The sequence below is a fragment of the Gorilla gorilla genome, chromosome 3 (assembly GCF_029281585.2).
Source record: "Gorilla gorilla gorilla isolate KB3781 chromosome 3, NHGRI_mGorGor1-v2.1_pri, whole genome shotgun sequence".
Lineage (NCBI taxonomy): Eukaryota > Metazoa > Chordata > Mammalia > Primates > Hominidae > Gorilla > Gorilla gorilla.
This window is the reverse complement of record NC_073227.2, coordinates 137,710,077-137,845,994: the sequence shown is the minus strand read 5'-3', so window position 1 is coordinate 137,845,994 and position 135,918 is coordinate 137,710,077. Positions and strand designations below refer to the sequence as shown.

General features: G+C 33.4%; 2 long non-coding RNA genes across 2 annotated transcripts; one reads left to right on the top strand and one right to left on the bottom strand.

Moving 5' to 3' along the window:
* Positions 1–37,902: 37,902 nt before the first annotated feature.
* On the bottom strand, positions 37,903–66,728 carry LOC129532959 (uncharacterized). Its single transcript, XR_008678938.2, has 4 exons — positions 66,524–66,728; positions 56,288–56,358; positions 55,412–55,587; positions 37,903–41,181 (listed from the first exon to the last, which is right to left on the bottom strand). It is a non-coding gene; the product is annotated as an uncharacterized lncRNA (long non-coding RNA).
* A 678-nt stretch (positions 66,729–67,406) lies between these two features.
* Positions 67,407–113,838, top strand: LOC129532964 (uncharacterized). Its single transcript, XR_008678947.1, has 4 exons — positions 67,407–67,466; positions 68,217–68,326; positions 108,429–108,480; positions 113,642–113,838. It is a non-coding gene; the product is annotated as an uncharacterized lncRNA (long non-coding RNA).
* The last annotated feature ends 22,080 nt before the right edge of the window (positions 113,839–135,918 follow it).

Below are 135,918 nucleotides of genomic sequence, written 5' to 3'. Positions count from 1 at the left end.
ACATACTATGTAATCGATCACATAATCACAAGTAAAGCACTCCTCAGCAAATGCAAAAGAACTTAAATCATAGCAAGCTCTATCTCAGACCACAGCACAGGAAAGTTAAAAACCAAGACTACATATTTCACTCAAAAGCATTCAATTACATGGAAATTGAATAACCTGCTCCTGAATGACTTATGGGTAAATCATGAAATTAAGCGAGAAATCAAGAAGCTCTTTGAAAGTAATGAGAACAAGGGTGCAACATGCTAGAATCTCTGGGACACAGCTAACACAGGGTTAAGTGGGAATTTTATAGCACTAAATGCTCACATCAAAAAGTTAGAAAGATCTCAACTTGACAACCTAATGTCACATCTAAAAGAACTAGAGAAAGTAGAATAAATCAACCCCAAGCTAGCAGAAGACAAGAAATAAGCAAAATCACAGCTGAACTGAAGGATATTGAGATACAAAAAAACCCAAACCACTCTAAAGATCAACAAATTAAACAGCCTGTTTTCTGAAAATATTAATACAATAAATAGACCATTAAATAGACTAATAAAAAATAAGGGAACAGATTCAAATAAACAAATTCAGAAACAACAAGGGGCATATCACCACTGACCCTGCAGAAATACAAATAACCATCACATAATATTATGAACCCCTTTATGCACATCAAGTAGAAAATCTGGAAGAAATGGATAAATTCCTGGATATGGACATCCTCCCAAGACTGAACCATGAAAAATTGAGTGCCTAAATAGAACAATAATCAGCTCTGAAATTGAATCAGTAGTAAATAGCCTACCAACCAAAAAAAATCCCAGGACAAAATAGATTTACAGCTGAATTGTACCAGATGTACAAAGTAGAGCTGGTATCATTTCTCCTGAAACTACACCAAAAAATTCTGGAAGACAGGCTCCTCCCTAACTCATTCTATCATGATACCAAAACGTGACAGAAACACAACAAAAAAGGAAAATTTCAGGCCAATATCCTTCATGAACATTTATGCAAACATCCTCAAAATACTGGCAAGCCAAATCCAACAACACTTCAAGTATCTTTTCTACCATGATCAAGTAGGCTTTATCCCTAGGATGTACGGTTGGTTCAACATACACAAATCAGTAAACGTGATTCATCATTTAAACAAAACTAAAGACAAATCCACATGAGTATCTCAATAGAAGCAAAAAACCTTTTCAATAAAATTCAACACCCCTTCATGTTGAGACTTCAACACAGTAATAGGGCTAGACTTCAACACACCACTAGCAGTATTAGATAGATCACCAAGGCAGAAACATTAGCAAAGATATTCAGAACCTGAACTCAACATTGGACCAAAAGGATCTGATAGACCTCTATATAACTCTCCACTACAAAAAAACAGAATATGCATTCTTCTCATTGCCACATGGCACATAATCTAAAACTGACCATATAACTGAACATAAAACAATCATCAGCAAATGCAAAAGAATTGATATAATAACAAACACACTGCCGGACCACAGTGAAATAAAAATAGAAGCCAAGACTAAGAAAATTGTTCAAAACCATGACATTACATGGAAATTAAACAACATGCGCCTGAATGACTTATGAGAACAGAGATACAACATACCAGAATTTCTGGCACATATAAAAAAACCCTTCAAAAGATCAATGAATTCAGGAGTTCATTTTTTTGAGAAAAGTGATAAAATAGGCTGCTATCTAGAATATATAAAGTAGAAAAGATAGAAGATTCAAATAAACACAGAAGTGATGAAAGGAAGGTTACCACTGACCCCACAGAAATAAAAATAACCATCAGAAACTACTATGAACAATTCTATGCACATACACTAGACAACCTAAAAGAAATGGATAAATTCTTGAACACATACAACCTCCCAAGACTGAACCAGGAATAAAGTAATGTCCTGAACAGACAAATAACAAGCTCTAAAATTGAATGAGTAATAAATAGCCTACCAACTAAACAAAGCACAGGATCTGACAGAGTCACAGCTGAATTGCACCAGATGTACAAAATATAGCTGGTACCATTCCCAGTGAAACTATTCCAAAAAATTGAGGAGAATAAACTTCTTCCAAACTCATTGTATGAGGCCAGCATCATCCTGATCAAAACCTGGCAGAGTCCCAACAAGAAAATAAAACTTCAGGCCAGTATTTTTTATGAACATCAATGCAAAAATCCTCAAAACAAAATCTTGCAAACTGAATTCAGCAGCACATCCAAAAGTTAATTCACCATTATCAAGCAGGCTTCATCCCCAGGATGCAAGGTTGGTTGAACATACGCAAATCAATTAATGTGATTTATCATATAAAAAAAGCTAAAGACAAAATCCACATAATTATCTCAACAGATGCCTAAGAGGCTTTTGATAAAATTCAGCACCTCTTCACATTAAAAACGCTCAATAAACTGGGTATTGATGAAACTTTTGAACAACCAAGAAGGAAACAACAGACACTGGAGTCTCCTTAAGGGCAGAGAGTGAGAGGAGGCAGAGGAACAGAAAAGATAACTATTGGGTACTACTGGGCTTAATTCCTGAGTGATTAAATAATCTATACAACAAATCCCTATGACATGAGTTTACCTATATAACAAGCCTTCATATGTAACCCCAAACTTAAAATAAAAGCTACAAATAATTGAAAAAGGAAGCAACAAATGCACAGTCAACATTGTGCTGAATGGCCAAAAGCTGGAAGCATTACCCTTGAAAACCAGCACAAGACAAAAATGCCCTGTCCACCATGCCTATCCCAAATAGTATTGAAAGTCCTGGCCAGGGCAGTCTGGCAAGAGAAAGAAATAAAGGGCTTCCAAATAGAAGGAGAGGAAGTCAAAATATACATGTTTGCAGATGACATGATTCTATATCTAGAACACCACATAGAATCAGCCCAAAAGCTCCTTAAGCTAATTAACAACTTCAGCAAAATCTCAAGATACAAAAATCAATGTGCAAAAGTCACTAACATTTCTATACATTAACAACAGTCAAGCTGAGAATCAAATCAGAAATGTAATCTCATTCACAATTGCCACAAGAAGAATAAAATACATAACTGGGGAGGTGAAAGATCTCTACAAGGAGAACTACAAAACACTGCTGAAAGAAATCAGAGATGGGACAAACAAGTGGAAAAACCTTCCATGGTCACGGATAGAAAGAATCAATATCATTAAAATGATCCTACTGCTGAAAGGAATTTACAAATTCAACACTATTCCTACTAAATTACCATTAATATTCTTCACAGAACTAGGAAAAAAAAACTATTTTAAAACTCATATGGAGCCAAAAAGAGCCCAAATAGCCAAGACAATCTTGGCAAAAAGAATAAAGCTGGAGGCATCATGCTACCTGACTTCAAACCATATTACAAGGCTACAGTAATCAAGGCAGCATGGCACTGGTACGAAAAACAGACACATAGGTCAATGGAAAAGAATACAGAACCCAGAAATAAGGCCACATGCCTACAACTATCTGCTCTTTAGCAAAGTTGGCAAAAACAAGAAATGGGGAAAGGACTCACTATTTAATAATTGGTGCTGGGAGAATTGGCTAAACATATACAGAAGATCGAAACTAGACTCCTTCCTGACACTATAAATAAAAATTAACTCATTATAGATTAAAAACCTAAATGTTAAATTCAAAATAATATAAACTCTGAAACACAACCTAGCCCGTCGCATTCTGGATATAGGATCAGGGGAAAAGATTTTATGACAAAGGTACCAAAAGCAATTGCAACAAAAGCAAAAATTGACAAATGGGAGATAAATAAAGAGCTTTTGCACAGAAAAAGAAACTATCATTAAAGGAACAGACAACCTACAGAATGGGAGAATTATTTTGCAAACTGTGCATCTGACAACCATCTATAAGAAACTTAGACCAATTTACAAGAAAACAACAAACAACCTCATTAAAAAGTGGGGAAAGAATATGAACAGATGCTTTTCGAGAGAAGATGTACATGCAGCCAACAAGCACATGAAAAAAGCTGATTATTAGAGAAATAAAATCAAAACCACAATTAGATACCATCTCACAACAGTCAGAATGGCTATTATTAAAAAGTCAAAAAATAACAGATGCTGGTGAGGCTGAAGAGAAAAAGAAATGCTTATACACTGCTGGTGGGACTGTAAATTAGTTCAATCATTGTGGAAGACAGTGTGGTGATTCCTCAAAGCCCTAAGAACAGAAATACCATTACTAAGTATATACCCAAAGGAATATAAATCATTCTTTCATAAAGACATATTCACATATATGTTCATTGCAACACTATTTACAATAGCAAAGACATGGAATCAACCTACATGCCCATCAGTGATAGACAGGTTAAAGAAAATGTACATATACACAATGGAATACTATGCAGCCATAAAAATGAAATAATGTCCTTTGCAGGAAAATGGTTAGAGCTTGAGGCCATTATATTTAGGAAACTAACATGGGAACAGAAAACCAAAACCAAATGTTCTCACTTATAAGTAGGAGCTAAAAGATAAGAATACATGGACGTATAAAGGGGAACAATAGACATTTAGGCCTACTGGAGGTTGGAGTGTGGGAGGAGGAAAAGGAGCAGAAAAAATAACTAATGGGTACTAGGCTTAATACCTGGGTGATGAAATAATCTCTACAGCAAAGCCCCACAACAGAAGTTTATCTTTATAACAAATCTGCACATATAACCCTGAACTTAAAATAAAAGTTCAAAGAAAAAATTCAAGTCATATCTCTACACCCCTTTCTACTATTTTGAAATGGGCTACTAGATTTGTCACTTAGATGATTAGATAAATGAGAGCTGTTGCGTTTATTGTTTTTGAGAGTCAGTTTTTGCACTACCTTAGCAAGCAGCATCTATTAAAAGACTGGTCAATGTCTGTTGAATAGAAAACATAAATTTTTTGTGGGGAAATAACTGAACCTGAGAAGAAGGAACACACATATAAAATACATTGCCTTTAATTCCTTTCCCCATTTTCAAAGTTCATAATCTGCTGGGAGATATTTGTTAAAATGATAAATGTGTTTAATTTCATTCAGATAAGCAATACAAGAACCTTGAAATCTTAAGCATACTTTGTACATTACAACCTCACAAATTAGTTGTGATCTACAGTTTCACTGTAAGTTTCTTTCTTAGAGAAACAGAAGTTTGTCTTTTTTATTATTTGGTTTACATTATTGATCTGGGACCATCTTAATTTTCATGTAACTGCATATATCTTCATTATGCCATAGGAAGTACTGAGTGCCTTACTTCTCTGAGGCTTTCACAGTTTCATCAGCCTTTTGTAATATGTACTTCCAGTCAGGCAGCTACTGGAGATCAATGCGGAGAATAACAAGGACATCGCAGGACTGTAAAACCTCTTCTCTTGAGTACCACTCCTGCATTTGTTCCATGACAAGGAATTTATGAATACCCCTGTTGGACTTTTATGACTACATAAGCTAGCCTAACCCTGTGCTATCAGGCTTGGACACAATAATTTATACTGCTTCCATTTTGCTAAATTCCTGGCCCTGCCACATTTTTTTTTCTCTTTGTTTATGACTTATAGCTAACTAAACAAGCACACATCAGTTATAAACATCTTTAAAACACTTTATTTGATAAATTGCTCATTGGCTTAAGAATTGTCAAAGTTTTCATAAGAAGTTTTCCAAAATACTAGAATTCTATCTGCAGCAGGGACAGCTATCTGTGCAATAAAAAAATCATGGTCCTTTTCCATGGCATAGAATTGTTGCCCCAAACTGGCAGCCAAACCATGATCAACATTTTCTAGGAATAAAAGGAGAACATAAAAAACTGCCTATGTTCCCTGCCAAAGTGATTAATATGTGAATACAATTTCTCCACCTTCTGTCTTCTTGATCCTGCAGCCTGAAGGGCAATGGACAACCTTAAAAGTCACATGTTACTGATGCCGGAAACTGTCAGCTTTGGTTCCTGAATGCTTGTCTTCAACTGAGGCCGCTGCCCTTCCTCTTTCCTGCCACAGATCAAGAACATCTACTTTTTAATTTATGTGATTGAGAAGCAAACCTCTATTGTGGTAAGCCACAGATGTCTCTAATGTTTACTTATCTATACACTACTGAATATATTATTCTAGTCAGTATTTCTTTTACATAGTTAATTTAGGTTAATTAGGCACAAATATCCAACATATGCTAAGAAATCCTTATTATTTTGGAGGTCCAATAATTCCAAATTATGGTAGTATACTATTACCACAGTGGAATTTACATTTACAACTTCAATGAATAGATGAATTAATACATAAAGAAACTTTAAAAACCAATTAACTAGGTAAATACTATTTTAAGAAGCCACGTGTATATATTTATTAGAGCCAAAAAAGAACACTTGGAGAAATTTAGCGGTATGTGATACAGATTAATAAACTCAGTGTCAAAGACAAAGAGGCCTGGCTTTGGACTCAAGGTCTGCTATTGTAGCTGAATGATTTTGTACAGGTCACTTAATTTCTCTACTTTCTTATTTGGAAAATGAATATATTAATTGTTTCTACCTTAAAATGTGACTCAGCTTTGACACAGATTACTACTAACACTGATGGGCCTCAGATGAACCCAGCTATGCTGAACAAACTTTGGGTGATATCAGAAAGACATTCAATAGATAAGGGTGGCATACAATACCTCATTCATAAAGTGACAGTGGAGTAATCAACAGCATGGAATGGAGAAGGGTAGAGGGAGGGAGTTCAGGGAAAAGTCCACCACATACTTAAGCAGTTTGCTTCACTCCCCATGGAATCCATGATAAAGCTCTCTGACTAACTCTCCACTCCCATTGCTGCGTTGTCCAAGCCCAAAACTCTGCTATTAGAGAAAATGCAGCCTCTTTGGTTTACTAATAGTTTGTGGATAGAAAGCCATTACTATTTTTTTAATAAAGTTTTAGGGTACATGTGCACATTACTATTAATAGAAAAATTGGTATCAATGTCCTCTGCAGATGACAAAATCTTTATGGAAGAAAACTAGGAAAAGCCTGAACAGTGAGTAAAGTTAAACCTTTCATCAGTGGAAGAATATTTACATTTCCCCTATCAGTGAAGTGAACAGATAATCAAATACTTGGGCTTTAGTCAATGGCTTTGCTGTATGGTTAGGCAAATGAACCCTAGATAATTGCACAATAAAAACTCTCCTGTATGGAACAATCAGTTATGAATTTCTGTGGGAATTTTGAGGGAGAATTAGAATGGGTTATGTGAAACATGCACACACACACACCCACACCCACACACACACACACACACAACAACAACAACTCATATGTTAGCTCACTGGAATTTTAAGGCAAAGTCCTTAGAATTGTAGTGCTGACTACCTGGTTTCATGAAAAGAGGGGGCATGTTGGTGCTGCTGCCAAGCACTGTCAGGCTAGAAGACAAAACATTTTAATTGTACACAATGAAATAGCTAATATAATTTTTAAAAGAAAAAGAATATAAATCACCCAAATATTAACCAGAATGAAATTCATTGAAAATCCCCTTGAGTTGAATTCACCAAGGGCAAGGACCTACGGAATAGGTGAGTGAATTACTTTAGATTTTTATCAGCAGCCTCCAGGTCTACAACTGGATGCTAACAGATGTTATTCTGTTTTATTTTAGGCATTGCTTATTAGTTAAAATATAAAATTCAGAGGACACAATTAAAGGTATGAAACAGAAAAATCAATTTTGCTATCCAGGTTGCCTGAATATATTTCTTCTGATTATGGTACACAGTTTGCTGTACAGAAATGGTCAAGAAAAGTAATATTACATGGATATAATAAATTTATCATCATCTTTGAAATTTTGGTCTTTTTGATAATTAAAGGTTGGCTTAGTCAATTAAATAAATTAGCACAAAAATTAAATATGAGAGTAAATATGCTCAGGTTCTATTGGAAAAGTTTCTGGGATCAGGATGTGGTATGAAGGAATAGGAGAGGATTATCATTACACAATTGTACATTTCCAACTTCACACAATTTTTCTTGTATTTGGCCCTAGGCCCATTTTTAAGTTTATATGTACCTAAAAATGAACATATCTGTAGCCAAAACTTTTTACACAGCAAATCTCTAAGGAAGCGTTGGGATGGGTGATGACATGGCCCATGTAGCAACATTGGGATCAGCTATGAACACTCTAATACAAAGCAGGAGAGCAAGAGTACTCTAATTCTTAACCTGTCAAATACAATGGCATCTGCCTGTATGGGTACAAGGGTTAGCATAGGTGCTGCTGTTGTTTTTTGCAGCTCTGTGGATACATCATCTTCCCACTGAATTAGATATCCCAGCTATAAAGGGGAAAGGTATGAGGAGATGGTCAGAGTGGTGCAGTACTGAAATCAGCAAATTCCCGTCCTCTTTGTTCACTTAGATCACAGAACACTGAGAGATTTTCTCTCTGAAGAAACGAAATAGCCCAAGAGTAAAATATATATGGCCTTTAGACCATTGGTTATATTCCAGTGCAATAGCAATATCACTGACAAATCACCACAGATTGAGGCCTATCGGTAAATGTGTCCAAACTGTAAGTACAGTTTTCCATCCACTGTAAATGCTTCACTGTTAAATTAGAGTGGGTATCTAAGAATCATTAAATAAATAGCAACAAAAAATAAAGTAGTGAAAATAAAGAGGGAAAACAAAAAATCAAGTAGTGAAAAAAATCAAGTAGAGAAAATCAAGATAAATAGTAACGAAAAATCAAGTAGTGAGAATAAAGAGAAAATAAAAATAATAAAGAGACAAGGGAGTGGTAATTGTCCATATGATTTTTAGTAACATTTGATTTAAAGACTACTTATATACAATTACTTAATTTAAACGTTAAATGAGAATAATCCATCATGAACAAGTAGGGACAGGGAGAAAATACTCTGTGATATGATGACTTAATTTTTTGCGATGTTTCTTTAGAAGACAAGTTCAATGGACATCTACACATCCAGGTCAATTCATGATTGATATGGCTTTTCACATTTTAGATAGTATTGTTATATGTGTAAATTTGTATATGGATGACAATTTTTGAAAATACAATCTCAATCCATTTATAATTTAGTGTTTTTTAATTGTTCACTAAAATGCACAGATTGTTATTCATTAAAACATGCTTTTGCTCTAATAGTGGTTGAATTTATATCATGTTAAATGGCATTACTTTTAGGTAACCATTTGATTTGTATTCACAACCTATAAAATTTAATGAGAATCCAAAATATGGAATATTTGGTAGGGACTCTTGGTTTAAATCTCATAATTGGTTTTAGAAGATTATATTTTGGTATTTTATATTCACTTTTTTTTTTTTTTTGAGACGGAGTCTCACTCTGTCACCCAGGCTGGAGTGCACAGGAGTGATCTCAGCTGACTGCCACCTCCGCCTCCCAGGTTCAAGCAATTCTCCTGCCTCAGCCTCCCGAGAAGCTGGGACTAAGGCATGAGCCACCACACCCGGCTAATTTTTGGTATTTCTAGTAGAGACGGGGTTTCACTATGTTGGCCAGACTGGTCTGGAACTCCTTACCTTAGGTGATCCACCTGCCTCGTCCTCCCAAAACTTTGGGATTATAGGTGTAAGCCACCACACCCAGCCTATGTTCACTTTTTAATAAGAGGAAATAACAGAGGAAGAAAAACTAATGTAGATAGGTGTTAGAGGTCCCAGATCTTCTTTTCCTGTCTTTTCTATAGAGACAAAAACCAAAAACCAAACCGAACCAAAATATCCTTCATTTACTCTATGTGTCAACAATCCTCAACTTTTAATGATTCACTAGAATGACTCAGAGAACTCAGAAATGCTGTTTGAGGCACTCTGAAAAAAGTTTTCACAATTTTCCTCACATATCATTTTCCTTCTGCCTGAAAGCAATTTCCCCCTATTCTACAGTTTCACAGTGGCTAAGTGCATGCAGAGCTAAGCTGAAGCATCAATCATAATTTAAAACATTTCTAACACCTTCATACTTGTTTAGGTGCCTTTTTACCTTTTCTCTATCTTTCAATACTGTTGTTTATGTCTATTATAGCACTTCAATGAAATTTTGTATTAAGAAAAACAAAACCTCTCTATAGACTTTGAGCTCTTTAAGTAAAATGGTAATGGTATAAAATTTCTGTATTTACTGTTCCAGTAAACTACCTTGAATTTAGTACATTCTTGATAACACACAATGAAATGAATTATTCCATTATGTTATGTCACATCAAGAATTGCACCTGTTCATTATGTGAAGCATCACAGTATTTGTATAATTATATCTCTAAAACTAAGTAAGAGTATAGATGGATGGTGTTCGACTAAAGTTAGATATGTACTAAAAGAACTCATATATATAAATTTAAACAAGTTTATTTTTGTGTTGGTGTTATAATATATCAACCTGGCTAGACTAGCACATTCGTCACAATTATTTTTCTAACGTGTTTTCAGATAGGGTAGGCTAACAAGAGCTATTCTCTTCTGTAAGTTAGATCTGGAAAGGAGACAGCAGCTGTTTGGTAGCATACACCCACTTTGTTCCAGTTATTCAATCACACATTAGTGTACTTGCTGCTGTGGAGGGATTCTGCAGATGTAATTAGAGTTCCAAAGAAGTTAATTCTGGGTTAATTAAAATAGAGGTTATCTCAAGTGGGCCTGACCTAATCCCACTGGCGTCCCTTAAAGAGAGACTGGACAAGACATCAGACATCAGAGATTTTTAGCAACACCTGGGGCTGTAATCACCCTTCCTTCCACGTGGATCCTCCCTTTCTGACTGCTCTGTGAACTTTGGGATAGTTGAGTCAGCCCTCATGATTGTGTAAGCAGATTACTTGTAGTAAGCCATATGTGTGCCTATGTTTGTGCGTGTCTGTGTGTCTGTGTATATTTACATGATCTATCATTTCTGCTCTTTAGTTAAACCCTGACACAATTTTAACTGACTTTTTATAATAATATTCAACACACCTGATACTTTATCTACTTGCTATTTGGATAGATGTATTAAAGTACATATTGCATAGAAAAACAAATTCTTACTGCTGTGATCCCAATCTCAAATGCCCTCAGAGGTCAGACACAACGGAGGTGGTGTGGCCTGTGGCCAACTGGGAAGAGCATTTTTATTCAAACAACATTTCATAGAGAAATCATGAACATTCAAAGACAGTTAAATAATGTGTTCATCAAAGGTCATCTGCCCAGCATTCTACACAAAGGCCATGTACCTCTAACTGCAGAAGTCAGACCTTTGTTCTTTAGAACAGCTTTATACGCTGCTATGTTCACTATCGTCCAAAGCTGTCTGAACCAGTGTTCTGTCCATTAGTTAAAATCACCAAACAACCCTTCATATGTTGGAAGAGCAAACAGAAGAGGACAGAAAGAGAACTCTGTAAAGACAGAACTCTGTACAGTTTCCAGCTGAGGTGTGTGTGTGTGTGTGTGTGTGTGTGTGTGTGTGTATGAGAGAGAGAGAGAGAAATGGATCCATTAAGACCCTGTGTCCAATATTTGGTTGGGTGCATAGCAGAGGCTTTCTGATTCATGACACACATCCACCTGTCCCTGAGATACATCCAAGATTTCAGATATAAGCTAGGCTTTTTAAAAATAAAGTGTGGAATCACACAAGAGAATACATTAGATACCACTGAAACATGTTTCTTTGTTGTATTTATATTTTGTCATTTCACACACTTCTTTTCATAAAATATACTTTTTAAAGCTAAATATCTATGAAATTATCATACAAGGGGGTAATCCTAATAATTACTTTTCTTCTGTCTGTATAGTTCATCTTTCTGAGATTTATTTTGATTTATCACATTGTCAGTTACCCCTTAGCTGTCGTATGTTTACCTTCAAATCCTCATCAGACTTTAACTGAGCATGAGTGCTTTATATAATTGCCTGTTTATGTGGAAAATATTTAGGATTTGATATAGATATAAATTAATCCTTTATTAGCAACTCTGAAATTCAATTTTTACTTCCCACAGGGAGCACGTTCAATCTCTATTGAATGAAAATGAATGAATGAATGAATGAGTGATTAAGATAAAGTTCTTGAGTGCCTTTCACTATATCATTAATAACTTCAATGTGTCTGTGTGTGACCTCAGTTTATCAGAGAATATAGATAAGACAAGTAATAAAAATTTTTCATTGATTGTTGAACCAAACCCTGTTTGATTGTATCCAGAAACAAAAAAAAATATGGTCTAGATGATCTAGAATATTGTTCTCTTCTATTCTTGTGCCAGTGTTTAACCACTTTTTCGTCTCTTGCACATAGAAGAAATATATAAAATATTAAGGGAAGTTAACATTTAATTTTCACAGTTGATTAGGACAAAGTGATTCAATACATCAGTTCTTGAGTCAATAATATTTTTAGGAGTGTTAAGCATTCTGAAGAATTGTGCACTAAAGTTTGCCTTAGAGTCACTGGTTACTTTAATCCTGACTTTCAAACACTCAAGTCAAATACAACAAATTCACCTGAAAAATGTTCATGGTTATTTGTTCCTTAAAATATGCCAAAGTAACAGTATCACCTCTTTCGGAAAATGCACTCCATTTTAAAACCCAAACATTTCTGATATCAATGATACATATTAGATGATTCTAGAATAACTTTTGAAAATAAATTTAAATTTTATAAACAAATGAATCATCAGAGAAAATTTTATGGTAACTATTTTGTATCATATTTTAAACTAATGTGCATATTCAAATATATACAAATTAGACCCTCACAGTCTACCATAAGCAGGTTTGTGAACACAACCAATTGTTATTTACATTAGCAAGTACCAAGGTGGCTGTGTAATTACATAGCAAGTATTTTTAGGTTAATCAAATAAGCCTGATAATTGTTTCAATTTAGAAAACATGACCTCAGAGGTACAGAGTAACTTGTTCATTCTTTTAAATTCATAAACTTCTGCCATTGTTTTGCCCATTTTTGCTTCTATATTTTGTTATTGCTTTTACCCTTAACCTCCCATTACCTTCCTATCAATAGCACACATGCTTGTGTTAATGTATATCTTTCCAATGAACTTTTCTGTACATGTATTTAAATATTCAAACCAGTGTAAAAATCAGTTATTTAGTTCTAAATTTACCCCAATAATCAGCACAATAAATCTCACATTTTTATCTTTCTATTTTTATTTAACATTCTGTTTCAGATCTAGTTTTATCAGATTTAGTTCCTTACCTGACCACCTGGCCACTATGTAGCAGAGTTTATCTCCAGCTGTTTCTTCATACATATAATGTTAAAATAAATCACCTTGTAAAGGTCTTCTTACCCATGTATGAGAGCTAGAGCTACGAGAATGATTAATAGGCCTAGTGTATAAGCTAATTATCTCTTGTTAGTGCCTTTTTCCATTCCTTAATTGTTGATAACCTCTGTATGAATATTCCTGTTTCTTGCTTTCTTGTTAGCATTCAAAGTACCACAATTTTAAAAACTGAAATTAATGCTTGTTTCCTCTCAGATATTTCTCCATATGCTGTTTAAGAACATGTGGGAGAAGAGGAAGAATATTCAATAGCCTGAGCAGACGTTGTCGCTGACCTGTCTTCAGTCATGGGCTGAACACCCTAGTCTCCAATAGGTAAGAATGAATAGTCTAAGAGGGAAACTTGCAAGACTTCAGGCCAGTCTGTAATATCAAATGGAGTAGCAGTAAATTCAGGAGTTGGGAAAGTCCATTCACACTGACATGTCTCCTTGGTCATACTCTTTTCAATAACAACTTGCTTTAAAAAGAATCTCTTTAGTACATGTAGAGAAATAGAGGACAGGCACGACTTCCATGGGTGCTCAAGAGGAATGCTGCCACACGTGCACAAGACTTCCTGGGCCAGCATCTATCACATCAGACCCAATGAGCATACCTCCTTATTGCTGGATGGATGGCAGTGTCCACATAACACAGAGGAGGATCTCTGTTACCCAGGGCCATGGTGATCAGGAACATCACATGCCTTCATGGGAGGTCAATGCTGTAATCAGTACCCAGCAAAACGTGGGGCTCCAAGAAAGCTGCCTAGATCTGCTTAATAAAGTCTGAGAATGAAGTATATGCAGCAATAGGTGTGGATGGTAAATGCAATCCATTTCAGTAACACAGACTAGCTGGTGTTGCTAGAAGATATGAGTCACATCAGCTGGATTTTCAATGGCAACAATGACATGAGCTGCCAGCAGAAGCATATCTGGTTCACTTCATATTTATGATGCAGATGCCTTTTTTTCCCTAAAGATACATTTCTTTCTAAAATTCAGTTATGATGACATCTATGCATGATCCTGAAGTAAGGATCCTCTCCTGCAGGAAATCAAGGGCTCTAGACATTTTGATAATTTTCCTTAAAGTCATGATACACCCCAGTAACAATAGTATATGGACCATTTTTTAAGACTAATAGGTAGAAAGTAGAATCTTATTATTGTTTTAATTTATGTAATTAAGATAAATTTTTATCTGAGCATCTATTCATTTTCCTACTCGACATTCTGTCTTCTTATTTTGAGAACTGCTTATTGATATAATTGCCCATTTTATAATTGGATTTCCAGTTTTGTATGCCTTGCAAGATTTCTTTTTCACATTCAAGATACTGAAATGTGCTAGTTATATATCCTGCAAATATGTCCTTCTACTGTGGCAACTCTCCTTTCATTATGTATTTTGAGTAATTCACTGAATAGAATTTTTATTTTGAAAATTTATAAAATAAATTTTATTTTGTTTTTAATGACATAACATATTAATACATATTTATGTAGTACAGTTTGATGTTTCAATATACATATATGTTGTGGAATGATCAAATCAGTGTAATTAGCATATCTATTACCTCAAACAATTGTCATTTCTTTGTGATGAGAACATTCAAAATTTTCTCTTCTTATTATTTTGAAGTATACAATACATTATTGTTGACTATTGTTACCCTATTGTGCAATAGTATATCAGAACTTATTACTCCTGGAATAGAAATTCTTAATTTTGATGTAGTCAAATACTATCATTTGGTTCTCCATAGCCCCCACCTTTTTTTGTGAGTTTTGTATATTAATTATCCCTGTATTGATCGTGGTCCACCTATCAGGAATACAGAAATAATGAAAGCTATAATGAGGTGCCCTAGAGATGGCAACACTAGAAGGTGTTGCCACCACTAGACTAATGGGGTAAAGAGAGGAGGTATTGCTACCTGAAGATACAGAGAAGACAGACAGAGAAGCGAGCTAGTCTGCAGGTGAGATCCTGGGCTAAATTACAAGCAGGACTCCTAGTTAAATTTGGATTTCAGGTAATAACTATTGCCACTAAGAGATCATGAGTGTCAAAAATACACTGGCTTCCCCTTTTCTCCTGCCAGTGACTTTCATTGGCTGAACTCAACCAGAAGACTAATGACAAAGAATCCTGAAAAATACAGCTGACAGAGTAAAGCAAATGGGCTATAGAACTAATAAAGGATCATAGACTCATTTTTACTCAAAATTTTAACCAGAGCAATCATCTGTGGCTATTCTACAAAATGATCCAGTCAATGGGGATACTTTCGGCCAATTATATTGGTCACTATGGAAGAAGGATGTCTTAGTCCATTCTTGCTGCTATAACAAATTACCTTACACAGGACATTTTATAAACACTGGGCATTTATTTCTCACAGTTCTAGAGGTTGGCAAGTCCAAAATAAAGCCACTGGCAGATTTGGTATTTGGTGAGGGATCACTCCTCATAGACAGTGCTTTCCCACAATGACCTCACAGGGCTGAAGGGGCAGGGCAGAAAGGATAATCAGACTTTTTCAAGTGATTTTAAAAGGGCATTTATCCCATTCATGAGAATCACTTTGATGAGTGGTTTTGATGAATGAGAATTATCATGACCTAGTCACTTTTCAAAGGTTCCACTTCTTAATACCATCATTTTAGAGGCTAAATTCCAATATGTGAACTTTTGGTGGGACACCAACATTCAGACTAAAGCAAGAGCCAAAACAAAAGTAAAAGACTGAAGTTTGGAGCCTATGGTAGGCTGCATAAGAGCCATAAAGACCTGTGAATTTGCCTCAAAATTACCTACATGTAGCATTGGAATCACTTTGTGCTTCTCATTGTGTATTCTGAAGATGCTGTTAATTGCAATTAACCACAAATTTTCACAATCAAGAAAATATGCAATTTTAATTAAAGATAAAATCATATGAGCTACTGTCCACTTAAATGCTTTTCAGGTAATTTATCACCCATGAAATTAGTCCTACTCAGGATTAAATCCTACTGCGTGATACTAAGCCCAGTTTACATCAGAACAAATTGAAAGTAAACATCAAACTATCTTTCAAATACATTTTAAAAGCTTTAGTCTTTAATTTTTAATATTTAGTTATTTGATCAACAAATTAAGGTTTCCACTTTATACCAGGGAATTCTTTCAAGGGTTGGAAATAAATAAAAAATCTATAATCCTTGATTTCCAGATGTCTGTGTGTGTATGTGTTATGTAAGCAAGTATCTTACAATCACAAGTTGTTAATTAGATATTTAAAATATTTACATCAAATACTTTCTATACTCTATACTGTCTCTAAGGCATAATAGAAATGAATGACGTATTTGACTATAAGACTAGACATATACTTTTAATTGATAAACCAAGGTAAATCATTATGTCTTCTAAATTGCATGAGTCCATTATGAAGCTGTCTTAGTCTGTTTTATTTTTATAACAGAATACCTGAAACTGAATATCTATAAATAAAAAAATATTTATTACAGTTGTGGAAGCTGATAAGTCTAAGGTCTAGGGGCTGCATCTGGTGAGAGACTTATTGCTGGTGGGTATTCTTGAAGAGTCCTGAGGTGGCACAGGGCATCACGTGGTGGAAAGTGCTGAGCATGCTAACATGCCAGCTTATGTCTGTTTTCCTCTTCTTATAAAACCACTAGTTTCAAGCCCATCTATATTTAAGCATGAATTCATTAATTCAAGAATGGATTAATCGATTTCAATGACTTCTTAAGGCCCAATGTCTGAATATTTTCACAATGGGGATTAAGTTTCAACAGGAGTTTTGAAGGCGACGTTCAAACCATAGCAGCATGCAGTCATTGTTTCCTTAGGCAAAGTCTTTCTCAGGTCCAGTCACTTTCATCACTGATGTTTGGGTATGGAGCTTGTGGCATCATCGTTGTGTGAATCAAGTATATTTGAATTAAAATACACACACACACACACACACACACACACACACACACACACACACACTTTCATACAGCCAAAACAACCTGCAAAGAAAAATGCATTATTTAATTCTTTTTAGAGGTCATGAGTACAGAGGTTAGCATTATTAAGGTTCATTTAGTAGACCTTTTTATTTCAAATTATTTTGAAAAATGAGTGGGTAGATTGTAGAATAAATTTTCACTATAAAATGTAATTTAAAAGTACTAAACATTAGAAGAAAAAGTCACAGTGGTAAATGTATGAAGTAATCTTGAACATTTCACTTACTGTGGAAAAAATAACTAAAATAAAGGAATTTAACTTGCAAAATCACTGTTATCATTTGGCACAATCACTGTGCCTAAAGCAGCTTCATATACTGGTGATAAGATATACCTTGAAATTTTTCACATACTTTACAGAAAAACATAAATTTTCTTTGATATTTATTTTAAACTATGCCCAATAGTTACGAGTCTTAAAAATAATACTTATGCTTTATTCATATATGTATAAAAGGTACCCAAGTGTAAATATTGTACCTCTTTTTATTTTTATTGTCATTTTAATTAACTTATCATCATTTAAGGCACATTCTTCCCAGATCAGGGCATTTTTAATACTTATATTGTTTTGATTAAAGCTTAGTGACTTCCAGCATCTATCTCATCCCAGACATTTAAACTTGAGGTACTAAAGCTGAAAACTGGCTCTCTTAAGAGAACTAATACATTTTCTACTCCTTTCCATGTTATGTAATAATGAGCACATAGACACCAAAAAATAAATATTAAATGAGCTATTCAGGATTAAATAGTAAATATCAATGGCATTTCAGTTAATTAAACAAATTTTGCTGTCTAGTAACAAAAACATGCAATTTTACACTTTTTTGTTTTTCTAGTAGCAGATATTGCCTATTTTGAAAATCTAGGGTATAAAGAAAATTTTATGATCACTTTACTCCTTGAAAGGAAATATGTTTTCTCTAAAAAGTCATGAAATAAACATATGATGCAGTTGTTTTGTTTTTCTACTTGAGACTCTATTTCTTCTTGTTTTTTTTTCCCCAAAGAATAAGGAGAAAGAGCTTCTTTGCTTCTTTCAGTTCCCTATAGTTTTACACCTCTAGCAGAGTTAATATACTCCAGTTTGTGTCCTCAAACTCTCAAAAACTATTATAGATTGGAAAAACATTTTTCTCCCTGAGCAGCACTTCATGTCATGTATTACTGTCTCATAGACCATTCCTGTGATTAATTTCTAATAACAGAATTGATGGTGTGGCTATCTCTTAGAGATTGAAGTGGTACTAAACTAAAAAGGAGAGCCAATTTTGTGACAATGAGTCTATTGCATTACTCCAAAGAGTATGGTTGAAGAAAAGAATCCAAGGATTTCTCTAACCTAATTGATATTAAATAACAAAATTGGTTGAAAAAATTAGTATAACACAAAAGTTGAGATAAAATGGCAAATTGATATTCAATAACTTTGAACTTAAGATTCAAAATACTTAAAGGTATTATAAAAAAGGAAACTGGGAAAGTACAAACCCATGAAGAAATAAAACAGGTTTAAAATATGATGAAAATGATGCTAAATACCTCCTACTCTATTAACAAATCCATAAGATATGTTAAATTCATTTGTGTTTAGGCTTTAAACTACAACACAGGAATAAAAATAACATTTTTAAATAAATACAAGTGCACAGTATATAAGCATTTAGGTAGATAGTGGTTTTGATAGGATATGATAAGATAGGTAAGAAACAAAGACCATGAATATAAAAACAATAAAAATAAAATAAAAGGAATTAGAATGGCCATATATTAAATAGATTTTATATTAATATTCAAATGATGTTAAATGTTTCATTAATAAAGGAACAAAGCAAATCTAGTTTAAAGTAGAAAATAAGAAGGCAAAGCCCAATTGTTTATCTTTAAGGCATTAAAGATAACACTATTATATGCACAAAATAGTTTTTTTTAATGCATTTGCAAAGAGATATCATTTTTTCCCCTGGCATCTATCAAAAGACACAAAGCAAAGACAAAGGAACTTTTTCTAAGGTTTTAAAAAATACTGAAGACTGAACAATTATGTTACTTCTACCTAGGAATGTAGACATTTTAACATTTTCTGTTAAAAAGAATCATCTCTTGGTTTTATCAGTGATTTCTGCCACCTAAACTTTTCAAGACAGATATTAGACTTAAATTTTTTACAAGATTTGGAAGTAAGTTTATGTGTAAAAACATACGTGGCACATTGTGTTAATTGCTTTCATGTATTTTCATTCCTTTTCTTTCATTGGTCCTTTATGTGGGAGGATTACACATCTTTGCTCTGTTGAATTCAGGCATGACTACATGTCCCGTTTTGGGTAGTGCAATGCCAGATGAAACGTCATTTCTTTATATATATATAACCTAAAATATCCTGCCATGACTACTGCTGATGTTTCAGATAGAGGCTGCTTCATCAGTCAACGCAAATTTTCTTTATATACTAGGAGAAATGAAAAGAAATACAAACAGTGTCATAAATTCATACTGTTAAAGTAAATTAAAATGGTGACCAGTGCCTGAAGAATCCCAGAGCAGACAATGCCAGTTAGGCTTCAGAAGTGACCTTAACCTTGCTTGATTTGCAAACATAAGAGAAACTTAACTTCAACTATTTCTTGTAAATGCTTGCATTAAAGAAAAATAAAAACCAACCAAAAACCACCAACTTACTTGTAATTATATAACTAAGGACTTTCCAGCAAAATGGACCAATAAGGCATGTGCAACTGTAACCAGTAAAACAGTTTATTTGCTCTACTTCAGTATTCACTCCATAAATGTCGGTCTCTTGTGTTTCTTCAATGGAGACTGAAACCACCTATGGTTTGTTATAACACTTTCTAATTCATAAATCACTGTTTTCTTAAGTAAATACCTTAAGATTTTATTGTACCTCAACTTATCTTTCTATAGTACACTGTTTTCAATATTTAAATGATTAGGTTATCAGAAACAAATCTAATGATATAAAATTGAAAAGTAAAATTAGAAAGAATACACAGAAGTTTCATACCACACTGACCTAAATAGGCACTAAATCTTGAAAAAATTGTAAAATATTTAGTTATTTATAAAATTGCTAAATAGAAAATAGCATTTAGAACAAGAAAGAAGTTAAGTGGCAATTATTGACTATTTTTAAAATAGTTTTTCATTGGGAATAGTATTTCAAAATACATGGATGTGGCCTAATCATCACACTCATGGAAAATCTCCCAGCTTTTTAACAAATTCAAATAATACATGTGAAAGAATAAAAGTATAGATAAGTAAGTGGCAGATAAAGAAGACAAAAATAAGAAAATAAAATTGTTGTGAAGAGCTGAGAAAGTTATATTTAAGCCTATTTTAACCGAAGAAAATAATCAAGAGCCATGGAAGAAAGTAAAAACTTTTAAAAAGTGTAACATGTCTAGAAGACATATTATTTTTTAAAACCTTTAATTGTCATATCATATTTTATACTTCTTATCTTAAATTTAGGTTTATGCAAAAATAACATTGTTCAAAATTAATAATGTTTGTAATTAAAAGCAAACATAATTGTAAAGCCTTTCTAAATCTAATAGCTGACATCATTTTAATCAGTAAAAATGAGAAACTTCCCCATTAAATCTAAAAGATAATTTAACATACAAAAAATGTAAAGCCAAAATAATGACCATAAAATTGGTAAATATTGAAAAATCCAGTTAATCTATGCAGTATTGAGGAGAGTGATGGGAAACAGTTGTTTTGCTTTTCCTGTCATATATAAATTGTTACAAGTTTTGTAAACATTAATTTGATAATGCATAATAAAAGACTGGAAAATGGGGCAACTTTTAGACTCTGAAATTCTGAGAATTGCTCAAAAATATTTGCGCATATTTATACATAGATATTTATGGTTTTTTGATTGGGTGGGAGATTGATAATGTTTCAGAAGACTTGTACCTTATTTTTGTGATTATAGTTTCTACTTTTCTTTAGGGCACATATATTCATATTATTATCTGAAAAACCAATAAAGCTGATTGGAAGATAATGTTTATACAGCAATAATGCAAATACTGAAACAAGTGTTATTCAACAAGGGAAAGATACAGAAAGGAAAAAGAAAGGAGTAAAATTCCATGAAAAATCTATACTTACGGTCTGTCTTGAATTTCTCCTCTCTCATTATTGCTTGAAAATATCCTTTCATTTAATTGCCCTTATTAAGGTTTATCTCATTTATCTCACCTATCTGCTGCCTTGATCCAGGTGATCAAGCTTTTGTTCTTAACATGTTGCTTAGCTTCTCAGCACCACGTTGACACTGATTTTCTCCTCTGTCAGGCTCTCCTCTGTCCATCTTGATTTTTCTTCTCCACAGTATCTCATCACTGGCATATCCCAGGGATCTGTCCTTAGGTTTCTCTTTGCAATTGTGTTTTTAGTGACATAAATACCAGAATATCCCTCCATTTATTTAGATTATTTTAACTTTTCTCAATAATTTAAATTTTCTATGTAGAGATCTTGCTAACCATTTTTTTTAATTTGTTGCCATTTTAACATCTTGAAGCTATAGTAGATGTTATTTCTTTTTATTTTTAATTTATGTTCTAAGTGTTTATTTCTGGCATATATAATTTTGAATGTCATTTTTTTATCTAGGAACTTGACTAAATGTGCTTGTTCATTATGTTCGTTCATTGTAGTTTCTTTTTAATTTTCTTTTTTTTTTCATTTGATGTTTTTTAATGTTTTTTTTAATTGTGGGTGCATGTAGGTGCATATTTTTACGGGGTAGATGAGATGTTTTAATATAGAAATGCAATGGGAATAAGCACTTCATGGAGAATGGGGTATCCATCCATTCAAGCATTTATCCTTTGAGTTGCAAACAATCCAATTACACTTTTTAAATTATTTTAAAATGTACAATTGTTATTATTGCTTATAGTCACCCTGTTGTGCTACCAATAGTGGGTCTTACTCATTCTTTCTAACTATATTTTTGTACCCATTAACCATTTCCACCTCTCCCCAAACCCCCAACTACTCTTTCCAGTCTCTGGTAACCATCCTTCTACTCTGTGTGTCCACGAGTTCAATCATTTTGATTTTTAGTTCCCACAAACAAGTGAGAATATGCAATGTTTGTCTTTCCGTGCCTGGCTTATTTCACTTAAAAGTATGATCTTCAGTTCCATCTATGTTGCTGCGAATGACTAGATCTCATTCTTTTTATGGCAGAATAGTACTCCATTGTGTATAATTACCACATTTCCTTGATCCATTTATCTACTGATGGACACTTAGGTTGCTTCCAAATCTTATCTATTGTAAACAGTGCTGCAAATAACATAGGAGTACAGATATCTCTTCAATATACTGATGCCCTTTCTTTGGATATATCCAGCAGTGGGATTGCTGGTGCATGTGATAGCTCAGTTTTTAGTTTTTTGAGGAACTTCAAAATTGTTCTCTATAGTGGTTGTACTAACTCACATTCCAACCAATGGTGTAGAAGGGTTTCCTTTTCTCCACATCCTTGCTAGCATTTGTTATTGCCTATCTTTTATACAAGACATTTGGATAAAAGCAATTTTAACTGGGATGAGATGATATCTCAGAGTAGTTTTGATTTGCATTTCCCCATGGCACATGTACAACTATGTAACAAACCTGTACGTTCTGCACATGTGTCCCATTTTTTTTTAGAAGAAATAAAAAAAATAATGAAGAGACATACAAATGGCAAGCAGGCATATGAAAAGGTGCCCAACATCATTGATGATCTTTTTAATTTTCTATGTATGTGATCTTTCATCTAAATTTTAAAACTCTTTTTTTGCATTGTTGCACTTGCTCGGGCTTCTACTACAATGGTAAATAGAAATGGCGACAACATTGTGAAAATACTGGTTTCTATGCTGACCTCATGATATACTTCAAAATTATAGTGCAATATTTTTGTTTGTCTTTCTCTACCCATGATTACATTCAAAAGATCCATTGCATTCTCAGTTTGATACGACTTTAAAATTTGTTAATGGGTGTTAAATCTTAACAAACTATTTTTCTGTATCTACTGAGATTACCTTGATTGATTTTAAAATTTTGAACCAAACTTGTATTAACTGAGAAAATACAGATTGGTCTTGATGTATTATTTTATTATATTCAGGGTGTTTATTATTTTGTTTAGGATTTCTGCATCTGTGCTCATAACTGAACTTCAATTTTTGGTAATCTTCACATCATGGTTAATATTTGCTATCAGGTTTGTACTCACCACATATAGTAAGTGGCTAATATTTCATCTTTTTATCATCTTAAGAATTCATTTAAGATTCTTATTTCTTCTTCATTTAATGCATAATAGAATTCATGTGTGAAGCTACTTGGTCTTGGAAATCTCTTTAGCTGGAAGTTTAAAATTTTTATTGAGAGGTAAATTCCTTGAGAGATAGAGAAAGGAAAAAAGAAAGAAAAGAGTAAAATTCTCCTTTACTATCCGTACTATCCAAGTGTTAACAAAAGTGACAAATTACTGCTTCTCTTCTTTTACACTCACCCTTTCATGTCTTATATTATCAATTGTGGTACCACCATTTTTATTTCCAGTATTAATTATATGGACTCTCAGTTCTCCTAGATTGGCTGTTAACAAATTTATTAGCCTTTCCTGAGAATTAACTTTTTAAATTCTTAATTTTTTCTATTGCTTTATTTTATCCAATATCACTAATTGTTTTTCACTTACCTTGTTATAGTTTCTTCTAGTCTCTAAATTTAATTTCTTCTTATGTATCTGTATTCTTAAGATAAATGTTCACTTACTGTTTTTCAGCATTTCTTCATTACCTATTTGCATAAATCTTTTTAAATCAGCTATATCTTCATCTAATAAGTTTTAAGGTTACATATTTACCACCATAAAATTTTAAAATATTTTATAATTTCTAATTTCATTTTTTGATTGAAGGTAAATAAAAATATGCAGCTTAATTTCTAAACAATTAGAGATGTTCTAAGTAGATCAATGATTTCTAATGTTATTTTCCTATGGTTTGAGAACATATTCTATATAATTTTTAATCTTTGAAATTTGTTAAGAGCACTTTATGATCCAGCATTTCATCAATTTGGAAAATATTTTATTTGTACTTATAAATAATATTTTTGACACATTATCCTGTAGATGTTGAGACAAATTTTTAATTGCTTAATTTAAATATTTCATGTACTTATTAATTTTTATCCTGTTTCTTCATTTATTGAGAAAGATGTGTTAATTTTTTTATTCCTATTTTTGGCTTGTCAATATAATTTTTTAATTCTTTCCATTTTTGGTTGCATATTTTGAGTCTATGTTATCAAATGTATGGTAAGAATACAAATTTAGAATACTATGTCTTTCAGATGAATGCAAGCTTTACTCTTAGAAATACAGCTCTTTACTTCTAGTAATTATTATTTTCCTTAAAATCTATTTTGTCTACCTTTACTGAAATTACATCAACTTAAATCAGGTTAAGATTTGTACAAAATATATTTTTATATCATTCTAGTTTGGTATTTTGGGACTCTATATTTTAGAAGAACCGGATTATATTATTTTTTTCTTTTTGAAATATATATTTTAATCCAATTGGAAAAAATATTTGTTATTATTTACAGTATTTAGTTCATTTCAACATAACAGTTTACTTTAAATTTATCAACTATTTTGTTTTTTTTTGTCTTGATTGTTCTAGGTTGTTTTTTCACCATTTTATTACTTTATTATATTTTATTTCTTTATCTTTATTGGCTTGTTGATTGCATAATTTTCACTCTTCCACATTTTGTTTTGTGTTTCACTACAGGTTGCAACATTCATTACTCAAGGACAACATAATCAATTTCCAAATACTTTAGCTCCACTTACCCTGGCAAGGCTTATATGTGATTGTTGTTTTATATTTTATATATGACATATGTTTGTCATATATAAAACCAATATGTATTAATATTTCATATATTACATTAATATATTGAAATATATGTAATATATAAAAATATATATTCTACAAGACTCAATACTCTTACATAGTTAATGTTTACTTAGATTACACATATATTTAGCCTTTCTATTGCTGTTTATTTCTTCATTGTGTTGAGTTTCTTCTCATGAACAACACTGTGGTGCAGTTTGCAGTACATTGTGTTTTTTTTGGTAAGATAATATCACAGAATATAAAATTTTAGACAAGGGACTATCGTACTTCAGCACTGTGAAGATACCATTTCAGCGTTTTCTGACTTCCAGTATTTTTTTTTCTGTTGAGAAATCAGCTGTTTATCTGTTTTTTCCCTTTGAAAGTAAATCTATTATTATGCCTTGATACCTCAACAACGTTTATGTTTTCCCTGTCTTTTGGAATTTTCATGTGCTGTATTTCAAAATGATTTTATTTGTATTTACTTCCTGGCATTTCATAGAGTTTCTGTTATTGTGACTTGATAACCTTTATTAGTTTCAGAAAATTCTTAGCTCCAAAAATATTGCTGTGCTTTATTTTCTTTTCTATTCTTCTAAAATTTCAATAAAATATGTTCAGCTTTATCACTTTATTTTTTATATCTCATCTACATTTTCAATCATTTTGTCAACACATGGTTAATTTTGCATATAGTCTTTTGACCTACATTACTATTTTAAAATTAATATTCTACTCTTAATTTCTGTATTGACTTTATAATATTTGTTTTTATATTTCTAGTTATGGAATTTTCTTTGGATTGTTTACCATAATTCCTGTTAGATTGTATCTTACTTCATTACACATATGAAGTAGAGTCATTTTAATGTATATGTCTAATATTTCAATTACCTAATTTCCTGTGGGTTATATTTTCAATCAATTGCAGCACCCGAGGCTACATTTCAAGCAGGCACAGCCAAACTAGGGCCCCAGGAGAAGCCAGTGGACCAAAGAGTGCTCAGGTAAGACCAGCCTTGTCTGATGGACAACACCGCACTGCAGAGTTCAGGTCCAACAGTTCCCCTAGGGCTCCTATGGGAGCAGGTCGAGCCTAGGGAGATGAACATCCCTGGATATGCTCCACTATACAGGCTCCCAAACCAAACCGTCTGGGCTTCACACTTACTGAAGTGCTGCCCCTGCCACTTCTCTAAGCAACTTTCTCTGCCAAATCAAGTGTCCATTGTCGTCAAGCGGTCTCCTCCTGGTAGAATTCCAGAGACCTGTGGCAAGAGCGACTTGCTTCTTGCCAGTTCAATTCACCCATTCCCCTGGAGTCACTGGGGGCCAGGAACAAGTCCTGGTGCATGATAGCCCTGTGTAGGGTTCCCAGCTTCCTCCCCGTTCAGCCCACATTCTGTGTCTTCCCTCTGTCCACTTGCAATGCTTTCCCTCTGAAAGACGTCTTAGGAATGTGCCAGTCATTTTGATGCCTCGGTGTCAGCTGTTCCAAGATGATCTAGTTGGTCATTTTGCCCTGAAATCGGGACCATTTATTTTAATTATCGTTAACATTATTTGAGATAATTATATTAGCTTCATTTTATTGATGAGAAAACTGAGGCTTATAGATGTTAACATGTTGGAGGTGACGTGACTAAAAAATTTATTTCAAATAATTTGTCTCTGGATAAATGAGATGTATCTGTCTCATGGGAAAGATAATCAATTCTATCGCATGCATTTAGATTAATTTTTCGAATCATTACAATACTAAACTCAACTTTAGATTAATTGATTAATAAATTAAAAATATAACATGATGAATGTATGAATTACTGGGCTTTATGTTTGACTTCTGAAAGGGACTGTTTAATCTCTGTACAGAGTAAGCCCCAGGGACTTTTCTGGTTGCAAAAGTAATCCTGGTACTTTCTGGATTTTTACTAGATTAAAGTAAACAAGAACAATATAACAGGCAAACTCCTTAAGTCGGACATCACTTACACATGTCATAAGAGGAAAATAATTTATAAATGTTCCCAAATTTTCCTCCATAATACAGAGAATAATATAAACAGGTATTTTACCTTCAGAATTCAAACACATACAGTTCACCCATTATTCACATATTATTGGTTGAAAGTCTTTTAAGTGCAATTTTACTGAAATAATGGGACAACTGCATGACTCTACAGTAAAGAATGTGAAGTACATTCCAAAGTATATCACAAAATACAGTTAAGCAAACATGAGTGTTTCAAATACACACTTTTTTAAAATCAGATCTGGGTAAACCTTCCATTTTTGCTGCTGTCAATCTTTTGATAAGAAAGGCTTGTCATTTTTGTTTAAGAAAGTGAAAGTGCTTACAAATGAGTGCTCTTGTGACAAAGTAGACTGTTAAATTGTCTTCTGACTCTTGCTGCTGCTGTTTGACCATTAATCACATAAATAGGGAACAATAGCATTGGAGATTCATGTTTCTAGCTGTCACAAACACTGGCTTGTCACAAATGTCAGTTATATATTCAGCAAGAAATATGAAAGTGACATAGAATTATTTTGGCTCTAGGAAAGGGATTGCTCATGCTGCTCACTAGAAAATCCACTTTTAGATTTTTTTATCTGCTGACAAATCTGGCAGTTTATCTTTTATTTGCAGTGTCCATATTCTTCATCATCAACCCTACATTTTTGAACCATGTGTCTATGGAAGAAACTGTAGACAATCACCAAAGATATCTTAGAAAGCTATACCTCACTCATCTGTCATTCTTTCTAATATTCACTTTTAGTACCCATACAATGCAAAAATATTTTTAATTAAGACAAAATAAATGAGAAATCTTCAGATGGAATCATAAACCTAGGCATATATTTTTAAAGGCTTCAAAGTACTGTACCTGAAAAAAAAGACAGAAGACCACAAAGTAACTCAGATTCTTTTGAAGTTCCAGATTAAGTAATCTTAATATAAAATCTCAAATTTATTAAAGATAGAGCTGCAGAAGAATTTGGACCTTCTTGTCCTTTTTTTAAATTGCTGTAACATCTTATTAGTCAAGCAATGTAATTATTTTACTTGCTCAAGGGAACTGGTCCATTTACATTTATATTAAAAAAAACTCAAAAGTTTTCTACAAAGTTTATTAACCTATCCAGTTCCATTATATTTTCTTTATTCTACTAGATTCTGTCTTATACATTCATTGTCTTGTAGAGCGTCTGGGCACATATTCAGGCTCTTCATTTTCTCTTTGCTATTCTGGTTTCCATTTCTTTATTTGGGCATTTATAATGTAAAAACAAATGTATAGGGATTATCTTAATTATTCAACCATGTGCTCTGTTCATATGGTATCTGTAAACAATATCTAAAGTCATCCTCACCTAGGCATCTCTTCCATAGAACTTAAAATTATTGTTTACATAAATGAAGTAAAATAAATGTTATTTTACTGTAGCTTTATTTGCTACTTCGACACATGTGCTCACTTAGAGGATTCACTAAAGCTTTAACATTGTGAATAGTAAACAACTATAACTTTTTCTTACTTTGTTGTAGGCAGTAAGTATAATAAAGCCATATATGAGGAATAGATTCTAACTTTTGAACTGCTTTTCCTTTATTTTTTATATTCTTCTCCATGCTTCCTTCAAAAAAAATGACTAAATCACAATTCCTTCCCAACTCTTTCTTCCTTGAGTTTTATTTATTGTTTCAAAAATATATATCAAATCCCAATGCATATTTTACTTCAATATAAGATAATCTGTTATAAGAACAACATGTGGAAAAGCTTAAAGTGCATGCTCTGAAGTAATAATGGATTACATATAGTCATATGTATTAATAAATCTCTTATAGTGTTGATAAATCTTAGTGTACCTACGAAAACACAGTTCATTTAGACTTTGCCTCTTTGCACTGCATTTGCCTACATCTTTTTATGAGAAAATTGCTCTACTGCCAAAGTAGTGAATGTAATGATTTTAAAAAAATCTTTCAATTAAATCTTTAATGTCATCTTGAGTTGATTTTTGTATATGGTGAAAGATAGGGGTTCAGTTTCATTCTTCTGTATAAGTTTAGACAGTTTTCCTAGCACCATTTGTTGAATAAGGTGTGCATTCCTTGTTGTTTAGTTTTGATGACTTTCTTGAAGATCAGTTGGTTATAGTTATGTGGCTTAATTCTGGTTTCTCTATTCTGTTGCATAGATCTATGTGTCTATTTCCTTACCAGTACCATGATGTTTTGGTTACTATAGGCTTGTGGTATAGTTTGAAGTCAAGTAATGTGAAGCTTCTGGCTTTGTTTTTTGTTCTTTTTGCTTAGGCTTGCTTTGGCTATTCAGCCTCTTTTTTCATTCCATATGCATCTTAGAATTGGTAATTTTTTTCTAATTCTGTGAAAAATGATGGTAATTTGATAAGAATTGTGTTTAATCTGTAAATTGCTTTGGGTAGTGTGGTCATTTTAATAATGATTCTTTTAATCCATGAGCATAGGATGTTTTTCCATTTGTTTGGGTGATTTATTATTTCTTTCATAGGTCTTTTATAATTCTCCTACTAGAGATCTTTCACCTCCTTGGTTAAGCCATAAATATCCTAGAAGAAAACATAAGAATGAGTCTTCTGGACATTGGCCTAGAAAATAATTTATGTCCCAAGACCTCAAAAGCAATTGCAACAAAAACAATAATTGATAAATGGAACTTAATGAAACGAAAGAGTTGCACAGCAAAAGAAACAAACAACAGAGTAAACACACAACCTACAGAATTGGAGAAAATATCCGCAAACTATGCATCCAACAAAGGACTACTATCCAGAATCTATAAGGAATTTAAACAAAAGAACAAGAAAATAAAAAGAAATAACTGCATAAATAGTGGGCAAAGGACATCAACAGACATTTCTCAAAAGAATACGTAGACGTGACCAACAAACATGAAAAATATTGCTAAACATCACTAATTATCAGAGAAATACAAACTAAGACCACAACGATACATTGGAAGTATATACAAGAAGAAAAAAACAAAATGACAATGATATATTTTCTCACACTAGTCAGATGGCTATTATTAATAAGTCAAAAAACAACATATGTTGGCAAGGAAATGGAGAAAAGGGAATGCTTATACACTGTTGGGAATATAAATTATTACAGCCTCCATTAAATACAGTATGGGTATTTATCAAAGACACCTGCACTCATATGTTTATTGCAGTACTATTCACAATAGCAAAGACATGAAATAAAACTGTGTCCATCAATGGTGGATTGGATAAAAATGATACATATAGACCATGTAACACTATGCAGTCATAAAAAAAGCATGAAAATATGTCCTTTGCAGCAACATGGATGCCATTGGAGACCATTATCCTAAGTGACTGAAAGCAGAAATAGAAAATCGAATCCCACATGTTCTCACTTATAAGTGGGAAGTAAAGACTGGATACACATAAAAGTAAAATTGGAAACAATAGACACTGGAGACTCCACAAAGTAGGTGGGAATGAGCAGGGCAAGCGTTGAAAACTGCCTGTTGAGTACTATGTTCACTATTTGAGTGATAGGTTCACCGAAGTCCCACACACAGCATCACGCAATACACCCATTTCACAAAACTGCACTTGTGAATCCTTAATCTAAAACTAAAAAAAAGAATTCACCACTACAATTACTCTCCTAAAACTTAATAAACTTCCTGACCTCATTCTGAAAAAAAGTTTAAAAATCTTTGAAAATTCTAAAACAATTATATCTTTATTCAAGTTAATTAGATCCCAAAGCTTCATATTCAGACCATTATTATTTTCTAGAGCAATTAAAAATATTACATCACTTTTACTCAAGGAATTTGGTAATTAAATTATATAACTTGAATTTTACTTCCTCTCAATTATTTTTAAAACCAACATGAGTTAAATAAACATGATAATACAATTAACCTAAATTTAATTATAATTGTATTTTAATGTGACTTTCTAATATTATCAAGAGAATATTATTCTGGTCTTACTTTAACTGTCAGAATCATAAGTATTCTAATTTTTGAGAAAAAGAAGAAAAATCTTATTTTTTAATATTTGGAAACTTATAATTTGTTGCTTACAACAGAAAAATAATAAATTAAGGATAAATTTATTTTAATGAAAAATGACTTCTCTTGATTGTTTCTCCACTGACCTGGAATGAAATGAAACAGTTAAATAAATAATACGTGTTGTTTTCTAAAACAAAGCCTTTAAAAATCCAGGTGTTCACTGTTGGCTGTTTATTCATTGCATACATTCTAAATATTTAATGGTAGTGTAGGATGGGCTAGTACTAATGGACCCAACCATATTGGGTGTTCTTTTTGATTATTTATCTTTACTCGAGTAAAAAGCAAAATAATCTGTATATAAAAATAAATTTATGTATTTTATTTTGCCATTTTCTAGTTTATGAACTCCTTCCAGTGCATGTGTACCAGAACATAGGAGTATTAGTGTCCTTAGAATTCTACCTGCTATACTATTGGTAGTCAACTTCTTAATTTATTTTTGCTATTCTCTTTAGGATTTCCTTCTATTTGCTTTGTTTTGAAATTTTTCTTCATTTACTAGTTTATTAAGTTGGAATCTTTGATAGCTGATTTTGAATCTTTTTACTTTTCTGATATAATCATTTATAGCATTGCTATATCCGTATCCCACAAATATTGCTTTGTTAATTTCTTATCATTTCACTAAAAAATGTTTCATTATCATTTTTTCTTGTAACCATCAATCTTTATAGTGTTTTTTTAAATGGTATTTGAGATTTTTAAAATTATTAATTTCCAACGTAATTCTAAACTTGTCCAAGAATATATGTGTATGCTTTAATTCCTTTATATTGATTCAGGCTTATTTTATCACCAGTAATGTAATGTGCACTTGAAATCAATGTGCATTCTGCAGTCATTAGTTATAGTGTCCTATAAAAGTAATTCAGGTCAAGTTGATTGATAGCATAGTTCATGTCTTGTATATCATCTATTGAGTCAGCAGTATTGACATCACTAAAAGTAATTATTATTTTCCTGTGTTTTTCTTTTATTTTTGTGAGTTTTGCTTTTATGGAATTTAAGCTCTTTTATAAGGAGCAAAAACAGGATTATTATAACTTCTTGTTATATCTGTGAAATATCCATCTTCTTTCATCACATGAAATGTCTATCTTATCTCTGGGAATGCTTCTTTTCCTGAAGTCCATGATTTTGTATTACTATGGCCACTCCAGATTGCTTGTGATTAGTATTTACATATTATATCTTTTTCCATAATTTTATTTTTATTTCTTTATACTTATATTTAAAGTATACATATTTATTGTTGACAGTTACTGTCATTTTATTTACTGATCATCTCTGTATTGTAAACAGTTTTATTATTCCATTTACATTTAATGTAATTATAGATATGATTGGGTATAAGTCTAATAACTTCCTCTTTTTCTTATTAATAGCATCTGGTTTATTAAATATACTATCTGTATCTTATTTTGTATTAGATGCTCTATGATTTATAATATTCAACTTTAACTTACCCAATTTGCCTTCAAATGATAATACTCTACAATATAAGAATTATAGAAATGTATATTCACATTTTTCCTTCTCTCATTCTTTGCACTGCTATTGGCATAAAATTTACATCAAAATACATAATAACTAATTTCTTTGTAGTACAATTTTTACTTTTAACAGTCAGTAGACTTTTTAGGATTTCATAAAAATAGGAAGTAAAATATGTAGTATTAATCCACAGTTATAATTTCCATAATATCCATTCTTTGAGTAAATTTATTTGCATTTCTACCTAATAACATTTTCTTTTTCTCCTGAAAGTGAAAATTTAATATTTAAATTTCTTGAAATGCAGATCTGCAGTGGAAAAGTTCTCATAGCTTTTGTTTATCTAGAAACATTTATTTTACCTTATTTTTGGAAGAGATTAACTGGATTTAAATATATATGTTGATATTTTTCCAGCACTTTAATGATGCTGTTCCATTGTCTTCTGGCTAGAATTTTTTTTTTTTCTGATGACAAGTCAGTGGTCATTCTTACGTTATTATTTTGCATAAGTAAAACGTGATTATTTTGACAAAGAAATTAAAGCCGAAGTGACATTATGCCAGTTTCACTGTAGGAGTTATTTCTGCCTGAAATAATCTTTCCCCAATACCTGTATCTTTCTTGTGTCTTTGATTTAGAATGCTACCCTTATACTCAGAAGCATTCCTACTAATATTTTCCAATAGAATTTGACTAAGGTGGCCAAATGGGGTGGCTCATGCCTGTAATCCCAGCACTTTGGAAGGCCAAGGCGGTCAGATCTCCTGAGGTCAGGAGTTCAAAACCAGCCTGGCCAACATGGTGAAACCCTGTCCCTACTAAAAATACAAAATTTAGCCAGGTGTTGTGGCACACGCCTGTAATCCCAGCTACTCAAGAGGCTGAGGCAGGACAATCACTTGAACCCAGGAGGAGGAGGTTGCAGTGAGCCAAGACCCGAGATCATGCCACTGCACTCCAGCCTGGGTGACAGAGCAAGAATAGGTCTCAAAAAAAAAATTGCCTAAGGAGTTTATTATTTGTTTCAAATAATTCATCAATGAAACAAACTGGGTTAGACTTCTCTTCATTGGAAAGCTTGTGAATTTCATTGATTTCACAGTTGTTAAGGTATTCAGATTATCCGTTTCATATTGTGTCAGTTTGGGCAAGTTGTTTTTTCAAAAACCTTATTTCATGTAAGTTATTAAGGTTTTTTATTATTCTCTTAATGTCTTTTTAAAATCTATAAGATCTCTGGTGATAACATCTTTCACTATCCAATCCTGATTTTGTTGATTTGTATTCTCTTCTCTCTTTTTGTTTTGAGCAGGCTAGTTAAGGGTTGATTAATTAAATCTATCTATTCAAACAACTAAACTTTAGCTTTCCCAATACTTTAATTTGAATAATATTTAATCAAATAATATTTAATTTAATTTTATGTTATAATTATATCAGAGAACAAACCATATTAGATGTGGGCATATTCAATTGAAGAATTGAATAATCTATACCCATCCTTCTTTGGAAGGCTTTCCAGGTATTCAAAGGTAATTGGGGCTGGGTGCAGTGGCTCATGCCTGTAATCCTAGCACTTTGGGAGGCCGAGGCAGGCAGATCATTTGAGGTCAGGAGTTTGAGACCAGCCTAGCCAACATGGCAAAACCCCATCTCTACTGAAAATACAAAAATTAGCCAGGTGTTGTGGTGTATGCCTGTAGTCCAAGCTACCCAGGAGGCTGAGGAAGGAGAATCGCTTCAACCTGGGAGGCAGAGATTACAATGAGCAGAGATTGCGCCATTGCACTATAGTCTGGGTGACAGAGTAAGACTTTATCTCAAAAAAAATAGTGGGGTGGAGGGAGAGGACTTGAGTGTTGTTATATTAGTTTTTGATCACTGCAGCCATATCAGAATTAGGGGCACCCCCAACCCAGTAATGATGTGTCTCTTGCAGACTTGTAGAGGTACTGCCTTAGCTCTTATGATTGCAAGGCAGAGACTCTGATTCCCTTCCCTTCCCTTCTCCCATACAAATGAGGAGTCTCTCTTTGTGCTAAACTGCCTGGATCTGGAAGAGGGGTGACACAATATTCCTGTGGCCACCACTATTGGAACAGTTCTGGATCAGAGCTTAAGGCACCATGGTACTGGGTCTCACCCAAGGTCCTTGGAAACCACTGCCTGGCTACTGTCTATGTTTGTTCAAGGCCTACCTCTCTACAGTCAGCAGGTGGCAAAGTCAGCGAGGCTTGTCCACTTCCCTTTAGGGCAGTGAGCTCCCCCTGGCTCTGTGTGGGTCTAGAGACGCCACTGGGGAGCCAGGGCCTAGCCTCCAAAACCTTATGGATCTACCTTTTGCTCCATTTTACTACAGCTGAGCTAGCATCCAACACACAGGAGAAAGTCTTTCTCACTAATTCCTCCCTTTCCACAAGTAGCAAAGTCCCTCCCATGGCCACCACTTCCCCAAGCTCACTGCAAGTACTGCCAGGCTACCACTGATGTTCACTCAAGGCCCAGGGGATCTTTATTCAGCTTGTGGTGAATGCTCCCAGGTCTGCGACTCTCCCTTCAGGGTAGTGAACTCACCTTTGGTTCACAGCATGTCCAGAAATGCCATCCAAGTATCAAGGTCTGGAATTGGGGACTCCAAGTGCCCACTTGGTGCTCTACCCCATTGTGGCGAATCTGGTAGCTAAGCTATAAGACAGAGTCCCTTTTATTCTTCCCTCTTCTTTTCTCAATCAGGAGTCCCTTCCAGTAGTCACCACAGCTGGGAATGTGCTGGGTCACACTCAAAGTCAGCACATGTTTAAGTCCTACCAAAGGCCCGTGATTAGTACTGCCTGACTACCAATGCTGGCTATTCAGGGCCCAAGAGCTCTTTACTTAGCAGGTGATGAATCCTGCCTGGATTTCCGACCCAGGGTGTGGTTAGAAATGTCATCCTGAAGCTAGAACCTGCAACAGGGGTCTCAGGACTCTTCCTGTTGCCCTATCCTACTTTGGCTGACCTGGTATCTAAATTTCAAGACAAAGTCCTCTTTACTCTTTCCTCTCCTCTCTTCAAGCAGAAGGAAGGGGTCTCTCCCAAAGCTTTGAGCTGCACTGCCTGGCTTTAGGGGAGTGGTGACGCAAGGACTCCCTTGGCCACCGTGGCTGATGTCTCTAGGTCACGTACCCCCTCAAGTACATTGGATTTGAGATCAGCATGGCACCAGAACTTGACCAGGAATTGCAGCCCTTGTTCCCTAGATTGCCTTTCAAGTTTATTTAGAACCCTATAACACTTTGGCTCATGGTGGTGGGGCTTGACGGCCCTCAGGTTCCGAGTGCTAGGATGGGTGATTCTCCTCCGGCTAGAGCTGGTCTAAAAATGCTTCCTCTGTAGGTGTTGAGTAAGTTCTGCTCAGTGTAGCTTTCTGCTGTGATAGGGAGCACTGATTTCCAATGAAAAGTTCCGCATTCACTGTGCTGTCTGTCTCTGTAAGTGCATAGGTATCTCTCAGCACCAAGTGGCTACTGCTGTGGAATAGGGAATGGGTGGAGTTGGCAATTCAAGACTGTCTTTTCTATTCTTGTCACTGCCTCTTTCAGTGATTTGAAGTTAGAACTAGATGTTGTGTTCAGTCACTTAATTTTTGATTCTTATGAAGGTCCTTTTTTTGTGTATGGATAGTTGTTCCATTTGATGTTCTTGTGGGGATAAACTCCTATTCAGCCATTTTTTCTGCCTCCCTCTTGAGCTGTTATTCTTTTCTCAAATATTTAAAATTGAAAATATAAATAGGTATGGATGAATCAAGCTTTTTCAGGGATACTTGACTGTGAACTTCAAGTATTCTGCTTATTGTCAGTTAAGCTTCTATTTTGTTAATATTTTGATATAAGCATTAAAAAGATAATGCTTCTAAAGTGCTAAAAAACTGTTTGACACAGAAAAGTTGGTAATAATTTCCACTTTTATCTTACCTTTCTCCTCAATTTTTTTCCTCTTTGATTCTTCAATTAGTGTTCACAGAGATGTAAACTTACTTTTCAGTAAACATCTGTTTATTGATTAATAGTGGTAGTTTTCAATCTATTATTTCAACAGCTCTATTGTTATTGTTGAAATATAATAAATCTGTACATATTTTGAGTGTAGAATTTGATACATTTTGGCTTGTGGATATACTCATGATTCCATCAGCACAATTAAAATAGTGAACATGCCTAGTTCTTCAACAAGACCTTTTTAAATGCCTCTCTCCCTCCCAAAGCTCTCCTTCTCATGTAACCACTGATATGTTTTCTTTCATTATATAGAGTAGTTTGCATTTTCTATAGTTTTATATAAATGATTTCATGCAGTATGTACTCTTGGTTGCCTGGTTTCTTTCATCTAGTATAATTATTTTGAGATTTATCACAATTGTAGTATGAAACAACAGTTTATTCCTTTTCTTAATGCTGAGTAGTATTTTTAATATTTTTTATTGAAGAAATAGCCTTTCTCTCAGACCATATCTACAACACTTATAATAATGTTCTAAAAATCATGTTTTCCCCAATGCGATATATTTTGTTAAAAAGAGACATTTCTATGATTTAGCCAAATTAATGCACTCTTTGAAGTAAGCTAATTTTAGAATTGCATTCGATAGCAACTTAGAACATTTGATTTTTTTGTTCATGTGTAGCAACTATGGTATATTTAAGCAAATGCACAGTTAAAAATGAAGATTACAAATGTGGTCCTGCTGAGGAGGCTGAGGCAGGAGAATGGCGTGAACCCAGGAGGTGGAGCTTGTAGTGAGCCGAGATCACGCCGCTGCACTCCAGCCTGGGCAACAGAGCAAGATTCCGTCTCAAAAAAAAAAAAAAAAAAAAGTGTATTGTAATGAAGTAAAGTAATAAATGGCCAAAGTAAAATAAGAGATAATTTTATTTATTGAGAAATATAACTTGGCATTGCTGGTTTTCAAGCAGTAAAATTGAGATATGTTTCAATTTCCCATTAAGATATTGAAGGTATGTTTAATTAGTAAAGTCTATTTGCCAGAAAGATCAATGTTTTCCCAAATTTTTCAAATGCAGTTTCAGATATCAATATACTTGCCCCATGTAAAGTAAGTAAAGAAAAGTAAGTGAGATTACTTGAATTGATAATCCGTACAGGGGAACCAAAACCATTTTTAAAATGTTTCCATTAGGAAATGGTTTTGTGCCTGTTAAGCATGCAAAATGTGCCAACATCTGGCTTTTAATAATATTATGCCTCTCCAATGACTCCATGAACAAATCACACTTCAAACAGTTCAAATTAATTATAAAATACAAACAGTCACAGATAACACTTCTGCTTTTCCATATGATAGGCACAAACTAGAATGATGCAAAATATGGCTTTGCCAATTTAAAATAGCAAAATTAATGGTTAAGGTAGAAGATGTAAAAAGGAAATGAAGGTAAGATTATTAGATAAGAGCAGCTTGCAAATGGAGTATTCAGATTTTGATAGTTTTGTATATTTATCAAAAATAAAACTGAGCTATAAAATAAGAATTAAAATATACTAACAAATTTGTGAATATTTACCACAAATGCTTCATATTCTTTGAAATAAGATGCTCCAGTATTAGAATTGGTATGTGATCAATAAATCACTTGCCAGCGTGTGAAATGTGTATTTTACTGGTTTGCTAACCTATATTCATTTATCAATGCAAAAAATGTTAAATTCTCATTATGAATAAGTACCAAATTAGGTGTTGATTTTACATTTCTAACTTCATAGAGTTTACAGTGTACTGGTGATTTAGGAAATACACATTTATACATATAACAAGACATATAATATATAAAAAGTTAATACTGAGGAAGCAGGAAATAACAGATGATTCTACACTGAGCTTTGAAAGCCTGTTTGAGGAGTTTAATTTTAGCTAAGCATTGAAAGACAAGAGTGAAGGGTGAAAAGAAGGTGGAGAGTAGGAGGATGATATTTCCAGGATAGAAAACAGCTTACATGAATAAAATATAAATACAAGAAAAGCATAGCAAGAATTGTTCTTTTTGAGACAATATTTTCAGTCTATTTTCTTGTTTAGTTTATACAATCTTATTTCAATAATATGTTACATCTGTATAAATTTACCAAATATTAAATACGTAGTTATAAGTCCTTCATTAGAATTCAAGATAACAGAATATTTAAGCATGCAGGAAAATTGACTTATTTTAAAGTTAAAAATATCAAACACCACTTTTTGTCCTGAATCAAATTAATTGGCGAAAAGGAGGCTTGAGAACAGAAAGATTCAATTCTTTAAATAAGGGTGAGTAAATCAAATTATTGAAAGAAGATGCTGTAGTGTTCAATCTTATGCATCTTAATATCACTTGACATTTTCAGTAAAGGTCCATTTGAAATCCAGGATCAGATTCATGCCTAAATATTTCAAACCAGAATTAAATCCAACAGCTACCATCAACGTATATTTTCTTTTTTCTCCTAGCTAGTTCTTTTGATAACAACACCTCTCATACAGTTTCAAAGCATCAAGATCTTCAATAGCTTCTCCTTCTCTGCCAATTATAAATTTAAAAGTTGGAGAGATTTACATTTTATGTTACTGCAATTTTTTCCATTAGTTTGAATTAACGAGATCTCTAATGTTGTTAAAATCCTGTTTCTTGCCTCATTACTTCTAGCAGCAGCTTGCTCAACTAGTATCCCCCTTCTGACCTGAGCCTCTTCTAATAAGCCACTCACATTAGGGCAAAGTAAGGTTGCTAAATCATAGTCACTATCATTAGAACGCCAGGTTGATTAGATAATACTCCCTGAAAACACCCCATACTGTTCTGTTGTCTTGTCTGACGTTACTTTCTGTTATCATCACTCATCTATTAGGGCCCAATATTATGTACGTTTAATTCTTCCTCATCTTGACAACTTTATTATTTTTCTTAAAGGAATACATCTTTTCACTTTCAAATACCAAAAGTTTGGTATATTAATTACCAAAGGTTTTTAATTCTTACGGAATTTAAGGCTTTTCACTTGAATTATACTTATTAGCTTTCATACTATTTTCAATTAAGTTGCAATTTGTTCCAGAGAATGAACCAGAATATTACCTTGTATAGTGTATAAATCAATGATTTTTTGCAGTTAAATTTTAGGAATTAAGTAATAGCCCATGGTTTCATGAATATAAACCATTTAATATTAGCTTGAAGTAGTATGTTTTGATGAATAAAAAATTGCTTAAATGACATATAGCAGGAATGGACTTGCTAATTAATTCTTCCTTAATTTATTCAAACTTTATGTAAAGATCTCCCATTATGTGCAAGGTATTATTTTAAAAACAGATGGCCCCAGATCCTGTAATGAGTAGGAAAACAAAACTACTATACTGAAGAAATTTATAAAATTGCAGTGAAATATCTTACAAAGTTAGTTTTTTAATGTTTCTGCCAGTGTCCTTTGATCAACTCAGATTGTGCATACGTCAAGGACTGTGTTTATTCATAATTCTCTAATATATATGTTTCTACAATGTTAACTGGAAGTTTTAGTACTAATAGAATTTAAGAACATGGGTCTCTCATGCTCTTTGTTTTACATTCAGCCTTTTCATGACTTTCTGATTCTATGAATGTGTGCGCATATGTATTGTGTGTTTATTCAGTAAGGTCAGAATATTCTGCAACAACCCATTAATAGTTTGTATTCATTTCCACTCTCCTAACTACCACATGCACGTATTCATATATGTTCTCTAATGACCAACATCTTAGAATATTTGCAAATTACAAATAAGTATCAGATCTCTAAAACTGTCCCAATAAAATCATTAATTTTATAATTCATATTAAGATTCTGGTAAAACTTGATTTTTAAGAAGACAAATCTTAGATGATATTCTGATGTTAATTATCTTAGTTAAACATGAGGTATTAAAGTCAATAATTTAATAATCTAAGATTAAATTATTCATGTGCACATGACAAGTTTTCCAAAACACAACAGTGGAGTCACTACAGAGCTCAGAACTGAGCAGACATACCAGGTGTCACACACTCCTGAAGATGTTGAAGTTTCAGCTTAGATAGGAAGAATGGAGGGACCTCACTGAGGACCTCAGGCATTAGGCTGAAGCTCCAGGGAAGGTACACTTTCAGAGGAAGAAATACACCCTGTAAAAAGGCCAACACCCGTATTAAGCACAAAACAGAAACATCCAGTCCCATGTCATTAAATGCCATCTCTATTCTGAGGATTTCCAAAATCATAATTACACCTCAGATCTCTCCATCAAATTTCTACTCATGTACTTAACTTTCTTTTTGACTGTATTTAAATAATTAATAGCCATCTAATACTGAACTCTGCTCCTGCAATACTCCCCCTTAAAAAATAAAACTAAAACCAAAAAGCATCCTCTTTCTATGTTGCTTTAATTGCTGGAACTTATATGTGCTCAGGTTCAGAATCTTCATGTCATCTTTACTCCGTCATTTCTTACATCTCCCACATTAGCAAATGCAACCATCAACAAACACAATCATATTTCACTCACTTCACTGCTTGTGCGCATCCATGACACCACTGTTTTCACCAGTTTTTTTTTTCCATCAGTATCATCCTAATATGCTCCCTACTTTCATCTTTGTCCCCATACCAACCCACAGTCTCTTTCTAAATTCAGTGGGCTATACTTCTTTATTAAACAAAACATGTTTCTGTCTCAGAATCTTTGTTCTGCTTTGTTTTCAGCCTAGAATGCTCAGCCTCAGAGCCTACATGAATTTCCTTTGACAACCTGTGAACAATGTATCTCTTACCCTCTTTATTCTCATCCTTAGCACTTATCATCTGACAAATCATCTTTATATTAGATTATTTTTGTCTTTCTCCATATGAATATACGCATCATTAAAAGTAGAGCCGTTTTTGTGTGTATGTTCTTCGGTGACCCAAGCATCTAAAACAGAACACGACATACTAGTAGGGGCTTAATATATAACAACTAAGTATAAATATAGTCTTTGTGGCTGCAGGTTGGAGAGAGAGGGCAAAAATAATAGGTGATGAGATGGAAGTTGTAAGCAGAAAAAATGAGAAACCATGCTATGACTTGAAGCATAGAAGTGACATGATTGTTTTAGAATTCTAAATGACTGACTAGGAATGAGGATTTTCTTAGGAGCAAAGATGGAGAAACAATAAGAGCCTATTTGAATAGCTTAGTGAAGAGATGATTTTGACTCAGATGAATACATCATCTGTAGTTTCTGGCTTTTGCAACTAGCTTTTGCATGAACTGAAAACGAAGCTCTTGGGCATCATATATCATACATACAGCTCCTATGGATCTGTATAAATAAGCAATAGTGATGATGGATGTATTTATGTATTCATTCCAATTGATTTATAAGATAAATGCCAATTTATAAAAATGAAAAATATTCCCAATATTGAACTATATTATACCATTTGTGTAATAAAAAGAAGGAAAAGAAAGAAATGCACTCACTTGGATATGTATATCTCTAGAATTCTATTTCTTTTAAAAAACTTAATAAATTTGTTTGCCTTTAGGTACAATAAGATACCTGTGTGAAGGAACTGAGAAGAGGGTTTTCCACAATATACCATGGTGTAACTTTTGAATTTTGAACCCCGAAAAGCATTAGCTACATAAAAAATAGGTATCTAACATTTAAATATAAAAATTATAAACCTCAGAAAAATATTCAGCATTTTGGCACTTATTTGCTGTTTATTTGCAGTTTATTTTAGAGAAGTAATTTTAGCTGTTGGAAACAATATATGGAAATACATCCTAGTTTGGAGTGGAGGGGCAAACTACCCTTCTCTCTGCTCCTTGTACATTTTTGAAAGTATACCTACTTCCACTGCCTTACCCTTACAGCATTTTCTACTGTACCTCTTGTCACAGTTATTGATGTCAAATTGTTATGCTCTTAGGTTAAGAACAATCATAGTAAACAATCTTATAACTATGTATAGAGAAATATAAATAAGTTTCTAACAGAAAGTCAGGGCCGGGTGTGGTGGCTCACACTTGTAATCTCAGAAATTTGGGAGGCCGAGACGGGTGGATCACCTGAGGTCAGGAGTTCGAGATCAGCCTGGCCAATATGGTGAAACCCCGTCTCTATTAAAAATACAAAAAATTAGCCGGGTGTGATGGCACACGCATGGAGTACCAGCTACTCACTACACGGGAGGCTGAGGCAGGAGAATGGCGTGAACCCGGGAGGTGGAGCTCGCAGTGAGCCAAGACCACGCCACTAAACTCCAGCCTGGGCAACAGAGCAAGTCTCTGTCTCATAAAAAAAGAAAGTCGGCATCAATGGGATTTTATAAATTATATAATTTTGTGATTATTATTATGGTTTGCTACTGAACTGTGTTCATGGCCACGTAAGCACTAGAATCTGATTACCCTATGAATAATTTATTACTTATTTTGGTAGACTGTAATCAGTTTGTTGTTATTAAGTGCATAAGCAAATTTGCAAACACTGAATATAGAAAAAATGTATGTAGAGGCTTCATACAGCATAGTTTACCCTTGCTTCTGAATTCAGAAAACTTTGCTTTGAGTTTAGACCATATTATTTACTGAATGAGTGTTTCTTTTTTGCCACATGATTAAAAAAAATTAAAAACTTAATTTTTTTCTTCCTACTGTGGTTGTGATAACATGTAAAATAAATTTTAAAACAACGAAGCCCTATTTATATTTATGCCTTAACATTGCTTATAACATTGTTTATAAAAATTAAAATAAAACGTGGTACATTTATAACCAAGATTTTCTTTTGTACAAAAAAGATAAATTTATACTATAAAATATTTAAATATAAGAAAAAGCTCATATTTTATTACTGGATTTAATTTACAATTTTGGGAGTTAAATATGGAAAGGTTTTAATATAGTAAGATATTGAATATGTTAAAACATTTTCAAAAAACAAAATTCTACTGATAGGCTTTTTGGGGAAAGGTTTTTTTGGAGACAATTGGCTATTGAAAGGTCAAATATAAGTTGGCATTCATGCGTGCTGGGTAATTAAAACAACTTCATAAGCAGGTTGTACATAATTATATTGCATGAATATTTTAAGTTTTTAAATATATATTTCTAGTAGAATGTGGTTTTGATTGATTTAATTCTCACAGTATTGTGGGTGTATGAGTCTAGTTGGAAATATTCTTTGGCCTGCTCATATAGCAGCAGATGCACTATTTGCATAAGTAGGATGTTATATGTGGGCTTGTATTTTTGGCTGCCTCTAGATTTATGACACCAATTCATTTTTTTTTTTTTTTGCACAGATGGAAGAAAGACTGGCAATATGAAAAGAGGAGTTAATCGATTTCATTTTTAAAAATTGTTACAATTACTCTGATTTAAATCTGCATATATGTGAATCTGATTACTTCATTCATAAACATGTATGAAGCAGTAAATTTTCAGTCACATTATGATTGTGCATTATAAAGTTAGCAATTAAACTAGAGGCTGATGCAGGCACATTAATTGTGTTAAAAAATACATTCATTTAATTATGGAGAAAAAAGTCATTTATAACACTAAACTGAAAAAATAAATGGCTTATTTTTTTCAGAAAAAAATATACTATTTTCTTACACAGAATAGTAAATTGCTAAATACATGGCCATTTTTATGCAAAAATATATAAATTATACTATAGTATAAAATATTGCTATTATATTCTTTAGAAATCTCATGTTATTTTAAAATTTTCTTTGCTTAGCATAATATGTTTAGAATCCTTAGTAATAGCACACCGGCTTTCCTGTGTTTTTTCTCTGGTTTTCATACTGTATTTTTCTACTTGACATGAAACAGATACTAATTTAAATAATTTAATTTGAAGTCAGCATAATGTAAAGCATCACACTTTATAATTTTAATATTTTTTTCTAAATGGTACTTTTTTGTTATAAAGATAAACGGGATATTTGTTTGAAAAAAATTATAGTTTTAAATAAAGTATGCAAATTCTTCTTATTAATATTTATCTGAAAATGAAATGGTGTTCACCACTGTGGGGAAGGCTAAGAGTGAGAAAAATGGGAGTACCTGGCCAAAGGATACAAAATAGCAGATATGTAGAAAGAACAAGGGTAGATAACTAATATATAAGATGAGCACTAATGTTAATAAAATTATATGGTACTTTTTTTTTTGGATAAGTAGATTTAAGACACTCTGGTCACCAAAAAAGAAACTATGAGATGATAGATGTTAATCTGCTTCAGTATAGTAACCATTTTACAATCAATATGTATCCCATAACATCATGTTGAAAAACTCAAATTTACACAATAAAATTTATTTTAATAATTGAAAATTAAAAAATTGAAAAACGGAGACAATTCTGATAGCTAAATGAGTAATGAATTTAATGAATTAAGACTGGAAGCAGGGATACCAGATAGAAACTGTTGCCATGCATTAGGAGAAATGTTACAAAGTTTTGAATAAGTCAAGTAGTAATAGAGGGAGGAAAAAAATTGATAATGTGAGAAATAGTTATAAGTTTATATTAAAATTATTTTGTAATTAATTTTTTCAAAAATTAAAGTATCACTTTCTAATTTTACTTGACATTTCAAAATAAATTATCAACAAATAAAAGTAATGATAATTTTGAAAAAGAAATAGTTAAACTTCTATTACAAACAGATATGTAGGTATAGATATATTAGATTGATAGATGTCTAGCTAGATATTGATACACTCACAGAGCACTGAAAAATAAAAATAAAAATGGTAGAATAGCGTTATAAAATTGGCCACGTTCGGGGTTGAGGAGAAGAATATTTAATTCATATTTGTTTATTACTGAAGTCAAAATACAATTTCTTTTTTCGTTTTAGAATATAAAATGTCTAAAGCACGTCTAAATTAATTCTAAAATGTAAGTATCTGCTTAAGGAGAGGATGACTGAACTGCTGTATCCCAAATTAGAAATCTCACTGAGCGCTTTACCTTTGTATAAGAAACAAAAGTTTATTTGTAATAAAAATTTGGGGAGTTCATGGTCTTGGAATAACATCTGAAGTGTAAAAATGTATAAAATATTTTTACATAACAATTCTCCAGAATAATTTTCTGAAGAAGGTCCTTAACTATTTTAATTGCATGATAGGAAAACACAATAGAGATAATATCAAGGACTAATTATAAAAATTTAAATGTTAAATTCTAAACCATTAAGGATTTGAGATATTAGCTCACAACTTACGTTGTTTCTTCACTCCCCAGTTGCTAGAATTATTACCCCAGAAAGTAAGCAAGTGTTTCCAGGAAAAGAAGAAAGCTTTCCATTTCCAAATTATTCTTGGGGCCTCTATCTAAAAGGAGAGACTCTTTAGTTTCCAAGGTGTCTGTAATACAAATATTCTTGCAATTCCTTTTGCTCGGAAGGCCCAGACCATGCAGGAACATAAGAAATCCAGGAAGAATTTCAGCCTAACACTAAACTGAGTCCAATGTTTAATTTACCTAATAATTATTACAACATTACAAATATTTGAAAAAATATTATAATGAAGACATACATTAATTTCTTTGCTTCATTTAATTTCAATAGTTTGCTTATTTGATTTATATATTTTATTCACTGTGGTAAGCCGAATAATGGTTGCCCAAAGATGTCCACATCCTAATCCAGGAGACCTGTGAATATGATACCTTACAAGGCAGACAAAAAGGATCCCAAAATATAATTAAGTTAAATATCTTGAAATGAGATTACCCTGGATAATCTGAGTGGGCTCAATGCAATCACAAGAATCCTCATAAGAGAAGGGTCAGAGTTGGAGAGAGATGAGAAGATGATAAACTTCTGGCTTTAAAGATGAAGGAAGATGCCCTGTGTCAAGAAGTAGTGGCTTCCAGAAGCTGAAGACTGGAGAATTGATTCTCCCTAGAGCATCCATTCTCCCTAGAGCATCCAGAAGGAATACGTCTGGACATGTTGAAGCCTAGCAAAACCCATTTAAAATGCCTGACTTCCGGAAATTTAAAATAATAAATTTGTGTTATATTAAGTAACTAACTTGGTGGAAATTTGTTACAGCAGATAGGAAACTAATATAAAATAAACTAATATATTCATTGAGGAAAAAAATCAGAGTTGAAGAACTGTATGTGTCCTTATTGAAAATGTTTTCCTTATATTTTATTTAGCTATTATGTTAACATTTTCTCATATTGTTTGAAAATAACTCATATATATTTGATCTTTATTTTCTTTTAAAAGCTTGTGCTCAAAACTCTTAAGTTTTTACAAAGTACTGTATAGGATTTTTAATATTATTCTGTTCTAAATACCATATAATCAATATTTAATGTCTTTGTAGACTATAAATTGTGTGAAGGTATATCTTAATGAATTTCACATATGAATAAAACCCATAACCAGCACTTAGAAAGAGAACAATGTATAAATGGCACAATAAGTACCCTTCTTTACCCCCTGTGATAATTTTTTCCTCTATTAGATTCATAAAAAACTTACACTTGTATGTCTGGCTTCTTTCTTTTAACATTTTTTTTGTGTGAGTTTGACCTATGTTGCTGCATACAGCAATAATTTGCTCATTTTTATTGCTGTATAATATTGAATTATATGCATATACCAGAGTGCATTTATCCATTTTAGATCATTAGATACTTAATTTTTTGTGCATTGGAATGCTTTTGCTATGAATACCTTGTTATGACTTTTTATGCTAATAGCTGTACATTTCTATTACATATAAAATGAAAATAATTTTGTATCATATAGTGTGGACATTTTCATCTTTGATTGTTACTGACAAATAGTTTTCTAAAGTGTTTGTGTCATTTATTTTCCCAACCATTATGTATGAGAATTCCAAATGCCCCATATTCTCTCCAATACTAGGTATTATTCATCTTTTTTCACTTTGACCATTCTAGTTGGTTATAACAGTATTTTATTTTTGTCCTAATTTGCATTCCACAATAAGGAATACATTTTCACATGCTTATTTGCCATTTGAGTACACTCATGTGGGATGTACCTATCAGCTTCTCCTCATTTTTCTATTGAGTCATATATCTTTTACTTATTAATTTTTGAAAGGTATTTATGTAGCCTGTTTACATTTCCTTCTCACACTCGGTGGCTTGCCTGTTTATTCTCTTTATCTTTTCTTTTGATTAACAGAATTGTAATGTACTATAATTTATCAATGTTTTTCATTTATTGTTAGTGCTTCCTGTTGTACCATTTACTAAGTCTTTGCGTACTGAAAGGTTGTGAAAATATTTTCTTATGTTTACTTCTAAATGCACACTTCTAAATACAATAGTGTTTTAACTTTCCCATTTATGTCTACAAAACATCAAAAATTAATTTTGTGTATGTTGTATAGAAGGATAACTAATTTAATTTGTTTAAATTTAAAACAAGTTTAGATTTATAGAATTATGGTGAAGTGACTACAGAGAGCTCTGGTATACTTTACTCCAGTGTTATTAACATCTACTAACACATCCCTATTATTAACATCTTAAAATAGATACATCCATTTGTCACAATTTACAAACCACTATTGATACATTATTATTAACAAAAAGCCTATATATTTTGTTTGTTTGTTTGTGGTGGAGTCTCGCACTATCACTGGAGCTGGAGTGCAATGGCATGATCTCGGCTCACTGCAACCTCTGTGAACCTTGGGTTCACGTGATTCTCTTGCCTCAGCCTCCTGAGTAGCTGAGGTTACAGGTGCACATGATCACACCCGGCTAATTTTCTGTATTTTTAGTAGAGACGAGGTTTCACTATGTTGGCCAGACTGATCTCGAACTTCTGACCTCATGATCCACCCACCTAGGCCTCCCAAAGTGCTGGTGTGAGCCACCACTCCGGCCCCAAAAGTCTATATTTTATTCAAATTTTCCACTTTTATTTAATGCACTTTTTATGTGAGATCTCACCAGGATATCACCTTACATTTAGTAGTCATGCCTCCTTAGGCTTTTTGTGGTTGTCATAACCTCTTAGACTTTTCTTATTTTTGATTACCCTGACAGTTTTGAGAACTACTGATCAGATATTTTCTAATACATACCTCAAGTGACATTTGTCTGATATTTTTCTGATGATTAGACTGGAGAAATATGTTTTGAGGAGGAGGACAAACGAAGTAAAGTGCCATTCTCATTACATCATATCAGGGTTACACACTATCAATATGACTAATAATTATTCATGTTAATGTTGATTATCTGAGTTAAAGTAGTGTTTGTAAATTTCTCTGCTATAATTCTACTCTTTCTTTCTCTTTCTGTAGTGTATCCTTTAGAAAGAAGCCTTTATGTGCAGCCCACACTTAAAAAGTAGAAAGTTATGCTTTATCTACTAATGGCAGATTGATTATTGGAATTCTTCTGCATAATAGTCTGTGCTCCCCCATTTATTTATGTATTCATTCATTTATTTATATCATGATACACTCAAATATATTTATTTTATTTTATGGCTATAATTGAATGTATAATTATCTTGCTGTTTAAATTGTTCCAACTTTGCTCATTTGGAATGCATTTGTTAGGTCCCTGTATTCTTTTGACATACTGAGATCCTCATGTGTGTGTGTGTGTATGATGTTTCTTTCTTTTTTTTTTTTTCCTTTCCTGAGCCTAATTTCGGGCATACAAGATGCTCCAATCTCATCTTGCCTATTTCCAATCCAGTGCTAGATTCAGCTTTTCTCCAAGGTGTACAGATTCCTTTAATTGAATAATGTTATTAGAAACCAAGAACTGGTAACTAAGTGTGTTTGTTGCTATTTGGGTAATGTTCCTTCTAGACCTCAGCTACCAGAGCAAAAGCATACACACACACACACACACACACACACACATATGTATGTATGTGCAAACCTGTGTATATACAAACATCTATAAATATTTCTATATGTAACTATGTGTATATTAAATTAAACATGAATTTATAATGATGTATCTAATCTATTACCACATAGATTATCATTCCAGTCACTGCCCATTGATTATTTGTAACTTCCCATTCTAAATGTAAAAACATGGCTTCCAACATCTGCCATCCATTTGCTAAACTGACCAATGCCTGTATATATGTATAATGTTTGTAAAATTGTTGACCTGTACCCTTATAGGGAATAATTTTATCAACTAGCATACAGTGCTTATCTAAAGCTCCCATTGCCTTTAGTCTTATACATTCTATTCACTTTCAAAGCTACTAACATCAACACCTTATCCCTCATTCTATTAATTTCATACAGTTATATTACATTTAGTTTCTCTGGACAAATTTTGAATTCCATTTCGGTTCCACCGACTACTTAAATTTTTTTTAATTGCATATATTAAAGTGTACTCATTGTGCTGTAAAATTTTATGTGTTTTGAAAAATACTTAATGCTTTTAATTTACCATTATGTATCAAACACAATAATTACATTATCCTAAAGATTCCCTGTGTTTCAGTTATTTAACTGCCTCCCGCTCCAACCCTTAAACACTGGCAACTCTCAATCTGTTTACCATCTCTATAATTTTGTTTTTTCATGAAAGTCATATTAGTATCATATAGCATGTAGTTTTTCTTTAGACTGGCTTCTTTCATGTAGTAATATAAAGAATAATAAAATAATGTTTGCAAGCAATTGTCGATGTTCATAGGATTAGCATTAGTAGTTATAAATTTCTGTAGGCAGAAGTGTGTCATACTTAAATATTTAGTTTTTCTAAACAGTTTTTGTGGAAGATAAATAGAAGTAAAACTTGAACCATATCATGTCTGAACATTGTTCTTGATAAAAGGTTACTAATGGCTGAAAATACCTAAATGAGAACTTTAAAATGTGATGCAATTTTTATCAGCACACGTTTAATTTTAAGATCTATTTGGAACCCTACCCAAACTATCTGGGGAGAAATTCCTTCAGGGAAAATAAAAAAACACTGCATCATGATTCTATTTGCTACCATTAGCAGACATTGCAGACTTGTTAATAGCATCTGTCTTCAACATTTTCTGGCCATATGTTCATGCAGATGAAACATTAACTAACACTCATTGATTGTACAATTCCATTAATCCCTATCATTCTTCTCACAAATAAAATAATCTCCAATTAGGTATCCTTTCAAGTACTATGATTCCTCTATTGATTAAATTTTTATCTCACTGACTTTTCAATCCTGAATTTGCTATCTGCATCTGAATATCTATTGTTCTCTGAAGCCCCATTCTATGGTGAACACAGAAAAAAAAATTATTCTGTATCCTCATGCTCTTTCCAGAATCTATGCAAAATCTCCTTGCCTTAGCAGACATTTTCCTCCTTCTCAAAAACATCCATCTGTGGTAATGTTATTTTTCTCCGAACTCCCCTTGGCCTTTGTTTAAATTCCCATATCATCTGTATACAGCGTTACAACCTTCACCCTCGCTTTTCCTCTTAGTCACTCTGTATTTTATTGAGTTTTAAAATTCTGGTCTCAATGTCTTTCTATCTATTTCAATAATCTCTTTATCTGTTTTTCTGTCTCTCTCTCCCAACACATGCACATACACACATACACAGAAAATAAAAAGCCATAATTTTTATATGGGTAAATAACACTTTTAAAACTCAACATTATTTTCTCAAAAAAAGACTTTTTTTCATAGTAAATGTCTTTGCTATAGTCTTATAATGTTCTTTAAAGTGACCTTTTGGAACTACATTTTCTTTAGCATGTAAGTTTAGTGACTCAAAATGGAAATCTTGAGAGGTAATTCAAGAATATTCATTCATTTACTTATTCATGAGTTCATTCATTTAAAAATCATTTTATAAGTGATTACATTATTCCAGGTAGTTTCTGAGAATTAAAGAAAAAAAAAGACACTGACTTTATTTGAATAAATTTAATCCAGTAGAGAAATAGACATGCAAATGAAGAATTAAAATGTAATGTGCTTTTTGATGTACTGAATATATGAATGTAGTGTAATTAGTGCTCAGGGATGGATTTTCCAATTCACTCTACAACTTTGAAACACAGAGAATAACTTGTAAAAAAAAACACTATGATATAACTGTATTTTCACCCACAAAGACCATATACCTGTGGAAATATACCCATGGAAATGACAAGGATGATGATGATAATCATAGATTATCATTGTACTAAACATGATGGGAATATATAGAGAAGTCTAGACAATAACTAATTTAATTTTTATTTAGTGTATCTATTAAATTCACTTCTTTTGTATGAAGAGCTGCTGTTTAAAATAAAATACAGTATTAAAGTCATTTTCTAACAATTAACATTCACTGATTCCGCATCTTATATATAAATCTGAGGATGAATAAAATGTTTTTTTACCTTTAAGGTCTCAGAGAATACTTGTTAAATCATACACAGAAACAAAATAAATCAATGTGTTAAAGATTACAACTTGAGTTCATTAAACAATGTGTTTAATACACCGTGTTTTAACAATTTGTTAAGGGTTAAAAATGAGGTAAATTAAAGCATGGTTGTGGAAGCTGATTATGAGAAAGGAATGACAAATGATCTTGGCCTGGAGAGGTGAGTAGGAGTTTGCAAGAAAAATGAGGGATTGGAGGTTATTGTAAAAGTTAAAAGAATATTTTCTAAGCTATGTAATTATAGAAGGGTATTGCAATTTTGGGTAATGGTGAGAAATTCTCTGTAGAATTATGTGTGAGGAGTAAAAAAAAAACTGAGGTTGAGGTATAAGTTAGAGTCAAATTTTCAATGGGTATAATATATCCAATTTTCAGGAAGATCACTGTTTCTGTCCCTAAAAAGAAATGCAGTGGAATCTATTAGATATTTATATTATGTGACCGGGTATACTTTTAAACATATATGTACAAACATATATTTATATATATATATATACACACACATATATGTATATATAAAAATTGTTTATAAGTTTAATTTTTTATCTTTATTTCCTAGAAACTGGTCAAATATACTGGGTTCTAGATACATTTACCATTTCTCAACCTTTCTAACTATTTCTGTGAGTGTGAGTGCATGTGTGTGTGTGTACGTGCCTATGTGTCTTCATTTCTCTCTCTTTCTCACTTTCTCTCTTACTGACAGAAGTGATGAATTGATATAGAGCACCATAAATATTTTAGATTTTCCCTGTGAATAAGGAAGACTGTATAAAGTAAATACATGCGATATTTACACAGACAGTAGGTCGTACTTGTTAAATAATTTCACAAAGAGTTATCCTCTGAAAACATACATATGGCTTTCAGTTTTCAGTCCAGCATGTAAGAAGCATGGAAGTCATCATTCTGTCCAAAAAGTGAAAAACTGAAGACATTGATAAATTAATGAGTTTTCTTAGACCATAAGAGCAGTGAGGTGACAGGTCAAACAGCTGTCCTCTAAATTGGAGACAGCAAGAGGTGAATACAGATAATCACAACATACCAGAGCAGCAATGTCCAAAGAACCCCGTGCCTATGTGGAAAAACATGAACTATGATTTATGAATTGTTGTAGGTTCAGTGTGGACAACTCTGAGACTTAAAAACTCCAGGGAGACAGTCATAGGTGGTTCCTCACACTCTTGGGATTTTTGCCTCTCAATCTCTACCAGGTTTTTACAGTGAATATCACACACACACACACACAAAACCTGGACAGAACATATATTACTTATGTGTTTATATATTTGGATACAAAAGAATGATCAATATAAATAATTTACATAAAGTTATTGATATGGTTTGGCCGTGTCCCCAACCAAATCTCAACTTGAATTGTATCTCCCAATTCAATCTTTTCAAAAGTTTAGAAACAAAATGTTTCATGTAAAGTGGCAAAGTTCCTCTGTTATGCCTTTCACTGTTTAATATATGGAAATGCATATGCTCTTTACATGAATTTTTTTAGCTACAAGTGTCTGTCTTACTCATCAAATGATAGCTCATATTTGTATAAGTAATACATTTTTGAAACATATTTTGATAATTAAAGAATATTATAAACCTTGTCTAGGTAGGTAAAAGTTCATGAATTGTAGTTTGTGTTAAGCACTCCAAATAACTAAATTTTAAATGAATGTATTTCTTAATTTCTTATTTGTTATTGTTAGTTGTTAATAATTTTTTCTCATCTTTTTTCTTCTTAAATTGTTTTTGCTGTTATTGTTTCAGAAACATTATAAAAAATTACAGCATGGTTTTTTCATTATTTAAACCCTCTGCGTGTGATTGAAAACAAAAATCTTTCTGACAGTTTCAAACTCTAGAAGAATTTTTTGTGTTATTTCTTGTATAGAGTAGACCTAAGGTGGTGTGTATGCAGTAGATTTTTAACTGAAATTGTTTTATACTGATATAAATTTTGAAGATGTTATACAAAATATATCACAATTTGAATTTAACTAGATTTAAATGCCTAACTTTAAGAGATTAAAAAATCTTAAGTGCTTCTTTTTCAAAGGACACCATATGCAAATAAAATTTTGTATGTGGAAAACACTTTTAACAAGTAACACTATAACCTATATTTACCAGTTTTTTTTTTCATTTGCATTATGGAAATTATGTTGAGTGAGTAAGAAACTGTTACTATGCTCCAAGGAAATGTCTCAGCAACCAATTTAAAATGAGAATTATTTGAAAAGAGAATAGAACAACTTTGTAATGCATATCTTACTTTCATTGTGGCAGAAATTATCGAGCTATTGAGTGAATACCTCTCTCTTTTCTGAAGGGAACTAGCTCTATCTTTCTTGCTGTTAAGTGTACACATATGAGTGAATTCCACATCCAGACAATGGAATGTAGGTAGAAGTAATATGCTACACTTGAAGTCATTGCCTATAAAAACCCCTTTTGCAATTTTGTACTCTATCTTTCTCTTCTTTTCCAGGTAGAAATAGATATGAAATCCACAAAGTGAAGATGGTAAAGCTTCCATAGTACTGTTTTCCTGAATAACTACCTGAAGCAGAAATTGTCTAGCATGCTGATTGGTCTTTATGTAAATCAGAAATGAACTTTAATTATAGTAAGTATTCAAGAAAGTAGAGTTGTACAGTGAATGTTTCAGGGAATTCTCTCCAAATTGTCTGGAAAAAAAATACACATGCATAAAAAGTAAGAGTTTTATTCCTGGTAGCTTTCCTGAACTCAATTTCCTAGAGAACCAAAGGGAGGGGATATAAAATGGAGGGGCCACAGAACGTCCCAGCTTCTTTCCAGCAATTAGTCACCAGCAACTTTGTAAATAGCTAGAACCAAGTAAATAATTTATTCTTTACTAGCAAGGCCACTCCCAAACTTACCATATATATATATGGAACAGCCAAGGATGGGATGCTTTACCAAAGACAAAGTTTCATAGGAAATTCACCGGAGTCATGACCCAAGCATATCTTTCTGCAGAATCCATATAGAAGGGTGCATATATTCGCACTTTGACTCTTCTATCCATGAGTATCAGCCTTAAATAAATGATGTTCTGGGGTTTAAACAAAATAATTTATTAACATTATGTGCTACTGATTTCAGCTTTTATAATTCTAATAGCATTATCTTTAGCAAAACATTATAATTAGAGAATTATAATTAGAAGAAATTTTTCTATCTCGTAGTCATTACAGTTTACTTAATTTATTGCTTATACTTATTCTTTTCTTTTTGTTACCCATTTCTTATTATATTTATAAATAATTTGCATACTAGTATTGTATTTCTATGCCTTGATTTTACATGTGATTTTAGGGAAAAAAATTTACTTGAAAATGTCAAACATCCTAAGAATAAAAAAATAAAAAGCAGATGCATATAATAATATATTTTATTTGCATACAACATTCATTAGCTCTAACGCATTAATAGGCTTTAAGTAGATCATTTACATATGAAAACAAGAAATAAAAAATATAAAGGACAAAAAGAAGTTTTAAACTAAATAAGAAGAGAAGCATAGTAAATAAAATATGTTGATTAAGATTATTTTGTGAAGAACATAAGAAAGACAGCACAATAAGAAGTCTCAGGCTTTACCCTTCACAGAAAAACTGATTTAAAAATAATATACAAACCAAAATACCCTTTTAAGAAGTCCAGAATTTTGTTAAGAAGTTGCAGTAGCCTGGACAACCACAAAATTAATAACAGCTACATTGAAATTGGTAAGAAGAGAAATTTCGCTTTACCTGCATCAGTATTTCCCCAAATCTGGCAAAACTCAGCTCCCAGTGAAATCATCTTGTCTTGTAACATCTCCCTGAAGGAAAAAGAGAGAGGGAAGTATGCATCTAATGTCTCCAGGCTTTTCGTAGTCTACCCGAGGGAGGCACTGGCTTCTGTCTTGCCTCATCTGGAGTGCTGATGGAATTGGCATAATTTGGATGTCCAATAACAGCTAAGGAGAGAGGAAAGGAGTGGGTGGCTTACTGCATCCAACATGGCTGTGCAAGAAAGCGGAGAAGGTGCAGAACCTCAGGCTTCTCGACAAGGAAGAAAGAAGAGGAATGAAATATGCCTTCAACATTCTGGCCATTTGGTGTGTTATCCAAGGAACTAGTTTCTCTCTCACCTCACCCTTAGTACTGATGGAACAGGCATAGTTTGGATGCCTGGAGACAGCTAGGAACAAAGAAAACAGGCAGGCATCTTGCTGCATTAGACACAGCTCTGCAAGACTGGATGAAGGCATATAACTTGAGGCTTCTCCACAGGGAGGGAAGAAGAGGAGTACAGTATGCCTCCAATGTCTCAGACAGCAGTACTTTGGTCAGACATTAGAGGGAATAAGAGATTAGAGGTTTTAGAAGAAAAGGAGGAAGAGAAGGAGGAAAAGAAGGAGGAGGAAGAGGAGAACCAAAAACAACTAGAAAATCTCTCACTATAAATCCACGTGCACAAATCCAGACAAGACCTATCTATAAAAAGGGTTCTAGAGATTCCCAGAATCCCTAGCAAAGCTGAATGGTAAACATCTTTCCCTGTCAGTAAAGACTGTGAGAAGTGGCTTTCTATTTCAAATGCACAGAAATTGACACAAAGATACAAGGAACATGAAAAATAAGAAAATATAATACAATCAAAGGAACAAAATATATCTCCAATAACCAATCTAAAGAAATGGATACTCATGAATTAATTGACAAAGAATTCAAAACAATCATCTTAGTGAATCTCAGTGAGTAACAAGATAACACAGATAAGCAACTAAATGAAATAAGAAAACACATGAACAAAATGAAAATATTGATAAGGAGACAAAAAAACTATAAAACAGGAACAAACCAATTTGGGAGCTAAAAATACAACAAACAAACTAAAATATTAACCAGAGTGGTTCAACAACAGACTTAATCAAAGAGAAGAAAGAATTAGTGAAGTCTAAGAAAGGTCATTTGAAATTATCCATCAGAGGAATAAAAGTAAAATAAAATAAAGTAACAAAGAGTAACAAAAGCTTAAAAGATTTATGGGAAACCACAAAGAAGCCAATTCATGCATTATGGAAGTATCAGGAAAAGAAGATAAATTGGTTTTGGCAATGATTTTTTTTTCTATTTTGACACCAAAGCACAAGCAACAAAAGCAAAAACAAACAAGTGGGAGTTTTTTGAACCAAAAAGCTTCTGCATAGTCAAGAAAATAATAAACATAGTGAAGAGGCAACCTACAGAATGGGAGAAAATATAATAGTTCCAAACCATATATCTGATAAGGTGTAAATATCTAAAATATATTGGGAATTTATACAACTCAATAGCAAAAACAAAAAAAACTTTTTAAAAAATGGATAAATGATGTGAATAGGCATTTTTCAAATGAAGATATACAAATAGCCAATAGGTATATAAAAATATGCTCAACATCAGTAATGATCAGAGAAATGCAAATAAAACCCACAATGAGATATTATCTTACACTTTTTAGGATGGCTATTATCAAAAAGAAAAAAAAGGAAAGTATTGGCAAAGATGTAAGAATTTGGAACTCTTGTATAGTGTAGGTGGGAATGTAAAATGGTGTAGCCACTGTGAAAAACAATATGGAGAGTCCTCAAAAAATTGAAAATAGAACTATCATATGATCCAGCAATCTCACATGTGAGTATATACTCAGTATGTATAAAAGAATTAAAATGAGGATCTTGAAAAGATATATACACTCCCATGTTCATTTCAGCATTATGCACAATAGCCAAAATGTGGAAAAACCTAAATGTCAATTGATGGATTACTGAGTATATAAAATGTGGTATATACAGACAAGGGAATATTATTTATCCTTTAGAAAGAAGGAAATCCTGTCATACATGAGAAAATGGGTGAACCTGCAGGACATCACGCTAAGTGAAATAAGCTAGTTAGAGAAAGATAAACACCACATGATCTCAGTTATATGAGATATATAAAATAGTCTAATTCACAGAAATAGAGAGTAGGATAGTAGTTAACAGGGGCAGGTGGGGCAGGAGGGGAAATGGAGAGTGGTTCAATGGGTATACTTTCAGTTATGCCTAGGGTTAACAATACTGTATTGTGTACTTAAAAATTATAGAGGGTAGCTCTCATGTTAAGTATTCCTACTACAGTAAAAAGAAATTACACAGATATTATTTGCATATTGAATATGTAGAACTATTGTTTCTTTCAACAACAAAAAATTACCTCTCCCAATTCTACTGAAATGTCAAATCTTTACAGTCTGTTAGTCTCAAGTTTCTATTTTGGAAAGAACACTATGTTAAAAATATGTCTCTAAAAATGTTATTCTACTCTAAGAAAATAAGGCATGATGTGAAATAAAAACTGGTTCTTGCCATTATTATCAAGAGACAATAAAGAGTGATAATAACTAGGCAATCAGAAGGATGCATGCCCCACCTGGAACCTTTTGTATTTAGGTGGGCTTGCTATTTTAACACTTGTTTTTAACAGCAGTGATCTGAATTTTTTCATGACATTTGACTTTTAAATATTGGCTTAAAAAATCAGACCAATTATAATATTAAAAATATTTTTCCATAATTTCCATGATTAAGGTTCAAAGAAATTCAGTGGAGAGATGTCTTTTCAACAGATGACGCTCAACCAATTTGATATCTATGTTCAAAAGAACGAGATCATATCCTTTGCAGGAACATGGGTGGAACTGGACGCCATTATTCTTAGCAAACTAATTCAGGAACAGAAAAGCAAATACTGAATGTTCTCACTTATAAGTGGGAGCTAAATAATGAGAACACATGGACAGAAAGTGGAGAGCAACAGACACTGGGGCCTACTTGAGGGTGGAGAGTGGGAGGAGGGAGAGCTTCAGGAAAAAAAAAAACAAAACTATTGGGTACTATGCTTAGTACCTGGGGGATTAAGCAAACTGTACACCAAACACCCAAGTCATGAGTTTATCTATAAAACAAACCTGCATGTATACCCCTGAACCTAAAATAAAAGTTAAAATATTAAATAATAATACCCATATTCATTAGCATATCAGAGACTAACATCTTTTGCACATTTAAAGGTTAAAGACCGATGCTTTCAACCTCACACTAGGAAAAGGCAAAGTTTTTTTTTCTTACTATTTCTATTCAACATTGCACTTGAGGTTTTATTCAGTAGAATAAGACAAGAAAAAAAACAAAATAATTTAGTTTAAACAAGGAGAAATAAAAGCATCTTTAGTCATGCAAGTCATCTACATAACATTTTTTTGGAATCTACAAAAAGATACTAGAAATAATAAGAAGGCTTTTTAAGGTAGTAGGATACAAGATCAATATACACAGTAAATTTTATTTTATGTCAATGTACAATTGAAATTTTTTAAAAGGTACCATTTTAAAGCATTATAATACACAAAAATTTTGGTATAAATATGACAAAAGATGTACAAGACCCATACTTTGAAAATTATGATACACTGTTTTAAAAAATTAATGAAGGCTTAAATAAGTGGAACAATATCACCACAAGTTGATCTATCAATGCAATACCTACCAATCAAAGTCCCAGCATGCATTTTTATAGAAATTCACAAGTTTGTTCTAAAATTTATATGGAAAAGGAAGTCACCTAGAATATTTTTTTTGCCAAATATTTGTTTCAAAGAACAATTTTGAAAACAAAAAAACGGAGTGAAATGAGTCTCGTTACCTGACCTCAAGAATTATAATAAAATTTCAGTAAACAAGACAGTTTGGTATTGGCAACAATAAAGTAAAAAATCAATCAGTCAGTGGAACAGCCTTGATAGTTCGGAAGTAGACCCATACATATAAGGTTAATTGATTGTTGGCAAAGATTCAAAAATAATTCACTGGACAAAATAAATCTTTTTAACAAATGATGCTGGACCAATTTAATGCTCATATTAAAAATAGTGAACTTTGACCAATAACACATAATATTAAAAATTAACCCAAAATGAATTATAGAACTAAATTTAAAAATCAAAATAATTAAGCATCTAGAAAAAAAGAATAAAATTATTGTGAAAGTGTGTTAGACAAAATTTTCTTAGATATAATACTACATAAATAATTCATACAGTGTATGTTAACAAATTTCACTTTGTCAAAATTAAGAACTCCTGTTTTTCAGAAATCACTTGTAAGAGAATGAACAGAGAAACAATACACTTGGAGAAAATAATTGCAAATTACAAAACCTTTAAAAAGGCTTTATTATCTACAAACAACTTTCAGAACTCTGTTTAAAAAAAAAAAATCAAGTTAGACCACCCCATCAATGAAGTATAGTTGGCATACAGGCCCTTGAAAGCATACTTGAAATCATTTGTCTTCAGAGAAATGACAATAAACCTTTCAATACATAATGTTACACATCCATAAGAATGTCTAAAAGTCAAAAGAAAGAACATAGTTTTGGTGAAGATATGAAATAACTGAAACTGTCATACAGTGATGGTGAAATTGTAAACTAATACAACTATTTTAGGAAATGGCAATTTCTTTAAAAGTTAAACATACACCAACCATACAACCCAGACATTCTACTCTTAGCTATTTACCTAAAAGAAAGGAAAGCATTATTTAGTAGAAAGACTTTTACATGAATATTCATATAGCAGTTTCATTTGTAATGGCCAAATCCTGTATACCATGCAAATGTCCATCAAGAGGTTAGTGAATGAATACATTGTGTTATACCCACACAATGGAATACTCTTCAGCCATAAAAAGTATGAATTAAAGGTACAAAATAAAATATGCAATATTATGTATTGCACATTCTTAAGTATTGTGTTTTTTAACTTATGCAAACCAATCAAAACAGATTTTTTATTTTGTAAGATAGCTTAATGAATTTTTAATATTCTGCAGAAATAGGAAAATATTTCACACTCTTAATAAGAAGCAAAATTTTCTCAACTACAGACACATGAAACACACAGAGAACTTGCAACTTCAGTTCTATAGCTTCAGCTTCATGTCAAAAGAAAATTCTCATCATTAGGCAATATATGACTGTATATATATATATATATATATATATATACACACACACACACACACACACACACACACACACACACATATATATGATTAAAACGAATACAAAACAAAATGGTTATTCATAAATTGAACTTTGTCTTAAATTTTAAAATCAAATTTTTACATTTATAATTAATTATTTTTCTCCTTTTTCAGTAATTAACAAGGCAGAAAAAAAACAAGGTTATGTGATGACATCTATGTATGCTTTTAAAGTATATTAAATTCTATTTAAATATGTTTCTAAAAACATGTTTTAATGTCATCTATTTTAGAATGATATAGCTCTAATACTGAAATAATTTCTATGAATGTGTCTTTAATGTTTAAGAAAAAAGATAAAATTACTTTTGTATGGACCAAAGAAAAATTTTCCCTTCTTACCTTCAAGGTTCACTAAAAATCACTGACAGGAGGAAATTAATAGGAAAAAAGACATAAAAATGTATTTGATCATAGTTTTATATAACACAGGAGGCTTCAGAATATAGACTCAAAGGTACAGGGAATATTGCCCATTTTTATGCTTAGGTATGCACAGCCATGTAGAAAAACTATTGGGCAAAAAACATGATCTAATGCTAATAGACTGAGTGGGGAAACCCAGCACAACCTGTGTGTCTGGAGTCTTTTGGCCTCTCTTGAGCATGAATTCCTTCCTTCTGGGTATGGACAGTGCCCTCTCTGGAATGGGAGTCTTATGACAAACAGTCAAACAAGATAGGCCAGATAATTTCTTTAAAGCCAGTTTTTACACAAACAAGGTAGAGGAAAAGTTATCATATTATTTGGGGGTTTCATGGTTGGCTCTGGGGAAAAGGGGTTCTGAATACAGAGTTAAGGGGTACCAGAAAAATGACAAGTAAATACAATCTTAAAGTAGACGGAAATATATCTCACCTCCGCTCTTTGATTCAGAAACTTCCCTCTCTCTCTCTAATCTCTCATCCCTCCCACTCTTTCTCCCTTTCTCTGTTTTTCTGGATGTATCGAGCTATTGAAACTCCTGGGAGACTCCTGGCTGCCAGTAGCAAAGTTGACTGCCTCACGAGGCTGAGGAGAAGAGAACTAGAATCAACTCACATTAGAGAGCTGGATATTCAATGTGTTTTTATTATTTCTATGAAAACATGTTCAACTATTTTGAAAACTACTTTTTTTGGTTTTCCTCCTTTCTCATTTTTTTTCTTTTTATCTGCATTGGAAGTAGTCACTAAGTTTATGCCACAGATTGGAAGGGATGGGTAAATTTACTTAGTAAGCAAAGCAAACATTTGCCTCTTCTCAAATAGTGAATAAGATACCTGAAATTAAAGGATCATCTTCTGGCCTTTTAAAGAAGGAGGTGCCATTTTTTCAACTACTAACATTTTCAAGTCATTTTTAATTGATGATCAAGGCTCTTCCTAACTCTTCGTCAGTAACAGACATAATAAGGGTTAGAGAAGTGAAGGATTTTTATGTGTGTGTGAAGGTGAGACATGATAGATTACAAGAAGTATAAAAATGACATTAAAACGTTACAGTAAGCTAATTAATTGTTGAAGAAAGAAAAAGTATTTTAAATACATGTAGTGGAGCCTAAGTATACAGTGTTTATAAAGTCTACAGCTATATACAATAATGTTCTAGGCCTTCACATTCACTCACCACTCACTCATTGACTCAACCAGTGTAACTTCCCGTCCTGCAAGCTCCATTTGTGGTTAAGTGTCCTATACAAATGTACCATTTTTTAACCATTTTAAAAATATGTTGATATGTTAACAGAAAATAATAAGATGGCCCAACTTCAGAAATTTATGTAACCTTTAAAGTTACTCTTTAGAGATTCTCTTTGTCATGGATTTGAGCCTGTCCCAGTATAACACAAAATATGGAACTGACTAAACATCCACTACTTTTTTTTAATTAATTTTTTTTTTTTTTAGTGTCAAGGGTACATGTACAGATTGGTTCTACAGTTAAATAGCATGATGTGGGGAGTTGGCGTCCATACTATTTCATCACCCAGATAATAAGCATAGTGTCTGATAGGTATATATATATACCTATATATATATATATATATATATATATATAGGTATATATATATATATAGGTATATATATATATATATAGGTATATATATATATATATAGGTATATATATATATATATAGGTATATATATATATATATATAGGTATATATATATATATTTTTTTTTTTTTTTGAGACTGAGTCTCGCTCTTGTTGCCCAGGCTGGAGTGCAATGGTGCCATCTCGGCTCACCGCAACTTCTGCCTCCCAGATTCAAGCAATTCTTCTGCCTCAGCCTCCAGAGTAGCAGGGATCATAGGCATGCGCCACCACACCTGGGTAATTTTGTATTTTTAGTAGAGATGGGGTTTCTCCGTGTTGGTCAGGCTAGTCTCGAGATAGGTAGATTTTTTATCCTCACCCTCCTACCCATCCTCCATCCTAAAGTAGGCCCTGGTGTCTATTGTTCCTTTCTTTGTGTCTATATGTACTCTGTGTTTAATTTATTCTTATAAGTGAGAACAGATGGTGTTGGGTTTTCTGTTCCTGAATTAGTTCACTGAGGATAATGGTCTTCAGCTTCATCTATGTTGTTGCAAAAGACATTATCTTATTCTTTATTTTGGCTTCATAGTATTCCATGGTGTATATGTACCACATTTTCTCTATCCAGTCTACCACTGATGGGAATTTAGGTTGATTGCATGTCTCTGCTATTGCGAATAGTGCTGTGATTAACTTATGAATCCATGTGTCCTTAAGGTTGAACAATCTATATTCCTTTGGATTGCTAATGGGATTGCTGGGTCAAATGTGTGTAGGTTTGGGGTTCTCCTTTGAATCAGTTATTGCACTTCACAGTTTCCTCAGAATTATGTATCAGGAACACTGGCAAGAATTTGTAAACAGATCCAAAACTCATCCTTGAGTATTAAGAGTGAGAGGATTATCTCTCCATGGAACAATTCAGTTTCATGTCTATAGACAAGAATTATTTTGCATTTCTATTAATTATCTACCACTTAACAGAGTTGCAAAGAAGCTTATAGAATCAAAATAATGTAATGTGAAATGTGCCATAAATAATGCATAGTTTTCATTGAAGCACAGATCTTTTCCCACATGTCGTGTATCTATTAGTTCACCAGACCTAATTTGTAATATTTATGGAAAATATAGTCAGAGTAATAGTAGGACCAATAGTAGTTATATCAGTAAAGAACTTACCATCAGATAATAACTTTTTTAAAGGTTAAAAATATGTCTTTCACACAAATATAAAGTAAGCATATGTCAATGATGTTTAATTTCTTTATGATATTAAATATATATTATTTCTTCAAGTATTATATCATTTATAACTTATATTAGTTTTTTGACTCTCTTCTGTGTTGCATTGATCAATTTGTCAGTGTATCATAATATAAATTTTTATTACTATAAAAATAATATTTTGGCATATAGTAAAAAATAACCACATTAATAATGTTTACTTATTCCTTTCAATTCTTGTATGATATGGTAACAGAATAAGTTACATAGTTTTAATTTGCTTATAGAATTTAAAGGATTTTTTTTTCCGATTCATGGGGTTACTTTCAGTAGCTTAGTATGGGTAGAGAAGTCTAACATTTTTTTATTTACCCTAATTGGTTTGACCTATTTTTCAAATTGGAATTTCTATTTCTTGTTAAAAATAGAAATAGAAAAATGCTGCAGATATTTCAATAGTGTTTCAAAGCCTGGGAGACAGAGCTAGAGGATTTATCAAGCTCAGCTCACCTAATACACACACCCAGCTTCCTACCATCACTTCCACCCTGAGCCTAAGGGTCTGTCCATCTGTTTCTTTCATGAAATCCAGGGGAAATTGTTATTTTCTCAAGAGCTTAGAGATTTAGTGTGTGCGGGTGTGTGTGTGTGTGTGGTTCCCTTTTCTATATGGACAAAGTTTATTATTATTTTTTACATTTCTCTCAGCTCATGCCCACAAAGAAAGTTTAAATACTAAAGATGAAGGATCACAGCAAGTCCTGAAGGTTTAAGAATCCAAAGTAAAGATTGACGGTTATATCTGTAGTTTGTGTTCAATGAGAAAATAAGTAAAAATTAAAATAAGTCCTTCATGCTATTTAGAGTTTTCTAGTAAGAAATACACACTAACTTACTGAATATTTTATTTAAATTTTTATTCTCTAATTTCATTCACTTTAAAAAGGTAAAAGACAGTACTTATTGATGAGAAGAAAATAAGGAATTTAGTTAAGCCAGAACATAAGATATATATTTACACATTTCTTATTATTCGAGAGAGCATGGAGTTAAAAATTTTAAGATCAAAGTTAGTGTTTAACAAAGGTCATTGCAATTTTTTTCTGATCTTCTTATGTTATACAAAGTCAAAATTAATGACTCATAATAAACAAACTATTTTGTGTACTTATTCTTCATCATAATGGTTTTTACTTCTATGCTTGCCTAGTATTGGAAAATATCTGCATAATCCATTTGAGAGGAAATAAAATATTTCTAGATTACCCATTTTTTAAAGTGAAAAATTTTGCAAAGTTATCAAATGGAGAAATCACTAAAGAGTAAATATTTAACAAACATCACATTAAGAATTTTAAGCACAAGATATTAGTCTTAGCGTTTTCATATCATCCTATCGATTCCTCAATGCAAAGCCGAACTCACTTTAGGGGTATCCTAAATAAAAAAATATATTATGAATCAATATTTATTTTTATGGAATAATTGTCACTATGTAGCTGAACATTCAATCTAAGATATAAAGAATAAATATTTAAGTTCGTATATTTATTAGTTTTCTATTGCTGCAGTAACAAAGTACCACAAAACTAGCATAGTAGAACAAATATATTGACTTACAGTTTTGTAAGTAAGAATTCTAGAAGGGTGCAGCTGGTTTTTCAACTCCAGGTCTGACAAGGTCAAAATCAAGGTGCCCTTTGGCCTGGGCTCTTATCTGGAGTCCCTGAGGGAAGATTTGATGTTTAATTCTTTTCCCTTACCAGACTGAATGTTCCAAGGAGGTCATGTCAACAGTTAAAGTCCGCCATTTTGCCTCTTAGTGCGCATGTGTGAGCCCTCTCATCCAGCTCCTGAGATCTTATCAGGAAGCTGCTGATCACCAGCTTCAGGTGTTTCTATTTATTGGGAGACAGTCTTTCCCTGGCACCAGTTGCAACCAATTATTACTTTAGAGAGACAGTTTAACAACTGCCTGACCATCACCTGATGGTCAGGTGATGGTCAGGGAGAAGTATTGTTGGCAGAATTCAATTCCCTGTAGTTGTAATGCTGAGGTTCCCCATTTCCTTGCTGCCTGCCTTTCTGGGACTTCTCTTAGCTCTTTAAGGCCACCTGCTTTCCTCATCATATTGCCTCCTGCCTTGTTGAGCCAGCAAAGGGACAAGTGCATTTTATACTTCTAAACTCTCACTCCTCCTATTGCATCTCTTCTGGCTCCAGCTGAAGAGAGTTCTCTTTTTTTAAGGATTCCTGTAACAATGTTACAGTAGGTAGCTAGTCAGACATAAGCAGAGTGGAGAGGGACCCCACTCACTGGGAATGTCAGATGACCATCAGGTGATGGTCAGGCAGTTGTTAAACTGTCTCTCTAAAGTAATAATTGGTTGCAACTGGTGCCAGGGAAAGACAGTCTCCCAATAAGTAGAAACACCTGAAGCTGGTGATCAGCAGCTTCCTGATAAGATCTCAGGAGTTGGATGAGAGGGCTTACACATGCGCACTAAGAGGCAAAATGGCAGACTTTAACTGTTGACATGACCTCCTTGGAACATTCAGACTGGTAAGGGAAAAGCACCTCAAGTGAGCATGTGTGCAATTCCAGTAAAATTGGAAACAATTGGACTCAGTGAATAACCTTTAGTGGAGATATTTTCTCATAATTTATTAATAAAAAACTTTATATAGAATGTTTCAAATTTTCCGATGAAGGTTTAAAATTAACACATGTATCATGTAATTGTATGTACATGAGTTTTCTGTTTGCTAAGAATTTCTATTTATTTTCTAACTCTCTTTCATAGATAATATTTTTTGGCTGCTTGGAGTACATGATCTCTCTCGAAGAGCAAATTCTATGTCAGAGGTTTATGGGTTGCCTTCCCTTGAATAATGTTGCCTTAGGTTGAATTTTTCCTGTTCTAGGGCAACATAATATGAGATAGTCCAGCTTCTTATCTGTGTGATATCTCTGGATAAAGAAAAATATAGTAAAATAATTGAATAAGAAATAAACAATGCTCTTAGATGTTTTGACAGCAATGTTAAAAGTCTCATGACTCATCTTACCTCTATTCCTTTCTGCTTTGTTAAGCTAGTAATGTTTAAATTTTTGACCAATTCCACCATTAGAAACACATTTTTCATCATGACCCAATACAGACAAACACAAAATACTTCTGCAAGTCTCTACATTATATACATAATACATTTCCTACTTTTACTATTCATATTTTTACTGCTGTTTTATTTTACTATTTCACTAAAAATTCTTATTGGAACTAACCAAACTGAATTTATAACCTATTTATAGAGAACTACCTGTAATTGGAGCGAAAAAAATCTTCTTTTGGAAACTCCTTAAGATAAAGTCTGCCTTACTGCACCCTATTGAGGTGAGGATTTCTTCAGAAGATCCCACAGGTATGGAGTGTGGAAATAGACTTTACTTCTCAAAATTGGTGACCTCTACTCCTCTCCTGTTTCAAGCTACTTTTCCATTGAATATTTATTTTTCCTAGTGTAGCAGTATAAGCAGAGTCCTTCACTGTCTTTTTGCAAATTCGACAAGTATTAAAGGTTTTCAATTTCCTAAAGACCTTTCTTTCGAAGAGGTTTTCCTTCCAGAGATTAATGGATAATAATGTAATAAGCTGTATCACCAATGTGTAAAGTAGAAATGAGGTAATCCCTTTTATCCCCACCATAAAGTGTTATGGCCAACATCCATGTAACAAAAGACAGGTTAATAAGAGAAAAGTATAACAAATTTATTACATACACAGGTGTGCATGGGAGTCATACAAATTATAAAAACTGAAGAGAAGAACCAGATGGTTGGTGCAAAATACCCTCTTTACTGGGGAGAGGAAAGTGGGGTGCATAGGAATAGAAAACTTTCAGGGGAAATGAATGGTTGCAGTAGACATAAACATTAACTTGTAAATGATTCTCTTTAAAATTGGAATGAAACTGAGAGGCAGATACTATCTTGTGAAATAGTGCATCCAGATGTGGTTGCATTCCTCAGTCTTCTATGATAGATAATAAGACTTTAGGCAGGGGATGGAAAGCAATTTTGTTCCTCTTTGGAAGTCAAGGATCTCGATAGATAAAATAACTTCAGAGAACGGCGTTATCCTGTGCCTTGGGAGGACCAGAAGATTGAATGACAGGAAGGTGGGGGAAGATCAGAGAGATCTTGAGGCTGCTTCTTTAGTTCAATATGTAAAAACGCTGTATTTTGGGATATTGTTTCTGGACCCCAACAATTGCATACCATAATTTACCATATTTCTTACTCTTTATACCTCTGAATTTTCACTTCCATCAACTTCAAATGTTCTGTAGCTCATTTCAAATTAACAGTGTCCCTCAGAATCTCTTGTCTGAAATGCACTATAAGGCCTCAATTTTTACATCAGCAAGAAAGTTATTCTATTTAACATAATTAGAAAATGAATTTACCGGGAAACAAAGAACATGATTCAGAATCAAGAGGAAAATTGAACAACTTAGTTTTGAAAATGAGAAAGAACCAAGGGAAACTAATTTACCTCTACACAATTCAACACCATGCTAAACAAGATCTAGGCAAAGACGTTGCTGCCCTCAGTAGTGGTGCCACACGTTTAGGATGAGGCCACAACTGCTTATATTCAAGGAATCTTTCACTGACATGCCTTTTTGAATCCTTCTGGAGTCAAGATCACGGGAACAACTAAGTTCAGATCCTACGCAGTAAAGCACCATGTGATATTTATTTTCTTTTAAATTATATCTATGGATACTTCTGCTTTTTTACATAATTATTTTGAAGTATAATCTGGCATTTAAAAATTGTTATTTTTATCCCTCTCCCTTTCTTTCTGTCTCTTTTTCTTTCTCTCCCTTCACTCGTTCCTTCCTTTTTTTAAAATCCATGTTGTTTTAATGCTAGTCACAACTTATCTTCAAGAAGAAAATAATGCTAAATAAACTGATACGTGTAGACATGCAGCAGGGGAATGATCTAGGGAGCAGGAGGCTTTGCTGCAGGCCAGCTGTCTCACAGCACATTTTCAATCACGCCGTTGTAGGTTCAACCTAGGGAAAGACGCTTCAGTTCACTGTGCATAGATTCCATGTTTTCAGCAACCCCTCAGATCATATGTTTGTGCAATTTCATAACTTAGCATTTAAATATTTCCCTTCTTCCCTAAATGTGATCATTAGGGATAAAAGCCAAACGCCTCTTTCTGTCTTTTCTTCCATCCTGTCACCAGCGGTATGCAGATTCTTTCTTGTCATTTCAGCAGCATTCCTGCCCTTTCTGCATTTTCCCTTACTTACCCTGGAAAAATGTGCAAATAATATTTGCCAGAATACGCTGCCAGCTGTTTCCAGTTGAGATGCTGTCAAGGATAGATACTCGTACAAGCTGTGGAAGGCAGGAAGGGAAAAGCCATTCTTTTCTCCTATGACAGTGGCAGACAGATGTGTGAGCTGACAGCAGAAAACAGACATGAGGTTCCCAGTAGCCTACAGGCATTTGCTGGTGAATCACCCGCTGGGGTGCTGCAGGGTGCAGAGATCATTAGCAGTATTTTTCTATGATTGATGCACACAAGACAATGATCATTAACAATGTCATCCTCAAATATGATCAATAATGTGAACAATAAAACTTAAACACTCATTATTCAAATTGACAATAGACTAGCCAGTTTTCTTCTCACAGGTTTGACAGTTCACTGAGATTTTGACAAATTATTAAATAAAATGATTTAACTCTTTCTATGTATATATATCCTTAATGTAAACATTAAATACTACTACTCCATGTGTAATACAAAATAATTCTTTAGAATATATAGAGTTCTGAAATATTATTATAAATGTAAAATTTTCAATTTGAACAATCTTTAAATGGGTAAAATACAGACAGATTTTCAGTGTTAGTTGAAGCATAAATATTGTTAACGTAAACTAAGATTGTCAGACATTTAAAATTAATGCAGACCAATAACCTCCCCAAATCCATTATGTCTGGAAAATATATGTTTCAGTTAACACTTGTAAAAATGTATTTGTGACCGTCAACTTACAAATACTAAGAAGATATAGAGATAATTTATAATTTACCTCAAGTTTTTGAATATTTAGTTAAAACTTACTGTTTTTTTTAATTTAATTTTTTATTTATTTGAGACAGAGTCTCACTCTGTCGCCCAGGCTGGAGTGCAGTGGCACGATATTGGCTCACTGCAACCTCTGCCTCCCAGGTTCCAGTGATTCTCCTGCCTCAGCCTCCGGAGTAGCTGGGAATACAGGTGCATGCCACCATGCCCAGCTAATTTTTGTATTTTTAGTAGAGACGGGGTTTCACCATGTTGGTCAGGTTGGTCTCGAACTCCTGACCTCCTGTGATCCACCCACCTTGGCCTTACAAAGTACTGGGATTACAGGCGTGAACCACTGCATCCAGCCTAAAATTTTAAACATTTAAGTAAACTGCAACAGGAATTGATGTTAAATTTAATAAGACAATCTCTTTTTAAGCAAAATTTATAGCAGTCACATCACTCAGTGGGATAGGTTTTAATTCAAAATTTAATAATAGGTAATTTCTTTTCTAAAAAGCCTCAAAATTTGCTGCTATTTTATGTTGCTGTAATATTACAAAAAAAGAAAAGAGACTTGTAGCAACGTTTTCTTTTCTTTTTCTATATGATCTTACATAAGAAAGACATTATAATGTAATCACAAAAGCTTTTAATCATGGAAATCACCAGTATGTAATGCTTTTTTATTCAATAAACTCAACTTTTCAAGGATGTGCCAAAAGAATGTAAAACTAATTATTGAATTATAAATTAAAATTTTCCATCTTATGTAAAGAGAGAAATAGAAAGGGCAGCTAATTACTGCTGTCCTGTATTGTTATGCATTTGCTAATAGAATTCCATTCTCCTGGAGAGGTCTAAAGATATCAAGGCAGTGCTTGGGTTATGAAAGTGAATTGAAATCCAATATCACTCCATGAGTTACATTTGCAAACTTAGAAAATATAATTTAGAAACATTTTGAAACTTTTAAGAAGGTCTAAGGCAAGTTCAGAGGTATATATTTTCAGGCTTTGATGAACACAATGCATAGTAGAGAACATTTTTAAAGCATCATTTGCAAATAGTAATAATTTTTAATTTTCATGTGTATGTATTAAAATCAGACAGAGTTCATGTGGAAATGCAGTATGCGAGTAATGCCTTTTATACTTATAATCCCTTCCAAATGTCATCATGGGCTCTTATTTTTATATCCTTGACATGTGGTAGTTCCTCAAAAAAAGGAAGAAGTGAAAAAATAATCCCTCAGTTATGGAAACCATTCCAATAGTTTTGTGTTTATATGATGGACTGATAGTCTGTTACAACCCTGTGGGTTCTTCTTGCCTGCCCCACAGAAAAAGTCAGTACACTGACAAAACAGGTGTTACAGCAGAGAAAAAGTTGAATAATCCCAAGGCCATCTAGCAAGCAGGAAGGGAGATGTCTCTAAAACCTGCCTCCCCAGGAATTTGGAGACTAGGATTTTTAAGGATTGTTTGGCAGGCAGGGGGCTTAGAAATGGGTTCTACTTATTGGTTGGGTTGGAGATGAAAGCACAGAAATGCCAAAACTGTCTTTATGCATGAAGTCCGTTTCTGGGTGGGGGTCACCTGTCTGGGTGGTGTCAGTTGGTCCTCTGGAATGCAAAGTCTGAAAAGTATCTCAAACATCAGGCTTAGATTGTTGTGATCAATAGGAGCAATTGGGAAAGTTACAAATCTTATGACTACTGGCTACTGACTCCTGAATAGTAAGCAATTACAAAAATGCAAGTTAGAAAACAATGACTACTTATCATTTAACTATGCCTAAGTCTTAGCAGAATTCAGGCCCCTATCATCATTCTCACCTTGTGGCCTTTCATTAGTTTTGCAAAGATGGCTTCAGTCTGTGAACAAGGACTGGGGTGGATGGGGCTAGTTTTGGGAAGTAACTATTATCATCCTTGGTTTAAAGTTAAACTATAAACTAAATTTCTCCCATAGTTAGACTGTGCAAGGATGAGCAAGACAATTAGCTTGTGAGATTAGAAACAAGATAAAGTTGGTTATATTCAATTTTACTCACTTATAATTTTGCACTGGCAGTTTCAAATTCATGATGATGGTTTTCAAATTTATCTTTTAGATTATATCTTATATATGAATGTGTTTATTCCATTATACTTAATCGTCATGTTATTACCTATAGAGTTTATCTTATTTCTTCAGGCATCTTCTACCACCAGTAGTCCATATCACACAACAATGCAGATGCTTTTTTTTTCTCTCTCTCTTTTCTTTTTTTTTTTTTTTGAGATGGCAGAGTCTTGCTCTGTCGCCCAGGATGGAGTGCAGTAGCTCGATCCCTGCTCACTGCAACCTCTGCCTCCCAGGCTCAAGTGGTTCTCCTGCCTCAGCCTCCTAAATAGCTAGGACTACAGGCGAGCACCACTATGCCTGGCTACTTTTTTTTTCTTTTGTATTTTTAGTAGAGACAGGGTTTCACCATGTTGGCCAGGCTAGTCTCAAACTCCTGACCTCAGGTGATCCACCTGCCTCGGCCTCCCAAAATGCTGAGCTTACAGGCGTAAGCCACGGCGCCTGTCCTGCAGATGTGTTTTTGATCAGACTTTCAAAGACCTCACATCACTAATTTAATGGTGTGTTCATTTTTGTTTCTTTGATCCTTTAAATCAGTGAGGTAGTGTCTTTTCAGCCTTTTTCACATTTCTTCTCCTATGCCTTATTGTTCAAATAAGACTAGTAAATCTCCTCCAAACCATATATTCAGCATTTTTTTGCTTTCATTTAACTTATGTCCCTCTTTTGCTAGGATTGACAATCCACTCATCTGAAACCAATAAAAATCCTTCTGATGACCTTTCTGTGCTTACATGGGAGATTACTGCCTTATTGAAGATTCTTCTCAATTATTCACTTTCTCCTTTGAAATCTGTAAGACATACATATCAATCTTTCTTGTGGCATTTAATTTTCTTTAACTTTTTAATGGTGCTTTCATTTTATTTTGAATTATAGGTGTTTATTAATATTGTATTGACATATATTATAGCCTATTAAAGATAGCAGACTATCGTATTTAAATTAGCATTTATAAAATTTAATGTACTAAGATAATTACCTTTTATTTGTGAATCATGGCAATTACTCTTTTTTACAACTATTATGAAAAAAAATCAATATATCTTTAAGTACATGCACGTGAAGGAAAAAACAATTGGTTTTTATAGTAGAGACACCGTTGTCTCATAATGATTGTAATTTCAGGTTTCACACTCAGAGAATACCTGTAGAACAAAACAGATAGATATAAAACTAAAATTATAAACTTTTTCACTTCTAGCTTTCTCCTATATTTATTCATTTTTGATTTAAATGAATATACTCAAGATCTTTCAAATCATTTAAATGTAGAAACTATAATATCTGTTGTGTTTTTATCACCCTGCTCCTTGTATACAATCAGCTATCACCCTTCCTTTATCACAGTTCTGGAATGAATTGTGGGAACTTCATTTCGGGGTTTCTACTGAAATATACACTATGCATTTGAGCAAATACAAAAAGAGAACACCTGCATGGAAGGCTTAGAAAAGATTGTGGTTCAAGATAGAAAAATTGGAAGTGGTATCCCTTTTTTCTCACAGATGCAGAATGACACCAGGCCTTATTGTTTGGTAAACGAAGGATCACCTGAAATTAACCCCTTATTTGCCCTCATCAAGGTATCTTTTTGTGCAGGCCACAACATGAACAACTATACATGGAAGTTTCGTTTAACATGGCCCCTCCCTAATATTATTCCTATCCCTAATATTATTCCTATCTCTAATATTATTCTTTATGCTGTTTTACAGTATTTGTCATTAGCATTGAAATGATTTTCTCTTTGACCCTCTATTAGAGTTATCACTGTAATGCACAGGTTGTTTTCCTTCTTTCATTGTAAGACCTTTGGGTGATGGTCCTCAAGTATCCTTGACAGGCTTAAATAGTTCTGCTTCATCATTCCTTTTGTTTTATTCTCTGTCTGCTTCCCTTTTTCCTGTATTGCAGTTTATTCTCTTTCATTATTCCATCCTTTATATATTTTAGTACACCCTTTATTGTCAATTTTTTTTAGTTTCCAGATATATAGATTTTTAATTAGATATATAATCCCAATTATATGTTAATTGAAATTATATATAAATTTATATAAATACTTATAAATATATAATATTTAATTAAACATATTGAGAGAGAGAGAGAAAAAAAAGGTCTTGCTCTGTCACCCAGGCTTGAGTTCACTGGTGCAATTATAGCTCTGCAGCTTCGAACTCCTGGGCCTAAGCGACTTTTCTGTGATGACAGACATGAACCACCTTGCCTGGCTCTCTACTTGTTATTAGCAGCTCTGAGACTGTCTAGGGGCCTGTGGCCTGCCTATGTGACTTTCAAGTTCTCTCCATTGAGGGCTTAGTGGGGCATGCATAATGGGTGCCTCATGACTCTCAGGCTGAGAGACTTGTTTTTCTTTCCCAAATTAAGAAGATCTCTGCTTGTCCAATACAGTAACTTCTGGCAGTATGTGACATTTAAATTAATTTAAATACATTAAATTAATTAAAGTGTCATTCTTCAGTCACACTGACCTTATTTCAAGTGCTGAAGATATCACAGATATAGAGTATCTCCAGAATTGCAATGTCTATTGGACATTACTGCTGTAGTGCGTAACATACAAAGCCCTCACATGTTTTCACCTACATTTGTTAAAACTCTTGTCATGCAATGTTTTTAAGGCATCCTTTTTAGTGGTGTATTACATATTATTCATGAACTGATGATCCAGCCTTTAAACAATGTTTTTTTGTTTGTTATCCATAGAAGTGAGTTAACTACTTTTTACACTATTTCCCAGTAGAATACATACACAAATTCTTATGATATAATATCAATATAATTTCAGATAAGAGCAAATAACCTCTTTATAATTTGGAAATAATAAAACCTATGAGTTTACTTGTATATAGAGAGAAGGTAGTGAAGACAGCAATATGGGTGCAGATGCCTTTAAAAGCTTTGTTTACCTCTAGCCAATAAAACTTGTGATTCTCTTACTTCTTTGTAAATGTGCTAGATTAGCACAAATTGATATGCCATATATGCCATAGTAAACCCTGCCTCTGACAAATATTTTTGATCATATATGAAGCAGGATTTGGCAAATTTAGAACTATCCTTTGTATACCTACTAATCATTCACAGAAGAGTTTAATATAAATTATTTTATTCTCATAATGTTGTACATAACTGTAATGTTATTCCTGTATGCATATAGAAACTGAGGTTCAAATTGGTTAAGTAATAACATGAAGATCATATATGCAATTAGAATACATCAAACATAGGACTTCTTTGCAAGTCTAAATTGCTTTTTTTGTATTTTAAAAATATCAATTTTTCAATACCTTTTATCACTTTATTGACTTGTTATTCTTCAATGCAAGAAAATTACACATTTTGAAACATGCTTTCTGAATACCACAGTAATATTTGCAAAATGAGAAAAAAAATCTACTTGATACTTCATTAGCAATAAAGTTACAAGATTCAAATAATCTTTCACCATAAAGTTTAAGTTGATGCGTAAATCATTTATTCATTACTTTGACAATCAGCTAGACAATAGCTGTTTTCCATGTACTAAGCTAAGGTTTGAACATAAGAAAATAAATGATTTGCTACCACTGACCATGTAACAGCAGAAATGGGGTGACTGCTTTCAAACTTAAATAAATTCTTTCTCAATAGAGAAAGGACATTTAAATTCTTTCTCAATAGAGAAAGGGCGTTTACCTAGAGAGATATAATCAATGGGGTGTTGCAATCAATACTATGACATGAACAGAAGAAGTTTATGCTGAGTGGAAAGTGGCATGCTAAACATGTAGAAAGATTTGCTTTAAGTATCAACAAAGGTACTAGACTTGAACACCAAATTTTAGATAGATAATAAAGCATATACTGAAGAAAAAAATGCTTGGAATGTTCATAACAGCAAATTATTTTTTTGTAAAAAAGTAAAGATACTAATTAAATTACCTAACAGTGGCTTAAAATAAAGCATTTTGATAGAAAGTGATGGGAAATAACATTAGAGAGATATGTCAGATAATGAAATTTCCTACATAGGAAGCAAAGGACAACTTCGTTAGCACAGAATCACTGGACATTTTTACATAGGAGAGTGATTTGATAAAATTAATGTTTTACATACATGATTCTAGACCCGAATTTAGCAAGTTTTTGGAAAAGGATACCAGACTAACACCATGAGGATTATGCCTAAGAACTTTGGAAGCTACTTCTTTTATCTAAGAAGTAGCGCAGATGCTAGCAAAGAGAAAAATTCTAGTTGAAAGACATTTAGAGGTATCTTTGGAAGTTTTTAGAGATTGGTTTGATTCAGTTGGGCATTAGTTTCCAGTTTATAAACTTGGAAAATTATTTTAAGATATTTTCAGCCACACATAACAGAGGACTCTACTCAAAGTGGCATATAATAAGGCAAAGGGTCATCATACAGAATAATAAGTTCCAAAGTTGTGGTAACAGTGGATTAATTCAGTGACTTAATAGAGTCAAGTGCTCTGGTTCTTTCCAGTTTGTTTTCTCTGCCATTCTCTGTTGCCAGCTTTATTTCTCATTCTAGGTGCCTTCATGGTTATAGCATCTTACATTTCCTGACACAACATTCATAAAAGTAAAGCAGAAGACAGTTTGTCATGTCTTCTTCAGGTCCAAGGGAACTCTTCCCGTACCGCATCCAACAGATTTTTCCATAAGGACATAAGTCCTATTAACAAGAACTGCTTTATTTGCCCAGAGAGGTGAATGGCATCATTGTGACTGGTAGGTTAGTTAAGACCTATCCCCTGCAGGGACTTATGTGAAAGGAAACAATCTTTTTGTCATTTACAGATATAGTATCTGGAAATGTTGAACAGATCACTGATGCTCTTTTCATATATGTATAGATACACTTATTTATTTATAAATATATATACATTATATTTATATAATATACACATTATATATTTATAAATATAATTATAAGTATAATCTTATATTTATATAATATATCATATATTTATATTTAATTTATATTATTAATATATCATATATTTATATTTAATTTATATTATAAATATATATTTATTTTATACATATAAATACATAATAAATATATATTTTAAAATATATATTTTTTTGAGACAATGCCTTTCTGTGTTACTCAGGTTGGAATTCAGTAGCATGATCACAACTCAGTGCAACCTGGATTTCCCTGGCTCAGGCTATCCTCCCACCTCAGCCTCCTGAATAGTTGGGACTACAGGCATAGTTGTAGAGATGAGGTCTCACTATGTTGCCCAGGCTGGTCTCCAATTCCTGAGCTCAAGTGATCCTTCTGCCTTGGCCTCCCAAAGTGCTGGGATTACAGGCATGAGCCATAGTGTCCAGATTATTTCCATTTGTAAAATATATTTTCTTTTTGCTTGTTGTTTCTGACAGTGGGGAAGGTAGGTAAATTTGTTTCTTGTTACCCTTTACCTCCACACTCTATATGTTCTTATTTTATATTTCCTATAGCTTTGTCAGATAGTTTTTTTGACCTGAACTTCCACCTCTTTAATTTTAGTTTTACATTAATTTATAAACTCATATTCATGTATTTTTATGCTTTCTGATTTTCTGGGAAAGTGTATAATTCTTCATTTACTTACTCAAACATTTTGCACATATATTTTAAAAGCCTGTGTCTGATAACTGCAGTTTGTAAAGTTCTGGCTTTATACTCTCTTGACTTCTGATCACGGTAACTACCCTCGTTGAGTACTTGTTTAGTTAGATTAAGCGATACATAATTAATATAAAAATTTGTCAACATAGTTGGCCTAAAATGTTGTCACATTAGGTTTGCTTCTGTGGACCTTTGACATACAAAAAAACTCACATCATTTAATAGTATTTCAATGATCCAAATATTTTAAAGTTGGGGTTTAGACCCTTTCAGGATCAGTTGCTTTCAGGTTTATGCTTACACTTAGTTGTATAAAAATACCTTTTGAGGTATCAATTAAAGCCTGGGATATTTAGTGGGAAACTCGTTTTTGAAAATCCTAGAATAATGTTTCAGATTGCTTAGGCTGTAGTTCTCTATCAGGTACTATTTTTTTTTCAGAGACTATTTGGCATTGTATGGAGACAATTTGGTTGTCACAGTTTGGTAGAGAATGGGTATGGCTATTAGTATCTAATATCTAGAGACCTGGGATGCTGTTAAACATTCTACAACGCACAGGACAGCACTCACAACAAAGAATCATCAAGTGCAAAATTCTAATATTGCCAAGGTTGAAAACCCCTGTCTTAGACCTAGGAGACTGAAAAGTTATTTTCAGCTTTCCAGCTTCTCAGTGGCTTCTTTTTGAATCTGCAGAACCCAGCAGAAAATATCTCCAAATGCCATGCTCACACCTCTAGCTTTCTTTATTTTTTTAGTTCCTGTCCATAAGTCTTTATTGTCTTGCTAAGTATCCCAGCTTTTAGCCTGATCATCTATTTTTCTTTTAGATCTCCTGATTGACAAGTTCTTCTCAGTAGGAGAACAGCTACTAGACAGAGGCTTGAAGTTCTGCAGGCCCTTGGCATTTAAATATTCCCCTACACATTAAAATGCACCCATTTCCTATATCAAAATAAACTGTTTGCTGTAAAATTTTGAAATCATGTTTAAAATTTTCCTTTTGGAATAATTTGACTCTAGTCATCAAAACTGTATAAAGTAACAAATTATATAAATGTCAAATGTCATACTTTGTAGACATGTTAAAATTAACAAATTTTGGATCTTTCGTTTTTACTTTGATATTTAGAGAAAAATTTTTCTTCTTTCAAACTTCGAACATTTTTCTCCTATGTTTAGAAAATGATATAAAAACTTTATAATTTCACGGAGTTCTATTATTTTTATGTCCCTATACTAACTGCTATATTTTAAATTTGTCACATAGTAGTACTCTAAAGGAAAATAATATGTCAGTGGCATATGCCAATCACTCAGATATGAAGTAATTTCGGTGCTGTGATTTTAAGACTTGTAACTAAATTTCATTTAACGATCTCACAGCAGCATATATCATTGCCAACATATATTTGACAGAAGTAATTCTCTTATCTTTAAAACACTAATTGTAACAAGCATGTTTCAATAAGCTCATGATTCAAAATATCTCAGGTTAGTCTGTGAATTGACTACCCAATGCATTGTATATTTCAAAGCCTCACCAGGCCCATTCGAAGAAATGGGAATTAAAAAGCTAATGTTAGGGCAAAGAATCCTTAAGTGTTATGTTATCTAAATTAGATATATGTAATTTAGAGGCACCTCGTATTTGCTTACTTTTAAACTTAAAAAATTTTTTCTCAATTGTTATCATCGGTTTTTATGGTTAGAAATTCCAAAATACTATAGTTCCATTAATTTGCTCTATTTTTTTTCCAAGATGCTAGGTGCAATTATGTTGCAGACACAATTATTTAAGTGTCAATGCTTGAAACTTCTCCTTCTTGTTCTTATTTTCTTATATTTTTGATCATATTTATATACTGTTCAACATTGCTGAGCCTACACTACATTTTGCCAATAATCTGATTAAACTCTAGAAACTCACATAAGGCTAGCAGTCAATAAAATCAGCAGAAACCTGAAAGGCTAACCTTTCATATAAGTATAGCATGTGGATGTCAGTGTGTTCATAGATACCGAGTTGAAGAGTGACCTCTGAAAATTCATGTAATGTTCACTCAGAAACTTATAAGAAGAAGGAAATTTGGACATTGATGTCCAGACACACAGAGATAGCACAAGGTAATGGTGGAGGCAGAGACTGATGTGATGTTTGTCAAGCCAAGGAATGCCAAGTACTGTTAACAAGCATCAGAAGTTAGAAGAGTCAATGCAGGCTCCTCTAGAGCCTTCAGAGAGAGTTTGACCCTGTTAACGTCTTGATTTAGAGACTCCAGCCTCCGCAATTTTGAGGGAAAACATTTCTGTTATTTTCAGCCATCCAGTTTATGTAATGTATTAGGCCATCCCTAAGAAACTAGCACAGTACTCATCTAGTATTATAAACTGAATATTATGTTATGTTACTGTTTTATATTTCAATTTTATACATAAAATATTATGGCCAATAGAAATTTTGAGAAGTTTCTCACTCAGAGTATAAGCATGTTTATACAAATGCACATCTACACATTTGTACTGATATTTTCTGGTTCTGAAACTCAATACATTTCATAAGAACTGATTTGATTTGATTTTACCACAGATGGGCATTTTTAATTAATGACAGAATACAGTTTTTTGTTGTGGTTGAAGCAATTCATTTACTTTTACATTCAACTTCAGAATAATATACCACATATTCAAAAAATGTGTATTTATGGAGCCTTGAAAATGGAATAACAAGAAGTAATAATTCCTTATTTTATTTTATCAGAGGCTACATTTAAGCCTCACTGCAAAATAATTTACCCCAGTCTATGCTAAACCAGTTATAATCTTACAGTGAAGCCACTAAATGCAAATCAAACTTCCTGTAGGATTTCTACATCTCTTTGTTGGCAAATTGAATTTGTAATTAAATCTGTTAGTTATTTATTTCAGAGTGACTTATCCATATATTTTTCTAATTAAATATTTATATACTTAAAATTACATATTTGATCACAGTGAAATGATTTGAGACCTTACTGAAATACACATACCAACAAAACTTAAAATTTTGAGCTAATTATTAAAGCCTGGGGCAAATGACATTTGATTTCAAAATGTGGATAGTTATAATCTTTATAGTATAAATTATCTTTCTGCTTGGCCAAATATAATCATATTATATGAATATACATCATCATAAAATCAAACTATAAGCAACAATTTAATGAAATTGTTAAGTCTTTTTATTTCAGGAGAACAATTTTTTTAGTCAGCAGCTCCTTTAGATAAGTATTGTGAGGAACAAAATTCAATCTCCATAGTCTATCTTCTTAATTAAGCACACTGTAGCTACCAAAAGTTTTATATTACTAGGGCACCAATGTGGGCAAGAAATTGCATAAATTTCAGGGTACCTAACAGACAGGCTAAAATAATCAATCAGTCACACAACCTGATCAACATTAGATAATTACCCAGAATGACTATGAAGATAGCTAAAGACAAGAAGGATTCACGTAGTCGTTTATAAATTGGCAAACACTTACAGGGTTTAAGGAATTAACATTTCCAAGCAAAATAATCAAATCTGTTTCCTAGGTCATATTAGCGAGATCTATGCACTGATCCTGATAATATTTTAGAAACTGTCAGCATGACTGAAAGCTCAATGTCAATGAAATATTTTGTTTACTGTTTCACCTCTATTTCTCCTAGAATTTCCTAGTTTTAATGCCCATACTGTTACTTCTAACCCTATAGATCTAAGTGGCACACTAAAGGGGAAATAAAAGCAATTGTGTGTTGGTGTTAAGCATTCTCAGCAGGGAGCTGCTTAGTTATTGGGTCATAAAGTTTTACAAAAAAAAAACAAAAAAACCCAAAATTTAATTTATTTACTTTTAGTGAAATTAAACTTATTGAAAAATAGTAGGCTAGGTGTGATGGCTCATGCCTGTAATTCCAGCACTTTGGGAAGCTAAAATGGGAGAATCACTTGAGCCCAAGTGTTTGAGATCAGCCTGAGCAACATAGAGAGACTGTCTCTACAGATAATTAAACAAACAAACAAGCAAAAAGCCAAGGGGGTCGGCATGTACCTGTGATCTCAGCTACTTGGGAGGCTGAGGCAGGAGGATCATTTGAGCCCAGGAGATCAAGGCTGCTGTGAGCTGTGATCACAAAAAAAAGAAAAATATTAATAAATGGTGTCAATAACTATGTATATATTTATACAATGGTTTACAGATTATACAGAGTGCTTTAATTCATGTATCGTTGAATTTTCTAAAAATAAACCAAATAGCAAAATTTGAAAAACATTTAAAATTACTGTACCCCTTCCAAACACAAGGCTCAAGTACTAAAGTTTACTTGGTAGGACCTTCATTCTAATAGTCTGCATATTAAAACTGGATCTCCTGAATGTATAGTATAGTATATTACAAATAATTACAAATACACACACACACACACACACACACACAAGCCAATTCAAGTCAGAAAACATACTTTTCTGTAAAAACATGGTCTTATTAAAATTTTCAAGTTTCATTTCTTCAAACATTCAAGTTCAGTTCTGTTCTTCATCATCAGCATCTTCCCTAAAAATGGGCATTTAAGGAGCACCTAGTATTTGCTAGGCATTTTTATAGTATTTTTTTCGCTTTAGTAGTTGTAGTTTCCACTTTATATTTGAGGTGTCTCAGTGAGATTGTATTATTTCTCCCAAGTCAAATGAAGGGAAGAGCTATCCCAAATCAATTCAGACATCTAAAACTAAGACCATGCTTAGTACTATAACTGACACCCCTCTTAATTACAGCCCTTTTTTCTCTAGTAGGCTGGCCTGCAATCTCTGCTGACCTTGGATTCCTAGGACTCCTAGCTTTATCTTCTTAAGTTTAAAGACCACTGAGCTCTGTCTGGATTTCCCCTCCATGTTCCATGACCTGGAGAGTGGGTCATCTCCTTGTTTCTCATTCTTTGTCTGTCATTGCTTAACACTCAATGCTTTGAGTGCTGTTGTTCCAAATATTTTGTCTGTCTTTGTTTTTGTTTTTAGGCAGCGGTGTATGTGCAGTGCCTATTACTCCATCTTGACAAGAAATGGAAGAACTCACCATTGTCTTTTAATATTTTAAACTGCATTACTTTTATATATTATCTCACTTATTTTTATATTTTAATGGAAACATCTACTCAGCATGATAAAACAGTTTTGTTTTTCTCATATTGCCAGAAGAAATACACAGTTTCTTTAATATGAAAGGCAATTTTATACATCCGCACAAAGAGTAAAACTTCATTCATAGTATGCTACTCGTATAGGAAGGTTGGTGAATATCTGCAGTTTGTACTTTCGAGTTGATTTTTTTTTTTTAGTTTTTAATTTTTGGTTATTTTCTCTTTAATTTAACTTCCATATTTTTGTAAACTAAGTGATAATTTTTGACATATATTCAAGACTTAAGTAATATTCCATTAAATCACCCACATAGCTTCCCAACTTTTGATTTATTCTGTGACAGTTGGCAATTTATACCACAACTGATTCAAATAAATGCACTAAATTAACAATGAAATAAATAAATACCATCAATACAGTTTATTACAGAAGGACAATAAACTCACAACACTTAATACTCTGTCGGCTGACTAGTTGATTTTTTTTTACTTATGTAAATTTCATCCCAATTTAAGAGCTATTTAAAGGATATATATTTGAATTGAGAAACAATGGTATTATTCCTAAATTGTAGATAGACAAACTGAGATTTCAAGACCTAAAGCATTTTTTTTCACAGCCACAGAGCAAGAAATTGATGAAGACAAGTTTTGAACAGAGATCATACTTTCAATCCAGAGTGCTTTCACTATACCTTACTGCCTTTTTTTAGAATTTATGTATTAAAAATATATTTTAATCTTGTTATTTGATTAAAACCCAATTTGTACAATTCATGATACTGGAAAAATTACAAGGTTTGATAAATTTATTCTGAATAAAATTAAGATATGTAATTTGAATTGCTCAATTTGTTTGGAGTCAATAACTTAAAAGAGACCCTTTATACCATATTAATGAGTACATTTACAGTATTCATAATTCTGATATTTTTATTACTATATATAGCATATTTTTATTTATTTATTTATTTTTATTTATTTATTTATTTTGAGACAGAGTCTCGCTCTGTCGCCCAGGCTGGAGTGCAGTGGCGCAATCTTGGCTCACTGCAAGCTCCGCCTCCTGGGTTCACACCATTCTCCTGCCTCAGCCTCCCCAGTAGCTGGGATTATAGGCGCTTGCCACCACGCCCGGCTAATTTTTTTTTTTATTTTTAGTAGAGATGGGGTTTCACTGTGTTAGCCAGGAAGGTCTCGATCTTCTGACCTCATGATCCCCCTGTCTCAGCCTCCCAAAGTGCTGGGATTACAGGCGTGAGACACCGCACCTGGCCCTACTTTTCTTTATTTTAAAATACAATAAAGTAATAGAAAAAAAGATACCTTATAAAATAGAAATCAGTTTAATCTACACTTACCTGAAGTCTATTCTAAATGTCCTCCAATGTTAAAGAGAAGGTTTTTAGATTATAAACAGATATAGTAATAGTGATATAGACAGCCAATAATATATATATCATATATCATATATATCATATATCATATAATATATAATGTATATTATATATATATATTTCAGGAGTATCTTTGTTTCCAGTCATTAATGAGATTTTTCACCTCATTTTACTTAAGCTGTTCTACTGAAAGTTCTATAACTACATTTCAATGAAAATTACAAAATCTGAAAAGTTACATCTTCACCTAACAAACCATTGTTTTCTGTCATCACAACTTATTTTCATCTTTGTATAAGTACATAATTAAAAGTGATTGTGTGATGCCATTCAGTTTATTCCTTTTAAAAATGTAGTTGCTGTATGTCTTGAAAGATATCATGAAAAAATTTGAGTACACAGTAGAAAATGAAAAAACATTTGAAGACAAATTTAAAAGACACATAGAAAATGAAAAGATATCATTTTTAATTTTATTAACTTTAGCAAGTTAGCAATATAATATGCTGCTATACATAGATCACTCATGATTTCCATCTTCTTCTTCTGTATTGGCCCTCCTTCTTTCCCTCTCAAATTAGAGTTCTTTGATATTGACAAAAAAAAACCTCTCATACAGCATATTCTTTCCTATACCAAGTGAGCTGGCTATTGAAGGGTAGAAAAAAGATCAAGAGAATGATTGGGGGAAGTAGCCACAAGATGGCCGATTAGAAGCAGCTGTGGTCCACAGCACTAATGAAGAGGAATGAAAGGAGCAAGTACTCCCAGTACTCACACTAGGATTGATCAGGGAAACAACTTGACCCAAAGAGAAAAAAGAAATGCAGGGTGGGATGATGGCCCACCCAAGAGCGACACAGGGCCCGGGGAACCCCCATCCTCAGCCAAGAGATGCAGTGAGTGATTGTGTGACCCCAGGAAACCAAGCTTCTTCCACAGATCTTTGCAACCTGTGGATCAGGAGATCCCCTTGTGAGCCCACGCCATCAGTGTTTTTGGGGTCTTGGCAGAGCAGCTACTCAGGCACACAGAGAGACCCAGGAGCTTTACATATTCTAGCCCCCAGAATCCCGAACAAATGTGTCTGCAACTCAGGCAAGGCAGGAGGTCTCTACATACCCCCAGGATGGGGGCTGAATCCAGGGAGCCAGACAGCATCATCCTGCAGGCCCCAATTCCATGGCATCTCGCAAGATAAGACCTGCTGGCTTGGAATTCCAGCCAGCCACCAGCAATAGGGTGGAGGAGCCAGCCTGAGACGAGACAGAGTCCACTAGTGGAGGGTCAGGTCACCATCTCTGCCATTTGGTAGACTCAGCCATTTTAGTCTGAGAGCTTTGGGAACTCTAAAAGGTCTCAACAAGGAAGTCCCACCACCACCCAGCACAGCACAGCTGCTTTGCCAATTCATGGCCAGACTGCTTCTTTAAGTAGAACCCAGATCCATCCCTCCTCACTGGGTCTGACCTCCCAGGTGGGGCCTCCAGCCACCCCTGCCCGTTTTCTATGGACAGAGATCTGATCTCTCCCTTGGAAGGAGACCCTAGAGGGATGGGGGGATTGCCATCTCTGCTGTTTCGTCAACTCAACCATTCCAGCCTGAGGGCTATGGAGAGTCCACATGGTCCCGATGAGGAAAGCCCCACCAGTGCAGTATAGCTGCTTTGCCAGATCATGGAGAAACTGCTTCTTTAAATGGGAACCTGATCCACTCTTCCTCATGGGGTGGGTACTCCTAGTGAGGGCCTCTGGCCACCCCCACCTATTTTCTACAGTGTACAGAGAGCTAATTTTTCCCTGGGACACAGTGCCTGATGGGTGGGGAAGGTCACCACCTTAGCTATTTGGGCTTCTCAACTGGTCTAGCCTGTGGGTCTTGGAGAGCCCAAACTGTTCAGAGGCTGAAAGTATCCCCAACACAGCACAGCTGCTCTACCAAAAAGCAGCTGGAATGCTTCTTTAAGTGGTTCCCTGATCCCTTTCCTGCTGACTGAGTGAGACTTCCCAAATGGGGTCTCCAACCACTTCTTACAGGCGTGTTCAGGCCAGCAACAGATCAGTAACACTCTGGGACCGAGCTTCCAGAGGAAGGGGCAGGCTGACATCTTTGTCGTTTTGCATCTTTACTGGTGATAGCTCCAGGTATGGGAAAAATCGAGGCAACTAGGATCTGGAGCAGACCCCCAGCAAACTGAAGCAGCACTACAGAAGAGTGTCCAGACTGTTAAAATAAAAACAAACAAACAGAAAATAACAACAACAACAACAACAAAAAAAACACAAAAATACCATCCAAAGGTCAGCAACCTCAAAGATCAAAGGTAGATAAACCCAGAAAGAAGAGAATCAACCAATGCAAAATCACTGAAAACTAAAAACGCCAGAGTGCTCCTTTTCTTCCAAATGACTGCAACACCTCTCCAGCAAGGGCTCAGAAGTGAGTGGAGGCTGAGATGGCTGAAATGACAGAAGTAGGCTTCAGAATGTGGATAAAAACAAACTTTGCCGAGTTAAAGGAACATGTTGTAACCCAGTGCAAAGAAGCTAAGGATAAAACAGTACAGGAGATGACAAGACAAAATAGCCAGTGTAGAGAGGAACATAATCAACCTGAGAGAGCTGAAACACATACTACAAGAACTTCACAATGCAATCACAAGTATTAAAAGCACAACAGACAGAGAAGAGGAAAGCATATCAGAGCTTGAAGACTGTCTTTGTGAAATAAGACAGGCAGACAAGAATAGGGAAGAAAGAATAAAAATGAATGAGTAAAACCTCTGAAAAATATGGGATTATGTAAAGAGACAAAATCTATGACTGACTGGGGAACCTGAAGGAAATGAGATGAATGGAAGCAATTTGGAAAACATACTTCAGGGTATCATCCAGGAGAACTTTGTCAACCTAGCAAGACAGGCCAACATTCAAATTCAGGAAATGCAGAGAACCCAAGTAAGATACTTCACAAGAATATCATCCCCAAGACATATAATCATCAGGTTCTCCAAGGTTGGTGAGGAAGAAAAAAATGTTAAGGGCAGCCAGAGAGAAAGGCCAGGTCACCTACAAAGGGAAGCCCATCAGACTAACAGCAGACATCTCAGCAGAAACCCTAAAAGCCAGAAGTGATTGGGGGCCAATATTCAAAATTCTTAAGGAAAAGAATTTCCAAGCCAGAATTTTATATCAAGCCAAACTAAGCTTCATAAACAAGAAATAAGATCCTTTTCAGACAAGCAAATGCTGAGGGAATTCATTACCACCAGACCTGCCTTACAAAAGCCCTGAAGACAGCACTCAACAAGGAAAGGAAAAACCATTACTAGCCACTACAAAGCCACATTGAAGTTACACAGACCAGTGACACTATGAAACAACCGCATACTCAAGTCTGCAAAATAACTAGCTAGCATCATGATGACAAGATTAAATCCACATATAACAATGCTAGTCTTAAACGTAAATTGGCTAAATGGGCTAAATATCCCAATTAAAAGACACAGAATGACAAGCTGGATAAAGAAGCAAGACCCATCAGTATGCTGTTTTCAAAAGTCCCATCTCACAGGCAAAGACACACACAGGCTCAAAATAAAAGGATGGAGGACAATCTAGCAAACAAATGAAAAACAGAAAAAAAGCAGGGGTTGGAATCCTAGTTTCTGACAAAACAGACTTTAAACCAGCAAACATTAAAAAAGACAAAGAAGGGCATTACCTAATGGTAAAGGGTTCAATTCAACAAGAAGAGCTAATTATCCCAAATATATAGGCACACAATAAAAGAGTACCTATATTTATAAAGCAAGTTTTAGAGATCTACAAAGAGACTCAGACTCCCACACAATAATAGTGGGAGACTTTAACATTCCACTGACAATATTAGACAGATCATTGAGATAGAAAATTAATAAAGATATTCAGGACCTGAACTCAGCTCTGGATCAAGAGAACCTGATGGATATCTACACAACTCTCCAACCAAAAATAACAGAATATACATTTTTCTTATCACCACATGGCACTCACTGTAAAATTGATCACATAATAAGAAGTAAAACACTCCTCAGAAACATGCGAAAGAACTGAAATCATAAACAGTCTCTCAGATCAGAATGCAATCAAATTAGAACTCACCCAAAACCATTCCACTACGGGAAATTGCACAACCTGCTTCTGGATGACTTTTGGGTAAACAATGAAATTAAGGCAGAAATCAAGAAGTTCTTTGAAACTAATGGGAACAAAGATACAATGTACCAGAATCCCCATAACACAGCTGAATCAGTGCTAAGAGGAAAATTTATAGCACTGAATGCCCACATCAAAATGCCAGAACAATTTCAAGTTGAAAGCCTAACATCACAATTAAAAGAACTAGAAAAAAAAAAGAAAAAAAAAAAAAAAAACAAAGCTAGCACAAGACAAGAAATACCTAAGATCAGAGCTCAGAGCTGAACTGAAGAGGATAGAGATAGGAAAAAGGCCTTCAAAAATTCAAACAGTAAAGGAGCTGATTTTTGAAAAAAATAAAATAAAATAGTTAGACTGCTAGTTAGACTAATAAAGAAGAAAAGAGAGAATACTCAAATAAACACAATCAGAAAGAAAGGGCATATCACCCCACAGAAATACAAACAACCATCAGAGAATACTACAAACACCTCTATAAACTATACAATCTAAAATAAATGTATAAATTGCTGGACACATATACCCTACCAAGATTGAACCAGAAAGAAATTGAATCCCTGAATAGACCAATAATGAGTTCTGAAATTGAGGCACTAATAGCTTACCAACCAAAAGAAAAAAATAAGTCCTAGAGGAGGTACAAAGAAGAGCTGGTACCATTCATACCATAACTATTCCAAAAAGTTGAAAAGAAGGGACTCCTCCCTAACTCATTTTATGAGGCCTGCATCACTCTGATACAAAAACCTCCAGAGATACAACAAAAAAAACAAACTTCAGGCCAATATCCTTGATAAACATTGATGCAAAAATCCTTGACAAAATACTGGCAAACTGAATCCAGCAACACATCAAAAATCATATCCACCACAATCAAGTAGGCTTTATCCCCAGGATGCAAGGTCAGTTCAACATTTGCAAACCAATCAATGTGATTCATCATATATGAAAACCAATCAATGTGATTCATCACAAAAACAGAACTAAAGACAAAAACCATTTGATTATCTCAATAGATGCAGAAAAGGCCTTCAATAAAATCCAACATCTCTTCATTTTAAAAACTCTGAATAAACAAGGTATTAAAGGAACATATATCAAAATAATAACAGTCATATATGACAAACCCACAGCCAATATCATACTGGCAGCATTTCCCTGAAAACTGGCAAAAGATGAGGATGCCCTCTCTCACAACTCCTATTCACCACAGTGTTGGAAGCTCTAGCCAGGGAATTCAGGCAAGAGAAAGAAATAAAGTGTATTCAAGTAGGAAGAGAGGAAGTCAAACTATCTTTGTTTGCAGATGACATGATTTTATATCTAGAAAACACCGTCATTTCAGCCCCAAAACTTCTTAAGCTGATAATCAACTTCAGTAAAATATCAGGATTCAAAATCAGTGTGCAAACATTGTTAGCATTCCTGTACACCAACAAGAGTCAAGTTGAGAGTCAAATCACAAATGAACTCCCAATCACAATCACCACAAACAGAATAAAACACATAGGAATACAGCTAACAAAGGATGTGAAATATCTCTACAAGGTAGCTACAAAGCTCTGCTCAGAGAAGTCAGGGATGACAAAAGTAAACACAAAAAAGTTCACGTTCATGAATAGGAAGAATCAATATTGTGAAAATGGCCATACTGCCCGAAGTAATTTATAGATTCAGTGCTGTTCCTGTTAAACTACCATTGACATTCCTCATAGAATTAGAAAAAACTGTTTTATAATACCTATGAAAACAAAAAAAGAGCCCAAATAGCCAAGGCTATTCTAAGCAAAAAGAACGAAGCTGAAGGCATCATGCTATCTGAATTCAAACTATACTACAGGGCTACAGTAATCAAAACAGCATGATACTGGTACAAGAACAGACACATAGACCAATGGAACAGAATAGAGAACCCAGAAATAAGACTACACACTGACAACCATCTGATCTTTGACAAATCTGACAAAAACAAGCAATGGGGAAAAGATTCCCTGTTTAATAAATGGTACAGAAAGAACTGCCTAGCTGTATGCAGAAAATTGAAACAGGACCCATTCCTTACACCTTATACAGAAATTAACTCAATATGGTTTAAAGACTTCAATGTAAAACCCAAAACTATAAAAACCCTATAAGAAAACAAAGGCAATTCTATTCAGGATATAGGCACAGGCAAAGATTTCATGACGAAGATGCCAAAAGCAATTGCAACAAAAGCAAAAATTGACAAATGGGATCTAATTAAACAAAAGAGTTTCTGCACAGCAAAAGAAACTATCAACAGAGGAAACAGACAATGTAAAGAGCGGAAGAAAATTTTTGCAATCTATCCACCTGACAAAGGTCTAATATCCAGCATCTACATGAAGCTTAAACAATTTACAAGAAAAAAAACACCAAACAACCACATTAAAAAGTGGGCAAAGGACATGAACAGACACTTCTCAAAAGAGGACATACACGTGGCCAGAAAATATATGAAGAAAAGCTCAACATCACTGATTATTAGTGAAATGCAAATCAAAACCATAATAAGATACCATCTAACACCAGTTAGAATGGCTATTACTAAAAAGTCAAAAAAAATAATAGCAGATGATGGTGAGGTTGCCGAGAAAAGGGAATACTTATGCACTATTGGTGGGAATGTAAATTAGCTCAACCATTGTAGAAGACAGTGTGGCCATTCCTCAAAGACCTAGAGGCAGAAATACGATTCGACCCAGCAATCCCAATTACTGGATATATAACCAAAGGAATATAAATCTTTTTATTATAAAGATACATGCATGTATATATTTATTGCAGCACTCTTCACAATTGCAAAGAGATGGAATCAACCTAAATGCCCATCAAATGATAGACTGGATAAAGGAAATGTGGTACATATACACACTATGCAGCCATAAAAAGGAACAAAATCATGTCCTTTGCAAGGTCATGGAAGCCATTATTATCAGCAAATTAATGCAGGAAAAGAAAACCAAATGCTGCATGCTCTCTCTTATAAGTGGGAGCTGAATTATGAGAATGCATGCACACATGATGGGGGTGGAGAACACACACTGGGGCATTTTTTAAGGTGAAGGCTAGAACACTTTTTAGGAGGGAGAGCATAAGAAAGAATAGCTAATGGATGCTGGGCTTAATACCTGGGTGATGAGATGATCCGTGCAGCAAACCATCATGACACACATTTATCTATGTAACAACACTGCACATCCTGCACATGTACTCCTGAACCTAAAATAAAAGTTGGAAATTAAAAAAAGAGAGAGAATGATTCAGAGATAAAAAGCAGAAATGAAAATCACTTTTCAATTCAATCTGAGAGAATACTTTAGTACAGAATTAAGAATACCTTAATACATTTAAACATTTATTGCACAATTAATGCAGTAGATAGTTCTTGGAGTACCACACTGAACTTTTCCCTTTTCTGAAGAGTGTTCATCTCTTGTCAATCTATTTATTCTTCTCTGACAGATAGTAGCTTTACAATGCCCGCAGAATTAGCTGAATAGCAGAAACAATAAATGAATAATCAGACAATTTTCTTCCATTCTTTTACTACTAAAGTCACTTGAAATGTATGATCCTATTCTGTTTTCTGTTATTACAAATTTCTACTTAAATATGTGTCATTTGACTTTAGTAGTAAAAGAATGGAAGAAAATGATGCTTCAATTTTTCTGGTGGTGCACATGTTCTCTTTCTTATAAGGCTTTATTGTGTTTCCTATCCATAAACTCAAAATATACATCGGCATACCTACAATACTTTACTTAAGTTCACAATATCTTCTGCCATTTTCTTTTTCCATCATAGGCTTTAGGCCTGCTTTCTTCCTTTATTGTTAATTGATGAAACGCCATGGCTTACCCTTGAGAATAATAGCAAAAAGTAGTGTCAGGAGAATATCTTGCCTTTTGCCTTACAGTTACATGAATTGCAAGCAAACACAATTCAAATTCATAAAATTAGAGCTAATAAAATGTTAAATAGGGAACATTGCCAAAATACAAATCTTGGAGTCTTATCAAATATGCAAGCTTGTATAAAGAATGTACGATCCTGTTCTGTTTTCTGTTATTGCGAAGTTCTACTTAAAAGTATTATTTAAACTAAGAAATTATTTAAGATGCCTAAATTTCAGACATTGAGATATGCTCTGTTGTTAAACAACTCATAACTTTAAATTATTCAAAATTCTGTAATTACAGTTGTTGCTTAATGTAACAGATTTCATTGACTACTTTGCATTCCTGTGAAGCATGGGTACCTGTAGAATTTCTTGGCCAGAGAAGAAAAGGAGATTTGATACTCTTCTTCCTCCATAAAGGCACAATAAAATTATAAACCAAATTGCTTCCTTATCCAAATAAAGAGCTTGAGAGCTTTGTCTCATTTAAGTAATTTGGTCTAAATTCACATAATCATAGGATAATAGGTAAGAAAATAGTTTCTTTTTTATTATTATGGCAAGAAAAATTCTATATTAATACATATCCAGTTGCATAAAAATGACTGTTAAAAATTAGCAAATTTACTTTTTAAAAAATGTTTTGAGAACTCCAAGTTCTGTTGTATCCATAGCTATGCCCACATGTATTATACTCTTAAATAATTAATACACTGCACCTGAAAGTCACATCTTTGTTTTGAAATGAACAAAACATCAACATGTTATTTGTTAGGTATTTGAACATCTATTTATAATATATAAAATTCTGGAATAATAACCAGGTTAACATTTTCATTTGGGGGTATTGAAAGAAGTGATACAAGATACAAACTTCAAATAAGATTGTCAAATGCTAGAAAATGTGTTACATAATTTATGGATATAATTGTCTTTTATGTTTTTAATTAGTATAGTAATTTCGTAAGTAACTTTACAGAGAAGACATTTAAAATACAGGAATTAATAACTTTTTCTTCATCACACCATTAAACCCTACTAGTTAAATTCAGATTGAGGGTGCATTGTATCATATACAATTTCTTTCCTTCTTCTGGTGAGTAAAATTATTAACCACATTTTTCTATTATTTTCTCCAGTAATAATGATTGCCTTTTCTAACTCCTAGGTTCCAGGCAATAATTTGAGTTTAATAATTCTGTTCAATCCCTCAGCAAGAAAGAGGCTTACAAAATTACTAGTATCATAGTGTTAACTTTCTGGGGATCCTGTCTATCCTGTCAATCAATATCAGCCTTTAGTCACCAAACTCAAGGGCCGAGGTAATATTTTTTTATCAAGGAAGTTCAAAATTGTGGGAGGTAAGGTAACCCAGTCTTTCTTCTCACTTCCTACTTCTGCATTAGCTTTGACTTTCGCATTTTCACTTTCTGATCTATCCACATCTGTTCTTATTGTGCTTTCCTTTTATTTTTTTTCATTCTAAATTTTTTTTCCATAATACTGCACCATTCAGTCAGCAGTTTTCATTTGTGTTTGAGGAGCTGCTTTACAAGGCATGGAAACTGCTTTACAATCATCTTTATTTTTTATTTTTTGAGATGGAGTCTCATTCTGTCACCCAGACTGGAGTGCAGTGGCATGATCTCGGCTCACTGCAACCTCTGCCTCCCAGTGATTTCTCTTGCCTCAGCTTCCGAAGTAGCTGGGATTACAGGTGTGCACCATGCTTGGCTAATATTTTTTGCATTTTTAGTAGAGACAAGGTTTCACCATGTTGACCAGGCTGTTCTCAATCTCCTGCCCTCATGTGATCCATCTGCCTTAGCCTCCCAAAGTGCTGAGATTACAGGCGTGAACCACTGCGTCCAACCTACAATCAATCATACTACCTCCTGTGTTGCTGGTGGTCTCTTATGAGCATAAAGGTTGTCTTAGAGTTGGTCCACTCTGACATTTGTAAAAATCTCCTGAAATGGTATAGGTTTTAGAGTAAAAAAGTTATTGACTCCAATCGAAGCCCACTTATACCTATGTGCTCCTGAGTAACTCAGTCAACTCTCTGGACCTCATTTGATACATCTGTAAGATAAGTATAATTGTATTCTATAAATCATTTTATAATGTGAGCTATATAACTATGTGAACTATATTTTGATATGTGAACATATTGAAATAAAGAATTGGGGCCGGGCACGGTGGCTCACTCTTGTAATCCCAGCACTTTGGGGGGCTGAGGCGGCCAGGTCATGAAGTCAGGAGATCGAGACCATCCTGGCTAATACGGTGAAACCCCGTCTCTACTAAAAATACAAAAAACTAACCGGGCGTGGTGGCGGGTGCCTGTAGTCCCAGCTACTCCAGAGGCTGAGGCAGGAGAATGGTGTGAACCCGGGAGGCGGAGCTTGCAGTGAGGCAAGATGGCGCCACTGCACTCCAGCCTGGGCTACAGGGCGAGACTCCGTCTAAAAAAAAAGAAAAGAAAAAAAAGAAATAAAGAACTGGTATAAAATATTTGTATATATTAAATGCTCAACATATGACATTTTACTTGATTTAGCTTTATGTATTTTCTTACATTTTTAAGTTGTACAAATACCTTTATATTCTTCTTTTCAGAGATGCTTTATGATCTGTCCAAGGAGTCAATAGAAATAGCAACTTTAGGACATCTGGTGTGGGTGTGTGTGTGTGTTTGTGTATAAATTAGGATAACTAAAATATATGACTCCAAAGAGAATACAACTTGTGACTGAAAAAGTCTCAAGGTAAATATAAAACCAAAAAATCTTAGGCATATATACACATAATACACTTGCCTCAGGAATATTTTCTGTTGTGCTTTGTCATATGTCATTTCTTCACTACCTTACAAAACAGAATAAGAAAAACAAATCTGAAGGAGCAGAGTTTTGGTCGAATGCTAAAGTAGTATTAGGAGTTATTTCAGTGTTAGTAAACAAAGATCCTAGGTTTTTCAAATGTCACTAAATTCTTTTTTTTTCCCACAAAGAAATAAAACATCTAATACTCAGTATTCCTCTGATGTCTTATAACTACTTTAGAAGTCAAAAGAAAACATTGAGCTTATTAAGTATTCTGAAATATATTTTATAAAGATAATAATATTTGAGCCCTCATAGTTGAAAATTATAATAAAACAATTTCATTTCATTATTTTACCATCTGTAGCTTATTGACAGTAAATAAACATGAGCACACTTATAACATTATTATTGGCAATTTATGCTGTTAACTTTTTGGTAATTTATTTTAATGTGTGTAACCATTTTTCTATTTAATTGTCTTTTTCTTATTGATTTATGGACATTCTTTGTAATTTTGCATAGCAATCTTTTATCAGTTATTTGTTTTGAGGGATCTTATCCTTGTAAGTAATTTGAATTTATACTTTCTTTAATGTGCCTTTTGACAAAGAGAAAAATATTAATGTGAACATAATTAAATATATATTTCTTTAAAATTTTGTGTTTTTACCTTATTATAACCTTCTCTCCCCTGAAGATATTTTGACATTCTCCTAGAAATCATTTTATAATTATATTATTTATCCATTTGGGATTGATCTGTGTAATGGATATGAATAAATATTATGGGGCAAGTCTCCCTTCTGAAATCTTATTCTTTACGTTGTCATGATTCTCCCTGGTTATTTATTCTTCCATATTTACTGGAATTATTGAAATTATGCTGAATATACAAATCAATTTGGTGACATCAATATTATTACTATATCTCTCTTAACAACAATTAACATGGCATGTTTCTCCACAAATCTGCATCTTCCTCCATGTGTTTTATTAATGTGTGTGTGTGTGTCTGTGTGTGTGTGTGTGTGTGTCTGCGTGTGTTGGCTAAACTCTTGCTTATATGTTATTAGGTTTATTTCTTGGTAGCCTATATTTGGATTGTTATAACTATGACAATTTGAATGAAAACATTAACTCTTTAATTTATAAAATGAATATCGTAGACTTATCCTGAAAATAAGATATAGCATATTCTTCTTTTCATATACTTTATATAATTAAATTGAAGAAAATAATCTGAAAAATTCAATTTCTTTGTTTATATAATTGTTTGGCTTTGGGTCCCCACCCAAATCTCACTTTGATTTGTAATCCCCATAATCTCCACGTGTCAAGGGTGGGAACAGGTGGAGGTAATTGGATGATGGGGGCGGTTCCCCCATGCTGTTCTCATGACAGTGAGTGAGTTCTCAGGAGATCTGATGGTTTTATAAGCATCCGGCATTTCCCTTGCTTGCACTTACTCCATCCTGCTGCACTATGAGTAAGGTGCCTGCTTCTGTTTTTCCTTCTGCCATTATTGTAAGTATTCTGAGGCCTCCCCAGCAATGCAGAACTGTGAGTCATGTAAACCTCTTTCCTTTCTAAATTACCCAGTCTCTTATATTTCTTCACAGCAGTGTGAGAACAGACTAATACAACAATTCTATTGTTAATCGTTTGAATTGTTCATATGCCAAGATTGACAATTTAGGAGCCTACCCCCAAAGAATTACAGTACATTGTCAAAAAAAATGGAATTTTTCCGATAAATAGCAAATGTTCTCTTTACATGAGAAATGGATCTGAGTGTAGCATTCATCAGAAATTGGGACAGGCTCGGAAAGTGGACAAAGATTAGGTGTGTTTATAATATTTTTGTTCAGCTTTACTGACTCCAATTTCAAAGGAAACTTTTGAAAAGTTATTCTTTGTTATAGAAGAAACTTCGAAGTGATATTATCTTTTCCTTTGAGGAAAGGAGGTCAGAGAGAAATCCTTTGTTTTCTTGACATTTTTCCAAATTAAATCTTCAACCCCACCTCCAGCTGAATGATATTCACGATGAAAATTAGTGTTTCCCTCAATAAAGACTTCTAATAAAAGATGAGGTTTTTTTAACCCAATTTTACCTTCTCCTGCTTTAATTAAAATATAATTTATTAAATGCAGCCATTGTAATTGAGGAAGTTTTGAGAAAAAGCGAAATAATAGCAACATTTGCCACTGACTTTTTTTAATGTTAAGTGTCATATTTCACAAGAAATTCTATTGCCATTTTCAATTGTAGAATCTTAATTTAATTAATTTAATTTAGTGCTCTTTCTAAATATCATAACAGCAGCAACTAACATATTTTCATTATTCAACATTTATTGATAGAAAATTTCCCATATGTATTTATATTATGACTATTTTATTAGTTCATGAAAATCCATATCTAATCCTGAGAACCCCACTCTTGGAATTTAAATGGGGTTTGCTAGACAAAAGTGTGAAAATGTTCTGACACCCTTGAAACTCACTGTGTCCTGTATTTGGCTACCAATGAAGGATGACTTTACTCAGACATTGAGTCCTCTACTTAGTATGTGACTTCCAGGAGTAGTTTATGTTTTCTAGACCCTTAAAGTTAAAAAATAAATTCCTGAGGAGATTGCAGGTCAAAGATAAACAAGGGTAAAAATACAGCTTGCCAAATGATAATAGCACTTATCTTAGACTAACAGCTACCCTATGTCAAGCCCTATGCAGTGTGTTTTATAAGAATTATTTCACTTTATCTTCAAAGTTGTCTTAAGAGATTAGTATTCTTATTATTATTTATTTTAAGGATGAAAAGACTGAAGCCCAGAATTCCAAATTAATAAGGCTAAATGAGAGAGAAGTTTATTTACTACACAGATCTTACCGGCTATCAGAGCCTGTCCTTTGAAGACAATGCTATTGGGTACTTCGTGTGTTTGTCTCCTCTTTCCATCCTGGGCATACTCTCAGCCTAAGCATCTCTTTATATGGGGCGATTAATTTGGAGGCATAGCAATAGAAAATGTAAATTCAAGAATGTTAGCATTCCCAAGAAACTGGGTCATTTGATCATAATTTGAGTGATAATTGGCTTTACCACCTAGAATTCAACAAAATTTCAAAATACATAAAGTATAAACTAATAGAACTGGAAGGAGAAATTGATAAATCCATAATTATAGTTGGCAATTTAAATACTCCTGTGTCAATAATTGATAAGTAGATAGAGAGTCAATAAAGATACATGAGAGGACAGCCAAACAATATCATCAACCAAATTGACATAATTGGCATTTAGCACTTTATTTAAAACTGAAAATATGCTTATTTTCAGGGGCTCATGAATTAGTCACCAAAATAGACTATATTCTTAACCAGAAAATAAATCTTTATAAACTTAAAAAAATTTCTTGTTATTCAAAGTATATTTTTTGATCACAATGAAATTAAATAAAATTGAGAGAGAGAGAACTAGCTAAAGTACTTCTAAAAACTGAACGGTGAGGGAGTCAAAGGAAGAATAAAAAATAAATTACAAATAATTTTTAAATAAAAATAAAAATGCAGCATACTGAAATTTATGCATGCCACTAAGTCAGTAATTTATAGTGTGAAAGATCTGCATTAGAAAAGAAATAAGATCTGAAATCAATTATCTCAACTTTTACCTTTAGAAACTAGAAATAAGTGAAACAGGAAAAATTTCTGGAAACATGTGAAGGACTAATACGCTGAAAACTACAAAACATTGTTGAAAAAATTATGTCTTAGATAAGCAAAGAGATACTATGTGCATGAATTAGAAATCTTAATAGTTTTAAAATGTCAATTCTTCTTAAATTGACCTATAGATTTAATGTAATTTTAATGAAATTCCCAGGGGTTTTTGTCTTGTTTTTAATAGAAATGACAGACCACTTTCAAAATTCATATGGAAATCCAAAAAGCCATTTATAAAGCTTATATAAAGAGTCATAACAACTTTGAAAAATAAAGTTTACAGGAATAATGCTACCTAGGTTCAAGGCTTATTATAAAACTACGTTAATCATAGAGTGTGGCACTTGTGTAAAGACAGACAGACAAATGAAACAACTAAGAGTCTAGAAACAGACATATAAATATATGAACAACTGAGTTTTTATAAAGCAATTCAGTGCACACAGGATAATCTTTTGAATGAATAGTGCTATAGTTATTGAATATTCATGTAAAAAATGAACTCTTTTAATACCTCATACCATATACAGAAATTAACTCAAATTGGATCAACATGAGTAATAGACCTAAATGTAAAACAAAATACTATATATCTTCAGGGAGAAAATATAGGAAAAATATCTTCATGGCATGAAATTAGGCAAAGATTTTATTGCTATGTCAATGGAAACACAAACCATAACAAAAAAATTAATGAGTTGGACTTCATTGCAATTAAAAATAACACTTTGAAAGTCATTGAAAGAGAATGAAAAGAGAAGCCACAGACTGGGAGAAAATATTTGCACATCATATATCTCACAAAGGGCCTGTATACCAAATGCATAAACAATTCTAAAAACTCACTAAAAATCAAACAATCCAATTTTTTAAAATAATCAAAATATTTGAGCAGATACTTCACCAAAGTAGCTGGATGACCAACTAATCTATGAAAAGATGCTGAACATCATTATTCACTAGGAAAATGCAAATTATAACACCACATAGCAACTTTACTTGCCAAGTACATCAATGTGTGAATAGACACATAAATTGTGTTGTTTCCATGCAATAGAATACTTCACACCAGTAGATATAAATTAACTACTTATTCATGCTACAACATAATAAATCTCAAAATAATTATGCTGAGTGAAAGAAGCAAGACAAAAAAAAGATACAGACTCTATGATTTTTTTGATATAAAATGCTAAATCAAACTAATCCACAGTGACAAAGCAGATCGTTGGTTGCCTGGGGCTGGAGTGTAGAGACAGGAGGAAAGGAATCCATTGCAAACGGCATAAGAAAACTTCTGAGGATAAAGGATGTGCTCATTATAATGACTGTGGTGATGGTTAAACAAGTGTATACATATGTCCAAACTTTTCAAACCGTACATTTTAATTATGTGTTTTAAATACCATATTCTCATGGAATAAACAAACTAATCTGAACAGAAATCGACCTCTGTCCAGGAGAGAGAGGAAGGAAAACCACTTACCTTATTAGGAAGGTGACTTGTGTGCTTTCAATTTGACAGCACTTGTGGATGTCCTTGAACCAAGAGTAAAATCAAGTAACAGTTCATTGTTCATCAAAGCCAATTGCTCTATAAATAAGTGTTATCAGAGTTACACTCACTTTTTGGTCGAAACTTCTCACAGAATGGAATATTGTGAGAGCTTTTTTGCGAATACTGAAAGGACAGTGGTAGGAGTAGTGAAAAAAAAATTCAACAGGACATAATAACTGTAATTGAATAAAATATATGAATAGCAGCTAATTCTTGGTAAAAGGAAACATCAATCTTTTAAAAAGTACAGTATAAAAGACACAATTGAAATGAATAACTTGTACCCAATTCTTGCTTGGCTGGATTTGGATTCTGTAACAATAACTCCCAGACTGCCCTAAAGTACAAACATCATTGCCTCATTCTCCACTAGCTTGGAGAGAGAAAAGTTACACGAAAACTGCATTTTGTATCCAAAGAGCGGTCTAAAAGCTTTTTAATGCAATGTCACACAATTTTCTTGGTATCTTTAAATTTAACTGATGCCACTGAAAGCCATCATCTGACCGTAAATGGCCAGTATCGCTTCACAGCTGGCTTTCTTCTTAAGCATGAAGCAGCTTTGTCTAGATGTGTGCTCCAGCAATGCTTTTTTCACTTTACTTTCATTTGCTTTATCAAGGAAAAAACAGACTTTCTTTTCTGCCCATGCTAGAGAACAGTCTTTTCAACTGGAAAGAATAAGACTGTCTTAACATAATCCATTATTATCTCAATAAGACACTACTGATGCCAGGAAAAATTAACCTCGAATTACAAGTGGTTAAACAACTTGACTAGTTAAATATAATGTTACTCCAGAATAATATATATTTGTATAAAATAAAGGGAAATTGACTTTGCTGAAAATTATATAGAATAACTTTTGTCATTTCTCAAAATAATTAGCATGGCAGTATCCCGAGTTGGTTAAAAAAAGATTATTTTTTATTTAATGATTCTCTGACAGTAGTTATCATTCAGCAAATACAAAATTATTCATTATTTTACTAAGTCAGTGTTGTTTTGGAATTTCTTCAATAGTTGTTAAGCAGTATAAAATTATTTGATGGAGGGGAAAGAAAAAAGCAAACAAAATCTTCCACAATTCTTACTATAGAATAAGCCATTGAATGACTTCTGTTGTATCTTGCATATATGTTAATTATTTTTCTAATACTTAGTTTTGAAATTTTAAAAACTGTACTAAATGAAAAACATAAACACATAAAACATGTTTTATGAAAAACAAAAGTATAATTTTATACACTTTACTTTTATATCTTTATGTTATGAATTATTTTGTTTAGAATATTCAAAAGTATATAGTCTAAACAAAATAATTCACAAAGTATAGTTTTGAATATTCTAAACAAAATAATTCCCAACATAAAAATTATATCAGGAATTGAATAAGATGATTATATGATTTAAAATTTTTTCCTACTACTTGCCTAGTAACATATGGATAAATTCTTTTAAAATATTTATACAAATATTTTAGTACTCATCCTAGAAAATTTCCCTATTGTACAAATTGCAAAACTGTATCTATCACAACACATGTATCTAAATTAACCATCTTTTGGCCTATCTGCCTTTTGTCAATATGCTTTTGACCCTTGCATCTATGTCTCTGTCTCCAACCTCTCCTTTGAACTAAAGATTTATAAATTAACTTCCTCCTGAATACTTCTAACTGGTGTATTGGTTTCTTACTGCTGCCATAACAAAATTACTGAAATTTTACTGGCTTAAAACCACATAAATTTATTTTATTGCAGTTCTATAGTTTTGAAGTCCAACATAGGTGTCCCTGGGGATAAAACCAAGGAGTTAGCACAGCTGAGTTCCTTCCTAGATGCGCTGTGGAAAATCTGTTTCCTTGCCTTTTCTAGCTTCTAGAAGCCCACTGCATTTCTTGGCTTCGTGGCCTCTTCCTCCCTGTTCAAAGCCAGTGTCTTAGTGCTGAATCCTTCTCACTCTGCCATCCCTCTGATTTTCTCTCCTGCGTCTTCCATTATTAAAGAACCTTGTGATTACATTGGGCCTACTAGATGACACAGGATTATTCCCCTTGCGTTAAGGTCAGCTGGAGAGCAGCCTTAATTCTGGTAGCATATTCATAAATTCCAGAGATCAGAATGTGGACATCTTTGGAGGAATTATTATTTCATCACAATAGTCCATCTTGATATACACAAAATACTCTTCACTTTGTATTACAGGTCAGTTTCTCCCCATCCTTCTCCATCTAAGTAATTACTACCTTCAAGCCAATGTTATGAATAGTCTTTGATTTCTCTCAGTACCTTTCTTCCTTATTGAACCCAGCAAGCTCGGTGGATCTAACACCAAAAAAAAAAAAAAAAGGAAGAAAAGAAAAAAATGGAATACTTTTACTTCCACTGTGACCACACAGTCTATGTATGCCTGGTCGTCTTTACCTGGAAGATTACTTTAGCCTCCAAACCAGTCTGCCATTCTCAACATGGTGTCTAGGGTAACATTTTAACCATAATTACATTTATGTTATTCACCTGCTAAAAATCTTCCACAGGTTCCATTGTGCTTAGGAAAAACATTCAAACTCCGTATTTTCATTCATGTAGTCCCCCAAATGTGGTCTTCCCTCTTGATGTTTTCCAAACACAATTTTGCCTTTTTTCTGCTCCTCATTTATCTTAAACACTGCAATACAATTCTGACTTTATTCAGACTTTGAGCACAGACTTCTCAGGTTGAGGGTTCCGTCCCTCACAAGATCCTCCTCACTTCAGGCACCAGCTGGAAATTCCAGGGTTTTGTGGCCATCTGTTCTTCTGACTAAAAGACTACAAACTCTGTGGTTTCCACCGCCCCATCAGTGTGGTCATTTGCTAGAATGACTCACAGAACTTGGGAAAGCACAATACTTAAGTTTACAATTTTATTATAAAGGATACAAATCAGAACAGTGAAATTGAGATTGTTGTTCAGAGTTTTTATTGCAGTTTCATTATGTAAGCATGATACATAGAATCATTGACCAGTGATTGAACTTTAGTTCCCTTCTCCTCCTGGACATTGGTCTGATATCACCTGGACCAAACCCCAGGTGATATTACATGGCTGGTTTTTCTGGAATGGCAAGCTTCCACCTGAGTCATTTTATGAACATAAACTCTGGGACCCACAACAAATAACAAAGACCTTCCTATCACAAGAAAGTAAATTCTAAAGATTTTAGAGGCTTACTCGTAATAATAGAGGACAAAGACTAGTCAAATGATTGATTATAGACCAAAGTTAATCTCCTCTGAGATGTTATGATCTTACATCTGCACTGCATGGAATACCATACTCCCTATGGTCTAGCTCCTTTGCCTATCACTTCTTCAGAGACAGCTGTCCTTAATAGCCTAGGAAAAGTTGCCCTCAGTTCAGACTGCTATGCTCACTCACACTTTTATATTTTCCTTAAAGCCTTTTTTACTTTCTCAAATCATATTGTTTGTTTACTTGTTTACTAATTGTCTCCACACTAGAATCCTACGTGAGTGCCTTGAAAAGGACCTGTTACATAGTAGGTACTCAAAAAATTTTTGTTGAATAAATAAATATCTACTTGACAGGGATGACATCTTTTTAAAACATTTAATATTTTAGCTAACAACACTCATTTTCCTTGGACTTGCAAGTGATAACACACTTAATCATCTGTCTACGCTCATTTGTTATTCCAGTATCATTTCATGTCTGGCAGGTTTGTATCTTTACTGTTGCCTTCTGAAAACTACAGAGCACATTTCATGTTGTGTTCAACACATCATTCTGCAAATAGCTCTAATTAAGTATGTTTTACTCATTGAAATATCAGTTACTAAAAAATACTACTTCGATTTAAAGTCTTCTTTTTATAAATATTTTTAATAGTGACTTAAAAGAAAGTTTTTTTTTAAATGTGTGTAATGTGAATCTCTACAAATATAGTTAGTGGTGTTAGCTTTATTTTCCTTAACAAAAATTTACGCCAGTTTTATTTTTATACTTTTTTGTGCTTTCACAGATTTTTGTGAAGAGAGCTTCTGTTATTTTTAAAGTTGTGTCAGAGATAACTATATAAAGGGAAAGCCTTAAACTCTAGAATTAAATATAAAAGATGAGCATAAGCATTCATGGACTTTGTATGGTGAAGCAGGGTGAGGAATACTAACAATATGATTTGAGTGATAAATATTATTTGCATTTATACTTATAAGATGAAAATAAAATTGGAAAATACTAATTATTGACTTCCACCGGTCTTTTTAGGCAAAAGGCTGATTCTAAACTCCTTACCATATAGCATTAAAGGTCACAATTTGGCCATAACCTCTCTCTCTAGTCACAACTGTCCAAACTACTCTTTGGCAAACATATTATTTCTTTCACCCTAAGGCATTTCCTGTTTTGCAAAAATGTCGGTACTGTTTCATGACTGTGTATCCTTTTGTATCAATTTTCTTCATGGAATATCTCTTTCCATTTATTTGCCTGGAACGCTCCACCTGCTCTCTTTTTAATTGAACTCAATGTTCACTTTTGTGTACTTCTAATCTCACTCTCTAAGAAGATTTGATTTTTACCTTTCTCTGTGCTGTCAGTGAGTTCTATTTAGAGTCAGTTATAGCACTTATCATAACATATTGTGTTTATCTACAGATTATGAAACATTAGTCTTACTCTATCAAGAAAGTCCTATTAAACAATAATATGAGTTTCACATTTGAATGAATATGAGAGTATAGCCTCTAATCTCAAATGTTGGAGAGAGAAGTATAGCTATGTTAGAGAAATTAAAATTGAATTATTGATATAATAAAGTTTAGAAGTGCGCTAAAATTTACAAAGATTTTGTGAAAGACAGGACTTGAGGTATGACCTAAAGCAAATGGAGTGATTTCATATGTATGTAAAACAAGTAAGGAAATAAGAGATCACCATGAATATGGTATGTTAAGAAGGCTTAAAAGCCAACCTGACTAATGTTGAAAATATGACAAATGAATCTATAGATAAATAATTGTTGGTATAATTGTTGGTAATATTATAAAAATAATCTAAAATCAAAAATAATTATAACCATTTAATCATTACTTTCTTATTTTTGGATTCACAGACATTGTCCCCAAAACAAATATTCAAGTGTATATTTGGGAAAAAAATACTGTTAGGTCAGTAGGGTAAATGAGACAAAAAAGAAACCAGCCTATAAAAAATGTATTTTTGAGCCAGTATCTGTGTATGTGTGTGTGTGTGCACAAGTGTACGTATACTTACACTCACACAAACCCTCAAACATCTACCATATAACCTCAGTTCACCATGTGAGAGCTACCCCGTTCCAAATCCATATGATAATTTCCGTCTGATTATAGGTAAACTCTCTTCCAACCCATCCACAGTAAGTCACACATGTCCACCTGCAATTCTCCCAGTGCCCACTTCTACAAGCAGACTTCAGGTGTTTTTCAAGATAAAGTTCCATATTTACTGTGATATTTATGTATTTCTTAACAATATGATATGTATAAATGCTATTATTTTCTATCAGATTTTTAATGTGTCCTTAATGAAATTTGGAGTGTATGTCCTCTTAACCACATTTTCCCCATATGCATTTTGTAAATTGTGTTTTTTACAGTGTTGTGACTTTTAGGAATGCATATATCACATTAAAGCAGAAGTGACTACATTTATAAATACATTATACTTTTCAAAAATATTCAACATTTCTCCATCTGACTCACTTCCAATATTTTACATTTTAGTGAATGGCATCATAAAGCTAAATATCTTATGGTTATAATTGAGATACATATTACTGCATATCACGCCATCTGAGAAACCTAAAGTCTAAAATTCAGCCCCACAGCTCAGTCATTAGTAACTATCTATCATAACATTATTTATTTATATTTTACTGTGGGAAAAACCTACTGATTACTCTGATTAACCCATCGGTCAATTTCAACATTTGGCCCAATTTTCTAATAATCATCTCCACATATTTTGGCTCATAGAGCTATATTATTATCTTTTACACATGAAATATTCATATATGTATAAAATCTCTAGTTTTGTACCACTGTGGATATCTACAATGATACCGTGGAACAAATATAAATAAAGTCAAAAAGTAGATAAAAACAATAATCTTCAATGCATTTTACCTTATTTTATATAGTGTCAAAGGTCAATATAATTGAATATGTTTAGTTCTATCTGAAAATTCTGGTTTTATTTCATATGATACTGTGATCCTAATATCTAAATCTACATTCATTTCACATCATTACTTGGTTTTAATGACTGTCATAGATGAGAAAGATATCAAAATATATTGATTCTAATGGAGTACCTGATTGGCTTCATTATACTAATTAATGACACTTTCTTTAAGTCATATTTATCAACTATGCAAAATTGTATTGAGAAATTTTTGAAACTAAGCTCAAAAATTACTCTCTTCCCTGATGCAAATCCATTGTTCTTTAAGAACTGTTACTTCTGTTCAAACTGCCCCAGCAAAATACCATAAACTATGTGGCTTGAGTGCAGTGTACACTGCTGAGGTGATGAGTGCACCAAAATCTCACAAATCACCACTATAGAACTTACTCATGTAAGCAAACACCACCCGTTCCCCAATAATCTATGGAAATAGAAAAATTAAAAAAACTAAAATAAATGTATTCTTTCTAGTTCCAGAGGCTGGGAAGTCCAAGATGAAGGTGTTTGCAGATTTGGTGTCTGGTGAGGGTCCTCTTTCTTAGTCTACTTTTGTTGCTATAAGAGACTACCATAAACTGGGTAATTTATAAAGAAAATATATTTATTTCTTACAGTTCTGGAGGCTGGAGAGTCCAAGGTCAGGAGGCTACATCTGCTTGGCATCTGGTGAGGGCCTTCTTACTACATCATAGCATGAGAAGATATTCACATTGTGAGAAGGCAATTACAAAAGGAAGCTGAGGAAGCCTAATTTATTTTATAACAACCCACTCTTGCGAGAACTAACCCAGTCCCTTGAGACTTGGATTAATTCATTCATAAACATTTTGCCCCCACAATCCACACACCTTCCACCAGATTCCACATCCCAACACTGCTGCATTGAGTAGCCAGGTCTCCAGGTCTCCAACATGCAAACTCTTGGGCGACACAAACTATGGCATCTGCTTCCTGGTTTAAAGACAGAGCCTTCTCACTGTGTTCTCACATGATAAAATAACAAAGTAGTTCTCTGGGTTCCCTTTTATAAGGTCACTAGTCCTATTCATAGGGCTTCATTCTCATGATCTAATCACCTCCTAAAGACCTCAACCTCCTAATATCATCATCACCTTAGAGGTTGAGATTTCAACATATGAATAAGGGGGGCAGGGGACAAATATTCAGGCCATAGCAAGAACAAATCAAAATGAGTACATTTTAATAATTTTAGCAAATGTATGTAATTCCAAAAAAAAATTTTACACAAAAAAATTCAAAAGAAACTGGAATATTTATCATTTTAATGGTTTTCCATTGTGAGATTTTTGTAAGTAATATATTCATATTATCTTTGATATCAAAATCAGTGTGTGATTCCAGGGAATTGCAAATAATTAAAAGAGATTAATACTGGTTCCTTTAGGTATAAGATTAAAAACATATGTGTGTAACAATGGCCACCAAATCAGAACACTCATGATTTAAAGGGCAAGCTTCCCTGGCTCCACAACTGACCCCAAAGATACTCACATGCTCCTGACACCACCTGACAGAAGTGAAGTGCCTACCTTGGTTTTCATGAAGTTTAACTTCAGTGTATTTTGGGTTTGTTTTGGTTATTGCTTATCTTCCCTCCTTTCCTGTAATAGAGACTCTGACCTCACATATTGCATTCTCATTGGGCACAAATGACTGGAAACAATACCAAAATATCCCTGCATATTTCTTGCATGTTTACTTAAAACTAAATGTATTAAGACTAATGTGGTACAGCCTTTATGCAGGCGGAGACAATATGCCTTACTGAAGTGTCTTCCAACTGATGAAAATATTTACAATCTTTTTCTTTTTTCAAAATGCTCTCTCCTTGACACAAAAATTCTCTTGAAAAGTAGTTGCTTTTACCTTAAAGAAAAAATATATGCATTTTTAAAAAATTATCTGCTTTATGATATATTTCTGACATCTATTTCTTGGATGAAAAAGTTTGTCAGAAATATATCATAAAGCAGGTAATTTTAAAAGAAATAGATCCCAACCTATTCAGGACTTACGCCTTTTCGTAAAATGCGAAATTTGTATTTAGGCTTGCTCGAGCTTTTGTATACTCTGCAATGATGTCCTTTCAGCACTTTGTGCACTTTTCTTTATTAACTATGTTATGAATAATTCATTGAAAATTAAATCACAGATAGTGCTTTAGTATTCATTATGATCACATTCTCTAACATCTTAATTTTTTTCAAGCTAAAGTAACCACTTCATCAATAATATCTGTACATAGTTTCCACCCAAGCATTAATTTTTGTTTTAAAAAGTCTTTGTATTTTTTCTCTGGTACCTCATTCTTCTAATAGATCAAAAAAATTCTTAAAGTATTTTGTTATTGAAAATGAATTGAGAAAATGCCATAAACAGATATTCTAGGAATATCTGAACATACCGCAACTGCTTAGCAAATCTTTCTTACTGTAATTTATTCTAACGCCGTCAAATTCTTTGCATTGTTTTTCATGCATTTTTGCAATTGCTGGCAAAGAAATACACTTTATTTTGTAATTATATTGCTTTCTGTATTCAACAAATTTAATATCTTTAGAAGAAGTAGTATTTTCACAATTTTACTTGTCTTTCTTCCCGATTAAGAAATCTTTTAAAAAATATTCACAATTTTAGCATTACATTTGGTGAAATTTTCTTAGCTACTTAATTGAGCATTACATAGACTGAATTTGAAAGAGAATATGTGGATGTTTATCTCTTCATTTTCCATGTTCTGGGAACCTAGTTCTAAATTTCTTAACAATCCTGTTTGACACTACCGTTAACTACTGTTCCAATTTATTGAGTTATTGTCTCTCTTTTTAAATGTCTTCCATTATTAAAATCCCTATTCTATGGTAATGCCAGAGTAATTTTTTTGAAAAGTAAACAATTAAGAAAGTTTCTTCAATGTTTATGCATGACACCATAAACATTGCCCAAATAAAAAAGTATAAATTACTTTAAAAACATACGAGACCCTTTATAATCTGATCTCAGTATTTATCTCCAGTATGATCTTCATGAGTGTCTTCCTTATGGTTTGTTACTATATTGCAGTCACTTAAAATATCTACTTGTCTTATTTTCATTTCACTGTGCTTTTGCATAGATTGTTCTTTCTGCCTAAAACTGCTTCCTCACGTTCTCGACCATTCAAAATGAAGCCCTATCTCCAATGTTAACTCACTTCTAACTTTTTTTTTTCTGATTCTTTTGACCATAGCACTTATTATATTATATTACAACTGATCATTTACCAGTTTACATTTGTCTTTTGAGGACAGGCATTTTACATGAAGAAATCACATCTCGCTCATTTATTATGTACCTCAATGCCAAGGCGAATGTTTTCTGTAATGCAATGCTAGGTATTGCAAAATTATGCAAACCACGACAATAATAATAATGGCAACAACCCTGCTACTTATTTATCTATAGTATAAAATATAACATGCAAAAAAACACAATTTTTCAAACAAATACAAGGCTTTAAATATTCCAATAGAATACATTTCCATTTATTTTCATCTATAACCTTAAGACAGGTCTGTAAGTTTTACTCCAAAATAACAATAATCAAGTTGACCTTGAAGAAAGGATTCTTCCTTCTATTGCTTAGATCTGTTGCAGAGGGCTTTTTATATATCATCTCCCTTAATTCTTATAATAAATCAACATATATTTTCTTTTCTACAAAATTAATGTAGTCATTAAAGTAATTACTTGAGCTCATATTTAAATGGCAGAGCAAACATGAAGGTCTCTCTGATTCAGCAACTTGTCGTCTCTAATACTGAATGCTTAACCCCAAGTTTGCAACTTCAGCAAACTTACTTCAAGAAATCAATAAATGCAGTGGCTCACGCCTACAATCCCAGCACTTCTGGAGGCTGAGGCGGGTGGATCACGAGGTCAGAAGTTTGAGACCAGCGTGGATGACATGGTGAAACCCCGTCACTACTAAAAATATAAAAATACAAAAATTAGTCGCGCATGGTGGCACATGTCTGTAATCCCAGCTACTCGGGAGGCTGAGGAAGGAGAATCGCTTGAACTCGGGAAGCAGAAGTTGCAGTGAGCTGACATCATGTCATTGCACTCTAGCCTGGGTGACAGAGCGAGACTCTGTCTCAAAAATAAAAAAAATGATAACAATAATTTTTAGAATTTTTCTAATTGTGGCATCATTCTTCTGTTAGAAATTCTATATAAATTTTATAGTTTTTATTTTAAATATTTGACTTTTATATACTTTTCTATTTCCACCTATATTTCAGTTGTTTTGCTGCTTGATAAGTGATACATAATTTAGCAATTGTGTGTTTAGAAAATTATTTTTACATACACATACACATACATCCACACACAAGGGACTTCACAGTGACAAAATCAACTTTAAAATTACAAAATTATGTGTGCAACTATGTATTTGTTATTGTTGGTATAAAGGTACTAGAAAAAGAAACAATTGAAGTATATTTCTTCATATTTTCAAAGATTAAATGTCTTAAATATTTCTAAGATTGCCAAATATTAGGTAAAATACAAATGTTAGGTAAAATACATATATATTTGTGTGTGTGTGTGTATACACACACACACAATTTGTATATATATATGATTTTTCTTCTCTAAATCTGACTTACCTGTACAACTGGGGAGAAAGATAAATGTGTGCCTAAGGAAAAAAAGAGAGGAAAAAAAATAAAATAAAAAATGAAAAGGTGAGCATAAAATGCCTAAAAGTATTAATTTACCTGGATGGAGTAAAAATCCTATTAGCTAGAGGAGTGTTAATTCTTTATTACTATAAAATAGGAAAGTATAGAAAACAAAAAAAAATAGAAAAGTATACATAAAAGTCAAACATTTAAAATTAAAAAACTATAAAATTTACATATAGTTCTAACATTCTTTTTTCTACAATATAGGAAATTGCATATAAGAAGGTAAATTTTGTTTTGTTTTTTTGGAAAGACTCAATATTGTTTCTCCCCTTTCCAATAATGGAATTCAAGCTCACAGCCACCAAAACAACAGCAAACAAAACAAAACGACATCAACAAAAACAGGTGTACAGTTAAAATCTGGTGGTCCAAAGGGAGCTTGGTTACCCATGGAAGCTTCGAATAGAACTTCATGTCAGCAGCGCCAATCTGAGCAATTGGTAGGATACATGCCATCTTGACCAAGGTTTCAGTGTAGCTCAATCTAACTGTCAAGTGATCCTCATTCCACATATTAGACTATATATGACTGCAGTTTAAATGATAAAATTCTTGTTTCAAAACCATACTTATTGTCCCCTAAAAGCCCTTGTCTTCTTAAAATGTAGCTGAACACATGGCTTTTCAGACTGTAGTTTTTATTTTCTAGCGTCCTGGCAGGTAGAAACGGTCGTGTGATTAACTTCTGGCCAATAGCGTATAAATTAAAAATATGTGGCCCGGCACAGTGGCTCATGCCTGTAATCCCAGCACTTTGGGAGGCCGAGGTGGGTGGATTATTTGAGGTCAGGAGTTTGAAACCAGCCTGGCCAACATGCTGAAACTCCTTCTCTACTAAAATTACAAAAATTAGCTGGGTGTGGTGGTGGGCACCTGTAATCCCAGCTACTTGGGGGGTGGGGAACCCAGGAGGTGGAGGTTGCAGTGAGCAGAGATCGCACCATTGCACTCCAGCCTGGGCAACAGAGTGAGACTCTGTCTCTCAAAAAAAAAAAAAAAATTGTGTGTGCAACTTCCAGAAAAATTGTTAAAGATAATGATCATGCCCAGCCTCTTTTCTTTCTCTCTTCTAGTTGGTTGGAATGTGGGTATGGTTGCTGGAGGTGAAATAGCAATTCTGAACCAGGAGCACATTTTGGAAATGAGGACACCACTGCACAACAACAGAGTAAAAGAAGTCTGTGTCCTGAAACCGTGAAACACCATTCCAGTCCTGTAGCTCCTGCCTTATTTTAACAAGAGACAGAAAGAAATTCCTATTTTACCTAAGGCCCTGTTAGTTTGAGCTTTCTCTAACTTTTGGCTGATACTTAGCAATCAGCAAGAAACTTTATGATTTTGTTTTTGCTCCTAGGTCTACCTGAATGAAGGAAAAAGGTATTTTAATATTGCAGATTGAAGTAATTTAGTTTACACGACTATTATGTTTGGTAGTGTAACAACACATTAATAAGAACACATAAAGTATTAAAGTCAACACTTACAATGTTACCTGTCAAAATTAGCAGGAAGATGAGTTCCAAATTAGTCTCATGAGATATATTGGCTGAATAACTTACACATGGATTCACTCTATGTGTCCTGAATCCGTCAAGTTTTCAAGACTGCTAGGCTCAGAGCTAGCCTAGAGTAGAAAATTCAATGAAGAATTTCACTGAGTGAAGCCTCTTGGGTGACAGTCAGCAAACATTTTCATGAATATATTCTTAAGCTATGTGCCTTCTCAATTTGAAACACTATCAATCCCTGGACAATTAAACGTTGCCTGAAATATAAGAATAAAAGCAAGAATAGCAATTAACTTTGAATCCTGAAGAACTGATATTATTCAAGTAAAGGAAGGAAACAGCCATACCTCTAGAAACTTAGGAGAGAATGTCTCAAGATACCATGGCCAATATGATAGAATCCTGGTATAGTTACTATGCACTATACTATTTGCCTAATAGAGTGACATTACAATTGCTGAAATGCAGTCTTCTTCACAGACAGTCCCGCGTATTAATTTCAACCAGAAAAGAGATAAAGCAAATTAATTTAAAAAATATTTCTACTAACCTCTAGATTCAGGTAAGTGTCCTAAATAGTTATCTTTAAAATTAAGGAAAATATGCTAGAAATAGAATAAGATAAGATTACTCATTCTATACAAAACTCTTTAAATAAGCCTAGGTAAAAATAGTAAATTGCTTTAAAAATTTTATTTACATTCGTTTTTTTCATTCTACTAAAATCGTTATGATTTTATGATTACTATTATAGTAATCTGTATCACTATGTATAGACCAAAGCTTCTTTGTACCCACATTGTGAAAAATGTACATTATAAAATCAATGAATGATAATGGAAACTTAAGTTCCATTATTTTTAAAATCATTGTATATAGGTAACATATTCCCAATCATCTCTTTCATTGCTGAGCATTTAATTAATTCACTAATTATCTTTTTAAAAGCATTAGTGCAGCAATGATTTTTAAAATACTGTAACTTAATGTTAGATTTAATGTTAACCTAAAAAACTGTTTTGTTTGCAGAATATACATTCACAGCAGGCTGATTTATGCTGTGATATGAAGCAATCTCCAAGTTTCCATGGCTCAATGCAATAAATGTATACCTAACTCTAAGTCTACTGTTTATTCAGTCAATACTTGGGCAATTTCTATCCATATGTAGACTCAGTCTCCCAAGCATGTTGGAACACTGAGTGTGATGGCATCTTCTTATCACAGTATATTTTCCACAATCATCAAAGCAGAGAATGAATGGCTAGAGAGTAGAGCACCAGACATTAAATGTATCTACCTATAAGGGCACACGTGTCATTAATAAGACAACTTCGGAGATAACATCAAGAAGGTAAGGCATGCCAAAATTCTATGTGTCTGGAAGAAGGAGATCGGAAAATATTGTTAAATTGTACTAATGTCTACCATACATGCCACATGTAATATAGAAACACAGAGAAATTACTTTGTCAGATGGTCTGAAGGAAATAATGGCAGAGGGGATTATATTTTGTGAGGTGGGTAGAGGCATGTGGATGATGTCATGGATATTCCCGCTGATATTACAGAATTAAAAGAAATCTCTACAGATAACATGAGTAGATAATCCCACTGTTCTCATTCCTTTCTTTGATCTAAAAATAGCATTTCTTTGAGTGTTTACATTGTATCCAAAATTCATTTGTGTACAAATAAAAAAAAATCAATCAAATACAGTCAGCCACAAAAGAATGTAAGCCAACACTGGAATGACAAATCTAAAAAATGAATTTCCACAGATGCTGGCAGTTTGCAATAATGAAAGGCTGCAATATTGTCCTCTTATTGGTATGGCTCATGTCCCCCATGGTGTGTGATCACCCCTGTTGCAACTTTTCATTTTATTTATTTATTTTTGAGACAGGATCTCACTTTGTCACCCAGGTTTGGTGTGCTGGGACTCAGGTGCACATTATCACACCCGGCTAATTTTATTTGTATTTTTTGTAGCGACGGGATTTCACCATGTTGTCCAGGTTGGTCTTGAACTCCTGAGCTCAAGCTATCCAGCTGACTAGGCCTCCCAAAGTGCTAGGATTATAAGCATGAGCCACCGCGCCCAGTCTTATTGCAACTTTAAAAACTACATTGTTGTTCCTAGTGGTCTTTAGACAATGGCCACTAATATCTCTCAGCTTTTTCCTCCTACACTTTCTACCCTCCAATTTCTTTATAACACCTTTATTATTATAAGTAGCTAAACTCAGCCACACATTTAGTTGCATTTTGTTTCGATAGCACAAGTAGATTTAGAAGATAAAATAGAATGTGTTAGTGCAATGGCACTGTAAATTCATACAGATGCAGTGTATGAAAGACATGGCTCACTATCAGTGAGCATATAACTCAGGTTCACTGCTAAGGCTTGTGACGCACTTTCCCAATCATTTTGCTGACCCATCTTGCAATAGTCTTGAATCTAAATAATGAGGATAAATCTAATGTGGAAAGAAGTATAAAGCTGTAACTGGGAAAAAAAGACATTGGGTTATTTATGGAATGTTGGCCAACAATATTTTAACACTGTTTATGGGTGGAAAAATTATTTTGCTTCCTCTAGACATACTCAAAATATAACTTAACATTTTGAGGAACTGATTTTTGGTCTCTTGTGTCTCTTCCAAATATGCACGAACATTTGAAATAAAATATGCATGCCAATTTCTATATATTTATACAAAAGCATACACACTTGGAAGGCATATTAGTCCATGCATCTTATTTTAGATATGTCATAATGAAGACACATGAACTTGTAGTGACTTTTTCAAAATTACTTCATGACATAATGCGATCAATTATTTAAACTATAAATGGATATACAACTTGTATATAGAATAATATATCCAAAGTTATTTACAATTATTTTTAGTCAATAATCCAATATACACCTTGTGAAATAATCTGGTTGGACTTTCAACCCACAATTTGAAACTTAGGAAAACAAAATTACATTTTAATATTTTGTTATATAATTTCTGTTTGGGAAACCAGTTAATCTATGTTTCCAAATCTCTTCCACTCCTAGAGATATAAGAGATTCTAACAAAATAATTCATAAGGAATCCACCTCAGCCATCCAACGGTTGGTTGTCAAGGTTTCTGCCAAGGTTCCTGGGGCTTAAAATTATACTTATGTTAATGAAGTGAAGGAGGCAGCTCAAAGTCATTGGTGATTTCCCATTTGTTTATACACTTCACTGCTGTGATGACTTTTGTTACTGTCCTTCAGCCCCCTACACAATATCCAATTCTACTATCTCCAGTTTTAACTTGAGGATCTTTGGGGAAGTTACGTGGGTCGGTATTTATTATCCCCACCCTTCCATTGGTTCATGTATTAATAGCTGCCATCTCATTCAATGTGCATTAAAAATCTACAGGCTTTTTTTTCCCCCTCTTCAGCATGAGAATATTTCTCTAGTTGTGACAAGAAGCCCATCATTACTTCTAGCAACTTCAGGCAGGTGAAAAAAAAGGCACCCTTGACAGCTGTCAGCTGGTACCCAGCCTGGTACTAACAAAAAGTCTGTGATGTTCCCTTCTTAACATCTATAACTGCAGGAATCACCATCAGTCAATGTCACTCTTTAAATGTGTTGAAGCAGAACAAACACAAAATCATTTTGTAATCATGTCTGAGCTCATACAAAACCAAGAAACCTATGCAAGTTTTAAAAATGACCTAATATCCACCTCTCTTGGCCATCCTGAGTGAATGATGCTTCTTTATCAATTATATTAGCCCTATTTTGTTTTGCATGTCTCCTACATAATAATTATCATGATACTCAATAATAGAGTTACCTCAATTTTCTAACATCATCCTATCCAAAGGAAACCCCAGCTTCTTGGAGTCTTTCCCGAATCACCCAGCACAAACACAAATCCTATTATATATCTCTCCTAACACTGTCTTACTGAAATGGCTCGTGGTTCCTTGTGATATGTGAACACCCTTGCTGCAACTGTTTGAACTACAGGTGTGTTCCTAGTGATCTTTACATAGTAGACATTAGTACCTCTCAGCTTTTTCTGCCTCTTACTGTATGCCTTCTTATTCTCTAAAAGTCTAATTCCTTGACTTTTACTATCAGAAGCAATCAAATTCAAACACACATCCGAAAATAACTAAGGCACTCAAACACAAATGACCTAGTTCTCCTTTCCTCACTGGAATGAGGAAATCAATATTAACATCTTATTTTTTTTCTGGAAGTTAAGCAGGAGAATAAACATTTAAATTTATGTAGCAAAAACAAGCACCTGCTCACCTGGTCCAGCAGCCTGAGTCACTCACCCTTCCTTTTAAGTAACCATAGTGCAGCCAGTCCCTTTCTGCCCCATACACAGGCAGATCTCCAGGTATTTGGAGGACCTGCTCACCCAGATTGGTAACCCCTCTGTTCCTGCATAGAGATCATGATGCAATGGGACCCCTCTGTTCCACAGCAAGTATGTCTCCAGGCATTTAGAGCACCTGCTTGCCAGTCCAACACCTTAATCTGCCCCTACTAATTCTGTGCAGAGATTGTGATACAGCTGACTTCTCTATATTCCATGTCCAGGTATTTGAAGAACCCACTCTCCTGAATTAGGAGTTCAGGCCATGCTCCTCCTCGTGCAGAGAACTTGAGGCCAAGGAGTTTTACCAGCTCCATGCCTAGGCACACCTCTGGGCACTCGGTGGCTGCCCACTGGATTTTTACTCAGTGGTAGTTCTTGTGCCTGCAATTGGGGGACCTGTAGGTGGGTCTGCCTAGTCTGGCTTTGGCCATCTTGCCCCTCCCCTACCAGGGCTAAACAGTGAGCTCAGACCTCTGTGCACTCCAGAGATTAGCACATTGTCTGAGCTATAAAAAGTTTATCCCAGTGAACAAGGGTTAAGTATATACCCAGCCTTGCTAACCATAGCTGGTTCTTATCCATAAGTATCATCTACTGGCTTGTACACCAAACTGCACAGCCCAATATGACACCTGCTGACAGAAGCACAACGGACTATAGAAGCAAAGCCAAGAGACCCTACTTAACATTCTCTACAGTCACATCTTATAGGGGAGGGTAGACAGTGAATGGGAAAGTAGAAAAAAAAATAGCATTGGAAAAGAAAGAGAAACAAAAAATGCTACTAGCACAAAAACAATTACAAAAAATTAGACATGCCAGCATATCCAGATAAGAAGGAATCAGTGCAAGAATTCTGGCATCATGAACAATCTGAATAGATTTTTCCAAAGGATTACACTAGCACTCCAGCAATAATTCCTAACCAAAATGGGTACTCAGAAACGACAGATAAAACATTCAAATTACAGCAATTTGGAAGATTGAGGTAGGCAGATAGGTTGAGTGCAGGACTTCCAGACCAACCTGGGCAACATGGCAAAACCTTATCTCTACTAAAAATACAAAAAATTAGCTGGGTGCAAGGGTGTGCACCTGTGGTCCCAGCTACTCAGGAGGCTGAGGTGGGAGAATCACCTGAACCCATGAGGTCAAGGAAGGCTACAGTGAGCGGAGACTGCACCACAGCATTCCAGCAACCAGAGTGAGACCACGTCTCAAAAGAGAAACAAACAAACAGTAATGGAATTCAAGGCATGGACTGCAAGGAAGCTCAATGAGATCCAAGACAAAGCTGAACATCAATACAAAACAACTTCTGAATAATCCAGGAAATAAATGAGGAGATAAACATCTGAGAAAGAAATCAATCAGACATTCTGGAATTGAAATACTCCGTTAAGAAACTTCAATATGTAATTTAATGCTTTATCAATAAGCTAGATGAAGCAGAAGAAAAAATTTCAGAGCTTGATAACCAGTCTTTTGAACTAACTCAGTCTCTAAAAAAATAAAGAAAAACTAATTTTAAAGAAAGAACAAAGTCTACTAGCAATATGGTATTATGTAAACTGATCAGACCTATGAATTATTAACATTACTGAGATAGAAGAAGAAAATGAAAACATTGTATTTGGAAATCCTATTTGGAAAACATTTTATTCTGGAAAATTTATTTGAGATAATAATTTAAGGAAAGTACTCTAATCTTGCCAGAGGGGTACACATCCAGAGGCAAGAAATCAAGAGAATGACCTGTGAGATGCTATGCAAATGAACAGCACCATGGCATAGTCTCCAGACTGTCCAAGGTCAAGGCTAAAGAAAAAAATCTTACAGGTGGCTAGAAAAAAATCATGTACAAAGGGAAACCCATCAGGTTAACAGTGGATTTCTCAGCATAAACCTTACAAACCAAGAGAGACTGGGAGCCTATTTTCAGCATTTTTAAAGAAAATAAATTCCAATAAAGAATTTTATATCCCAACAAACAAAGTTTTATAACCAAAGGAGTAATAAAATATTTTCCAGACAAGCAAGCACGAAGGGAAATTTTTACCACTGAACCAACCTTACAAGAGATTCTTAAAGGATTTCTAAACAGGGAAATGAAAGAATAATACTTGCTACCACAAAAACCCACTTAATTACATAGCCCACAGACTATAAAGCCACTACACAAAAGAAACTACAAAACAATCACACAACAGAACTACATAGCAGCCAGCTAAAAACTTCATGATAGGATCAAAACCTCACACAGCAATATTAACCCTAAATGTCAATGACCTAAATGTCCCACTTAAAAGACGCACAGTGCCAAGTTGGATAAAAAAGCAAGACCTAACCTCTGCTATCTTCACAAAACCCATCACACATGTAACAATACCTACAGGCTAAAAATAAAGAGTTGCGGAAAGATCTGTCACGCAAACGGAAAACAAAACAACAACAAAAACTTAAGGATCACTATTATTATATCAGTTAAAACAGACTTTAAACCAAAAAGAGTAAAAAATGATAAAGAAAGGTAACATGTAATGATAAAGGGTTCAATTCAACCAGAAGACTTAACTGCGCTAAATACATACACACCCAAAACTGGAGCACCTCAATTCATAAAACAAGTACATCTAGACTTATAAAAGACACAGAGAGCAACACAATAATAGTTGGGGACTTCAACACCCACTAAGAGTGTCAGACAGATTATTGAGGCAGAAAACTCACAAAAATATTCTGGGCTTCAGTTAGACAATTCACCAATTAGACCTAATAGACATCTAAAGAATGCTTCACCAATCAACCACAGAATATATATTACTCCTCACCTGTACAATGAACATACTACAAGATCAACCAAATGCTCGGCTATAAAGCAAATCTCAATAATTCAAATAAATTGAAATTATATCTAACATACACTCAGACACAATGGAATAAAAGTAGAAATCAATAAAAAGATCTCGCAAAACCACACAATTACATGGAAATTAAACAAGGTGCTCTTGAATGTCTTTTAGATAAACAACAAAACCAAAGTAGAAACAAAAAAATTACTTGAAATAAATAAAAACAGAGATATAACTTAACAAAGTCTCTGTGATGCAACAAAGGCAGTATTAGTTTATAGCACTAGTTGCCTACCTCAAAAGGTTAGAAAGATCTCAAGTTCACTATGTAACATTACACCAGAGGAACTAGAAAAACAAGAACAAACCGACCACAAAGCCAGCAGAAGAGGTTACTAAAATCAGGGCAGAACTGAATGATATCGAGACCCCAAAATCCATACAATCAACAAAATCCAAAGCTGGTCCTTTGAAAGGATGAAAAAAATCAACTAGGCATTATCCTTGGGGTGCAAGCCTGGTTTAACATACATAAATCAATAAATGTGATTCACCACATAAACAGAAAAAAAGGCAAAAACCATATGATCTCCTCAATAGAGACAGAAAAGGCTTTCTATGAAGTCCAACATGGCTTTATGATAAAAACCCTCGACAGACTAGGCATCAAAGGAACATGCATCAAATAATAAGAGCCATCTATGACAAACCCAAAGCTAACATTGTATTGAATGGGCAAAAGCTGGAAATATTCTCCTTGACAACTGGAACAAGACGAGGATGCATACTTTCACCATTCCTATTAAACATATTACTGGAAATCCTAGCCAGAGCAATCAGGCAAGACAAAGAAATAACAAGGCATCCAAATAGGAAAACAAGCCAAACCATCTCTCTTCACTGATAGTATGATTTTATATCTAGAAAACCCTAAAGACTATGTGAAAAAGTTTCTAGAGCTGAGTAACAACTTAAGTAAAATTTCAGGATACAAAATAAATGTGCAAAAATCAATAGTTTTTTTTTTGTTTTTTTGTTTATTTTGTTTTTTTTTAGAGACTCGCTCTGTCACCCAGTCTGGAGTGCAGTGGCACCTCACTGCAACCTCCGCCTCCTGGGCTCAAGCAGTTCTCCTGTCTCAGCCTCCTGAGTAGCTCGGACTACAGGCACATGCCACCATGCCCAGCCAGCAAAAATCAGTAGTATTTCTATACATCAATAATATTGAAGCTGAGGGCCAAATCAAGAATGCAATTCCAGTAACAATAGCTACAAAAATAATGAAATACCTAGGAATACATCCATTACCAAGAAGGTGAAAGGTTTCTACGAGGAGAATTTCAAAACACTGATGAAAGAAATCACAGATGGCACAAACAAAAAGACAAACATTCCATGCCCATGTATTGAAAGAATCAATATTGTGAAAATGGCCGTAATGCCAAAGGAATCTACAGATTCAATGAAATTTCTATGTAATTTTTCATAGAATGAAAAAAAGCATTATAGAATTGTTATAAAACCAAAAAAGAGCCTGAATACCCAAAGTAATCCTAAGCAAAAAGAACAAAGACTTCAAATTATACTATAAGGCTACAGCAACCAAAACAATATTGTACTGGTACAAAAACAGACATGTAGACTAATGAAACATAATAAAGAACCTTGAAATAAAGCCACACATCTACGGCCATCTGATCCTTCACAAACATCGGGTATTATGGACAGCAATAGGACAACATGAGAAACTGGGAACTGCTATACAGGGGAGAGAGGGCTGAAAGTGTTAAAAAATAAACTATTGGGCAAAATGCTCACTACCTGGGTGATAGAATCAGTTGTACCCCAAACCTCAGCATCACACAATATACCCATGTAACAAATCTGCACATGTACCTCCTGAATCTAAATGTTGAAATTATTTTTTAAAGAAAAAAAGGTCAAATGACAAATAAACATATATACAAAAACATCCAAAATTTACATTCTGCCTTATGCGTACACGTACGTTATATTCATATGTGTCTGTGTGTTTTATACATATCTACTAAAATCCACTGTCCATTAAGGATTATTGCGACACTGAGAAATTTATTCTTTCTTTTGAGCTCATTTAAAAATTGAGTCCACAAAGCACTCAGGAGTCACTTACTTCAAAATGTACTATTTAATAGTATCAATATTTCAACGAAAAGCCATTAGACTTACTCATTCCTTCACTTGAAATGACTCCTTAAATAATTATTGCTGCTTATGAATTGTCTAAAATTTCTATTCCTTTAGACTGAAATTTATTGAATATACTTTAATAAAAAATTTTGTTTTCAAAACATTTTCTAATTTAGAAAGATCATTCTATTCTTTATTTTTAATTTACTTTATATAATGACTAATGATGTTAAACATCATTTTATGTTTTTATTTGCAATCTGTAGACCTTCATTGAAGAAATTTGTCTTCATATCCTTTGCCTAAGTTCTCATTGAATTTTGCTTTCTTTAATCAAGTTTTGAGAATACTTTATACTAGTTCTTTGTCAGATATGGGTCTTGCAAATATTTTTTTCTCAGTCCCTATTTTGTCTATATTGTAGTGTTTTTCAGAGGAAACATTTTTTATTGTATTAAAATCTATTTTTTTTAGTTTTATAGATCATGATATTTTTGTGTTCAAGTCTAGGAATTCTTCACCTAGCCGTAAGTCCTGCAATATTTTATCCTCTTTTTTTCTGAAAAGTTTTGTAGTTTTACATCATACATTTAAGCAGATTATCCATTTTAAATTAATTTTTATATACTTAAGAGACAGATAATTTTTTGGGGGGGTTGGGAAGTCTAAGCACTGTTGTTGAAAAAGCTATCTTTTCAACGATTGCTTTGAAAAGGACTATCTCTTCCACAGTAGCTTTGGTAACTTTGTCAAAAATTAGGCATATTTGTGTGGGTTTGTGTCTGTTTTATTATTATTATTATTTTCCATTAATGTAGCTATTTATCCTCTGCCAATACAAACAATCTTGATTAGTCTGCATGTAAGTCTTGAAATCAGGTAGAATGTTATTCTAACAATTATTTAGAGAGACAGTGTGTTGAATTCTCCAGTTAAAATAGTAAATTTGTCTATAACTAAATGCATATGCACCAACTTACAAAGCTTCAAAATATGTTAAGACAAACTGATAAAACTAAAATGATTTATAAATATGATCAAATGTATTGTTTTAAAGTTTGTTTATAATATACTCATTACAATCTTTTTTAGATTTCAAAAGCTCTGCGTTGATATCCTTGTTTTCATCCTTCACATTCAGAGTTTTTGCTCTCTTCTTTATTAATCTTTCAGAGGTTTCCAAACTTACAATCTTTTCAAAGAAACACCTTTTGTCTTCGATATATTCTTCTGTATCACTGCTTTTATTTCATCCATATCTGATCTTACATTCATTATGACTTACTGCTGCTCTCTTTGGTTTTAACTTGCTATTCTATTTTTTTTTCACTTTTTTTCTGATAAAAGCTTACATCACTTATTTTTAACCCATCCTGTTGTAGCCTTCAAAAGGGCCTCCAAGACATCAACATTCTGTCTTCTGGACCCTGTTAATATGTTGCCTTATATGACAAAAGGAGCTTTGTAGATGTGATAAAAAAAAAAATACAGATTTTAAGGATCAGCAGCCAAAAGTAAGCTTCCTTCACATAGCTGAGAGAAGTTAGCCCAGTCAAAACAGTCTTCCGTGGCATATTTATATATCCACAGATCTCCTTTGGTCATTTTAACTTTATATTCAGATTTGGAAGTGGTTATTTTATAGCTGTGTGCAAGAGAAGCAACCACAAGAGAATAACCTAGAGCCTTTCATCTCTACCATCACAGCATTTCATGTGGAGCCTGAACCTTCGCTTTCACCTGCCCTTTCACCTTCTCTTTCACCTGCCCTTCTAACTAAGCAGATCCAATTCTACTCCACATCCCTGTCGATCCAAACCATCTTCACATTCTATGTTTTAATGTAAATTCTGTATTCACTAGTACATTTTTCATTCTATGTTTTAATGTAAATTCTGTATGTATTGGTATATTTTCATTTAGTAGAAATTTTGTTACTTATTATAATTAATAATTATTTGATTAATTATTATTTTGATTATTTACAATTTTATTAGTGATCTGATTAGAAGGACTCAGAGATTTGAGGACTCCCTTAGCCTTCCACAGAAAGACTTTCCCAAAAATGTTTATATCATGTTAGAGCAGAAGCTCCTATACCTCTATGATTATAATGAGTTTGATTTAAAAATTCAGAACATTTGACAGAATGACAAATATGCTATTGACTTTTAAAATACCTTAACTCATTTTAAAGACATATATATAAATCTCTGTAAATATATTTTTATATTTTATAAAATATATATATTTTATGCATTTATACAATACAAATATTTATATAATTTTAAATGTTTATATAATAAAGATAAATATTTACATAATGTATAAATATATATAAAATATATGTATTGTATATATTATATATGTCTTTAAAATGAATTAAGGTATTTTAAAAGTCAATGGCATATTTGCCATGTCGATAGTCATATTATTTATAGACTATTATTTATAGAAAATATTATTTATAGGTAACATATTATTTATAGATAGATAGTATGTTATATTATTAATAATGTTGTTATTATCAATATCATATTATTATATATTATATTTTACTAATCATAATTATTAATATGTTAACATTAACATTAACAGTGTGTTAATAATATAACATACTACCTATAAATAATATATGTTATATATCATATATTATATATCTATAAATATATATCATATATTATATATCACATATCATATAAATATACATATCATATATCATGTATGTGTGTGTGTATATACATTAACACACTGATCTCTAATCTGATATTTCATCAACAACAAAGAATAAAAATGGAAATATATTAAATGTATATAAACTACTTAATTGACAACTAAACGCACTAACCCTCAGTTTATTTAACAAGTTAATCACAGCACTAAGACAAAAGGGAAAAAACTATATGGTTGAAAGCACTGGAAATTTGATTCCTTGCATTTTTTAATAATTGTTGTTAATAGTTGACCATCTTATAATCGTCAAGAAATAAAATTTTAATTTTAAATTGTGCATTTTAGGATATTAAGAATATTTGAGATCATGCAAGAGAAATCTGTGAAAAGATAGTAAAAAAGACAATATATGCTAGTCACCAGACCAACAGAGGCTTTAAAATCCTTAAAATCTTTGCTGTCTTTTAAAAATAAACCAAATACATTAATATTGAATTTATTAGTAATAAAAGAAGAAAGGACAACATAATTGCTTTTCAACGAAGTTTTAACAATGAATAAAGCAAAACAATAGCAGGGAAAATACCATACCATAGACGATTTGCTATTTCAAGATTCAAGTTCGTAATAGATTTTGTTTCCTTGCTTTTGCAGTAATACATTTATTTCATGCCCAATTTAAAGCAAATTCAATCAAAGAATCACTTATGAATGTAAGAGAAATTTACTTTTTATTTTTTGAGCTACAGCAGTCTGACATTAGGCAAAATCTAGATGATCTTAATACAATGTTGAGAAAAAATATAAGTGAGTTTTTCTAGTGCCCTACTGAAGAAAACATTATTAATTCACCAATACACACAGCTGCAATCTATTAAGCCATTACAGATCTATTTTAATAGAATCAATTCCTAATATTTAGGTTGAACACACTCTCTGCTTTTGTTATTACTAAATTAGCTGAAGAGAGAGCAGTAGTACAACTCAATCAAGCTGGCAAGAGTAAGCAAGCCTCTCTTGTTAATGTACTTTACAACAAACTAGCGTTTGAAGAAGAAAAAAATTTACACCTGAATTAATCAGCCAACAAGTCAATCAAATATGTATTATGTGAGTGGTTTTTAAAATAAATGTTGTTAGGAAAAGAATTTTCCCTTGAGCCTAACAATGGCTAACTGTGATAATGAGAATGTGATATCTTTAATTTGAGGGTCTTGGTTTAATTAACAGTGGTGCATATAAACCTATTTAATAGCTGGGAAGCACAAAGCCTCTGGGAGGCCTCTTCATTCTTTAGCTGGGTTAGTTATTCTATACTTATATCGTCTTAGTTATCTTTATTAATTCCACCTTTTTCCCTCAACAACCCTGGAATTATTGGTTTCCTTTTGCTCAGATTAATTTAGAAAGTTTTTTTTTTTTTTTGGATATAGGTCTCAGAAATAGGAATAAGTCTATTAGAAATTAAAGAGAAAAAAAAAACAGAATTAAGCTACTCCGACCATACATTTTGTTTGGAATATGCATTTTAGTGAGTTTTAAGTAAAACAAATCATATATGTATATTTCTATCTATATATTTCAATGTTATTGGTTACAATTAGTAAGTTCTCAAAATAATATTGGTCTCCTCTTACATATACAAAATATTGCCTACCTATATATACTAACGTTATAGTTGTTCATTATCTATAGCCAACTGTAGGCTAAAGTTGCTCTTGAAGGACAAAGAGTGGGTTTCTCTCACGCAAATACTAAATGTTGGAGGTTGAGCATATACTATAAACAACCTAGGCCTCACTGACTATCTCTCAAAGATCTTCCTTATATTAAACAAGAAAATGTGAATCCATGTAACTTCCTTTCCAATCTTTTCCCAGTAAGAATGATAAAAGAAATGCATTCCCATAATTTAAGAAGAAATTTAAGAAAAAAAATGGCTGGGCGCGGTGGCTCATTCCCGTAATCCCAGCACTTTGGGAGGTCCAGGCGGGCGGATCACGAGGTCAGGCAATCGAGATCATCCTGGCTAACAGGGTGAAACCCCGTCTCTACTAAAAATATAACACACACACACACACGCACACACACACACACAATTAGCCGGGCGTGGTGGCGGGCTTCTGTAGTCCCAGCCACTCTGAGAGGCTGAGGCAGGAGAATCGCTTGAACCCAGGTGGCGGAGGTTGCAGTGAGCCGAGATTGCGCCACTACACTCCAGCCTGGGCGACAGAGCGAGACTCTCTCAAAAAAAAAAAAAAAAGAAAGAAAGAAAGAAAAAAGAAGAAAAAAAATTATAATAGAACGACATTGAAAATCAAGATGCCTGTCAATGCTCGCTCACCATGCACTGAACTACTCGGAGCACTTTGGTCCACTTCTTAGTTCTATAATAGTTACTTCTTAATTTATAACGAAAAGCTTTGAAGGACCCACACAAATGTGTGTACGTATGTGCATATATATATATGTATATGTCTTTGGCTTTCTCCCACGAGCTGGATGAAGATTTTACTAAATTTTACTCTACTCTCCACCTTTCTTTAGCATCCTCTTCAATTCAGATAGTCATATTAACACTTTTGGTTTCCTTCCAGGTTCTCATGACATCCTCAAAGAGTGTAATTAAAGTCCTATTTTTTACATGTACCACAGGCTGTGCTTCTCTCATTTTGTAGTGTGCCCACCCTTTCTCCTCATTGCCTTTTTTTCAGACTCTCACAGCTGTAGTTATAATTTTATTTTGTCAAAGTTCTAACCATTTAAAAATATTCCATGATTGTTCTCTAAGTTGATTGTAAAAATTGAAAATAAGTGAATACCACTTACTGTGTATTACTGTGCCTATTTGAATGCAGTTGACTTCACGGGCAAGCACTGTGCTCTGTCAGGATTGCTTGCCTTTCCTTATTGGTCAATGTCATGATTTCTAGCATTCACTGGAAAATGTCTGTAGGATGAATTTTGAGTTATCTATCCATTGTCTTTGTCATAATCCTGTTTTCTCTCAGATTTCATTCATTCTTTGGATTATATTTATTCTCCTTATTTCCTCAGGACTTCTCTCTTGATATTTTTATCTGGTTTACTGAACTCAAGTCAGCCACACAAAGGTCATCCTGTTCCGGGCGGAAGGACATTGAGCCCTGCCAGTTTTAGATACACGGTTTTCAATATTTCTACATAACCCTGTGTCCTACCACTTTTTCATTATATAGAAGGAGAGTTGTGGGATGTTGTAATTACCAAAAGAAACTGAATGATTTATTTCTTATATTTTTGTATACGGGCAGCTAATAGAAAAACATGGACAAAAGTGTGACGTTTGTGAAACAAAAGAAAAAAAATGACTCTAAAGGTAACATGAAACAAATATTTTAAGACAGAAAAAAGAAAAGCTTTCATCAATAGGTGTAATTCTGGCCTTTTAATTTGGTTATAATTATTATTTTAAAAAATAACTAGTTTCATCTGCAGCTAACATTAAAAACTTGCTTACTCTAAGCAAGGAAAATCACTGAAGACTTTCTGAGTACTATTTGTATTAAGGCTTTTCTAGTGTGCCATGACCAGAAATTGGGCCAGTGAAGGAAGAATCATACCTTATAAAAGATAGAGCTGCCTGTCATAAGGTCTCCTTTCCCCTTACCCATAGCATCGCCAGCTCTCACTTCCATTTTGATTAAAAAAATAAACTTTATAATGTATTAGTTACGATTAAAAAGGTCATCCAAAAATTTCAGGCCATGTCAAAATAAAATCATATCTTTCATTCACATAACATGCATAATATTTAAATGTATATCTTGCTTTCATTATATTATATCGTTAATTTTGCATTCACAAGGCCCACATGTTAATGGTAAGACAAACTGGATGGGTGGTGGGGGAATGGAGACAGTGGTAATTTAAAGACCGGAGATCCTTCTTATTTATAGTTCTGCCATCCCTTAAGGTCTACTTTTTGCCCATACTGCACAGCTAAGGAAACAAAGTCTGTGAGGAACATATTTGCTTCCTAGAAAACTTAACCTAGAAAGGTTACACATCCCTTTCACAAATATCTCATAGCAGAGATCTAGACATAACACACTAAAAGAGAGGCCAAGAAAAGTAGTTTAGCTCTGTGCTCAGGAAGAGGTTCTTGGTGGCAGTGTGGAAAGTCTATCACAGAAAGTTCCTATATTGAATCCATGTAAAATGGTCTGTATTTGGTACTCAGGAAGTTGAAGATTTACTCCTTTGGGTTGTATATCCTCACTTTTTGATTTTTTCCTGTATTTATTTTTTACTAAACAAAATAAACTTATTTTAAATTCTGTGTATGCAGCTTTACTTTCTACAACATCTGTTACATGAATTTTAGTGTACATGAAATTTTTTAAATGTCATGGTAAAAATTTTATCTTTTATTATTATCAGTTGAAATCTTAGCAATAAATGTAATATTTTTTTCACTAACAGCCTTGTATTGGAAATAGTTTTCTGTAGTCATAGAGAATTTTCTCACAGAACTCTATGAAAGTCGTAGGAAGTTTCTGACATAATAATTAAGGTGCATTTCAGTAAGCGTATTTGGATAGAGACAGCAAGATGCTGTCCAGGTATAGAGTTCTCTGATAGCCTTCCTTAAACGAACAGGTAGAATACTTAGAAAAATAAATATGTGGCAAATTTTTCAGGCACTAATTCTCAAAAATTAACAAGTTTCGGGTATGTGCTGGATAGAAGTTATTTTATTTTAAAATGTATGTTCTGAAAAAGATCTAGGATTGGGTTTATGTTTCCAGAAATAGAAGAGGTTAAAATTTTAGTCATGGTTGGGTTATGGTTGACTTTCTATCAGAATAAGCAGGTGGGCAATAACTTCCAGGGAAAAATTACCTTCTCCACCTCTATGTGGAGATTGATAATATGTATTATTGTCTTCTTAATTTATTACATTGTTCTCAGATAAAGGGCCATATAGTGGATGTATAATTAAACATTTTGCAAGTCTTAATGCGTTCTTTGGCCTAGAACTATTTATCTATTTCCTCAATTAAAAAAAAAAACATGGATTCTCAATTTGTGTTGAGGTTGAAGCACAAGATGAATACATTTCAAAATATTATTCCTTTTTTCTTTGATATGAATATTTCTATCATAAAATGTGCCATACTTTCAGGCTTTGTTATAATACGAAGCAATGCTTTGTATACAGTGCACCAGAATAATTTGTCCTAAGAGTTTTCATGGACTGCCAGTTACTTTTGTGGCTTAAGTAGGGAGGTAATAAGTAACTAGACCTATCAGTTTCTCCTAGGCATCCAAACACATTTTGCCAAAATATGGCGAAAGTGTGCTAGTTTGCAGTGAGGATTAAAGTGTATAGATAATGTTTTATGAAAAGAGGCAAAACCACAGTATCACATATAAATAAAAATTATGATTAAATAAATATTTTGTCACGCCGAACTTAATCAATGTATGGAAAAAGAAGAATTAAAAATGTACAGTTAAAATCAGAAAAATCATATGAAAGAATGAGGGCTGTAACCCTGCAAGCCTGAATGTGAGCAGCAGTAAGATGGGCTCAACTATACACCTAGAACAAACCATGAATCCAAATACTGTTCTCATGTGGACTAGACTCCCCATAACTGCCAGAGGTACAGCCCAACAAGTGCACTGCTGGGGAGTCTTCTAAACATCCTGTTATGCTCTAATTCACCTGGGTTCTGTTTAGACTAATACTCTAGGAAATGCTATTGCCAGTTAAAAGACCATGCTTTACATTTCTGGTATCTGTGTTGATTAACCATCATGAAGTCCTCCTTGGATGGAGGGAGTCTGTTCCACATTTGCATTTCCATGTGGGTCAATAACTCCTTTCCTGTCAACCAAACACCCTATTATCTACACCCAAATAATTCCAGCATAAACTCTAGAAATTATGTTCCTTAATAAATCAATTCTGACTCCTAACTTCTTATATCTCTCTGCTGTAACTGAGACTAGTTATGCTGCTCCTACTGATGCCCTCTCAAAAAGGTGGGCACTGAGTTCTGCTTGACACAGTGCTGCTTTTAGATCTCTCTTCTTCCATCATCTTATAAATTAGTCCAGCCCCATTGGAGTTAAAGTCACTCAGTGCATTAAGTGTATGAGGCTGTTTTGCTTTGCTATATTAAAAAAATGACGCTTGGTAATTCATAAAGAAAAGATGTTTAATAGTTCAAGATTGTGCAAGTTGTACATAAAGTATGACGCCAGCATCGGCTCAGCCTCTGGCAAGGCTTCAGGGAGCTTTTACTCATGGTAGAATGTAAAGCAGAAGCAGAAGCATCACATGGCAAGAGCAGGAGCAAAAGAGAGAGTGGGGAGGTGCCACACTCTTTTAAACTACCAGACATTGCATGCACTAACAGTGACAACTCACTCATCACCCAGGAGATGACATGAAGCCATTCATGAGGGATCCAGCCCCCATGATTCAATACCTCCCACTAGGCCCCAGCTCCAAAATTGGAAATTATATTTCAACATGAGATTTGGAGGGGACAAACATCCCAACCATATTACTCAGCTGCATCACATTGCTTTCCAGTAACCTTAACTTCATTTTTGTTGATTGTGGAACTATGACTCTCTATCTTCTATCAGACTTGCCATCTTCAAATCAGACTTGCTGACTTCATATTCATCTAGAAAATTAAACAGCTCCCAGACACTCAGTTACATAATGCACTCATATTCTCTGAGTCTCCCTGAATATTGATTTTCAATGATACATTTGGTTCTTTCTAATAACATTGAGACCCCAGGTTTTTGAAATATCAAGTATAAACATCCCATATTTTAGTTTTATTTTCTTTCTCATTTGGTTATCCCTATGTCTTCGCTTCACTTTAGAGAGAACTCTGATTCTGTGATCTCCTATGTTTTATGTTTTGTTTTGTTTTGTTTTGTTTTGTTTTGCTACTGTTGTCTAATCAACTTTCTGTTTAGTATGAACTCAGCTTTCCAGCTTAGGTACCAAGGCACATCGCTTCAAGAACCCTTATGTGTTAAGAATGTCATCCCTCATCCCCTATTGTCTTTGAATTTACTGGGCAAAACTATAGGCCTGAGAAATTCCTAAGGTATGTTATTCTGCATTTTGTAAGCCTATTCTGAGCTTACTGAATACTCTTTCAGTAAATCATGTAACTTTAAAGGTTTTACCAGTTTAAATTCAGGGGTTTTAACTTCAGTCTTGTCCTATCTTGTAGGACAAGTATCTGTTTCTATCACACTCTTCACAATAGCTACTTTAATCGTTTTCCAATTTCTTTAAATAACTAACTCTACAAATTGTCCTCTAGCAGCAGAAAAACTCATATCTTCACAGAGAATACAGTAGCCAACTTTCTGACATTAAGCCTATAAATAAACATATTTACATTGCAATTTACTCTTTGATGTGCTCCCCTGATTCAGTGTTGTGTTTTCCTCTGATTCTCTTTTTCTTTGCTGATTACCTGTGTCCTGGAAGTTATCCTGTATGACACCATCCTCCTAACTCTTTAATGGAAGCTAAATTGTTAATAGGACCAAGTGATAAATATTTTCAGTTTTGCAGGCCAGATAGTATCTGTTACAACACTTCATCCTGATGTTTTCACAGAAAATTGGTCATACGCAATATTTAAATAAGTGTGCATGAATATGCTCTTGAAATCTTTACTTCTAAAAACTGGAGGTGAGTTGGACTGCAGTTTGTCAACAAACTGGAATTAAAAATAGCATTAAAATCAGCGTCAGTAAGCAGCTAATTTAGTGTTTAGCATATTTTTTTCTTAGAATGTTCCAAATTAGTATTAAATAAATTTAAAAAGATAAAGTTCCCAAAATAAATTAAATTATTAAACATTACTTTATAAAACATTACAATATTCATTTTATAAGTTTTTAAAAAACTTATTTTTTATCAGATTTATCAGTCTTGTGTGTGTATGTGTATGTGTGAGTGCATGTGGCTGCAATGTGCTTTGTAATGTAAGTATGAACTAGTTTATTTGTCTATATACTAGATGGGCTAACTAAAATACAAGCATCATCCCTTAGGTTCAGGATCATATGGTTACCACACTTGTAATTAAGTAATTATAAAATGAACAATAATCTCATTCCTATATATATGAATTTTGACAAGGTCTAAGTAGTATGAAACCAACCAAAAATGTATTTTTTAAGGTAGAATTTTTTAAAGACTTGTTTTGGTTTCCTTGACTCTTGATAGAAAATGGTGTTCCATTTCTCAGAAACAAAATAGAGGTGCTTTTCCTAAAGAGTTTTGGCTATTCTTCCTTGCATCAACTGGTATGGAAAAAGAAGTTATTGTATTTGAATACTACAAAAACTCAAGACAGTTGCTAAATCATCAGGAATGCTTTTCTGCAAAAAAGACAGGATGTTGCACCCAGGGGCAACACTCTCAGCTGTGTCCACAGAGAGTAAATGAGTAATATGAATAAAAAATACTACTGTGAAAGCTATTATAAGCGTATTAAAAAATCTAAAATTTTGTTAGAAATTGAAGTATTCCTAATGATCTGAAAGCTTTTGGTCTCCTGTGAGAATATTGATTTTCACTAATTTACAGAGCACACTTCAGGGAGCCTTTAAAAAGAAATCATCCATCAGCCTGTTCTGAAAAGTCTCTTTTTTTTTCAGAAAACATTTTCATTTCTCAGCAGGGATGTTGGAAGACAGAAGGGCTACGAAAAAATGGATGAAAATACCAGAAATGGGCAAGGAAAAGGCTGTTATTAAAAGTCAATGAGGGCTTCTGAAAATATAGAGAATATTTCTAACAAAATATATTTTGTTTTATTGAATATTGACAATGAAAATATATATATATATATTGACAATGTAATGGATATGGATCATTTCTTTTGGTATTTTCATTCTCCATTTTTCTTTTCAGGATAATAAAATTAAAACAAAATGTTTTGTAGAATGTCAAAATAATAAGTGAATTAAGTAGAAAATTAGGTTAAATTAGTTAATTGGCATCAAGCACCTGAAATAAATTTTCACTTAATATTTGGTGTATGTACTTAAGTTCACAGGATGTCTACTTCTGCTATATATTTTACATTTAAGAAAGTTTGTAATAATAGACATTAAGAATTATAAAAGGCTTTAAATTCATCTCATTTAAACTTTTAATCCCTATATCTACTTATGGCATAACTACCCTGGATATACATAATAAACAAACATTGGCCTAACCTCACTTTTATTAAATTGTCAAAAAAAGTTTTAAATTTAAAAAATAGCCTATAAATTATGTAAATCAATAATCTGAAAATATTTTAATTTTTCTTTCCTTTTTGAAGATAACTTGATAACATGAACATTTAAAAACTGGGGATAGTGTAAGCGCTCTGTGAATAGATATTAAATGAATAACTACCAGATATTGTAACTACATTGTTCCCTATTTGACATTAAATAACACATGCAAATCCCTTGACCTGATTCATACCTCATTTGAATGAATACTGTTAAGAGTCATTCAGATGGTTGCCAGCAATTTTCCTTGTCAATTTCCATTGAGACATCTTGTAATAGGCATGCACATTTTTAATACTGAGATTTTTTTTCTTCTTCTGGAACATTGTTTCCATTATAGAATGTAAACATTCTTTTTTATAAAATGAAACTTATTTTCTTTTTCCTGAGCCAGATTTTCCTGTCTTAAAAGAAAATTTTCTCATTGCTAAAGGC